We start from the raw sequence: 144,179 nt of genomic DNA, 5'->3' as shown, positions 1-144,179 counted from the left end.
TTGCTTCTTACTCCACCAAGTTACTAAGTTTCCACCTACGAAAGTAATGTATTAAGAAGTTGATCTTCTATTAGTTATTGATCCAGCCCAATCAGCATCTGTGTAACCCTCAACCTCTAGATGTCCATGTTTATAAAACATTAGACCTTTACCAGGAGCAGATTTAAATACTTGAGAATCCGATATACAGCATCCATGTGAGCTTCACTAGGTCCATGCATAAACTGACTCACCACACTAACCGCATAGGTGATGTCAGGGCGTGTATGAGATAAGTAAATTAGTTTCCCAACTAGCCTCTTGAACCGTTCCTTATTTGTGGGAACTTGATCTGGATATTCCCCCAACTTGTGATTTTGCTCAATTAGAGTATCTGCTAGTTTGCAAGCTAGCATCCCAGTTTCAGTCAACAAATCTAAGACATATTTCCTTTGGGATAGGAATATACCATGCTTTGATTTGGCCCCCTCAATACCCAAAAAATATTTCAGAGTACCCAGATCCTTCATCTCAAATTCCTTGGCTAAATAATTCTGAAGTTTTCTAACCTCTTTCTCATCATTACCAGTAACTACCATATCATCCACATAAACTATTAATGCAGTAATCTTGTCCTTATTTCTCTTGAGGAATAGAGTATGATCAGCTTGAGTCTGTTTGAATCCATAGTTTTTCATTGATTGTGTGAACCTATCAAACCATGCCTTTGGAGATTGTTTAAGTCTATACAAGGACTTTCGTAACTTGCAAACCTTATCCACATCACAAGAAGTAGTAAACCCTGGAGAAGGGTCCATATAAACTTCCTCATCCAACTCTCCATGTAGGAAAGCATTTTTCACATCAAACTGATGTAGAGGCCAATCTAGATTTGTAACCAAGGACAAGAGGACCCAGATGGTGTTCATTTTAGCCACTGGTGCAAAAGTTTCTTGGTAATCAATCTCATAGGTTTGTGTATAACCTTTAGCCACTAGTCGGGCCTTATATCTGTCAATTGAGCCATCTGCCTTATGCTTCACAGTGAACACCCATTTGCAACCTACAGTCTTCTTACCGTCCGGTAGTTCAACTATATCCCAAGTAGAGTTTTTCTAAAGAGCTTTCATCTCCTCAGTCATAACATTTCTCCATTTAGGATTGCCAAGAACTTCCTGTACACTATTAGGAATGGGCACAGAGGACAATTGATTTGCAAAAGCATTATATGAATTAGACAACTGATGAGATGATACATAATTGGATATAGGATATTGGACAACATTACCAAATAAAAAAGTAAACCATTTAGGAAGTTTACCCCGATTAGGACGAACAGGATAACGAGGACCTTGAGATTCATTTTGTATCTCAGAATGGCCGGACGAAGATAATCCATTTCTTGCCAGATAATTTGAAGTGCAGCATAATACTCAGTCAAAGTCTTACCATTCTGACGGGCCTCATGTGCTCGGCAACGGAGTTCATACATCTGTGAAGCATCTTTGCCAATAGAAAATGTTTGAGCAACAAACCAAGCCGATTGGAAGCAAAGATAAGGCCACCAGCAAGCAGAGTACAACCAGCGACAGGCATGATTTTAGGTATTTAGAGTAACAATAAGTTTGGGTATGGGTAAGGTAAATCAAAAAAACTCTAATCGTGTAGGCTTTGATACCATGTCAAAACTAGAGGAAAATAGGGAGAAAAATATTACGATCATTTTATTCTTCTCACAAGGAGGTATATATACTATACACATATTAAACATATAAGGAAAGTATTAAGTTTACAAAGTCAGCTCTAATCTACGCTAATTATGCTAATAGATAAAAGGTAATCCCAATCAATCACGTTAACGGTAAGATATGTATAATTCTTCAACTTGATCACTAGCTCTGAAAATCTTTAACTATTCCAAGGAAATATCAATTCCCTTGGTCTCACAATACATACATATATATATGTTTAATTTTAGATAATATTGGTATGGTGGGCCATGTTCACATTGAATAATGCTTGCTTTCCAGTTCATTCAACACCAAGGACAGAATCTTAATCTTTCAAGCATGGGTTTTTTAAGAGTTTGGCATGATTACTGGCCCTTACATGCACTCAAAATGGAGAGAACCACTTGGATATATATCAGGAAGAGCTTCCTCAGAAATAGCTCCACTTAATTGCGATTTTGCAAGTGGATTGATTTCGATCACTTCACCCCCAAGAAATTAAAGTACACAAGGTGCTTTCTAACCTCTTCTAATTCTTCCCTTAATTAGATGATATACACATGACAAGTTAGGTTAGCAAGCTTTATGAATTATGATACACAACACAAGAAAACTTAATTTCATAAAATAACAATATATATATATATATATATATATATATTAGCAATGCGTGGACACAAATACAATCTGTGTAGTTCCAATTTGTGAGGATGCCACTAAAGATAGTTCTTCCAAGCCTGTTGACTATCCCTTATATAACTATGTTGCTTAATTAAATGTTATATATATATATATAGAGAGAGAGACAGAGAGAGACAGAGAGAGAATATATAGACTATATATGTCACCTGATCTTTTGAGTTATATGCTTCTCAAATGTTCTTTTGGAGGTTATGGTGGAAGTTAAGTTAGTGGAGTAATGGGAGTAATTGAACGTTTATATGTAATTGGTTAGATATATATTTTTGAATCATTTTTTTCAAGTTGAATAAAATATATATTTTCATTGTATTCCTTCTCTCCACTTATGTTCTAAATTTATATTGTGAAATGCATCCGTTTATAGCCAAAGAGCTCTGATTCTGATTACTAGAACATGCATTTCAATTCCTTGAATGGTTATATGCATGTGTGTGTAATCCAACAACAATAAAGGAACAATGGAATATTTAAACTTAATTTTTATGTTCATTACCATAATACCTAATGAAGAAGACATACAACTGAAAAAAACAAAAAGTACACGAGAAAGGGGGATAGACTTGTGTCGACACGAAAGAGCTAGGGACTAATTGCAGAACTGCATAGATATAGAAATATATGACATTGCTTCACTTATTCAATCAAGCTTCCATGTTTTCCTTAGCAACATTCTGATCTCCAACTATGTCGTCATGTCCATTATCCTTCACTTGTTCGACGTCCAATGGCAAAATTTCTTCCGAACACACCATTGCACTCAGTGTCACGATGTTGATGATCTGTTCTGTTAATTCAGGAAGCTTATGCTCCTCCAAGACTATAATTTGGTTTTGTAATTCAGGAAGCATTTGCTCTTCGTGATCAACTTTCTTTGGCTTCTTGTAGATTACATAAAGCACCATTTGAAGAACACCAAAGCCAAAACCCAATATATTTGGAATCTATTGACATAAATTGAAAAACATCATTGGGGTTAAAATAAAATTTAAGTGAAAAAGGAAGAAAAAGTTCAATTAGCTAGCAAGCTAGGGTTTCATATATGTATATATATAACACACTTACGGCAATGTTATAGTCTTTCTCTAGTAGACCATAGAAGAACCACATAACTGCACCTAGTGTGAGGAAAAATGACAAAAGAAATGGCATGTACTCCACGCTTTTGGTTCTTATAACTTGCCTCTGCACAACATGAAAAAAATAAAAGAAGAAATTATGGATCAATATGCAAGAAACTAAAACCATAAAACGAACAATATATTCATTTTCAATGAACAATATGAAAATAAACATTTATTTTCTTTCAATAACAGCCTACACACACATACACACGTATAAAAAGAGATTTTAGTTCTACTATATACAGGCTACTCACCACAATGCAGAGAGGTGCAACAAAAACGCAGAGGGAAAAAACTAGGCAAATCATTCCCACAATCTTGAGACGGGTTAAGCCTTTGGCAAGAAATTGAGTTAGGAGGAGGAGGAGGCCGAATCCAACAACATTCAGCGAAATAAACAGCTTAATGGTTTGGATCTGCAATTCCAGTAGTCCAAACTTCAATAATTGGAAGACAATTCGAGTAAAATCAAGAAAAAATACTTACAAGTAATATAGATGGAATTAGCAGTTAATTAATTAATACCCTAGTTTTCTTTGGTGCATAAAATATATAGAGCAATATGTATGTGGTCTCTATCAAACAGCCAAACGAGTTGATGGTGATGAGAAGAATGGTGCTACTGGACTTGAGGAATGCGTAGTATATCAAGAGCATGGCACTGAATAAGCCAATCACATAAGGAAGTGATTGGAACCCTTCAGTGGATTTCTTCTTGTAAATTTTATAGAACGTCGGTCTGCCATCAAAAAATTCAGAATTCAGTCCATATTTCTCATAAAAGACTCATTGAAAAGATGATAAGCTTGAATCCCATTAAGCATGCAAGAGTGTTAAAACAGCCAAAGACTTACACTGGCGCAAGGAACACCAAGAAGCCGACGATGTTACCTGCAGCATCAGCAGAGAAAATTAATTAAAAATTATTAAATCTGCATGTATGTGTCCACCATTACTCCAACTGTGATATATATTACAAGGTTTGAATATATAAAGTTTGGAAAGAACATAAAAGTAAATATAAGCATGCATGCATGCTGTGCTTGCATAATATTGCATCCCTACTACATGCACTATTCTGATGAGTTGAGATAAAATGTTTCTAGGTATTGTGTGTGTTTGTGTGTGTATATACATATACAGGTGACAGATACAAGGTGTATTAATTTGTACCTAGAAGGCCAAATGCAAAAGCCCCATGACTAGAGAGGAAAGACATCTCTTTGTATAACTAAAAAGCAGCAGTGTTCTCAACTAGAGAAGTGGCTAATGTTCACAAGTACATAAGCATTGGCTATGAGACTCCATTTATATAGAGGTGTTGGGGGATTAATTTAACTGAGTGTGGTAAATGTAAATCTTTTGATGTACTTTTTTACATTTGGCTAAAGAGTATAGTGTGGATTCTTCTTATCACAATCCAAACAGCTGTATTTCCCTAATGCTCCATTTTACCCAAATTTGGTGCAGCTTATGCCAAACACACTACCACAATTATTTTTATTTCGGGCATAATACAAGCAACCCTTCACCAGCTTATTTTAGTATAATTAAGGGTACATGACAAAGATACCTTAGTGGGTCCCACTTGGCCCCTTTTCATAGTGTCACCCACCAATCCCATTGGCTTTAAGGTTTACAACTCACCACTTCAGTTTCTGGAAGGGTTTGATATGCCCTCCATCCTCTATCCCAAATTCCCAGTATGTGCTCCTCCATCCTACTCAGGAAAATAATCAATCCAGAATTAATAATGATCAAGTCACCAATAAGAACTTGCCACGTTAGCATTAATATTATTGTGGGGGCCATTTTTAGGGTCTGTATTACCTAGATTAAGGGTACCAATGCCCCGAAATCAAAAATGTCCAATAGCTTACAGGGAGGGGGAATATATATATATATATATATATATGTGTGTGTGTGTGTGTATTATCCCGTTGATGGATTATATCACGTAATTGATCAATTGTGTTCCCATTAGAACGCTGACATGGAGGACTTTATTGGCCACTTCTCCATATAAGGTTGCAACTTGGAGGCAACCTTACATGGACTTTATTGGCCACTTCTAAAACTTTTTGAGGATGGTATAGGGATTTCACAATCTTCTATTTTTATTTTTTTAGTCGACATAAACTTTCAAAATTCTGACATGTAATTTATCTTGACGTGGGTGAGCCGCTAATCATTTATTTTTGGTCATTTGGTATTTATGAAAAGTCTGAAGATGACAAGACATTTCCGTCTCAAAATAATTGTTCGTTTAAAAAATTATAACTCACATAATGTATTAATTGAACAATGAAACTCTAATTTACGTCATAGGATCAACAAAATAGATAGAAAAATATTTTTATTAAGTTGAGTTTAACAATTTAATTTTACAATCACTTTGTGAATTTGATCAAGTAAACTACAAAGTGGGGTTTTGTTTTATGCCGAACTCGTTGCTACTTCAAAGAGTCACGTGTCATTTGCGTGCCCAACTATTGTGTACATATGTCCACATTCACACCATAATCTTACCATAACATAATATATATATATATATATATATATATATATATATATATATTTTTATATTTCTAAAATTAAATATAGTTGGTGATATGATAGATAACTTAAAAACAAAGAATGTGGCAGAACCATTCATAGGTTCATATAAAATTAAAGTAAGAATAATGACGACGACAACGACTCTTTTGATGGACTCTTATCTAATTGTTTAATATTTTACGAAAATGTTAGCTTTCATTTTTTTTTCACATAAAGTAGCAAGAGATTTCCAGGTAACTACAATATTTGGAGTTTCAAAGAACCTTATCAAGTGAGGAACACTGAAAACGAATAAAAGTTGAACATATTCTTTTCTTTCTTTTCTTTCTTTTTTTTTTTTAATTGCATGCACACAGAGTGAATAAGCTAAAAGTGTTAAGAAGAGAAAAGAAAAAGTGTGATAGAATATTAGTTTTCTTATATACTAATGGAAATAATTGGAGGAAAATGGAAGAAGCTAATTTCTAGTAGCAGAGGGTGAAAAAGAATTAATTCCGAAAAAGGAAAATAAAATGGAAGAGAAGGTATGGGTATTCCACATAGGAAGTAATTTCCGTAAGGGGAAGGGCTATTATTGTAATGAGGCCCAACAAGATGCTAGGATCCATATACTTTTGATTTGCCATTGCCTACCCAAAAAAAAAAAAAATCAGATAAATAACCAAATTGATGATGTAATGTGCGGCGGCGGTTTTTTTTTTAATTATTATTATTATATATTATTTTAATTTATTTTGGCCATTACATTATATGATTAGGGTGTAAGTTGCAACAATTAAAATGGTCGATTTTCAATTATTATGTGAATTGGGTCTTTGATCTATTTTTGATGTGAGTATGAGTTTTTTTTTTTTTTTTTTTTTTTTTTATTTAATTCAACAAAGGTAAACACACAGTTTTTGCCTACGTACGCTTGATCTCATATCCCTTTCCTCTTTTTCCTCGAAAATAGGAAGGATAGAAAATTGAACTATAAACCCTTTAGCAACTTTATTTATTTATTTATTTAGTTGTGCTGTCATTTCGCACTAAAATGCGAATTTAGGAATGGAAATAATGCACAAATTCAAAAAAAGGTGACACAAACTTGTTTAAAAAAAGAATTGGGCTTCATTGAAAATGGAAAAATTGAATGGGATTTGGGCTGTGTTGCATTAAGTGGGATGGAATTATTTGAATTGACCTCAATCTTGCACCAAAAAGTTGCCTCTATCTGTATTGCATTAAAATAACTTTGCCAACTTCAGCCAATTATCCTCAAGCCACTCATGCAGTTTCATCTTCTAACAGTATCAAAATAGTCCTGTCATGCATATTCAGATCTGGTGCCTATATATCTAAAGATTGATTAACATGAAAGTGGCTATTCCTCTACAATATTGTTAAAGTTAGAGAACATTAATTGCCTAATATGTTCATGTATCTATATTCTATACGAGATTATATATTAAAGTTTTTAGATAATTTCATGAGATATTTTCATGAGAGTTGCAGCTCCATTAGAGGGGAACATCTTGTGGATCTTCTTGAGACAGAGGAATTACAGTGATAAAGTAATCCTTTTGTAGTAATCCATAAAAGAACCCACACAATAGCGCGCTTAGTGCCAGCAAAAATGACACAGAAAATAATGGCATCAACTCCACACACTTGGTGCGTATGACCTGTGTCTGCATAGTAACAGCAAACAATGAAATTACGTTAGAAGTGTCTTATAATTTATTTCCTATATTAACATTATTGTGTGTCAAGTGAGTAGATGAAAATGAAGGGGACATAGACAAGGCATATGAAAAGTTGTTGATTTGTATCCTCGATCGCCATAATGCTCAAAGGTGCTGTGAATACACACACACAAACACACTAGACTTTTACAAATCCATCCAAGAACGTGGATTCGGGTGGATCCTTTTGCTAAGAATTAAGTGGGAGAAAAGAACAACCACCAGACAAAATCCCCCAAAGTTCAGTAAAACAAAGTATCTTCAGAACTCACCATTTGCAATGTTAATCCAAGTCGTCTATTTTTAATTCTTAAACTGACAAAATATTATATATTTGTCAAACCAAAAATCTTCAACCCATAGAATAAGACTTGAATGAATTCAGACTCGAACTGAATTCAGAAAGATGATATTTATACCAAAGCGGTGCCTTTTCGGGCCGACCCGAATCATCCCGTCACTGGGTGTAATGGTTCGGATGACCGCCCAACTACCACTAGCTTGGGGTTAACGTTTCTGGATCGGAATTCATTTGGTTTTGGAAGACTTGAATGTTTATGAACAGGCCACACAAGCCCCAAAACTAAATTAATTGCCTAAAATGTTTTTTTGACAGCCCACACACTTAGAGGCCAATAAGCCCAGACATAAATTAATTGTTCTTTTTAAGAACCCATGCCCGGCCTGGACCAAAGAATTTTAAAAAATAACCAGTCCATCACATTTTGGTCAGCTGCCAATTTTACTTTTTGCTCGTATTTTTATTTTTTCGGGTAATTTACAAGTGGGAACAGAGAAGGAGGAGTTAGAGAAAACTGTGGGATCCTAAAACGTTCGGTATTATCCTAAAACGTTCCTTTCCTTTTTTCTTTTTCTTTTTTTCTTAAAATAAAATTATAAAAGGGTCCTATTTAATGTTTAATTCAATTCATTTGAGCCATATCTCAAGTTATATCCACTCTCGGACTCTTAGGATCACATTTTTTCAATACTTTAGATTTTTATTTTGATTTTTAACATATATTTTGATTTTCAATTCAACTAATTATTTTTTTCTATAAGGTAATCAATTTTATTCATTGAAATAAAAAATTATTTCTAATTGGAATACTTCTTATTCTAATAAAATACATTTTATATCGAATCTTAAACTTTTTCACTTTTATTTAACAATAATTTTTTCCCCTCCAACACATAAATAGTTGGGAGTTATCTTTGATTTTCAATTTTCTTCGTAAGGGAAGTTCTCCAAACATTGAAAAGTCTTGAACATCTCAAGGATAATGTTTCTACTGAGATTTTGTAACGCAGCCCAGATCCATGCTCACAAAGAAAAAGAGGACCAATATAGAAATATTGGTTGAACACCTTTTCCAAGGAAGTATAGAAGAATAGCAAGGACATTTACATAATTTTTCCAGTCTCATTAGAGATTGTATCTATTATTTTTTCCGTACAATCTAAGGATAAATTTCAGTTTTAAAGTAAATATTAATAGATTAATCCAGTATGTGTAAGGATGCTCTAGATTGTCCAGATTGGTGTAATTCAACAATAATACATAATATGTTCAAAACCAACTCAAAATATATGTTCCAAGGAAGAAGAAAAAAAAAAAATTTAAAAAATACTATAATGGGATTTCCTTGACTTCATTAGAGAAATCTTTCATTTTTGTGTTTGAAGTAACGGTGCAACTTGGGCGGACTAATCCGACCCAACCCGAATCCAACCCAAAAATTTTAAAACTTGGGCTTTGATATTAACAAATTGGGCTCAAATCAGGTTGGTTTTCTCGGGTTGAACCCGAGCCCAAAATCCAAATTTTTTATTTTTATTTTTTTAAACTTTCAAATCTGTTTTTTTTTTTTTAAAAAAAAAAAAATCCAAATTAAATTTATTAAAATCTGTTTTTTTTTTTTTTTTTAAACTTTCAAATCTGTTTTTTGTTTTTTTAAATCCAAATTAAAAAAAAAATTAATATTTTCAAACAGAGATATAATTTGCATATTTGAAAAAAAAAAAGGGAGGGGGGTGTTGAATGGGTCAACCCATCCAGCCCGAAAAAAATTTGGGCTTGGGTTACTTGAAAACCCATATCTCAAATTGTATTTGAATTTGACTCAAATTGAAATATCAAATAATTCAATTTGAGTCAAATTCAAATACAATTTGAGTGCACAAATGTAAGCATATGTCAGCTGTGTTGGCTTTTAACTAAAATAATACTCGGTAGGCGTTTGAGTCATGTTACAGCGCAAAAATGGGGCAGAATGAACTGGGGGCGGCGAGTGAAATAAATGTCGGTGGTAAGTTGGCAACTTGCACGCGTGGTATGTACATGTGTATATATATATATAGAGAGAGAGAGAGACACACTATATATATATATATATATATATATATGTGGGCATGATATTAACGGGAGGAGAAGACAAGAAAGAAGAAGGAAAAGGAAGTTCCCAGTCAAAAAAATATAGATAGGGAAGTGATAACCCTCGGAATAACGTGGTTCCATCTTCTAGTCGTTTTGAAGTTTTATCTCTGTTGTCCTCAATTTGTTGACTTTTTTTTTTTTTTTTTTTTTCCAATTTATATTTTGCTTGATTTTGTTCGTACACTCTGACTTTATCTTTTCTCAACTAAAATATTACAACAAAAATGAGGGTAAAGCGCATTGAACAAAAAAACCTTCTTAAACTATTCAGTTTGTTACACTTTACCCAATCCGGCAACCGGCCGATCAATTTCCTTGCACGTGATAAGCCAAATTTATATAAATGACCATACAACCCTTATCAAATTTAAAAAACTATAATGTCCATGAAACACCATTGGACCCGAAGAAATCCTAACAAATTCACTCATTGTCTTTTTCCTCCAGCTATGATATACATATACACACAGCACATATGATGCTCGTCCTTTGGCATTAGAACTGAAACGATCCAATGTATAGTTTGAAACTTTTGTACCCAAATGTTAGCTTAGTATACAGTGAGTAAAAAAAATAAAATCAAAATCAAAAAATCAAAACCCATTTAGCATTAGAACAAGAAATCAAAATCCAATCAAAATCCATAAACATATTCTATCTGTACTTCCCACTCCAGTTCAAGAGTATTTAGCAGATTCAATCCATTTTCCAACCTCTAATGAAGCAGGCACTCTTCTGCAACTTGACTCATTCTAATTTAAATATCCATCACAAAAATCAACTAGAAAGTGTTCTCACTATGATTGGGACCGTCACACAGCTCTCTATCTAAATCGATATCAAAATTAAAAAAAAAAAAATCAAAAAATCAAAATCCACTTGTCGGTAGCTCCTCTTCACCGCCGTATTTCTTCCTCACTGCTGAGCCCTCGCAGGTCCGTCACCGCCACTGCACCACCCGCCGTCCATCACAGCTGACATCATCTAAAGCTGAAACGTCGAGGTCGTCTTTATCCTCTCCACCGTCCGAAGCCTCCTTGCTCGCTGTGAGTTCGGCTACCATTCAATCCCCCCAAGCTTGCCACCACGAATAATTCACAGTCGAGTCAACCGAGCCCTCCACCTGCTGAGCCGCCACTGTCTCTACCATTCAGTCCACCTGCCTCGCCGTCACAACCAGCCCGTCTCCACCTCGGCCTCATAGCCAGCCCGTCTCCATCAAGCCGCCACAACCAAGTTTGTCACTGCCATGCCCGCCGTTTTTTAATCGCCGGCTTCGTGGTCGCCTTTTTAACATCGAGTTAGAGAAAGAGGGGAGTGAGAAGAGAGACAAAGTTGAAGATAAAGAGCCAGTTTGGGATTGCTGTTAGAATGTTAAAAGCACTTTTAATAGTAGAGCTGTTATAAAAGTGTTGTCAATAAAACGCAGTTAAGCGTTTGGTGACACATTGTATAAAACACTATTTATGCTTGAAGCACTTTTAAAATTATTTGGTAATAATATTGCTTAAAGCACTTTTATTACTAATTTTACTAAATTATCCTTACATTAAACATATGATAATTTCCTAATATTAAATATTATAAAATTCCATTGAGTTGAATGATTTATAACGAAGAACTTGTATTTTTTTTTTTTTTTAAATATCACATATTTTGTTTATGATATCAAATTTGTATTGAGTACTAAAATATAAATGAGTTAAACATATTTTAATGATGATTATTTTGTATCTAATTTTGGATCTTTCAGTAATAAAATAAGCAAATTTGCTCATATGCTATCTAATAATAAAATTTAATAATATAATGTTTTACAATATAGATAACATTTCATAAAATAGAATTAAACACTTTAACCACAATTAATAATCTTATTACTTGTCATTTGAGATAATAGCATAAATGTATTATGGTTATTTTAAAAACAAATTACAAGTCATAATTTATTAAAAATTAAACATCTAACAATTATATAATTGAGAAGTTATACGGTCACGAACAACCCCCATCTCATTGTCATCGCCAATGTACCTCTCACGTGGGTGTTCATCATTATCATTCCTTTCTTTATTAGGCACTAAATCCAAATTTTCATCATATCGTTGAAATTCGTCATCAATAATAGCTGTTCGCCGTATAAAATTATGAATCATCATGGATGCAATAACAATTGCAACTTGTTTTGAAAAACTAAAACTAGGCATTTGTGATAGAATTCGCCATTTTGCTTTCCAAACACCAAAGGTTCTTTCAATAATCGTTCTCAAAGATGAGTGAGCATGATTGAAGAACTCATGAGGGCCCCTTGGCTGACTTCCACGACGAAATTCTGGAAGATGGTATCGTTCTCCCTTGTAAGACGCTAAATATCCTTTCATATTAGGATATCCACCATCAACTAGATAATATTTACTTACGAAAGTAAAATTTTAGAAGACAATATATCGTACAAAACTAAATAATTAATGAAATATTATATTTTTTAATAATAGAAAGAATATCTTAGATATAATTCATTTATGAACGAACCTTCCGGTCCCTCCCAACCGCCCCAAGCAAATGTAAATAGCATATTAAAGTCACACACAGCCATTACATTCTGAGTACAATACCCTTTCCTTCCTATGTATGGAACTTTCTTATTTTCAGGGATAACAGCTGCAATATGTGTCCCATCAATTATTCCGATACAATCCTAAAATCAATAAATAGTAAAATTTTATATAATTAATAATATTAAATTAAAATAACAAAATTATATAAAGAATTACCTTAAAATGTGGCCAGTACTTTCGATTCTCGCGAATGTATTTAGGTACTTCTTTAAATTCACGATCAAGAGGTTTTATAAAATCCATAGACATCTTTATGACTGCAACTAACACATCTGTAAAATGTCGACTTACAGTTTCACCGAAATGCTGAAAACGTTCTTGAAGCATTCGGTTACATACACCGTGTCCAATGGTCATTAAAAACGTAGCTACTTTCTCATGCACGTTAATTTCTCGACTACTTTTCAATTCATACTTTTGCTCTAAAATTTCACAAAGTTTTTTGAAAACAAGCTTTTCCATTCTAAATTGTTCATAGCATCGTCTATCATGACCGATAAGAATTTTCATCAAAAACTTTGAACCTGATTGTTCAGAAGTTCTACACGGTTCCTTAGATGTAATGACCCGGTCATTTACCTTCCTTTCCTTTTTCTTGAAATTTTACGGATGAATTTTTTCCATTTAATTTTCTTTTCTGAGATCTGTTTCTCATCGTTTAGTGTCATCTTGAGTGTTCGGAATTGGCTTCTGAGACTCTTTCGTGTGGATTGACAACTTCCTTTGAGGACCGAGTCATTTTCGCATTTTCACTTTTCGAGACACTTTTCCCTATATCGTCATTTTCCCTATTCTGTCTTATCTCCGTTTGTTAGTTTTTGGCACAACCTCATTTTTTATGTTCGGAGTTGGTTTTTGACTTTACGTGTCTTCATTCTAAGTGGTTTCCATGAAATACGTATCTTTACTTTTGCAAGAAAATACTCTGGTTGCTCCTGGTGTCCATAAGGGTATGGATGCACAATTCTTTGAAATTATTTTCTTTTCTTGGGGTGTTTTTCATAAATATATTTTGGAAGATATTTTCATTCTGGGGCAGTTTCGCAGTTAACCCTTTTTGTAGGGGCCATTATGCAATTAACGAAAGTTATTGCAAAATATCTCATCTGGAGCCTCGATCCTCGTACGGGATTCATTTTCACTTTTCCTTGACTCGTAAATTCATAGAATTTCCTTCTGGTCGTTTTTCTCCAGTTTCAGAGTTTTTGGACGCGGTTGCCGCCAAACTTGTTCGGGGCATAACTTTCTGCTCGGGACTCAGTTTCTGACGCTGTTTCTTTCGTTCTTCATATTTTCTCATTTTAAATCTTTTTTGTTCACAGAATTTTACCGTTTGAGCGCATTTGCTCAAAATCCACTTTTCCGGATCTGGCGGGGCCCGTTCGGGGCACTTTTTGAGATTTCTATAAAAGGGGGATGAGATATTTCATTCTTCATCTTCCTCACTCCCCTTGCACGACCTGAAGCAGCCATGGATGCCCATGGAGCTGCCACTTTCTCTCTCCTCCTTTGATTTACTTTTCCTAAGTGAAAAGTCTTCTGCTTTCACGTTTTTTGTTTCCCTCGACGTGTTCTACCATTCCCCCTTATTAGAATTCATTTTTGACCATTTCTTGAGTTGGGTTTGAGGTCAAGTTGTGATTTTCATGGGGCTTCATTTGGATTCATGTAGATCATGTTGTCCCCGACAAAACCCTTCGGTTTCGGCGGATTCGGAACACTTTTTTTTCGGTGGGCCTTTGAGGTTTTCATCTCAAATTGAGGTAGGGGGTGTCATAATTTACTTTCTTGCTCTATTACATGCTTGTGATACTTATTCAACTCAATTGCATGCTTGGATATTAAATATAGAATTTTTGATTATTTATTTTCTAGTATGAAATTTAATTTTCCCAGTGAGTTATAACATGTTTTAAACTTATGGCTTGACATTATATTACACCTTGATATGTTAATTAAGATATATTAAAATTGGAGCATTTGGATAAGAAATGAAGATTTTATTTAATATTTATCTTGAATAAAATATTAATTCATGTGGCCTTAACTAGCTTGAAATCAATGTGTGATAGTATATTATATTTGGCCTTAGCATGCTCTTCAACATAGTTGAATTTGAAAGTAATTGGAGGTGTTTTAAAAATTAGTAATTATTAATTAACTTGATTAATTAATTTGTCCCGAGTGCACTATTCACTCCATTTGAATTCCGACTTGATATTCTTAATCTACATGCCATATAACTTCACATATATTTGATTTAGTATATTCGGTGAGGTTTTGAAACCTTTCATTTAATTAATTTCCTTGTTTAAGATTTAATCCTCATGGTGATATACAACTTGGAATTGAATTATGGTATGCTAGAAAATTAGGCTTTGGTATGGTTGTTCACATATATTAAATTGAGATTAATTGCATGAGAATTATAACTTTTATTTTATATTTAACTTTAGTGAAAGTTTAATTCACATGGTCGTAAATTGAATGAAATAAGCTTGTAATGTGATATTACATTAATCCTTGGCATGTTCTCTAAGATATGTTAAATTGAGAGTATTTGGTTAAGTTTAAAAATTTAGAGATTTTAATTAAAAGAATTAATTTATAATCAATTTTGTGGTCCCATTAGCTTAATTAAGATTTTAACTTGATATTTGTATTGGCCATGACTTGTTTACTAGTATATATTAATTGTGAACCATTTGAAGTTGCTTTAGTGCCTTGGTAATTAAATTAGCATGATTTAATTAGAGTTCTTCTTTGCTGTTCCAATAATCTAATTGAGTTTTAAAATGGATATAGGTGATGACCATGCCATGTTCTTTAATATGTATTAATTTGAGGTTATTTGAAATTGAATTAGAATATAGGGAATTTAATTATTTTTATTTAATTAAATTCTATCTAATTGAGTCATGGATTTAATTGTGTTTGAAAGTCGTTTCTATATCAAAATCCTGAACATGGACTTGTTGTATATTCATTTGGTTATGTTTTGAGCATTGGATAAGATGGTTGCTATGTTTATACTCATGAGAATATGTTTTCCTTATTAAATATATTGTTGCCTTGTGTAATGATTTGCACATTTCGTATTTAACATCTTTCATGCATAGTGTGTAACGAATCGTACACTGAAGATTCGACATTCATCATATCATATTAGTTGTGGACTTAGAGCATGTATTGTATAGGTTTCCAAATTTAGTTGTGCATGGTAGATAGTTGATTATCTTGCATATACATGCTGATATATACGTTGTTACACAACTTGTTGATTTTGGAAACTTGAGGATGTCGTTGTTTGGCTATGGCTAGGACGTGGTTTAGTGCAGAGGATAGTCCCTCTATATAGTCTAGTGCGCACATAGGGAGGTTACCCATGGGCTAGTAACCCTAAAGTAACCACATTGTTGGGTTGATCCGGCATGACATCCAAGTATCCACTTTATTTGCTTTTGCATTTCATTTCAAGTTGATAACTAGATGATGTTATGACTTGTTTTCTCGTTTCAAGTTTCAGGATGTTTACTTTGAGAAACCATGTTTTACGCGTTGTATTAGAAGTTCTAATGTCAGTTAGATTGCATTGAAATTGTAATTTGTGTTTTGATTGTTCAACATGGGCTAGGATGATTTCTTAGACTTATTCAGAACATAGACGTTAAGTGGCATGATCCCTTTAGTTGTTTCTGTGTTCTAGATTGCAAGTTGATACCTTTAAGAACCTTTATCTTGTTGTTTTGTATAACGTACTTCCATATTGTTTAAATTGCATAGATGATGTGATTTATGGTAGCAATGATCTAAGATAGCTTAGGATGATCCCTGAGTCTAATCTTGACATAGACGTTAGGTGGCATGATTCCTTTTCGAATTATAGCATGTTAGTCCTAAAAATCTCCAAAGAAATCGAGTCATGCATGCTCGTCCCCTACGAATAAACTTGTTAGACTTGTTTATTCACCCCGAAGTTACTGGGTGTTTTGCAGGTAAAGAAACTTTATTGTGGAATACACAACACTCTTAGACATGCCAAAAGTCTTGAAGTAATTTTGATGACATTGAATATGCACATGTTAGCATATCATGTTTACTTTTGTTTATTTTGATAAAACTTGTATTATTCGATTCCATATATGTAAAGCGTACATAAGCACACTCTTTTTATTGTATTCAACATGTATAAGATAAGGTCGGAGTCCAATATCATGTATTATGTATTCTATGCACTTTTACTTTCAAAGTCATTGTGAAAACATTGAGAATTTACAAGTCTTTGTCTCATAACTTTTGCATCGGGTGTGGGAATTTCATTCTTTCTTCTTCATAGGATTCCATGATCATGTATGAGGTGTGGCCAAGGGCTAAACACCATTTCATTCTAAGTTTCGCATTATGGTTTCATTTATAGCATTTTTAGGCATTTTTGGCCGTTGAGATGTCATATTTTGCATTCTTGGCATTTTGAAGCCGTGAACCATTGTAGCATGTCCAATTAGGTAAGTTAAGTTTGCGTGCATAGTCATTTTCGGGTAAAACCTCTTCCTTGGCAATTTGAGCTTCCTAGGGATTCATTTTGCACTTTATTGCATAATCTGGTTTAGGGGCATTTTGGGATTTTTCTTCGGGAAATAAATTCCGGTCTTCACATGGTCGCTTAGAAAACGTGATTTTAGGGGGGGGGGGGGGGGGGTTTCTTCTTCGTATTTTTCCAGAAAATGTTATCTTGGTGCCGGAAATCCATCGCAAAGTTCAGCTTCCAGTTTTCATTTAACAGCTTTTTGGACCCTCATGATCAGATTTCTTGAAGGGGCATTTTGGGCATCTTACTGTGAGTTTTTTTTCATTTTCTCTGGCATGGCCGGATAGAAAACTTGATTTTGGGAGGGGTTTCTTTTTCGTGTTTTTCCAGAAAAATTTATTTGTAGTCTGTTTTCGCTCTCAGTTGTGGACAGATTCTGAAAAAAATTCGTGTAGCAGCTTTTTGGGTCCATCTTGACCTACGCTGTTCGAGGGGCATTTTAGGGACTTTACATCGTGTTTTTTTTTATTTCTTCCGCGATGTCGGGTAGAAAACGTGATTTTAAGGGGGTTTCTTCTTCATATTTTTCCAAAAAAACTCGTTTAAGGATCCGTTCTTAGCCTCAGTTCTGGAAAAAAAATCAAATGTTGCTTGCTGTAAAAACACTATTCCTGCCCAGATTTCTTACCCGGAAAATAAGTTGATTTTTTTGAAACTTTGAGGTTTCATATTTTCATCATCCGGACTCCAAATCAAGTGATTTTTTAGTGTAAGTTTATTAACTTTTGCTTGTCTATCCAACGGTATGTACAGTTGCATTCAATTCTCTCTGAAAGGACCATTTTACCCCTCATCAAGTACCCTTGCTGCATTGATTTGAAACCCAAAAGTCTAGTTTTTTGTAACTTTGACGTTTCATATCTTCTTCGTCCGGACTCCGAATCAAGAGATTCTTGAGTCTAGATTTATTAGTTTTTCCTTATCTATCTAATGGTATTCTCAGTTATATTTGGTTTTGTCTAAAAAGACCAGTTTAGCCCTTGTAAAGTACCATTGCTGCACTAGTTTTAAAAACCCAAAAGTTTGATTTTATGAAACTTTGGAGTTTCATATCTTCTTCAACCGGACCCCGAATCATGTGACTCTTAAGTCCATCTTGGTTAGTTTTTCATTGTCTTTCCAGTAGTGTGCTCGGTGGCACCAGAATCCATACTTTTAAAAATGACTATTTTGCCCCTGGGGGCTTATTTATCATATTTTTAATCTTTTGCTTCCGCATCAGTTCTCATTGGGTTCCACGACCCCATGGAATGTCACTTTGACTTCTTACAGTCTTATTTTCTGTTTTCGTTTCCGCATATCAGATCCGTTATCGGGTCAATCTTCGGTTCATCACAGGACACGCTGACCTAAAAACTAGGGTCGTCACATTAGAAATAAAATTATTAAAATATGTGATAGTGGTAGCGACACCTGCTACCACAAGAGCTTAGAACTCTACATCTTCCTTTTCGATTTCCTCCAATGAATCCATGTAATAACTATAAAATGACCTACAAATTAGCAGAATCTAAACCACAATCATATATCATCTAATGCAACAAACAATTTTTGAATAAATAAAAATAATATTCAATATTTAAAACATATTCATGTCCATAAACAATTAAAAACTAATAAAAATGGAATAATAATTAAGGGGATACATGAATTCAAATCTAAAAACAATATTATTAATTAAGAAAAAAAACCAATAGGTCCAAATGCAAGAAAAAAATAAATAAACAAGTAAAAACTAAATAAAGAGATAACAAATTATTATCCTAAAAGTCCTTGAAAAAAGGGTGGATTAATTAGTTCTCTAGCTTGTTCTTACTTAAGCCACACAATTTGTGTTTCAATATCCTTAAGTGCCACGAACATCTCCCTATTTTCTTTTTTGGTAAACAGCTTTGTTGCAAGCATGAAAAGTTCACCCCCTCGAGGAATTTCTGGAATTGCAGACATCATTTCCATTACTTCTTGAATGCTACATCCTACTGGGTCAAGTCACGAATACATAGTAGAACTTCTATTCTCTACAGCATCACATATTCGATCAAGTTGTTTAGACAACTTTGTTGCAGAGGAAACTTTATTTGAATGTCTTTCTTGTGTGGTTTTGATGTGTTCGTTTTCTTTCTTTGTTGATCAATACTCCCAACATAAATGTCAGCATCAATATTTTCAAATCTTTCAGACTGGTTACCATCTCTATCTGAATCATCATCTTGAAAATCTTTATCATTAAAACTAGGTAATACACCAGATGATGGTGCCCAAGATCTATCTCATGTTGCCACCACATCCATAAATAATGCATCTAACTTAAAACAATGCTCCAATCCATTTTCATGAAATTTTGCAGCTTTCGAAATAACCTAAACATATAAAATAAAATGTATTGACAAAATTATTAGCACTTTTTTTATTATTATTATAAAAGAGAGAGAGATGGATAAAATGAAATTCAAGGATAACAACTATAGTTTGTCTTTCCACCATTCGTCCGTTGCCGTAATCTTTTTTTTGATAGGATCCCAACCGATTCATGTATCATGACTCACCAACTTGTTCCAAATTTGCCACTCTTTTCTCATAGCATCCCATTTATTTTTTAGTTGTTTTTGCTCATATCTTCTTCTAGTTTTTTTGAAAAAAATTTCTATCACATTCTTCCAACCAACCTTATTAAAATATGTATTTGGCCTATTACCAACTCGAACTTCCTCTACACAAATATCTATAAAATCCTAATATGCCATAGAATTCCAAATCGCCTTCGAGAACTTTCCATTTGAGGTAACTTGGTTTGAATTTCCATCACTCTCCATCTAACAATCATATAAAATTTATCAACTACTTGAGAATATAATTGTGTTGTTCTAGAAGAATAATTAAATAAATACAATGGGTGTGTGAACTAGCTTGAAGAAGACCAAAGCTTATAAAAAACCTAGTGAGCCTAAAAGTTGCAAGTTTTCCAAATTGACCAAATCCAAGTAAAAAGGACTAGAGATAGCATACGGGAAGTAATGAAGTCCTCGGGGACAAAGATACAATTGCGCCTTTATATAACTCTGTCTATGTGTGTGTGTGTTGGTAATTATATATTTTTTTTCTAGAAGTGGAAAGGTAGAAAAAAAATAAAATAAAACTACAGTAAAAGAAAACTGTAATCAAATTTCTAGAACTGTTCATTGTTGGACTGGAACAGGGAGATGGCCTTTGTATACAAATTTCTGTAGTTGTAAATACATAGGACTCAATCATCGAGTTTTTAATGGAACTAGAACTTGTAAGCTTTGAAGTAGATTTCATTGATCTCCAAAATCAGTTATACTTGGAGATCCTAGTTTCCTTATGTAAAGAAGACAATAAAAAATCAATATGCCGCCTGAGATGGAGGCCATAGTTGGTCATCACTTTTTCAGTGACCACCTACATTTTTCTTCTTTCTCTCTGTGTCGTTAAATCTATGTGTTGAATACGCTTTGAAAAGTCTCTCTCAAGGTACAATCATTTCACTCTTTTCTCTTCTGAATCGGCTTCAACTTTCATAGTTTTAAACTTTGATTTCAAGTTTTGCTTAATCAAAGCTCAACTACAATCCGCCTCTTTTAATTCTAACTTCTTCTTTTTTAAAAAATAATTGCTTGTTGATTTGAATTTCTCAACGAGATTGAAGGATACGAGTGTTGGTTAAGAAAAAGTCTACAGTTTTAGGTCAATTTCAGCTGTTCATTGTGGATATTTTTGTGTTTGGTTTTGTCTTTATCAGCCTCAAAATTGTATATGTTTGTGTTCTGTTTGTTTCACACTGATATTTTTTATTTTTTATTTTAAGCTGACTATATGAGTTTTGATACTCCAAAGTTTGGCATGCTCTGAGCTTCAGTTTGATCCAATTTTGTTGATTTTTTATTGCCTTATTCAACCATTGCAACTTGTTTTATCGCAGAGTTGTGCATGGAGATTGTTTGTGATCAACAGTTTTTAGTTTTTCTTTATCATTATTAATGAATTTATCTAGTTTTTGTAGAGGGGTCCAGTGACCGTAATTAATTTACCTAAGTTAACCAAATTAAAAAATAAATCTTAAAAAAAGATTACTTTGTAAATTAAAACTCCTAACTCAATGTAATTATAACTTTTCAAAGATTAATCAGAATACCAATTGTGTTGTTTAAGAAGAAAAAAATACATAAATAAATAAAAATAGGGGTGGGAATTACCTGAAGAAGCTAGTGTAATCTGGCCAACAAAATGACACTATATAAATTATACTACATATACAACTCAACAATGATAGTCATGTAAAATTCAGAAGAAAAAAACAAAGGCTAGTCATGTAAAGAACACATCCAAACTGACTTCATAGTTTGAGCTGTTGATATCATGCATATATATATATATATATATATATATATATATATATATATATACATAAGGAGGGATCATACCTTATACGATACAAATTATGGTGATGCAGATCGGCACTATTGAGATTGAAAGGCGGCTGAAGAGTCCAAAATAAACTAATTTTTATTTGTTATCGAGTTCCATGCATTGTTTGCTATTTGTTTGTAGAAGCCTAAAAGGGATAAAATTGTATTAATAAAAAATATAAAGGGATTATATTGTCTATAACAAAATTAGTTACCTAAAAACATGTACATCTACCCGTAACACAGTTTTAAAAGCTACGATTCTTAACTTAAATTAAACGCACTTTATAAACCTAACCTCTACCATCTTTAAGAGCTTTTTTTTTTTTCACCAAACACTTTACACTGCAATTTTTTAAAATAGAAGTGTTTTTCAGTAATAGAGAAGCACTCCCAAACACCCACAAAGAAAAGAAAGGAAAAATAATAATAAAGTTAGTAGCCAATAGTCTACTGACACGTGTCCTCCAGGCATTTTATTTTCCTCACTGTGATACGGCACCGTTTTATGAAGGGGTAAATTAGAATTTTTTAAATTCCGGTAGTTAGAAATGACCTAAAACATTCTCTGTCCTAAGAATACACCAAGACCATAGTTAAGGGGGGTTATTTATAGTTGAGGGGAGTTAGTTGCACTTGGGGTATAGTTCAGGGGGTTTATTGTACTTTATCCTAAAAATAATTTCTTTTTTTTTTTACCAATTGGTCTCATTAGTAGTTTAAGACTATAGAAGGAGTTTGAACTCTATAAAAATAATACTACCTAATAAAATAAAAAATTACATAAAATCAACTAATTGTTATGAAAAAAAAAAACCCAATTATATTTTTTAGAGCAAATTAAACAATCCATTATGAACTTTGACTGGCTGACTTACTCTTGTACAGAGTGATGAAATTCACCAGAGCTAACCAAAGAAACACACTTTGGCAGCATACACCAAGACATAACACAACTCAACATAACCAATTCATACAAAAGAGTTATAGTAGTCAGTCCCAAAGATATGAGTTCAACATGTACTCAAGAAAGAAACCATGAGTGACCTTATGCATAAGAGCAGCCCTGAATGAAGAGTTGATGAAGAGCCTCTAGTGTACCAATCCTTCTTATATCAGTGTTGTTCCTTAATTTGAGAGAGGCAAATCTTGCTCTAATGCATCCCTTAATGAGGTGAATGATTTGTGTGGCTGAAGAGGACTGATTCATGAAAGCTCTTGCATTTCTCTCTTGCCAGATGAAGTATATTGCACTTGAAAGTAGTAGCTTATGAGTGATGTAGTGGTCCTGCGTCCAAGCTGTTGTGCACCAAGAAATCAAGTCCCTTCAAGTGTCGGGTCTAATGTAAAAACCAGCAGCATGTTGTATGAAGTCCCAAATTTTGGAAGTATAATGGCATTTGAAGAAGATGTGATCCACTGACTCCTCATGAGTAAGACAAAAGTAGCATGCATTGGTATAGTGCTTCTTCATCATTGGTTTGGTATCCAGGGTGGCAAGTCTCTATTTTAGTGCTAACCAAGCAATGTAACCATGCTTTGGGATATGGGGTTTGAACCAAATGAGATGATCCCAAGCAAAAACCAGTGAGGGTGGAGTGAAATACTGCATAGTGAGCTTATGGGAGTAATCATTAGGTGAGCTTGGAAGCCATACCACTTGATTAGGGGCAAAAGTGGAGAGGGTAATATCTTGCAACTGTAACGTGAAGTTTTGGCTTTGGACAAAGGGATTTTGCTATAATGAGCTTGGAATCACCCACTGATTATTGGAAATTAGACTATCAACTGAGACTCTTGAGTCTAGTTGAAGAATTTCCAAATTTGTTGCATATATATTCAAATTTGGTGCCTATATATCTAAAGATTGATTAACATGAAAGTGGCTATTCTTCTTCAATATTTTTAAATTTTGAGAACATTAATTGCCTAATATGTTCATGTATCTATACGAGATTATATATTAAACTTTTAGATAATTTTATGAGATATTTTCATGAGAATTGCAGCTCCATTAGAGGGGAACATCTTGTGGATCTTCTTGAGACACAGCAATTACAGTGATAAAGTAATCCTTTTGTAGTAATCCATAAAAAAACCCACACAATAGCGCGCTTAGTGCTAGCAAAAATTGTTGATTTGTATCTTCGCCATGATGCTCAAAGGTGTTGTGAATACACACACAGAAACACACTAGCTCAAAGGTGGATCTTTTTGCTAAGAATTAAGTGGGAGAAAAGAACTACCACAAGACAAAATCCCCTAAAGCTCAATAAAACAAAGTATCTTCAGAACTCACCATTTGCAATGTTAATCCAAGTCTAATTTTAATTCACAATATTACATTTTTGACAAACCAAAAATCTTCAACCCATAGAATAAGACTTGAATGAATTCAGACTCGAACTGAATTTTTAGACTTGAATTCAGAAAGATGGTATTCTTAGGCAAAGCGATCCCTTTTCGGCCGACCCGAACCATCTCGTCACTGGGTGTAATGGTTCGGATGAACCATCATAACACATGCCCATTTAGATTTGACCGCCCAACTACCACTAGCTTGGGGTTAACGTTTTTGGATCGGAATTCATTTGGTTTTGGAAGACTTGAATGTTTTATGAACAGGCCACTCAAGCCCCAAACCTAAATTAATTGCCTTAAATGTCTTTGGACAGCCTACAACACTTAGAAGCCAATAAGCCCATACATAAATTAATTGTTCTTTTTAAGAACCCAACCCCAGGCCTGGACCAAAGAATTTTTAAAAAAAACCAGTCATCACAATGGTCAGCTGGCAATTTTACTTTTTGCTTGTATTTTTATTTTTTCGGGTAATTTACAAGTGGGAATAGAGAAGAAGGAGATAGAGAAAACTGTGGGATCCTCCCACTATTGTAAAAAAATAGAGAATGATAAATTTCAAAGTGCATAACCACATATATATATATATATATATATATATATATATATATATATATATATATATATATTGAGGATGCGGTAAGTGGCATGGACCGGATATAGTTCGCTGAAACGGGATCAGGTCGAATGATTGAAGTAAGATCCATGCCAAAGCGCCCTAGAATGGGTCGAACCTGGGGGATCCACCAAGGAAGGTCAAGCCCATTGGAAGATCAAGCGCAGAAGGAAGAGAGCTTTTGAATATAGGCCCAATGTAATCAGTTAATAGCAATAAGGGTGATGGCCTATAAATAGACCATTACAGGTGGAAAGTGAAGAAGAAGAATTCTAGAGAGAGAGAGAGATAGGAAAAGAGAGAAGAAATGATATCTTGCATCTTCAATTGGCACCATCTGTGGGAAACGAGGACAAAGATCAATTCGAGCCCGATCAGTAACATGTTAGTTCAATCGAGTTTGTGAGTACGCAGTGTGGTTTTTGGAAGTTGAATCCAGATCAGTGAGATTGTAGTTTGTTCAAAGAGAATTCTTGCTTATTGTGGATTCTGAGACATTTGCTTCGGAATGACGCGATTGTGATTTGCTCAATTGCAGTCAGATCCGATGAGTTTGAAGCTAGAAAAGTTCAGATCTAGCAAACAGTGATCACGATTCGGTGAAGTTAAGCCTAGATCTAACAGAGTTTGCATCGGAAACACTTTGATCTATTTCAGAGTTCGTAATTCATGCCTTTGCTTCGATCCGGAATCATGATAGGGGGTGACAACTCTAATACGGTTGAGAACGTCCAACAAGTGAAACTTGATGAGTTAATGAACATGATCGAAGCTCTCCGGAAAGAAGATGCAGATCTAAGGACTGAAATGCAGTGTCAAGAAGCTCCAGTAATTCCACGACCATTCCCTGTAGGAGAAGAAGGTGCACGTACTGATGCAGCACAACACAGTGAGGAGGTTGGAAACAATCTAGTAGATCCTCACCGCGAGGAAATCTGGCGAGACGGTTTGCCGCCAAATCTTCGTCGTATTGATGATCGTGGAAGATCGACTCACATAGATCCACGGCGTAAGCAGATCAGGCGAAACGAAGCAATGACTTTTGATCCACATCAAGAAACGCTCAGCCGAGGTGAAGCAACAGAGTTGATTCGTCAGAAAGCTATGCCTCCATGGCGCAAAAACTTTGTTGAGGACAGATCATTCGATCCGACCTATCAGCCTTCCATGACGACGTTCGACTATCACAGCTCAAAGAGGAGATCAGTAGACCAGAGAGCAGCCGCGGGGTTCCAGAGGGAAAATAAAGCACTCCGTTCAGCAGCTCGAACAGTTGATTCACCGTTCACCGATGAGATTCTGAATGCTCCGAGTCTGAGGAAATTTTCCATGCCCGTTTTCATTCTGTTCGACGGAACGACTGATCCGATCGATCATGTGTATCACATCCAGCTGAAAATGGCTCTAAATACTGAGAATGACTCTTTGATGTGCAAGTGCTTTCCTACGAGTCTGGCCGAACCAACTCTGAATTTGTTCAAGAACCTGCCGAGGGGTTCAGTGGATAGTTTCCGAAGCTTGTGTGATCGGTTCATAAGCCAATACTATGGAAACAAGCGTCCAGTGAAAGATATTTCGAGCCTATTCACAATGAAGCAACACGCTGAAGAGCGTCTCCAGGCTTTCCTAACCAGGTTTAACCTTACCAAGAGCATGGTTATTGAATATCACCCTTCAACGGCAGTTCAAGCATTCATACTGGCCATGAACCGTGGCACCCCGTTCCACACAAGCTTAGTGGTCAACACGCCGAGGACTATAGATGAACTTAACGAAAGAGCTGATGGATTTGTGCGCTTGGAAGAAGAAGAGACGGCAAACGCTCGGAAGACATCCGTTATATCCACGGAAGAAAAGACCAAAGCAAAGATCAGGCAAAAACAGGTTCAGCAGCAACGCTCCTCGTGGAAATCTGAGAAGAGGCCCAGAGAGGAAAAGCTGGTTACTCCATTGAAAGTTACCCTAGCGAGACTGTACCAAGAAAATAAAGATAAGTTCCGACCTCCTTTACCAATCAGACAACCTCTCGAACAGAGGGATCAGTCTAAGCACTGTGCATTTCATTCTGATTTTGGCCACCAGACTAACGAATGCAGGAACCTAAAGAGATAGGTAAAGATGCTGATAGCCAGATGGGAGTTCGCAAGTTATATTCAAGGACCAGCGGTGGAGCAGAACTGACTAATGGAGCACGTGAAGAAGAATCAGAAGTCGAATTCTCACAACACGCAACCAGTTCGAGTAATTAATGCAATTCACGGTCGGCCAGAACCTGCCGAGGAATCAGATGAATTGCTTCGAACACGCCTTCGCTAGGCACGGATGAAGAGAAGGATAGGCAGTGTAAACACTCTGCACCACGCATCAACGCAGATAAAGTTTGACGTAACAGACTTGTTACGTGTTCAGATCCCTCATGAGGACCCGCTGGTCGTAAGTTTGACAGTGGCCAAATGCTTGGTGCGCAGAGTTCTAATTGACCCTGGAAGTAGTGCGAACATCATGCCAAGAGATACATTCGATCGGCTTGAGATCAAACAGGATAGGCTGAAATCCACCGGGAATCCACTATTAGGGTTTGATGGAAAGCGAGTGGAGCCCGTCGGCACGGTGGAGGTAGCGGTACATGCTGCCGAGAGGGTTTTGATGGAAACCTTTGTAGTTGTTGAAATTCATCCCTCTTACAATCTTCTCATGGGCAGAGGGTGGATCCACAGAGTTCAAGGTGTTCCTTCCACTCTGCATCAGGTAATGAGATGCCTGGGACCGGACGGAACCAAAGTGATTGACAATCATGGAGACCAAGTTGCAGCTAAAGAATGTTGCTCTGTAACGCTGAAACATGCCGAAAATGGGAAAGCTCCCATTCGTTCAGTAAGTCCGAGATAACAATTACAGGAGCCTCCCTCCAAGCAGAATGGAGACGAGGAACCAGTAGGTTTGACTGAAAAACCCCTGTTTGATGTGCAGATCGATCAGTTCTGACTGAAACGGACAACCAGGGTAGGGGAATGACTCGTTGAGGAGGAAAAGCAGGAATTAGTTAATTTTTTGTCTCAAAACGCAGATGTGTTCGCATGGAGTCACCTAGACATGCCAGGGATCGATCCTTCGGTATCATGTCACTCCTTGAACGTTAACCCCAATGTAAAACCTATAAAGCAGAAGCAGCGACGATTTGCCCCCGAGCGCAACCGAATTATTGTCGAGGAGGTTGACAAGCTGCTTGATGCGGGGTTTGTAAGAGAAGTGTACTACCCCGACTGGCTATCGAATGTGGTCGTTGTGCAAAAGAAAAATGGGAAATGGCGCGTATACATTGATTTTACCAATTTAAACAAAGCTTGTCCGAAGGATAGCTTTCCGCTGCCAAAGATTGATCAGATGGTGGATGCAACTACTGGATATGAACGCTTGACCTTTTTAGATGCTTATTCAGGTTATAATTAGATCCCCATGGACCCCGCTGATGAAGAAAAAACTTCTTTCGTTACCGAACGCGGGACGTATTGCTACAAAGTTATGCCATTCGGACTGAAGAACGCCGGGGTAACTTACCAAAGACTTATTAGCAAGATTTTTAAGGAACAAATAGGGAAGACATTGGAGGCTTACATTGATGATATGGTGGTCAAAAGTAAGAAGAAAGCTGATCATGTGCAGCATCTTCGAGACGTGTTTGATATGTTGCGACGATATGGAATGAAGCTCAATCCGACCAAGTGCTCGTTCGGTGTAAGTTCAGGCCAATTCCTAGGGCACGTGGTTAACCTCAGAGGCATCGAGGTAAGCCCTACCCAAGCAGATGCTTTGACTAAGACGACAATCAAAGAAGTGCAAACACTTATGGGACGGATTGCTACACTGAGCCATTTCATTTCCAAATTGTCAGATCGATGCAAACCATTTTTTGACACAATACGGAACCACGGCAGGCAGGTTTGGGTAAATGAACAACGCCTAGCGTTAACTGCTCTGAAAAAATATATGCAGAACCTTCCGGTACTGTCATCTCCAGAATCAGGCGAAAAGCTGTTTTTGTATCTCGGAGTATCCAGCATCGCAACAAGTGGCGTTTTGATCCGCTATGCAGAAGGGAAGCAATATCCAGTGTTCTATGTTAGTAAGACAATGACTGAGGCCGAAAGACGTTATTCAAAGGTAGAGCGGGTGATACTCTCGCTAGTGCATGCGAAAAGAAAGCTCAGGCATTATTTTGAATCATATCCTATTATCGTTCTAACCACTTTCCCTTTCAGAATAATCCTGCACAAACTAGATCTCTCCGGAAGAATGACGAAGTGGGCCATAGAGTTAAGCTCATTTGATATCACATACGAACCTAGAACAGCAATCAAAGGGCAAACAGTGGCAGATTTTTTACTAGAATGTGATTCAGAGGACGTGGAGGAGGATCTTTGTAAGTGCTTATGGAAACTCTTCATCGATGGATCCTCAAATCAGATGGGTGCAGGTATTGGGATCAAACTGCAAACGCTAAAAGGTACAGCCTTAAGCCAAGCGCTTTGGCTTAAATTCGCAGCCACGAACAATGAGGCAGAGTATGAAGCGTTGCTGGCAGGAATAAAGCTTGCCAAGGAACTTAAGGTCAGGAATTTGAATGTTTTTAGTGACTCACAGTTAATCGTTCGGCAGGTGAGGGGTGAGTATGAAACCAAGGATGAAACAATGGAAGCATATCGTTCTGCTGTTATGCGGGAGGCGAAGAACTTTGAAAAAATTGAATTCATTCAAATTCCGAGGGAGTATAACGAAGATGCCCACAGGCTAGCATGTAGTGCCTCGGGTTCTGGAGAAACATTGGCAAGGGTGATTCCAGTGGGAATATTAAACCAGCCATCCATTTTCGAAGAACCTTCAGGCTCGGATCCTTGGCAAGTGAATGTTATTCCATATGAGCCAAGTTGGATTGATCCGATCATAACTTACATCCGAGATGGTACTCTGCCTGAACAAAGAGATGAGGCTAGGAAAATCAAAGCGAATGCTGCAAAGTACGCCGTAGTGCATAACCAGTTATGCAAAAGATCTTTTTTCGGACCGTACTTAAAGTGTGTTACCCCTACAGAGGCTCAGCAAATATTACGAGCTATTCATGAAGGCATATGTGGAAACCACTCAAGGGGGAGATCATTAGCACACAAAGCAATGGCTCAAGGGTACTTCTGGCCAAACATGTCGCGAGATTCGGAAGAATTGTCCAGAAGGTGCGATAAATGCCAAAGGTTCGGACCACTGATTCACCAACCGCCTGAAGACTTGCATGTAATGGCCACACCATGGCCTTTTGCATAATGGGGGATGGATGTAGTTGGTCCTCTACCAACTGCCAGAGCTCAGAACAAGTATGTGTTACTGGCTACGGACTACTTTACTAAGTGGGTGGAAGTAGAGCCATATCCGAGCGTTACTCAAACTCATGTGAGACGATTCATTTGGAGTAATATTATTTGCCGGTTTGGTGTTCCGAGGTCAATCGTCATGGATAATGGTACCAACCTTGACAGTAAGCAAGTAAGAGAGCTATTGGAGGAATATGGAATTAATCAAAAGCTGGCAGTAGTAAGTCACCCACAGGCCAATGGATAAGCGGAAATTACAAATAGAACAATCTTTACTTGTATCAAGAAGAAACTAGAGGAAAGGAAAGGAATGTGGTTAGATAAACTGCTGAACATCCTATGGGCCTACAGAACGACCCCTAGACGACCGACCGGAGAAAGCCTATTCACCGTAGCGTATGGAACCGAGGCAGTTATACCAGTCGAGCATTTAGTTCCGACTGTTCGAAGCTTGGCATGGAACCGTGAGCATAATGACAATATGCTAAGGTTTAACCTCGATTTGCTGGAAGAAAAAAGAGACACAGCAGTGGTAAGGCTCGCATCTTACCAGCAGATGCTTGCGAACAGCCATAACAAGAAAGTAAAGCACAGAGACTTTAGGCCAGGTGACCTGGTTCTGAAAAAGAATGTGGGGATAGTCAAAAAGATGATGCCACCATGGGAAGGCCCATACAGAATTGCAGAGGCCATAGGAAAAGGGGCATATACCTTAGAAACCATGGCCGGAAGGCTGGTTAACAAGCCTTGGAATACTACTTCTCTGAAGATGTATTATCAATAAAAAGTTAAGATTCAATACTGAATTTTGTTTATTTTAAATTGAAAACAGTCGAATGTATAAGTTTCTGAGATTTATAAAGATTGCACTCCTCTTTAAAAGGCTAAGGAAAGTAAGTGGCAGCTGGCACTATGAGCCGAAAGCCAAACACTTGCTAAGAAAAATAAAAGGCCAAGTGGCAAGTGGCATTCCAGTCGAGCGCCAGGCACCTAAACAAAGTAAGTGGCAGCTGGCACTATGAGCCGAACGCCAAACACTTGCTAAGAAAAATAAAAGGCCAAGTGGCAAGTGACATTCCAGCCGAGCGCCAGGCACCTAAGCAAAGTTAGTGGCAGCTGGCGCTATGAGCCGAACGCCAAACACTTGCTAAGAAAAATAAAAAGGCCAAGTGGCAAGTGGCATTCCAGCCGAGTCCCAGGCACATAAGCAAAGTAAGTGGCAGCTGGCACTATGAGCCGAACGCTAAACACTTGCTAAGAAAAATTAAAGGCCAGGTGGCAAGTGGCATTCCAGCCGAGCGCCAGGCGCCTGGGCAAAGTAAGTGGCAGCTGGCACTATGAGCCGAACGCCAAACAATTGCTAAGAAAAATAGAGGGCCAAGTGGCAAGTGGCATTCTAGCCGAACGCCAGGCGCCTGAGCAAAGTAAGTGGCAGTTGGCACTATGAGCCGAACGCCAAATACTTGCCAAAAAAAAAAAGAAGGAAGTTTACATAAAAAGTTTGATCAAAAGTCGGCCATCTCATTAATAAGGTTCAGAGGGTTATAAAAAAAAATGAGGTGTAAAGATGGCGAATATACCAAAGTCAGTACATTTAAAAAAAAAAAAAAAAAGAAGTTCTAACTAAGAGGCGTTTGCCTCGTCGGCCTCTTGATGATGTTGGGCTGCCTCCTCATTATTGGTGGTGTCGTCGTCCTCACGAGGTGGAGAGTCGAGGTGAATGACAGAATCGTTCTGTTGAGTCCTACCCTCAACAGCGTTAGAAGAATCATTCTGCTAAGGGTTATCTTCAGCAGTAACAGCAGATGGAGTTAAGGTGGACAGAGGAAGAATGTCCAAAGTCAGAGCAGCAGGAGGAGTAGGAGTGATCCGAGAAGACGCAATCTCCTGACATTCATCAAATATGCCCTCGACAGCGGTGGAGTCTGGATCGGTATAAACACCATGAGGGTCAATATCCAGTTCTTTATCAACATTATCAGGGATAGAACCAGTCTGACCCTCATCCGGAACGCGATCGGCGTAACCCTCTCGGAACCCCTAAGCATATCTGAGGGCTCCAACTCTAGAAAACCGAGCATGCAGAGCTAGCATACCACCATTTACCCTGCTGATGGTATCAAGTAAAGTGTTGCGCTCGTCCAAGGCCCTTTTCTCAAAGGCCATCCGAGCGGATTGCTCATCACTCAGAAGGCGTAGCAGTTCTTCCTTCTCAGCCTTAAGGGATCCCCGCTCGGTATGCCAGACGCTCTTTTCAAGCTGCAAAGCATTCCTCTCATCCTGAAGAGAGTTAGTCTCCTTCCTCAGCGAATCCCTCTCTTTTTCAATTTTACCAAGCTGAACCATCAACCCGGTCTTCTGAGCAGCCAAATCATCGTTCTCCTTGTTCGCTGCATTAAAGCTGTCAGAAAGTGCGCGGACCTTGGCATTCACATGCTCAACTTGTTTCTGTATAGCCATCATCCCGTACAAGGTCTGTAGAGATATACAAGACAACTGGTTAAGCCGAGCAGATGGTTAGAAGAAAATAAGTGTAAAGAGTGTGTAAAGATTTATTAACTAAGGGGCAGAAGTTACCTCCATGGCGGACAAGGAAAATCTGCTGAATACCTCCCTCTGAGACAGACCTTTGGCTACGTTGATGTCCTTGGGAGTCCACATACTCCTGTAGTAAGCCATTGCAGTCTGACCATCTTTGAACATGGTCTCGGTCGGTTTTACAGATGATCCGTCTATTCGAATGAAGCGAGGGCTCCATGGCGCCGTTCCTGAAGCGGAGGCATGCCCAAAAGGGGTAGGGGGCCTAGTTTGAGGAGGTCTCGCCAGGGATATCACATTCGGCCCAGAGGGCCTAACCCTCTAAGACAAGGGAACGTCATCTATGCTGAGGGCACTGTTAGGTTGATGCCTTTTTCCTTTGGCCTTTTCCCGTGCGGAAACAGTAGTAGAACTAGGAGGATTGTTGACAGAAGGGGTAACGTTCGGACTGGCATTCGCCATGTTAGCGACCGGGTCAGCAGCCGTCACGGATGGATCGGTGGAAGGAGTGGTATCAGAAAGGGTAGCGGAGGAAGATGCTGAAGCCGGTGAGGAATTTGATGCAGGGGTGATAGTAGGCTTGGGGGCAGTTTTCTTCCTGCCGAAGGAAGGGATCTGGAGTTGGCTCATTGTCTTGCCGAGGACTGAGATATTAAGGAGATTGTCTGAGGTGAGAAGGTCCGAGCAGGAGGGAACGTTGGTCATAACGTACCGCTTCAGGTAGTTATCCCTATCCCTGCACACACTGTAGCTCAAATCATCACAAGGAATGCCTAAGGAATGGCACAAGAAAGTACAAAAATGAGGAATGCAAATCTTGTAAGGACAGTCACTCTTATGGTTTTTATATTTCTTGTAAAAAGAGACAGAGCACTCTCCAAAAGCGCTCGGGATAGGGAAATCCTCTACAGCTGGAGAGAACTAGGCTCCCCTAACCCCAATAATATTTTTCTGCCAGCCCTTCTCGGATTTGATTTTATCCGTGCAGATGGACCTCTTCTCGATGGGGAAAAAGTGGTAAAACGGTTCATCAGTTCTGATCTTGCTGACCTTGTAACAGAGGAGAAGATCTACGAGGTCCAGATCCAGACCTCTGTCACGAATCAGGAGTAGCATAACAGATAAAATCCTAAGGAAATTGGGGTTTACTTGCAAAGGGGAAAGATTTAGCTAGTTGAAAACATAGCAAAAGAAAGGATGCAAAGGAAACCTAAGGAGATTAAGATGGAGGAGTGAAAACAGGACCTCGCCGGGAAGAAGGCCAGCACCGGTTCTAATATTCACCTCTCGGGGGCAGTTTCTAATTTCTACATCGTCAGGGAGGTGAAGTTTCATGCGAAGAACGTCTAGATCTACTGTCATGGTGAGAGTGAATGAAGATTCTGAGGAGGAGAAAGAAGTCTTCCAAAAGAAAAATGCAAATGAAACTAACCTTAGAGAGTGAAAACGGCAGAAAGTACTGCAAAGCCACTAGAAGGAGGATCTTTCGCGAGAGATTGCCGGAGAGGATTCAAACAGCAGAAGGTGAGATGGAGACGGTAAAGAGGGTCGATGGAGAATCTATGAAGCTTATAAAGACAAGGTGAGCCCAAGGGCCGAGGAGTCAGGAAAGCGATGAGTTTTTTTTTGAATCTCGAAACGCCGACCCCTAAATCTAACCGTCCATTCTCCCACACGATCTTCTCGAGTCGTCAGGTCATCATTAGCAGCCTCTAATAATTACCCCCTAATCAATAAGGGGTAATTATGGGAGCAGTTGAGGATGCGGCAAGTGGCATGGGCCGGATATAGTTCGCTGAAACGGGATCGGGTCGAATGATTGAAGTAGGATCCATGCCAAAGCGCCCTGGAATGGGCCGAACCTGGGGGATCCACCGAGGAAGGTCAAGCCCATTGGAAGATCAAGCCCAGAAGGAAGAGAGCTTTTGAATATAGGCCCAATGTAATCAGTTAACAACAATAAGGGTGATGGCCTATAAATAGACCATTACAGGTGGAAAGTGAGGAAGAAGAATTCTAGAGAGAAAGAGAGATAGGAAAAGAGAGAAGAAATGAAATCTTGCATCTTCATATATATTGGGAGTTGATATTGACGCTTGAGTATTATCCTAAAACAGTAAAACGTTCCATTTTTCTTCTTTTTTTCTTAATATAAAAGTATAAAAGGGTCCTATTTAATGTTTAATTCAATTCGTTTGGGCCATATCTGAAGTTATATCCACTCTCGGACTCTTAGGATCACATTTTTTCAATACTTTAGATTTTTATTTTTATTTTTAACATATATTTTGATTTTCAATTCAACTAATTATTTTTTTCTATAAGGTAATCAATTTTATTCATTTAAATAAAAATTTATTTCTAATTGGGAATACTTCTTATTATAATAAAATACATTTTATATTGAATCTTAAACTTTTACACTTTTATTTAACAATACACTTTTAAAAATACATTAAATAAAAATTTATTTCTAATTTGCATATTTGAAAATATAAAAAAACAGGTTGAATGTGTAACCCGTCCAGTCCAAAAAATATTTGGGTTTGGGTTACTTGAAAACCCATATCTGGGTTGACATTGGGCTGGTCCAACCCAACCTAACTTCGGGTTGAGTTTGGGTTGGAATCGGGCTAGGTTGGGTCTGCCCAACTTGCACTCCTAGTTTGAAGAGAAGAAGGAAGATAGCGGAATTTAGTTAAGAATTCTAACCTTAAAAGTGAAGGATAATTATAGTAATAAAAATTATACAAACCAAAGATTATATAGTTTATGGATTTTTTTATAACTGAGAATAATGGTGGATTGCGAATATCAAATAATACAATTTCAGTCAAATTCAAATAATACAATTTGAGTGCACAAATGTAGGCATATATGTCAGCTGTGCTGCCTTGGCTTTTAACTAAAATAATACTCGTAGGCGTTTGAGTCATGTTACAGCGCAAAAACGGGGCAGAATGATGTGTGTAGTATATATATAGAGAGACACACTATATATATATATATATATGGGCATGATAGTAACGGGAGAAGAAGACAAGAAAGAAGGAAGGAAAAAGGAAAAAGGAAGTTCCCAGTCTTAAAAAGTAGATAGGGAAGTTATAGCAACCCTCGGAATACCGTGGTTCTGATTTATTTCCATCTTTTAATCGTTTTGAAGTTTTATCTCTGTTGTCCTCAATTTGTTGACAGTGTTTTCACGTTTAAATTTTTTTTTTTTTTTTTTTCAATTTATATTTTCTTGTTTTTGTTCGTACACTCTGACTTTGTCTTTTATCAACACAAATATTGGAATAAAAATAAATTTTTTTTTACCAATGGGTCATCATTAGTAGTTCAATTTAATGATATAACTTTTTCATTTTTAACTTTTTCATCTTTAAAGAAGGTGTTTAAACTCTATAAAAATAATAATAAAATAAAAAAAACTACATAAAATCAACTCATTGTCATGAAAAAAAATCTCAATTATACTTTTCTGAGCAAAACAATCCATTATGAACTTTAGACTGGCCGACTTACACTTTTAAAATTTTCAACTTTCTGTCTTGAAGCTTAGGAAGTACTGTTAAATTACAACACTTTGTTACTTATTAATACGTGTGCCCATTTGAATAAAGGAAAAGAGAATCCCTCGTTGAAAAGTCAACTACAACAATCGAACCCATCAATCCATTCAACTCAACGACAAAATTAAATAACCATTTTTTTGAGTCAGATCTTTTTCTATCAGTTGTACATAAAATGACCATGTTTTTCTTCTTTACTAGGTAAGCGGCAAGCAGACTATAATTGACTAATGTTTTTCTTCTTTACTAGGTAAGCGGCAAGCAGACTATAATTGACTAATGTTTTTCTTCTTTACACGGTTTGGTTGGGGTGGAAAAAATGGATGGAAGGTAAGAAATTATTTCTCTGGCTTTTTATTTGATTAGATAGATGATATAAACGATAAATAAAGTGATTTTTTTATTTTAATTTTTTTGATAGAAAAGAAGAGAAATAAAAATTTTATATTATTTTTATCAATATATTCTCATTTTTTTAAAAAAAAATTTATCACCAAATAAATCAACTAGCGTTCAAAGGAAGTAACTATACATAATCGAAAATGAAAGCATTTAATAACCACGAAGGCCATATATCCCGTTAACGTAGTGCTACTTAAGTAAACAATTGGAAAGGTTAAAAGTGAAATTTACATATTTGTTAGTTATTGTATTATTCTTCTTTCTCTCATCTTCTCCATTTTTTTAAGAAGAAATATATATAGAAATAAATTATGCTTATTCCCTCCCTCTTTCCTTCCATCTAACCAAAACACAAAGAAATTTTTTTTTTGTTTTTCTTAACCGTCCCTCTTTCAGCCTTCTCTCCAACCAAACATCACATTAAATATTATTCCCTTCATTTCAAATTATTTCAGCCAACAAAGTACAGCCACTTCTACGAGCTTCGCGCCAATCTCTGTGTCGTGTTCAATCTTCAACGGCGCGAGTCTTCAATTTAGAAGTGAAAACAGCAGCAGGTGTGGTGGGATCCACTAGAGTTCCGCCTACAATGTGCCCGAGGAACTGTCCTGAAGAGACGGCGAATGAGCACTTAGTGGGGTTCAGCTTCATATTGTACCTCTTGAGAGTATCAAAGACCTCTTGGAGGTGCTTCGGGTGATCCTCTTTCCGTATACTTTTGACCACCATGTCATCGATATAGGCTTCAACTGTATTCCCCAGTAGATTATTGAAAATTTTATTGACACATCGCTGGTAGGTGGCTCCGGCGTTCTTTAGGCCGAAGGGCATCACTCTATAGCAGTAAGTGCCCGTCTCTGTTATGAAAGCGATTTTCTCCTCATCTTCAGGATTCATGGGAATCTGATTATAGCCGGAGTATGCATCGAGGAATGTGAGCCTCTCATAGCCTGTCGTAGCATCCACCATTTGATCAATCTTGGGCAGTGGGAAGCTATCTTTTGGGCAAGCTTTGTTAAGGTTGGTATAATCTACGCATACCCTCCATTTCCCATTCTTCTTTTGAACGACTACTACATTTGAGAGCCATTGTGGGTATTGCACCTCTCGAATGAATCCTGCTTGTAATAGTTTATTTACTTCATCGGCTATTATGCAATTCCGTTTAGGTGCGAACCGTCGGTGCCTCTGCTTGACTGGCCTGAATTCTGGGTTAACCCTCAAACTATGGCATGAGACCGTAGGATCGATCCCTACCATGTCTGAGTGATCCCAGGCAAAGACATCCGAATTGCACCGAATGACCCTGATCAATGCTTCCTTCTCTTCGGCTGTGCAAGATGAGCCAATGTAGGTGACCTTCTGAGGGTCTCCGAGGACTACCTCTATAGCTTCGAGGGACTCCTCGGTAGGTGCTTCAGCCTCGGCTTCTTCCTCTACCTTGAGATACTTGGGCAGAGGGTACTGTAACTGCTATTTGATTGCGTCTTTGGGATTCACCTCTGACTGAGGTGATTTCGACGCCTTCTTTGCTTCATATAGTGTTAGCATGTAATATTCTTTTGCAGCAACTTGGTCTCCCCAGAGGTCGATGACCTCCCTGCCATCTGGGGATAAACACCTCATTACTTGATGAAGGGTAGAGGGGACTCCGTTCATACGATGGATCCAACCTCTCCCCATAATGAGGTTATAAGATGGATGAATCTCCGTCACGACAAAGTTCTCCTTCAGAGTCCTCTTTGCTGCAGTAACGGATAGATCGATCACCCCAAATGGATTCACCTTAGTACCATCAAACCCCATTAGGGGGCTGGAAATTGGCCTGATGGACGATGGTGAAACCCCTAGCTGATCGAAGGCTGCTTTTGTAATGATGTTGACGCTACTTCCCGGATCTATCAGCACCCTCCTGATCATATAATTCGCCACTAGGAGGCTGATGACCAAGGGGTCTTCATGCGGGCGCTGGACTCTAGACAGATCATTGTTACCGAATCCAATGTTGATGCTGCCTGGTGCAACCGTGTTTACCGAAGACAATTTTCGTAACTTATGAGTCTCTCTCAACTTGGATCTGTACAACTCTTCAGACTCTTCATCATCCTCTGACCTTCCGTGTATGGCATGGATAACCTTTACTAAACCGCCCTCTACCCGTCGAGGGTTAACCTCCCGAGGTTTTACGTGCTCCTTCGTGGTGAGATACTCCACCAACTCTCCTCTCGCTATCATGCTTTCTACCTGTCGCTGAAAGGACCTGCAGTCATTGGTGGTATGCCCATAGTCTCTATGGTAGGCACAATGTTTGCTTTTGTCCCTCTGCTCCAAGGGTTGTTTCATGGGCTGAGGAGTTGCGAACCTCGTCTTATTCTCTTGGAACAGGCGCGCTAAGGTAGTACGGAGAAGGGTAAGCCTGTCCTCTGTCCTTTGCCTCTTCTCAGGCGCTTGGGTGACTTGTGTGGCGGCATGAGGAACCTTCTGCATCCTTGTGCTTGCAGCTTTCTCTCGAGACTTGTTTTCCACTGTGACGAGGGTAGCGTGCTGTGCACGGTGGGCTACGTTTTCCTCCAACCGAATGTAGATTTGTGCCCTACAGACTTTGAACGTAGCCCGGATATGCAGACTTTGAACGCTAGGGCACAAATCTACATTCGGTTGGAGGAAAACGTAGCCCACCGTGCACAGTACGCTACCCTCGTCACAGTGGAAAACAAGTCTCGAGAGAAAGCTGCAAGCACAAGGATGCAGAAGGTTCCTCATGCCGCCACACAAGTCACCCAAGCGCCTGAGAAGAGGCAAAGGACAGAGGACAGGCTTACCCTTCTCCGTACTACCTTAGCGCGCCTGTTCCAAGAGAATAAGACGAGGTTCGCAACTCCTCAGCCCATGAAACAACCCTTGGAGCAGAGGGACAAAAGCAAACATTGTGCCTACCATAGAGACTATGGGCATACCACCAATGACTGCAGGTCCTTTCAGCGACAGGTAGAAAGTATGATAGCGAGAGGAGAGTTGGTGGAGTATCTCACCACGAAGGAGTACGTAAAACCTCGGGAGGTTAACCCTCGACGGGTAGAGGGCGGTTTAGTAAAGGTTATCCATGCCATACACGGAAGGTCAGAGGATGATGAAGAGTCTGAAGAGTTGTACAGATCCAAGTTGAGAGAGACTCATAAGTTACGAAAATTGTCTTCGGTAAACACGGTTGCGCCAGGCAGCATCAACATTGGATTCGGTAACAATGATCTGTCTAGAGTCCAGCGCCCGCATGAAGACCCCTTGGTCATCAGCCTCCTAGTGGCGAATTATATGATCAGGAGGGTGCTGATAGATCCGGGAAGTAGCGTCAACATCATTACAAAAGCAGCCTTCGATCAGCTAGGGGTTTCACCATCGTCCATCAGGCCAATTTCCAGCCCCCTAATGGGGTTTGATGGTACTAAGGTGAATCCATTTGGGGTGATCGATCTATCCGTTACTGCAGCAAAGAGGACTCTGAAGGAGAACTTTGTCGTGACGGAGATTCATCCATCTTATAACCTCATTATGGGGAGAGGTTTGATCCATCGTATGAACGGAGTCCCCTCTACCCTTCATCAAGTAATGAGGTGTTTATCCCCAGATGGCAGGGAGGTCATCGACCTCTGGGGAGACCAAGTTGCTGCAAAAGAATGTTACATGCTAACACTATATGAAGCAAAGAAGGCGTCGAAATCACCTCAGTCAGAGGTGAATCCCAAAGACGCAATCAAATAGCAGTTACAGTACCCTCTGCCCAAGTATCTCAAGGTAGAGGAAGAAGCCGAGGCTGAAGCACCTACCGAGGAGTCCCTCGAAGCTATAGAGGTAGTCCTCGGAGACCCTCAGAAGGTCACCTACATTGGCTCATCTTGCACAGCCGAAGAGAAGGAAGCATTGATCAGGGTCATTCGGTGCAATTCGGATGTCTTTGCCTGGGATCACTCAGACATGGTAGGGATCGATCCTACGGTCTCATGCCATAGTTTGAGGGTTAACCCAGAATTCAGGCCAGTTAAGCAGAGGCACTGACGGTTCGCACCTAAACGGAATCGCATAATAGCCGAGGAAGTAAATAAACTATTACAAGCAGGATTCATTCGAAAGGTGCAATACCCACAATGGCTCTCAAATGTAGTAGTCGTTCAAAAGAAGAATGGGAAATGGAGGGTATGCGTAGATTATACCAACCTTAACAAAGCTTGCCAAAAGATAGCTTCCCACTGCCCAAGATTGATCAAATGGTGGATGCTACGACAGGCTATGAGAGGCTCACATTCCTCGATGCATACTCCGGCTATAATCAGATTCCCATGAATCCTGAAGATGAGGAGAAAATCGCTTTCATAACAGAGACGGGCACTTACTGCTATAGAGTGATGCCCTTCGGCCTAAAGAACGCCGGAGCCACCTACCAGCGATGTGTCAATAAAATTTTCAATAATCTACTGGGGAATACAGTTGAAGCCTATATCGATGACATGGTGGTCAAAAGTATACGGAAAGAGGATCACCCGAAGCACCTCCAAGAGGTCTTTGATACTCTCAAGAGGTACAATATGAAGCTGAACCCCACTAAGTGCTCCTTCGCCGTCTCTTCAGGACAGTTCCTCGGGCACATTGTAAAAAACACCAAGTCACTTTGAAAAAGGTGAATGCTAAAGTCGTCATTTTAGGCGAATGCTAAAGTCGTCAGTTCTGAAAAAAAAAAAAAAGGTCGTCATCCATATATCTCCTTGTACTTTATTGTGCAATCGCGCAAAGGACCATTCAATTGCAGTTAATATTTTTTTCCTTTTTCAGAATCTATTCACATAACTAACCACACATTCTCGATTAAAAGAGGATAGAAGAAGAGAAAAAGAAAGATTAGATAATTTAAAAGAGTATTTTTGTCTAAAAAGTAATTTTAGTAGAGTTTCATAAAAATAAAAACTCAAAGAAATTAATGTATTCAAAATTAACTAATTTTAACTGCGACTGTAAATGGGCAGTCATTTGCGCGACTGTAATTAACACTCCTCATATTGATAAAGAAACTATCTCTCTCATTAAAATCTTGTAATTATCAAGGGCAAATTTAAACGTGGGATTAAACCCACAAAAAGAAATACTAATATTAAATCCAGCCAAAGAAATATTAGCCTACACATTAACAAATTCGTCCTTGACTATTACGTTTTTCAATCTCTCTAATTAAGACCCTTGAGATCATGTGAAGTTAGGGATTGACTAAGGTGGGAGTGGCGGGTCAAATTATGTGAAACACAGATGGTACGCGAATTATTACCACCCTCTCTTTAATTAAGATTCTTGCGGTCAACCTTTTTCAAAGTAAAAAAATACAGGAGATATGAAGCTAATTAGAATATTTTGACACACTCTCTCTCATTAAGACCTTGCGATCATGTGAAGTTAGGGATGATAATTTGTATTTGTTGTGATAAATGTCTTTATTAAAAAAAATATTTATATATAGGATTAATTTTTAAAAAAGATTTATTATTTTAAATTTTGATTAAAATCTTAAACTGTTTCAGAAAACTCCAGCACTATAAAAAATATATATCACAATATAGACTTTTTTTTTTTTTTTTTTAAATTAGAAAAATACACTCTTCTTCTTCAACCCCCTCTCTCAAACTCTCCCCTCTCAAAACAAACCCATCAGCTGGTTATGGTAGATCATTCTCTCACATGTAAATATAGGAAATTACATAAGGGGTAGAGAGAGAAAGGGAGATCATCTCGATCTCGCCTTCTGTGGCTCATTCTCTAATCAATTATAAGAAGAAGACGTTGATGATGGTCTCGACAGTTACATTTTGGGGACTTTCTTTGTGTCTCAGTTGGGCTTTGTTCTTCACGCCCTCGAAAAGGTGAGATTTATCTCTTTTTTTACCATTTTTGAACTGTTTGTTTCCTCGGAAAATTTTCACTCGGGAAGTTCAGTTTTCATGATCCGGTATTTTCCATGGAAAAGTTTTATGCCGGGAAACAGTGGCGGAGGTAGCATGGGTCCGGGGGGCAGCTGCCCTGCCCATGCTGCCCTACTATAATTTTTTATTTTTTTTATACACATATTTGTAAAAATTGATAAAATGTCCCCGAAATTATTAAAATGGTCCATTTGCCCCTGAATTTATTAAATTTTATTTTATTTTATGCGTATAATTTGTAAATATTTATAAAATACCCTCATAAAATTTATAAATTATTTCCATAAAATTATCTATTTCTAAAAATGTCTTTAATTCTTTATTCCTTTTCCTTTTTATTCTTCAAATTTCCTTTTGTCATATTCAAAAACTTTTGCACTCTCTTTCTACAATTAAAATCTATTTTTTCCTTTAAAATTCTCTCATATTTTTTTCTTTTTATTTCATTTTATTCTTAAAAAATTTATTTTTCTTCTTAAAAATTTATTTTTCTTACACTTATACATAATTTATGTGCAATAACCCTTCTTTTTCTTTTTTTATCTTTTTATTCATTTTTTTTTCACTTATTCTAATGCACTATTGTTACACTATTATATTTTCAAAATGCTTGAAAAAAATTATTTTATCAGTGTTAACATGCCTCCTAAACCAAATTTCCGGAAAAGAAGTGAAGTTTGTGTCGAACTGTAATTATTATCAATATTAGTTTTATTTGGTGGGAAATGTTTCAATATCTAACTATTAGTTTAACTGTCTTGAGAATTTATGTGAAGAAACCGTATTGTATCAAAACAAACAGAGCTTTAAAGTTCGGTACGTGTTCATTGAGAATACTTTTCCAAATCAATTGATGCGCGAACGAAATATATATCAGTTTGATTCAATGTTTTATTGTATACTCATTATTTATCTTCCATCAAGGAAAGTGCATGAGAGCGAGAGATCAAAGAATGGATGGTGGGTTGAGATGTGCATGTAGGCAAGTGTATGGTGAAGGCAAGCATCAAGATGGGACATCCAACATATGTCAATGGAAGGCCACTCACACCCAATACTAGCCCCTCCAAATTACAACTACACCAGGAATTCCAATCCATGGGCGTCACAATCATCCAACCAATGGGTCTATTTTAGAGAGAGTGGGGTTGAAGAAGAGGGCATATTTGTAATTTTAGAAAAATTATTTTCAATTTTTAATTTAACATTAAATAATAGTAAGTTCAAATTTGTCATTTGACATCCTGGATCAGACACAGATATTGTACTCCTTCTATCGCAAAATATATGTCCTGCATGGGAAATTCAACTTTTTATGATGGTGAAGTTAATTCAACTTTTTATGGTAGTAAAATTTTAATAATTTTTTATTATATTGAATTTACTTTTTATGGTGGTGAAGTTTATTCATTTTTTTTTTTTTTACAGTGGAGTTTTAATAGTTTTTTTATTTTATTTTTATTTTTATAAGTGTAAAGTTTTAAATATGTCATTACTAAAAAAACAAAATAGTACTCCATAAATGATATGACAATTTTTTCTCACTATTTTTTATTTATTTATTTTTTTCTATTGTGAGAGGTGTATTTTGTTCAGACAGACAAAAATCAAAATTGTTGATTTTCAATCGTTAAATGTAAATCACAGCAATTTTATTGAATTGCTGTCATTTTGGCATGCACTAAAGTATTTGAATCACCAAAAAATTGGGCTTCCACTGCAAATGGAATTTTCAATTGAATTTGGGCTGTATTCCATTAATTGGGTTGGAATTATTTGAATCACCAAAAATTTGGCTCTATTTATATATTGATATATCTATTCACATCGCATACAAAAATATATTTCTTTTCATTATAATTTTCCAAGGCCAAGCATCCAAATAATTAAAAGTTCATTTTATATTTTCCAACAATATTAAGGTTCAAATAAATAAATAAATAAATATATAAATATATATGTTTATTCCATTCCGTAATTACTTTGCTCATATAATATGTTACCTAATACATATTACCATACATAATACAGTAAAAGATGAAGAAAATAACTCTTGTAATTCTGAAGTATAAAACTTCATAATGCCAACAATAATAAGTGGTGACATAAAATTAAAAGGATGTGTACTAGTTAGTAAATTTGCGTATGATATGCGAATTAAATTTTGAAAAAATGCTTTCTTTTGCCGATCAGAGTTGAAAGATACAGTAAAATACGTTTTTTTTTTCATCATCCCGTATGTAGTGCGTTTATTCATTTTGGTTGCTCTGTTTAATTTGTGTTTATACTTTAAGGTAACTTAATTGTTTTTTTTTTTTTTTTAAATCGTTCACATTTCTAATGGTGTATTTTTCTCAAACACACATTCTTAATACAAACTATCGCCTATTGTTTGGTATAACCCATCTCTTTCACACCATCAAAATAATATTATTTGTTGTGCAATTTTGGAAAAGGTTGTGACCACTCAATTGTTCTACTATCACTCTATTTTTTTTTTTTTTTAATCTCTTATTATTGTTAATTCAATGCTTGATATTTAATTAAAGTAATGAAACATATATATATACCTTGTGGAATACTATAATTTTAAAGAATCATAGATTTTTATTGATGTTTGTAATCATTTATAATTTTTTTGTTTTGTTTTGAGATCTTTCAAATTTTGTTAGTATCTTTATTATTATTTTGGAAGTTAGTAAATCACCACATTCACTAGATATTTTAGTAGAATATAAAGACATTTTTACAAGTATTACACCATATATTTATGCATTTATTATAAATATATAGGCTATCAAGGAAAATGAAAAAAAAAAAGAAAAAAAAGGTGGGGATGCATTTTGGGATCATGTTGAATAAAATTCTAACTATTATGGAGGTATTTCAATAGTCAAATCACATTTATCCAGGATAAAAGGTAGAGATATTGAAATTTGTTCAAAAGTAACTAAGAGGTTTAAGCAGCTACATTTTATTTTTAATTTAGGAAACATAGCTGATTAATTGAATTAAAAAAAATTTCATTAATTTTGTGATGCATACATTTATTTATAATACGTTATATGATTATTGTGAGAGTGTTAATTGTAATATATTTATTTTATTATTTATTACATATTATTCATTGTCCTTACAAATATATGATATATAAGAAAATAATAAGATGTGTATAGCCAAATTTTTTGTCCTGAATTTTTAGTGTATATAATGTATTATACACGTACGCATCTGTATTTATATTTTTACGTTTCAATTTTTTTTAAACAAATTTTTTTAACGTATTTTAAAAAAAATATATCGAATTATACTTGTAAATTTCTGTACCCATATTTTTCACGTACCGTATTTTACTAATTATGTAATACAAGAAATGTAGGTACAAGAGATCAAGTTCGGCTATGGAAATACAATAACATAAACACAGATAATACAAAAACACTGAATTAATTAAAAGACACTGAAGCTTTGAGGGATCCACTTTAATGATTCAAATTACTCATTCCCTTAATTAAACATTAAAGGAAGCATCTGTGATATGATCACTATGGTTTTCATCAGAGGTAGGCATGGAACATACTGGAAGTATCTCACTAGTCTTGGTGGTGCATGGCTTCAGAGTAGTAGTAGCAGCTAGTTTCTCCTCCTCTGTTTCTTTCTTCTTGTATATCACATACAGAACCATTTGAAGTACCCCAAAGATGAAACCAATAATATTTGGAAGCTGCAAAGTTTGTAAAAATGAAAATGAAAAGAAAGTGGAATCGAATAAATGGTCATATGTAAAAAAATATATATATAAATAAAAAATAAAAATAAAAATCGAACTTTCTATTTTAAAGGATGTTTGGCTCCAAAATAGAGTGCTATAGGCCCTGATTCAATATGACTAGAAAGCATGAGCCAATACTATTACTACAAAGGGACTTGTTCTAGTCCTAGTCCTCCAATTGATCAATTCTTAGAAAGTATCAAGATAAGAGCCTTTGCATCCGAGCTCATTTTTTAGCACTTAGAAAGATTGTTATATATATATATATATGCAAGATCATGTATTAAGTGTGTGAATGGCTGACTATTCTAATAAAAAGGTAGATGATATATAATTTCATGAGAGTTACAGCTCCATTTTAAGGGAACATGTTGTGGATATATCTTCTAGATACAGTGCCAATTACAGTGATAAAGTAGTCCTTTAGTAGTAAACCATAAAAGAACCATACAATAGCGCTTAGTGTGAGGAAAAATGACAGCCAAAATGGCATGAATTCCACACTCTTGGTTGCATAGCAAAAGCAGCAACCAGTGAAATCATATTACAAGTTGTTCATAATTTTTTCCTATATATATTTACATTGTAAGTCAAGTGAGTAGATGAAAATGAAGGGGACATAGACAAGGCATATGAAAAGTTGTTTATATTTACATTGTATGTTTATATATATATATATATATCTATATCCTCACCATAATGCTCAAAGGTGCAGCGAATACACTCACAGAAAACACAAGACAAATCTATCCAAGTAAGGTGGATTCGGGTGGATCATTTTACTAAGAAGTGGGAGAATAGAAGAACCAGCCAAAATCCCCCGAAGTTCAATAAAACAATTAGTATCTTGAAAGTTGAGATCTGCAATGTTAATAATACAAGTCAATTCTTAATTCAGAAAATTATATATTTCACAAACAGAATATCTTCAAACAAGTTTACTAAAAATAGTAAGCACGCACCCTGGCTGGCTTTGGTGCATAAGCAATGTAAATTGCAACATAAATGGTCTCGATGACACAACCAAAGGAGTTGATGGTGATGAGAAGGATCATACATATTTTTTATTTTTATTTTTTTTCATAGGCTCACACACTACAAAATTTTACCATTCCTTCTTAGATGGTAATGGTAAAATCAAAATATGCTTGTTAATGCTTTTATTATATATTATTATCTATAAACTAAAAAATAAAAATAGTTCTTAAGAAATTGAATTTAGGACGTTTCAAGTATTCTTTTCCAATTCAGCCAAATAATCTATTGTCCTGTGTTCTAATCCCCCCCCCCCCCCCCCCCCCCCCCCCCCCCTCTCTTTTATTTTATTTTATTTATACTAATTATAGAAGATGAAACATGGGCGTATTACAAATAGACTACGGAAAAATATACATGGGTTGAATTGGAAAATCATCCCTAATGTATAGACTATGATTTTCCAATGTATTTATTTAGTAAATAATTTTGACATGAAATTATTTATAAAAAAAATAATTTCATGTTGTGGACCTATTTTGAGCTTATGGTTTCAATCAACTTTTAGCTCAAATTCATTACCATAACATATATTCATGAAAAATTAATAAATTACTTAAATAAAAAATACCTTCTTTTTCATGCAATGTATTTATAAAAAATATAAGAATTTACTTGAATTGTTTTCAAAAAATTTACTTAACATGTTTATTTAAACAATTAATACAAAAAATTAAAGGTAATTTTTTGCAAATTTAATAGGAATATGTCATCAATATAGTATGAGTTTTTTTCATAATTTATTTCAATAAGAAAAATAAATTAAGTGTAATTCAAAAGGCAAGGACATTATGATCATTAAATAAAAATAGTCTAGACACCGAGGTATTTTGCAACAGAATGTGATAGTTTAGAAGAGATTATGTACAAAATATAATTCAAGTAAATTACTTGCAAATTTGGATATAGTTTAGGGATTTTCGCACTTTACCCTAAGTATAAAATTAGGAGTGACAATTTATATCCAAACCCATTAAACTGCCCAAGCCCGCCCACTAAAATTAAATCATTTGGATAATCAATTTAAATGAATGGGTAAAAAATACCCATTATATTCATGGGTAAATAAGGAGTGAATAATGGATACCCATATCATCTTACTCAAACAAAACACTTTTTTCACTCCTCCATTTCTCTTTCTCTCCTTTTATTTTTATTTTCCCCTCTCTCCTCAGTTTCCCTTTTTTTATTTTTTTTATTTTTTTATCACAATCACCTAAATAATAAATACATTGGAAAATTATCCCTCTAATAAGTGTTGAAAAACTTGATGTAAGTGAGATGTCGATGAAACCGTAAATATTATAGTAGTTGTGAGTGTAATGACCCGGCCTTTTTCTTCTTTTTCCATTTTTGGCGATTTTCTTTTTCGTCTTTTTCCTATTTTGTCTTTTCCCTATTTCGTCTTTTTCCCGTTTCTTTCATTTTTCCTTGCATAACCTTACTTGTTGTGCTCGGATTTGATTCCGGTTTTGCATGCATTCATGGTATTTAAATTTCATGACATCTATATTTTTACTTTTGTAGAAATGCATATTAAATACTTACTTTCTTTGTAAAAGCCATGAAAACAAGACTTTTTGTAACTATCCATAACTTGAGGGGTTTTTGGGTAATTAAGTAAAGTAATTATTTTTCGTCTTAGGGACCATTTTGTAATTTAATTTGGAAGATATTTTCAAAAAGGACTTGTTTGCAATTTTCGGAAAGTGTAACAAGTGTCACACTCTCATTGGTCCACTTGTTGACATTTGTGTGGAAACACTTTGATGCGTTGGATGATGACATGTGAAGGGTGGAGATTCACCCACTTGTTGGCCTAGGATTGGTACACTTGTTGGCATGGATGGTTGACAAATGTATGTTCAATATTAAGTCTTGGAAGTTTACATAGGATGGTGACAAGTGTAGGCTTGAGATTAAGCCTAGGAATGAACCATAGATTCATGACAAGTGTAGGTTCACCATTTAGTCTTGCATTATGTGTATGAGAGAGGTAGTGTAAGAGCACATAGTGAGTGGAGGATTTCTAGCCCTTCCACTCACCATTTTACACTTTATCATTTTCATTTTCACTTGTTTTCAAGAACCATAACCTAGCCACCATTGTAGAAAAGCTTGGTTAATAGTTTTTTTCTTCATTTTGGCCTCTTTCCACTCACCTTAGACATAAAACCTTGGAAGAAAAAAGCCTCCTCTCACTCCCCTCTTTATTAACCCTAAACTTGTTTTCCATTTTGAGCTTGGTTGCTTGGATTATAGAGATTCAATTCTCTATTGAGGTAGGGGGTGTTATCATTTATCTTCCAAGTGATTTTATTTGTTCCTATAGTGATATCTAAGTTATATGTTTGTCTTGCATTAAAATGAGAAATAAATGATTAATTGTGACTTGTATGTAATTCACTTTAGACTTGATAAATAACATGACCATGGCTTGATTCATAACTTATGTTAATTTGAGGTCATTTAGAGTTGTTTTAAAATCTAGAGGGATTAATGAATTAATTTAATTAATTTGTATTTATATGCTCCCATGACTTAAATCAAGTTTTGAAGTGATTTATATAATAACCATGATATGTACTACAACATATATTAAATTGAGCATGTTTGGATGAGAAGTGAAATCTAGGGAATTTAGTTGTTTTATTAAATTGTTTAAATTATGATTTTTAACTTATATCATACTTGTGAGGTTATGTTTTTGTTGTTAAATGATATTGTTGTAATTAGTGGCAAATAGCATAATGATCATTCAATGTTCTTCATGCCATTTTAGTTGAGAACTTAGGGCATGTATTGTGTTTCCAAAATTGATTTGTGCATGTTGATGGCTTTACATTGTATATATATATGTTATGTTGATACATATATGTAATGTGCACAAAATGTTGATTTTGGAAACTTGGAGATGTCGTTGTTATGACTATGGCTAGGGCATGGTTCTAGTACGGGGGAAAGTCCCTCTACAAGTCTAGTGCGCACATAGGGAGGTTACCCATGGGCTAGTAACCCTAAAGTAACCACATTGTTGGTTTGATCCGGCGTGACGTCCAAGTATCCACTTTGGTTTGATTTTGTATTTAAATTCCAAGTTGTTAACTTTGTAAAATTACATCTCATTGTGTTATGTTGAAAGTTCTATTGTCACTTGATAGCATAAATTAAATGGTATTAGATTGTAACTTGGTACAAAGATAAACCTATGCATTCCCTACGAGTAAACTTGTTTACGCACCCCTAAGTTAATGGGTGTTTTGCAGGTAAAGAAGCCTTAGTGTGGGATGCACAGCATTCTTAGACTCACTAGAGTTCTTGAAGTATATTTTGATGACATAGAATATGCATATGTTAGCATATCTTGTCCTACTTTTACTTACTTTGATAAAACTTGTACTTATTGTCTAAGTTATGTAATATGCACTTAAGTGCACCTTTTGACACTCTTAGAATATAATGAAGCCAAGGGCCAAATACACTTATGTGAAATGTATGCTAACTTTGAACTTCATTGTTGCCTATGGCAGATATGTGGATTAATGCATTGAAGGGTTCTATTTTGCATATGACATGCCATGAGGCCATAGGCCATTGCAACACATCTATTTTATCACATTACATATGCTTGCATGTTCACTTTGACAAACAAAACCATCCTTGATGAAACAAAGACTCTAAGTAGCATTTTTAGGGAGTTTTACCCTATTCTGTTCTAGGGGAATTTCGGGTATTTCAAAATGCGTTTTTTTCATTTTTCCTCTCAAGTCACATAGAAAACTCAATTTTGAGGGGGATTTCTTCTTTGTGTTTTGAAACTGCCATCTTGGCCCTCAAAAATCGATTTTTTTCCGAAAAATCATTGCTGCCAGGTTTTTGCCGACTTTAGTGTAAATATACTTGATATTATTCATCGACTTTTTTTTGAAAAGCGTGACGATCGATCCGAAACTTCCGGGGGTCTTGTGGGTGTATTTTAAGATTGCATTTTTAATTTAGGCAATTTAAAAACCTTCCGAAGCCCCATTTCCTTTCTTTGGGTAGTAGCTTGGAACGATTTTTGACCTCTAGACCTGATTTTCTTGAGGGTATTTTGGACCTTTTGCAATGCATTTTTTTGGTTTCCGTCCGCAAATCGGGTAGAAAAGTCCGTTTAGATGCCCGTTTTTACTCTCAGTTGCAGCAGTAGTGGGTGACGGCATTGTAGCTGTCATGGCCTTCGTCGGGCCGCCACGACGTCGATTTTGTTTTTGACCTTTCTTCCTCATCCGGACTCCAAATCAAGTGAGTTTTTTTTTTTTAAATTGATTAATTTTTCATTGTCTTCCCAGTAGTGTGCTCGATAGCACTTGAATCCATTTTTTTTTGCAAAATGACCATTTTGCCCATAGGTTCCTTTTTGTCCGTTTTTGAAACGACTCTTCCGCATTGGTTTTCCTTTGGGTTCCATGACCTCATTGAGGGTCACATTGGTGTCTTAGAGTCGCATTGTATCTCTAGAGGCTGTTGTTTCACCTTTCGCTTTCTCATTTCGGATCCATTATCGGGTCATCTTTTGGTCATCACTGACGCACCGGGTTTACAAAACTTAGGCCGTCATAGTGAGTCGTACACAGTGGAATGTATTTAGAAATTTTTTATTATATTAAAATAGATCTATGTCTTTATCAACTTTACTTATTTTAGTAGTTTAAATAATTAATCACATACAGATAAAATAAAACAAAATATAAAGTTAGAGTTAACACCAGGATTTTAGCGAGGAAACCCCAGTTAATAAAATACGTCAACTGTTATGAGAAAAACCTCGTGGACTGTGTAGTCCAAAGTAAACCGATCCACTATGCTTGAAACAAAGTACACTGAACTTTGACTCTGGCTCACACCCGATCGTTCTACCAAACACCAATTGTTGACAATCATCTGGCTTTGCGACCCCCCGTCCAACATCAACTTGACCTCAGGCTTAGGCTTAATATTTGTAGAAGAGTAACAGGTAGATCAGACAACACTCCTCGAATGCTCTAACCCTTTTAAAATGTGATCGTTTTCACTTTTGTTCTTCAATTGTCTAAATTTGATGTAGAAGTAAATCTGTTTTCGTCTGATCGATGTAGATGTAACTGTATGATCACGATCAGGATTTGAACATCACAAATCTAACCTCACTAGGTGAATATGTGTGTGTTCTAAGAAGACAACAGAAAAATCAACTTTGATTTTTTGAGAAAAATAATCTTCCTAAGGCTTTCTAAGAATAATGAATTTGTATAATAAACGCCGTACCTAAACCAATGTATATAACATAGTTTATATAGAGTATAGAATAACCTAGTCCCTCTGAAAATATGAAAAATTCATGCATAGGACTTGGTACAATTCTAGACCAACTGGGAAACAATTCAAGAAAAGAAAACTGAAAGTTGTACAGTGAATAGGACTTCTTGAACCTGTTCAGAGGGGCTGAACTGGTTCAAGATTGGTAAAGAGATTTTCGAAGCCAACCTTGAGCCCTTGAACCAGTTCAGAGGGGTTAAACCGGTTCAAGTTGTCCAGAACTTGATTTTTGTTCTGTTCAGCCTTAAAACACTGTATATGGTAAGTCAAACTGTTATACCAAGTGAATGAATGTCCTAATCTGTTTAGAATTCTTCCTAAAGTGTTGTTCTCATTTTTTGTAATACTCGTAATTTTAAAATGATAGTCTCGGTATTTTAACTAATGGTTTTATTACATTTTTATTTGATTAATTGAGTTATTTGCTTATTTGTTTAATTGTTTAATTACTTAATTAAATTGTTTGCCTATTTGTTTAATTGGTTGTTTATTTGTTTAATTGTTTTAATTTAATGCTTATGTGGAATTTTTTTAAGGTTTAAATTGAATTAGTATTATTTTCATTATATATGTATTATATTTTAGGGTTTTGTATTATTTTATAGTATCATGTAATAACCCGGTCATTTTCTTCCTTTTTTTTTTTCTCCATTTTTACGGATTAATTTTTTTTTTTCCAATGGAATTTCCCTTCGAGTAACCTCACTCTTCGTGCTAGGAGTTGGTTTTTGACTCCTCGTGATTCCATCTTGTTGGTTTTCTTAAAAGGCATAGCTTTACTTTTGGAGAAAAGTTCACCAGTTGTTTCTTTTTCCTGTAGGGGCGTGGATGAAAAGATTTTTCAGAAACATTTTTGTTTCTTGGGGTGTTTTTCATAAATATCTTTTGAAGATATTTTGGTTTAAGGGTTTCTAAGAAAATATCTTTTGGAATATATTTTCATTTGGGGTCACTTGTGCAGTTATCTATTTGTGTAGGGACCTTGGTGCAATTAATGAAAGTTAGTTGCTAAGTGTCTCCTTGGGGCTTGAATCCTCGTACGGAATTTATTTTCACATTTCGTCGAGTTGTGTACTCTTAGAATTGTCTTACGGTCGAACCCTGCAGTTTTCGGGTTTTCGGCCCCGGTTTGTACCAAACTTGTTTAGGGTATATCTCTCTGCACGGAACTCAATTTTTGACGCCGTTTCTTCTATTGTTCATTTTTTTTTTTCATTTCGGTTCTTTTTCGTTCACAGAGTTTTGCCGTTTGAGCACGTCTGCTCAAATTCCACTTTTTTGGATCCGGCGGGGCCCGTTCAGGGCACTTTTTGAGTTTTTCTATAAATAATGGGTCTTGAAATAAAAAATCAGATTTTTCTATCTCTCTCCCCTCTCTTGGCCGGCCCTAGCTCCTCCCATGGCTGCCACCTTCTCTCTCCTCTTTTGAACCTCCTCCCTTGAATGAAAAGTGGTGAAGCCTTAGTGTTTATTGTTCCCCTTGGCGAGGCCTTCAATTCCAACCGATTGGAATTTCATTTTGGCTATTTTTTGAGTTCGAGTTTGAAGTCAAGTTGTGATTTTGATGGGGCTTCTTGGGGGTTCATGTAGATCGTGTTGTCCCCGACACAACCTAGGAGTTTCGTCGGATTCAGAGCGGTTCCATTTTGGTGGTTTTTGAGATTTTCATCTCAAATTAAGGTATGGGATGTTATAATTTATATTTGAGTTGTATTGATTGTTTTATGAACTTATACAACTTGTATACATGCTTTGTATAAATCCTAGAATATAATTTAATTATTTTCTTATATAGGATTTAATTCTAATGGATGTTTATGGCTTAGAATTGAATTGTGGCATGCTAGGAAATTAGACCTTGAGATATTGTGTAACATATATTAAATTGGGGGAATTTGAATGTGAATTGCGAATTTTATTTAATATTTATCTTTTATGAAAGTTTAATTCACATAGTTGAAACAAATATGAAATTAACTCGTAATGTGATATTAAAATAGGCCTTGACATGTTCTTTAACCTATGTTAAATTGAGAGCATTTGGATAAGTTTAGAAATCTAGAGATTTTGAATTAAATAAATTAATTAAAATCTAATTAATGGGTTCACTAGTTTGATTGAGTTTTTAACTTGATAATGGTAGTGACTTGGGTTTGTTCACTTGTATATATCAATTGGTGCCATTTGGGGTTGTTTTTAGAAAATCTAAAGATTTAATTACCATGTTTCAATTAAACTCTATTTTGTTGTCTCAATGATCCAATTTAGTTTTGAGTTGGTTTGTGTAGTGACCATACCATGTTGTTTAACATATTTGAATTAGGGATCATTTGGATGAGATTATATTTTTGATATTGAAATGAAATTGTTATAGCGTGTAACGAATCGCACATTGAAGATTCGACATTATGAATGTCATTGTAGGCTTGAACTCTAGGACATAGTTTGTGTGGATTCAACCTTGCATGTGCATATAAATTGATTCTTAGACATAGTTTGAGACGTATAAGTTTAGTTTAACTTATTGATTTTGGGGTATAAGTTTTGAACTTGTTGATTTTGGAAAGTTTGTAAAGACATATTTCACGTGATGGCTAGGGTTTGGCTTTAGTACGGAGACAATGGTCTTCTAAGTCATAAGTACGCACTAGGTGGTACCTTGTAGGTCGTAATTGCCCGGAATAACCTATGCATGTGCGCACTAGGTAGTGCCTTGTGGGTCGTAATTACCTGGAAACACTTGTTTGGTCTAGTGACCGCATGTCCTAGTTTTTCTACTCTTAATTTTGCATTCCATTCCAAGTCATTAATCATGGATTACTTGTAGCTTGTGAATTGGTGATTGCGTTGTGTATATAGATCTTGTTTAGTATCCTTGAACCTGTATACTTGCTTCATGTATTTTGATCTCCTTTAGTATATGTGGAACCGTATACTTGCTTCGTGTTTCTAGATTTCATTTAGTATACCTGAGACTATATACTTGCTTCGTGTATTTTGACCTTATTTAGTATATTTGAACTAGTGTACTTGTTTATGTATTCGAGCCTCTTTTAGTGTACTTGAGCTAGTATACTTATTCCGTGTGTGTAGGTTTCATTTAGTATACTTGTGTTATGTATACTTGTTTCATGTACAACTCATCTTGTTTAGTATACTTGTGTATGTATACTTGATTCATGAGCTTTCCATATTAATTGTATACTTGTGTAGGTATGCTTAGACATCACATGACTTGTCTTAATATGGTTTAGTATACTTGGAAATGTATGCCTATATGTCGTATACCATGTTTTAACATCGTTTAGTATACTTGAACATGTATACTTGTATGCCATTGTTCATTTCAGTTGCATGAGTAGCTTAGGATGCTTCCTGAGTCTCATCTTGACATAGACGTTAGGTGGTATGGCCCCTTTTGAATTGTTTCAAGTTAATATAAAAATCTTAAAGAAATCGAGTCTATGCATGCTCATTCTCTACGAGTAAACTTGTTTACTCACCCCGAAGTTACTGGGGTTTTGTCAAGTACGGATGCCTTAGCGTAAGATGCACAGTATTCCGGGATCATTTCGATGGATTGAAGTTCATTTGAGTGTGCTCTTGTTCACATGCAAGTGTTAGCATGCTTGAGTTCACCTTCTGAGTTGTATTGTGTAATTAGGTCAAAATGTCATTTTTCGCCTTTGACTTGTAATATGTGCTTAAGCACACTTTTTGATGTTCCTTCTATGTGTATGATATGTGGCCAAGGGCCAAACTTTATTTGCAATCCTTGTATATTGAAAAATGATGAATTTTGTCTTTAATGAGAAAAACATGAAAACTTGGGTTTCAATATGTCATTTTCGCATCGGTGCGTGCATTACATATATAATTCATTCTTTAACATTCATTTTCCATATGTGAGGTGTGGCCAAGGGCTAAACACCATTTTGTTTTAGGTTTTACATTTTAGTTTCATATTTTGCATTTTGGGCTAAAATAGTAAAATTCGAGCCTTTAAGGGTTCATTTTCAAGTCGGGTGACGTAAAGTGTGTTTCGGCACATCCACCAGGACCTATTCTATATGCATGAAGTGTGGCCAAGGGCCAAACAGTAATTTAAAGTCATTTGTAAATTTTAAATTTCAAAATTTCCATTTCATGTGCATTTTCGCCTTTTTGGCCGTTGGGGGTTTCATATTTTGCATTGGCGGTATTTTTAAGCCGTGGATCATTGTAGCGCGTCCTAATAGGTAAGTTTCGTTTGCGTGCATGATCGTTTCTGTAAAAAACCCTTTCGTTTGTGTTTTGAGCCTCCTATGGACTCATTTCACATTTTTGTTGAAAATTCTAGCTTAAAGGCATTTTGGGGATTTTCTTCAGGAAATAAATTCCTTTCTTGACTTTGCCATATAGAAAATGTGATTTTAGGGGGAGTTTCTTCACGACATTTTTCCAAAAAATGTCATCTTTACCTCAAAAACCACATTACAAACTTAATTTTCTGCTAAAACACTGTTTCTGCTACTTAGGGTTGTTTCTGCCCATTTGGGCTGGCGCCCGCGGTTTCTAGGTGTGCCCCCGCCAAGCTTCAGGGCTGCCCACACCATTTCCCACGGTTCTGTCCATTTGGGCGGGCGCCCACGGGTTTTGGGCGGGCGCCCGCATTGCTTCTGGGCTACACTGCACCTCCAACTTCGGATCATCATATCTCACTCGTTTCAACTCCAAATTGGTCCATTCTTGAGTCTAAACTGACCATGTCAAAATAAGATTTCCAATGGTACCAATTAGAGCTTTATATTCTATTTGTAGCTTAAGATATTCAAGTTTTAGTAAGGTAGTGTCTGTTTTTGGTTCGAACTGGGATAGGGTTTCCCTTCCTTCGACTTTATAACTTGATATCTTTGCCATCCGGAATCCAAATCCTGTGATTCTTGAGTCCATCTTTGTTAATTTTTCATTGTCTATGCAATGGTGTACACGGAGGTACTCATTTCAGTTTAGAAATAACCATTTTGCCCCTGGGGCTTAATTATTATCTTTCCGATCTCCTGCTTCTGCACTTATCCCTTTGGGTTTCGTGACTTCATGGAAGGTTATTTTAGGGTATTAAAGGTGTGTTGTGACTTGGGAGACCATGTTCTTGTTTCTAACTTCTGCATCTTGGGTCTAGTTCGGGTCATCACAGGACACATTGGGTTGAAAAAAATCCAGGGTCGTCACAGGTGGTACTAGAGCTTCTAGGTTCGAAAACCTTAGGACGACGGGTTTTGGGTGCATATCATGCTTGTGTTGCCATGCTCTATGTGTTTAGTTGCCTCTTGATAACATGTTTATATGCGTATGTGGACGTATGTTTAGAAGTTTACTTGACTGTCTCAGCATGATATATGTGCTTGTTTACCTTAGTACATTATATATACTTGTAAGTTGTAGCATATTATATGTGTTTGTCTACCTTAGCATACTGTATATGCTTGTCGACTTCTGTACCTTGTCTATGCTTGTCTGTTTTAGCATTTCAATTTACGTTTGTCTACTTAGCATATGGGTTGTGCTTATTTGCCTTAGCATATTGCATGTGCTTGTCATCCTTAGCCTGATTGTATGATGCATACATTGGTATGCCTTATGTGATTCCTTACTACTTGTTTAAGTATGTAGTCCGTTGCTATGTTACTTGTTAATTGTTTACTTTTATGTCTTGTTTAGGCATTGTGGGTTGTCCCAACTGGATTGGTTGAGATTGATGCTAGGGCATCATCTCTTGGGATTTCGTGGTGACCTTGATGTGATGATGTCATTGGGGTCTTGTTTCTTGCATCATGGGATAACAAGTCGGATTGACTCGAGTCCATCCTTGGGGATTTGGAGTTTTGCTTTTGTGAGCCTCAATGGCGAGGTCTTCGCGTCTTTTCCTCTTAGAGTGATGGTTAGGGACTTGATAGGTGCGTTGACCTAGGATATCTTCTTGTCTTGCCTTGGACAGCTCTTACGAGCTAAGGTTGGGGTGTGAGTGTTTCCGTGTAATTAATTGCATTGGTGCAATTAATTACTCTCTCTTGTTATGGAAGACTCGGGGTTGCGTTTAGGGTTTCGATAGGATCCTGTGGAGTTTTCATCAAACTCATTGGCATTTTAAGTTGAGTTCTATTGTTGGTGTCTCTTAATGTTTAGTGTTGGAACTATCCATTACATTGTTGTTTGTTTTGTGTGGCGTTAGGATTCCACCTTGTGTTTAAGCCAGTCTTGGGAAAAACTTGTAGGCTCTTTGTTTCAGGGACCTTAGTGTTCATTCTAGGAGATGATTCATTTCCTCGCGGTGAGGGATTAAACTCATCTGGGTTTTTAGGATTCACTTTCGGTGAGTTGTTCTTCCGAAAGGCATTTAATCCCTTCTTGCTTGTGTTTTTGTGGGATTGTTATTTGCATAGTGATTCCTACATGTTTATATGCCTTGTTGTTTTGAGCATACCTTAGAAATATGTTAGGGGATGTGACCATTTGGTAGTTATGTGATGATATACATAATGTGTTTTTCATTTACTATATCTGCTTGTCATGCTAGCGTCATAGGTGAGGTGTAACGTGTCTCTAATGCTTAACCCCAATGTGATAGGTAGCATATTTGATTGCCTTTATACACTATGTGTTTAGTTGTTTGGTGCACAGATTTTGAGTTACATTTAGTATACTTATACCTAGTATGCTTGCACGTTGTTTATTTCATTCCGTTTTGGTTTAGTATACTTGAGCCTGTGTACTTGTCTACCATGGATTTAGTACTGCTTAGTATACTTGTAGATGTATACTTGTACATATATATATTGCATTTCTGTTTTGATTTTGCTTAGTATCCTTGTGTATACTTGCATATGTATATATGTTTCATGACTAATTGTTTTATTAGTTCATCCATTTTTATCATTCCTTACTGTGCTTGGGGTTGTATGACCTTGGTCGTTGGGATTGTGTGTATGAGCTTGATTTGATGTCTTGATTCCTAGGCATAGCCTTGTAGTAGGTCAGCTTTAGGATGACGTGGAGGATTTTGGGCGCATTGTCTTGTTAGGAGTCGTTGTGACTAGGCCGATGATGAGGATGTTTGATTTTGTAAAGTCCGATCCATTAGCTTGAGGGCATAGACTTGTCAGGTTCTGGATTCGTGATTGTTGTGGTTGACAATGGTGTTATGAGATTTGGCGTTATCATTTTTTCAAGTATTGAGGATTTAAGGCCTTAAGCGTAGCGGTGCCTATGACATTGTTTTCAAAGTTTTGGGATTGGCCAGGATGGTCTGGCTGGATATCTTTGGACCATATCGCAACTCTCACAGAATGCCTGGTTCCAGTGGTGCTTTTGGTAATGATCATTTGACATTGATGTCATTTGTATCGATGGGTTTCACAGGTGAGCTTGTTGGGGGCAGGTGACGAATTAGGGCTTTATACTGTCATGCTACCGTACAGGTTGTGTGTGGGCGAGTGTTAGTTGTCGTCGATGCTACCTTGCATTACTTAGCTAGTAATGTGAGTGTGGGCGGGCACTTGACACTGTGAATGCTACCACACCTTGGGTACGTTGTGGGTGGGTTCTAGTAGCTATTCGTGCTGCCATGTTACTTCTAGTTGTGTTCCTTGTTTCGATGTGTAGTTGCTTTGATCTCTTTTGGGTGGTTGACATTGGGTTAGTATGTCAATTTGTTGGAGAGGTGTCTCATGGTTCGTGCTTTTATGTCTTTTCGTTGATTTTGAGACCTTTGGAGTTGTCCTTGGGCACCTTATGATCTATTCCTTGGTGTGACCTTGTGTACGGTCCTTGTTTGGTTCTTCTGGGAGTGTTCCTGATTTCGGGGACGAAATCGCTTTAAGGAGGGTAAGTTGTAATGACCCGGTTATTTTCCTTCCTTTTCTTTTTCTCTATTTTTACGGATTAAATTTTTTTTTTTTTTTTGGTTGGAATTTCCCTTCGATTAACCTCACTCTTCATGCTAGGAGTTGGTTTTTGACTCCCCATGCTTCCAACCTTGTTGGTTTTCTTAAAAGGCATAGCTTTACTTTTGGAGAGAAGTTCACCGATTGTTTCTTTTTCCCGCAGGGGTGTGGATGAAAGATTTTTCAGAAACATTTTTATTTTTTGGGGTGTTTTTCATAAATATCTTTTGAAGATATTTTAGTTTAGGGGTTTCTAAGAAAATATCTTTTGGAAGATATTTTCATTTGGGGTCACTTGTGCAGTTATCTATTTGTGTAGGGGCCTTGGTGCAATTAATGAAAGTTAGTTGCTAAGCGTCTCCTTGGGGCTTGAATCCTCGTACGGGATTCATTTTTACATTTTGTCGAGTCGTGTACTCTTAGAATTGTCTTACGGTCGAACCCTCCAGTTTTCGGGTTTTCGGCCCCGATTTGCGCCAAACTTGTTTAGGACATATCTCTCTGCACGGAACTCGGTTTTTGATGACGTTTTTTTTGTTGTTCATTTTTTTTTTTTTTTTCATTTTGGTTCTTTTTCATTCACAGAGTTTTGCCATTTGAGCACGTCTTCTCAAATTCCACTTTTTCGGATCCGGAGTGGCCCGTTCGGGGCACTTTTTGAGTTTTTCTATAAATAGGGGGTCTAGAAATGACAAATCGGATTTTTCTATCTCTCTCCCCTCTCTTGGCCAGCCCTAGCTCCTCCCATGGCTGCCACCTTCTCTGTCCTCTTTTATACCTCCTGCCTTGAATGAAAAATGGTGAAACCTTAGTGTTTATTGTTCCACTTGGCGAGGCCTTCAATTCCAACCGATTGAAATTTCATTTTGGCTATTTTTTGAGTACGGGTTTGAAGTCAAGTTGTGATTTTGATGGGGCTTCTTGGGGGTTCATGTAGATCGTGTTGTCCTCGACAAAACCTCGGAGTTTCGTCGGATTCGGAGCGGTTCCATTTTGGTCGCCTTTGAGATTCTCATCTCAAATTGAGGTAACAATGTTATAATTTATATTTGAGTTGTATTGATTGTTTTATGAACTTATACAACTTGTATGCATGCTTTGTATAAATCTTAGAATATAATTTAATTATTTTCTTGTATAGGATTTATTTCTAATGGATGTATGTGGCTTAGAATTAAATTGTGGCATGCTAGGAAATTAGGCCTTGAGATATTGTGTAACATATATTAAATTGGGGGAATTTGAATTTGAATTGCAAATTTTATTTAATATTTATCTTTTATGAAATTTTAATTCACATAATTGAAACAAGTATGAAATCAACTCGTAATGTGATATTAAAATAGGCCTTGGCATGTTATCTACCTATGTTAAATTGAGAGCATTTAGATAAGTTTAGAAATCTAGAGATTTTGAATTAAATGAATTAATTAAAATCTAATTAATGGTTCCACTAGTTTGATTGAGTTTTTAACTTGATAATTGTAGTGACTTGGGCTTGTTCACTTGTATATATCAATTGGTGCCATTTGGGGTTGTTTTAGAAAATTTAGAGATTTAATTACCATATTTGAATTAAACTCTTTTTTGTTATCTCAATGATCCAATTTAGTTTTGAGTTGGTTTGTGTAGTGACCATACCACGCTGTTTAACATATTTGAATTAGGGATCATTTGGATGAGATTATATTTTTGATATTAAAATGAAATTGTCATAGCGTATAACGAATCGCACATTGAAGATTCGACATTGTGAATGTCATTGTAGGCTTGAACTCTAGGACATAGTTTGTGTGGATTCAACCTTGCATGTGCATGTAAATTGATTCCTAGACATTGTTTGAGACGTATAAGTTTGGTTTAACATATTGATTTTGGGGTATAAGTTTTGAACTTGTTGATTTTGGAAAGCTTGTAAGGACATATTTCACGTGACGGCTAGGGTTTGGCTCTAGTACGGAGACAAGAGTCTTCTAAGTCATAAGTGCGCCCTAGGTGATACCTTATGGGTCGTAATTGCCTGGAATAACTTATGCATGTGCGCATTAGGTAGTGCCTTGTGGGTCGTAGTTTCCCGGAAACACTTGCTTGGTCTAGTGACCGCATGTCCTAGTCTTTCCATTCTTGATTTCGCATTCCATTCCAAGTCATTAATCATGGATTACTTGTAGCTTGTGAATTGGTGATTGCCTTGTGTATATGGATCTTGTTTAGTATACTTGAAACTGTATACTTGCTTCGTGTATTTTGAGCTCCTTTAGTATATGTGGAACCGTATACTTGCTTCGTGTTTCTAGAACTCATTTAGTATACTTGAGACTATATACTTGCTTCGTGTATTTTGACCTTATTTAGTATATTTGGACTAGTGTACTTGTTTATGTATTCGAGCCTCTTTTAGTGTACTTGAGCTAGTATACTTATTCCGTGTGCTAGGTTTAATTTAGTATACTTGTGTTATGTATACTTGTTTCATGTACAACTCATCTTGTTTAGTATACTTGTGTATGTATACTTGATTCATGAGCTTTCCATATTAATTGTATACTTGTGTAGGTATGCTTAGACATTGCATGACTTGTCTTAATATGGTTTAGTATACTTGAAAATGTATGCCTATATGTCGTATACCATGTTTTAACATCGTTTAGTATACTTGAGCATGTATACTTGTATGCCGTTGTTCATTTCAATTGCATAAGTAGCTTAGGATGCTCCTTGAGTCTTATCTTGACATAAACGTTTGGTGGTATGGCCCCTTTTGAATTGTTTCAGGTTAATGTAAAAATCTTAAAGAAATCGAGTCTATGCATACTCATTCTCTACGAGTAAACTTGTTTACTCACCCCGAAGTTACTAGGGGTTTTGTTAGGTACGGATGCCTTAGCGTAGGATGCACAGTATTCCGGGATCGTTTTGATGGATTGAAGTACATTTGAGTGTGCTCTTGTTCACATGCAAGTGTTAGCATGCTTGAGTTCACCTTCTAAGTTGTATTGTGTAATTAGGTCAAATTGTTATTTTTCTCCTTTGCTTGTAATATGTGTTTAAACACACTTTTTAATGCTCCTTCTATGTGTATGATATATGGCCAAGGGCCAAACTTAATTTGCAATCCTTGTATATTGAAAAATGATGAATTTTGCCTTTAATGAGAAAAGCATGAAAACTTGGGTTTCAATATGTCATTTTCGCATCGGTGCGTGCATTGCGTATGTAATTTATCCTTTAGCATTCAATTGCCATATGTGAGGTGTGGCCAAGGGCCAAACACCATTTTGTTTTAGGTTTTACCTTTTAGTTTCATATTTTGCATTTTGGGCTAAAATAGTGAATTCCGAGCCTTTAAGGGTTCATTTTCAAGTCGGCTGGTGTAAAGTGTGTTCCGGTACATCCACTAGGACCTATTCTATATGTATGGAGTGTGGCCAAGGGCAAAACGGTAATTTGAAGTCATTTGTAAATTTTAAATTTCAAATTTTCCATTTCATGTGCATTTTCGCCTTTTTGGCCATTGGGGGTTCATATTTTGCATCGGCGGTATTTTTAAACCATGGATCATTGTAGCACGTCCTAATAGGTAAGTTACGCTTGCGTGTATGATCGTTTCCATGAAAAACCCTTTCGTTTGTGTTTTGAGCCTCCTATGGACTCATTTCACCTTTTTGTTAAAAATTCTAGCTTAAGGGCATTTTGGGAATTTCCTTCAAGAAATAAATTCCGTTCTCAACTCCGTCACATAGAAAATATGATTTTAGGGGGAGTTTCTTCACGACATTTTTCTGAAAAATGTCATCTTGACCTCGAAAACCGTGTTGCAAACTCAATTTTCTGCTAAAACACTGTTTCTTCTACTTAGGGTTGTTTCTGCCTATTTGGGCGGGCGCCCGTGGTTTTTGGGTGGGCCCCTGAGAAGCTTCCGGGCTGTCCCACAGATCGGTTGGTCAATTAAACATCAACCTTCGCAATAGCACGAATCATTGTAAAATAGGGCTATTGGTCAGGTAAGTCAAACCACTGGGACTGCGCTAGTCTATGACAACCTAAGAGTCTAGATTACTTTTAGAATGATGAGGGGGTATATAGAGTTTTGTTGGTTTGTCACTTAGTCACTAGAATTGAAATGTGCTTAAAGAAATAAATGCAAGGAATTTAAGAGGAAGAAGTCTAGAAAAGGAGGTCTAGGGAAGTGAATTCACCACCAATCCTATAAACATACAAAATTTCTATTAACTTGGGAAACAATTTCACTACATGGCAATGATATGTAGCAATACTAGATTGCTACATTATCCTCAAGAAAATTATAGGATCAAGATTTAAGTATAATCCCTCAAAGAGCCACATGCTAGAACTACCTAGATTAGGGTGTAGCCATAACATGCTCACTAAGCTAAGGACCATCAAACCCCTAAATCACTATGGTAATAGCACATGAAGTCAAGATACAAGATTAATCCATCAAAAGGAAGTCTTAAGCTATGGATTAACAAATTTCTCATACAACATGCCTTTAAACCCATTTCACAATTTCATTTCCATTCTCACTATGAAGATGCAAGTTATATAATCATGAGAGGATAAAATCTAAGACAAGATAATGAACTCAACATGATCATTTATAGGCATTGAAATCCATTACAACAAGTGCAAGTGCTCTAAATCATGAAACTACCATGTACATGAATCATTCCCCAAATTAGATGAAATTAAAGCATGCTTACAAGAGAGAGCTTCATCACCTCCCTAAATGGAGGTTTAGTTATCCATGGATACAAAAATGGAAGAAGGAAGCTTGGAAGAATAAGCCATTTTCGAGCTCCCTTCCTTTGGCTTCAAGAACACACCCTCCTTGCTCTCTTCTCTCTCTCTATCTTCTAAAAAATGAAGCTTAATGTCAATGTGTGGCCTCCTTCCCTTTATTAGATATCTTATCCACTCCAAGAGGCCACCAACCAACATTTCCAACCACTTCATTAAAGAGGAAAACAAAATGAAGAAACCAAGGTGCAAGTGGGCTGAAATGAGCCATTTCCGAAGGGCATTCTGCCCAAAATTCGAGCACTCGAAGCAAGGCTTCGAGCACTCGAATTTAGTGTAAAAAGCTCCATGCTTCACTTGCTCCACCCATACCTACTTTGATGAAATGGCCATAACTTTGCTCTCCAAACTCTGAATGATGAACTGTTTGAAGATTTGGAGAGCTAATTCAGAGCTTTAAATACTTCATCTTTTGGTGGAGATCCAATTCTCAAGGATGGTTGGTCCAAAATGAAGATCAAAGCAGAATTTCATTGCTGCCAGGCAGTTCTGCGCACCTCTGGTAACAAGGACATAACTCTCTGCTCCGAGCTCCGAATGACAAAAAATTTAAAGATTTAGAAAGCTAATTCAGAGCTCTAAATATGCCATTTTATAATGGAAGTCCAGATCTCGAGTTTTCAAGGTCAAAATGGCGAGCAAAGTCCAGGTTCCACTGCTGCCAGAAATTCAGCATTGTGACCTTTGATGTTCAAAACTCCAAAAAGCATCCTTCTTGCTTCTTTTTGGCCAATGAACCTGAAAATATGCAAAAACGTGCATATGAAGGTAATCTACATAATTAAACAAACAATGGACTTAAATAATGCAATTAAGGGCGCTTGAATATGCAATATTCGGCGCTTATCACACCCCCAAACTTACATTTTGCTAGTCCCTTAGCAAAACCAAAATGAAAAACTTGATGGAATGAAAAACATGGGAATGCTAAAACAAAAATATCAACCATAGCAAAAATAAATATATACATAGCTCAAATACAACTTGAAATAGACAAAGAACTGGAGACGGGGTCATTGGGAAAACTACCATGCATATATGAAGCTTTGATACAAAAATTTACAAAAACCATTTCAACATGCATACATCAACATCATCGTCCATATAAATAACTCAATTGTCATATCTTAAATGGAAATCAACTCTACTTCAGTGAAAGTGAATTGGATTCTCAACATGCGGCTTTTACTTTCTTTTCCAATTCCAAGGCACAAGTTTTCAAATCATTGAATTCCCCTTTAAATGAGGTCCTTAAGGCATGATTTTATTTACAAGACAACTTTTATTGCTTGTTGACAATTTATTGTAACTCAGAAGTAAAACATAAGATGGTTGTGCAATGCTGGAATCCTTTAAGCTTTCTAACCAACCTATGTAGCAAGCGTTAGGCCAACAACTCCCAAACCAGATGGCTTTAGGGTGTTAAGTGTAGAGACACTCCTAGGGCTTAATAGCTCAAGTTGGAAAGGCTACGAACTCCAACGAACCATGCTTATTATAATTTTTTTTGAATGACCGTGCAATATTTAAGTCCTTTAAGCTTTCTAACCAACCCTTGTAGCAAGCGTTAGGCTAACAACTCCCAAACCAGACGGCTTTAGGGTGCTAAGTGTAGAGACACTCCTAGGGCTTAATAGCTCGAGTTGGAAAGGCTACGAACGTCAACTGGTCATTTTTTTTTTCTTTCTTTCTCAATTTTTTTTTTAGACAACTTAAATCATGCCAAAGATATTCATCTATCAGGTTCATCAAATCAAATTAACTAGGCCAAGGTCAAGGTCAATCAAGTTGCATGCCTCACAGTTAAGTTTTGAATGTGCATCTGTGCATTGTGAAGCTTAAAAGAGTGTCAAATCCAGCGAGAATCTAATTGAGACATTTATATAGACTGATTTGAATCCACATGATCATTTCAACTCAAATTTTTCTTTATTTTCAAAAATGTCAATTGCTTCTATACACAAGGTATTAAACATATGCTTCATCTCCAACTAGTGTCAAGTTATACTATCATTGCTTAGCAAAAATGCAAAACCAAAAATGCATAAATGCACCCCCAAACTTGAATAACACAGTGTCCTCAATGTGTGAAGACAAGCATACCAAAATAAGAGCAAAGGGGGGAAAAGAACAATATTACCAAGTGGAGTGACGAAGGCAAAAATATCCATCGATGTGAATGCGCAAACGCGTCCCCCAAACTTGGATATGAAGACCTATCAAAACATAACTACTATACACAAGTAAAAGCATAGGCTTTTAAGAAAAATCAAAACAGAAATAAAAACAGTCACATGAATGAGATGGCAAGATAAAAAGCTAAACAAAACCCAAAAATTTATGTACTTATTTATTTATTTATTTAGTAATATTATTATTAGTATTATATCTATATATATATAAATATATATGTATATATATATATATATATATATATATATATATATTTTAAAATTTAAAATTTAGCTTCTTTTTTTTTTTCTTTTATACTACTACTAAAAAAAAAAAAAAGAAAAAAAAAAAGAAGCTAAATTTTAAATTTTAAAATATATATATATATATATATATATATATATATATATATATATATTTTATGAAGAGCATGCATGAGGGTGGGCATGCATGGGTTTGCCGAGAGGGGTGGTGGAGGCAGCGAGTGGTGTGTCAGGCATGGGGATGCATGGGTTGGGTTGGCTCGGGTATAGAGAGGGAGAAGGAAGGGTTGTGGTGGGAGGTTAGTTGCCGAGAGGAGTAGAGGTTGATGGTTGGGGGTAGGATGTGAGGTGGTTGGTGTCATGCATGGCACCTACAACTTGGGAGGATGGGTGTGATGGGAATGGAATGCATGCCGAGAGAGGGAGGGTTGGATGGTGGGGGCGGCCGAGAGGAGTGGTGTGTCGGCATGGAGGTTGGTTGGTTTGGGAGGGGTTTGCTTGGGTGAGGGGTTGCCGAGTGATGAGATTTGCATAGTGTGGCTGCGAGGTGAGGTTGTGTGTTGCAGTAGGTGTGGTCGTGGAGGATGGTTTAAAGTGGTTCATGCATGGTAGGGTTGAAGTTGAAGAGAGAGAAGCCGAGATTGGGAAGGTTGGTGGGGTGTCTGCAGAGATGCCGAGATTGGGAAGGTTGTTGGTTTGGGTTGTGGTGAGTATGAGTTGGAGGGTGGTGCTCGGCTTGAAGAGGTGGTGGTGGTTTGGTCGTGAGAAGGTGTGGGTTGTTTGGTTTGAAGTGGGTTGCGTGGGTTTGTATAGGCATGCATGGGGAGAGGTTGAGGGGGGGCCGAGTGCTCGAATGGGGCATGGTGGTAAGAAGTTGAGCAGCTGCGAGCACTCGAAGCTTGGCTTCGAGTGCTCTAAAATTCTGCAGAGAGTGAGAGAGGAGGGAGAAGAGAGAAAGAAGGAAGGTTGGTGTGCATGGTGTGAGGTTGAATGGTTTGAAGTTGGCATGTCTTAAGTTACCGAGAGAGAGAGAGAAAGGTGGTTGAGGAAGAGTTGGGAGGTTGGTTGTTGTGAGGCTCGGTTTGTGTTATTGGTTGATGTGTGGAGAGAGATGCCGAGGGGTTGGCATGGTTGGGTGGTGATGGTATTGGTTGGTTTAGGATGGATGCCGAGATGTGAGAGATGCATGAGGTTGTGGTTGCATGGATGTGCATGGGTTTATGGGTTGGTTGGGTTGATTCATGGTGTATGGTTTATGGGTTGCAAGGTTGTGGGTTGCATTGAGAGTGGGTTGATGGAGGGATGAAGAAGATGAGGGAAGGTTGTGAGATGGGTGTGTAGGTGAGGAGATGCCGAGAGAAAGGTGTAAGGTTGAGGTTACAGGAGAGAGAGAAAGGTTGGAGGTGAGTAGGTTCATGGTGTGTCGAGGAGTGGTAGTTGCGAGCACTAAGCAGCTTTGGGTTTCAGCTTCGAGCACTCGAAATCCAGTCTTCGAGTGCTCAAAATCATGGCAGTAGCTGCGAGATGTTGGGCTGAAAATTTAGAGCACTCCAAATAGAATTTAGAGTGCTCTAAAATTGGGCAATGAGTGCTTGCAAGATTGGTTCACATTTAGAGCACTCCAAATGGGAGCTAGAGTGCTCTAAATGAAGGCAGTAGGCTCGTGATTTTGGTGTTGAACCTTGATTGCAGCTGCAAGGAATTTCGAGCATTCCACATGGAAATTGGATTGCTCTAAATTGAGGCAGTGAGCTAGGATTGATGCTTTGAAAGCTGCGAGCACTCAAATGGGAAATGGGATTGCTCAAAAATTGTAGCCAAATTGCAGCCAAATTAAAGTGAAGCTTGAAAACTAAAGCACTCGGCATGGAGCTTGAATGTTGTTGCATGGCCATGCATGAGCTTGCATGGATGGTTCAAGGAATGAGATCATTAATACATGGAAGCATAAAGAATTTGAGCAGTGGGCTCGGATCGGAAGGAATGCATGCATCAGAGAAATGCATGCAACCATGCATGAAATATAGAAATGCATGAAATGCATGCAAGCAAGGAACTTTGCGGATCATGATAAAATTTTTGAGGAGCATGAAATTTCTATGCATGCAATGTTGATGGATTCAAGCCAATGTATGGGAAAAATTTAAACGTTGCAACATCCTCTCATTCAAATGGATGGAAAATTTGACAAGAACTCTCTTTTTTGTTCTTTTTTTTTTTTTTTTTTTTTTTTAACTTTTCAAACTTTGCAATTTCTAATGCACGGAAAAATTGCCAACTTTCAGAACATCACACAAAGCATGGGTGGATGTAAGAAAATTTTCAAACCTTTGCAACATCACACAATGCATGAATGAAATTTCTGGAGAAAATTTTAAACTTGCAAATTCATTCCATTCCAATGCATGGGAAATTTTGAAAGTTTTGTTTTGAAACCTTGTAATTTTTCAAATTTTTAATTATCTCAAATGCATGAAGAATTTTGAGAAAATTTTCAAACTTTTCATTAAAAATGAGAAAATATGCACATGAGTCGCATTTGAAAAATCTAATGAAATTGCTAGAAAGCGATGGAGACTTCCGGGAATGAAAATTAGAGTTGAGAAGGTCGAAGAAAAATCAAATTTTTGGCTTTTCTAAACCGTTTCCCAGAAAATTTGCAAAGCACGAGCAATTTCAAAGAGAAGGAAGCTTGGAAATTGAAAGAATTGCTTCCCTTGAGTTGCTAAATTTAATGTCGATAGCTAGACAAAGCTAGAGCAGGCACTAATCCTCATAAATTGGATCCGTCAAGAGGACTTCCTCAACTCTTCGGGTTAGGATTGTGCCGTCAATGCAAGGCTTAAGCCGTTGGCCATTTACCTTGAAGAGTGATCCATTTGCAGGATCACGAAGTTCGATTGCTCCATGAGGAAAGACGGTAGTGACAATGTATGGACCATCCCATCTTGACCGGAGTTTACTGGGAAAGAGTTTCAAGCGGGAATTAAAAAGCCAAACCTTTTGTCCGGGGGCAAAAGACTTCTTGATGATGTGTTTGTCATGAAAAGCTTTAGTTTTTGCCTTGTAGATTTTTGCGCTTTCATACGCGTCATTACACAATTCCTCAAGTTCATTTAATTGCAACGCACGATTAGAGCCGGCTTGTTTGAGATCAAAATTGAACCTTTTTATGGCCCAATAAGCACGGTGCTCTAATTTTACTGGGAGATGACATGCTTTGCCAAAGACAAGTCGATATGGTGACATGCCAATGGGTGTCTTATAAGCTGTCCGGTAAGCCCAAAGCGCATCGTTTAGCCTTAATGACCAATCTTTGCGGTCCGGTCTAACCGTTTTTTCCAAAATATTTTTAATCTCCCGGTTAGAAATCTTTACTTGACCACTCGTTTGAGGGTGGTAAGGTGTAGCAACCTTATGAATGACGGAATACTTAGCAAGGACGGATTTTAGATAACGATTTCGGAAATGAGATCCGCCATCACTAATGATTGCTCGGGGTGTACCAAAACGACTAAAGATGTGAGACTGAATGAAATGGATCACGACTTTATGATCATCGGTTTTGGTAGCCTCGGCTTCAACCCATTTAGACACATAATCCACTGCTACAAGGATGTACTCATAGCCATAAGAAGATGGAAATGGTCCCATGAAGTCAATCCCCCACACATCAAAAATTTTAACAATTAAAATGTTGGTGAGGGGCATCATGTTTCTTCGGGACATGGATCCAAGTTTTTGACATCGTTCACACGATTTGCAAAAATTGTATGCATCCCGAAACAAGGTAGGCCAAAAGAATCCGCTTTGAAGAACTTTGTTAACGGTCTTTTTGGCACTGAAATGGCCTCCACAAGCAAGAGTATGGCAAAAATTTAGAATGCTTGTGGCCTCGGTTTTAGGAATGCATCGCCGGATGATTTGGTCCGGGCAATACTTGAATAGTTCCGGATCTTCCCAAAAGAAATGCTTGACTTGGGAGAAAAACCGGTCCCTCTCTTGCTTGGACCAATGAGCTGGAATTTTGCCAACCGCAAGATAATTGACAATATCCGCAAACCATGGAAGAGTAGAATGTGAAACTTGAAGAAGTTGCTCATCCGGAAAGGAATCACGGATGGACGTGAATTCTGAAGATTTCTCAATAAGTAAGCGAGAGAGATGATCGGCGACAACATTGTCGGTCCCTTTTTTGTCCCGGATTTCAATGTTAAACTCTTGAAGTAAGAGGATCCATCGAATTAAACAGGGTTTTGTCTCTTTTTTCGCTAACAAATACCTAAGAGCGGCATGATCTGAAAAGACGATGACCTTAGAGCCAAGAAGATAAGAGCGAAATTTATCCAAGACGTACACCACAACTAGCAATTCTTTTTCAGTGGTGGTGTAGTTCAATTGGGCATCGCAGAGAGTTTTGCTAGCATAATAAATGACATGCAGAAGTTTATCCACACGTTGGCCCAAAACCGCCCCTAATGCATAGTCGGATGCATCACACATGATCTCAAAGGGAAGAAACCAATTAGGGGGTTTCATGATTGGGGCGGATGAGAGGAGAGTACGAAGTTTGATGAAAGCTTCCATGCAAGCGTCATCAAAATTGAACGGAACATCCTTGGCTAAGAGATTACACAAGGGCCGTGAGATTTTGCTAAAATCTTTGATGAAGCGACGATAGAATCCGGCATGGCCAAGAAAAGAACGAATTTGACGGACGGAATTCGGAGGAGGAAGATTAGAGATTAACTCAACTTTTGCCTTGTCTACCTCGATTCCCCGTTTAGAAATGACATGTCCTAAAACAATGCCTTCTTGGACTATAAAGTGGCTTTTCTCCCAACTTAGAATGAGATTCGTCTCTTTGCATCTTTGGAGCACAAGAGATAAATTTTTGAGAGACGAGTCAAAGGAGGAGCCAAATACGGAAAAATCGTCCATGAAAACTTCCAAGAACTTTTCAACCATATCGGAGAATATGGACATCATGCACCTTTGGAACGTTGCCGGCACATTGCATAGACCAAAAGGCATGCGTCGATAGGCAAAAGTACCAAAGGGACATGTGAATGTTGTTTTCTCTTGATCTTGGGGGGCGATTGCCACTTGGTTATAGCCGGAATAACCATCAAGAAAACAATAGAAGCTTTGGCCGGCTAACCTTTCTAGGATTTGATCTATGAATGGAAGTGGAAAATGATCCTTCCTAGTTGACGAATTGAGTTTCCGGTAATCAATGCACACACGCCACCCGGTGGTAGTCTGTTGTGGCACGAGCTCACCCGCTGAATTTTTAACAACGGTGAGACCAGATTTCTTGGGCACAACTTGTGTGGGGCTCACCCACTTGCTATCAGAGATAGGGTAGATGATTCCCGCATCTAGCAATTTGATCACCTCTTTCATGACCACTTCCTTCATATTTGGATTTAACCGGCGCTGGACCTCTCTAGTAGGCTTTGCGTCATCCTCCATATGAACGCAGTGCATACAAATGGAGGGGTCAATTCCTTTCAAATCTGCCACTGTCCAACCAATAGCTTCTTTATGCTCTTGGAGCACCGCTAAAAGGTTGGTCTCTTGGTCTTTTTGAAGGTCCGAGGCAATGATGACCGGAAGGGTTTGCTTTGGACCAAGGAACACATACTTGAGATGGGCCGGGAACGGCTTAAGCTCAAGTTGTGGCGGAGATAGCAATGATGGGACCGGAGGAGTGGTGGAAAGTTGGGGAAGTGGTTCTTTTGGAATTTTCCAAGGAGGTACATCCATGATAGCATTAATATCAATCAAGGAATTGACTTCTTGAATGGCTTGATCAACATCAAAGTTTGAGAAGTCAAAATGGGACATGCAAGTTTCAAGAGGATCTTTGCTTAGAATGAAGGGGAGAGATTCTTCGACCACTTCATCAATGACATCCACAAGAAAACAATCATCCTCATTGGAGGGATGTTGAGTTACATGAAAGATGTGGAGTTTGACTTGCATGTTTCCAAAAGCAATGTCTATCACCCCGGTTCGGCAATTAATTGATGCATTAGCCGTGGCTAAAAATGGCCTACCAAGGATCACGGGAATGTGCTTTTTTGGGTCATGGACCGATTCCGTATCAAGAACCACAAAGTTTACTGGGAAGTAGAATTTGTCCACTTTGATTATAACATCCTCAAGAATGCCTCGTGGATGCTTGACCGATCTATCGGCAAGTTGCAAAACCACGGAAGTCGGCTTAAGATCTCCCAAACCAAGTTGTAGGTAGACTGAATATGGAATTAAATTCACACTAGCTCCTAAGTCAAGGAGGGCCCTCTCGATTTTGCTGTCACCAATGACGCAAGAGATTATGGGGGCACCCAGATCCTTATACTTCAGAGGAGTGCTGTGCTGAATGATAGCACTAACATGTTCAGTCAACCTTACTTTTTTTGGCAAATGATTTTTAAATGTGCGCTTTTGAGTGCACAAATCTTTGAGAAATTTTGCATAGGGAGGGATTTGCTTGATAGTATCCAAGAGGGGCAAGTTAATCTTCACTTGCTTGAAAACTTCCCATATGTCTTGAATTTTACAATTCTTGTTCCCAAAATGTGTCGACTCTTGAAGACGTTGAGGAAACGGAGCTTTTGGCTCATAAGTAGTTTCCACATTTGGGGTGACATGTGTGGGATTTCCGTGAATGGTATTTGGACAAGAATTTGGATTTGAAGAGCTTGGATTTGGATTTGAAGAGCTTGGATTTGGATTTTTCAAAGGAGGGTTTTTCTCACTTGTGTCTCCATCAACCTTGTTGTCAACCACTCTACCACTCCGAAGGGTGGTGATAGCTTGAACTTGTTCATGAGTCAACCCACTCGGAGGAGGGGTTTCATCAATCACATGCATTCCTCTAGGATTTTCAAAAGGTTGAGAGGGAAGCTTGCCCTTGTCCTTTTGAAGCAATTGATTCACCGAGTTAGCTATTTGGCCCACTTGATTTTCGAAATTAGCTATGGATTGAGTATGAGAGTGAACCATTTGGAGAGTAGGCTGCAAGGATGTCAAAAGTTGCTTGTTGGCATCCATTATTTGCTTATTTAATGATTCCATCATTTGCTTGTTTGCAGCTACTATCTCGTCAGTTGGACACACGGGAGGTTGATTGGAGACATTTGGATTGTATGGAGGACGGTAGCTTGAAGAGGCTTGGAAAGGTCTACCTTGATATTAAGAAGAGGGCTGATTTTGCCGCCCTTGGTTTTGGAATTGGGAATTTTGTGGGGCTTGTTGCCACCACGAGAAATTCGGATGATCTCGCCAACCCGGATTGTAGGTGTTGGAATATGGATTGTTCCCGGGCCGCGAGAACATGGCATTAGCTTGCTCTTGGTTGGGATTGGGAAATTGCTCCGGTGTGGGGCAATCTTCCGAGATATGGAATGGACTAGTACATGAAGCACAAACTGAACTTGCCGAATTTTGAGACAATGAAGGAGGAAGATGTGGTGCCATCAATTGGTAGAATTTATGAGCGATGGCATCCACTTGAGATGATTCCTCCCTTATTGATTTTGGTTGACAAGGGTTGGTGTTCTTTGCAATGGTTGAGGTCGGAGCCCTACGAGAATTATGTTGAAGTGAATTTTCGCTTAAATTCTTGAGTAGGGTCCAAGCCTCATCCGCATTCTTGGACATGAACATCCCACCACAAGAAGAATCAACCATGAATCTATGGGTTTTGGTCAAGCCGGCATAGAAAGCTTGCACTAATTGCCATTTTGGGATCAAATGATGAGGACATTTCCGAAGAAGATCTTGTAGCCTTTCCCAAGTCTCATGGAGTTGTTCTCCATCAACTTGAGAAAAGCTTAGAATGGAACGCCTCATTTGGTTGGTTTTACTCACCGGATAATACTTCATAAGGAATTCTTGTTGCAATTGAGCCCAAAAAGTAATGGAATTGGGAGCGAGGGAGTTCAACCAATATTTTGCCCTATCCTTTAGGGAGAATGGGAAAAGATGGAGATGGAGTGCATTGTCCGGAAAACCTCTCAACCGGATGGTCGAACAGATTTCAAGGAACTCATCAAGATGCTTATATGGATCTTCATTATCAAAGCCATAAAATGATGGAAGCATTTGGATGGTGCTTGATTTGATCTCATATTGAGCTGCATCGATGTTTGGCATTACTATGCAAGAAGGAGAAGCATAGGTGGTAGGGATGAAATGATCTCTAAGAGTCATTGGTTCTACATTAGGAATTTCAGCCCTTTCATCCTCGGATTTCCTACGTTATCCCCCATTGTATTGAATTCAGTTTCAAGATCCCTTGTAAGAGTGGGTTCCCCAAGGTTCCATCTAAGAGTTCTTTCAAGTGAATTTATATCAATAGGCGAGTCAAGTGTGGGTAGAGAGAGTGACCTACGGCTAAACATCAACAACAAAGCATATATTCAACAACACAATTCATCATCAATACTCCACATACGATGTTCCCTTTCTCCTCAATTATCAAGACAGAAAATAAATGGCCACGACAAGGACCGATGCTTGTATACGAAATTAAACAAGATAATAGCCTCTACAAGGGCTTCACAACTAAATTAACTACTTATAAAATTAACACATGTACTGTATCTACAAGTTGAAACTAGAAGTCAAGAAACTTACCTGGGGTCCTCTAGACTTACAATTTGCTAGCGTTCCCACGGCGCTTCAAGTCCCTAGAATCTAACAACACGAAAATGGTTAAACCACACGAAAAATATGCACAAAACACAATATGCACAATCAAACTAAATTTAACCCTAGAACTTTGGTCGCTAAACCGTATGCAAGTCCCCGGCAACGGCGCCAAAAATTGATCGGTTGGTCAATTAAACATCAACCTTCGCAATAGCACGAATCATTGTAAAATAGGGCTATTGGTCGGGTAAGTCGAACCACTGGGACTGCGCTAGTCTATGGCAACCTAAGAGTCTAGATTACTTTTAGAATGATGAGGGGGTATATAGAGTTTTGTTGGTTTTTCACTTAGTCACTAGAATTGAAATGTGCTTAAAGAAATAAATGCAAGGAATTTAAGAGGAAAAAGTCTAGAAAAGGAGGTCTAGGGAAGTGAATTCACCACCAATCCTATAAACATACTAAATTTCTATTAACTTGGGAAACAATTTCACTACATGGCAATGATATGTAGGAATACTAGATTGCTACATTATCCTCAAGAAAATCATAGGATCAAGATTTAAGTATAATCCCTCAAAGAGCCACATGCTAGAACTACCTAGATTTGGGTGTAGCCATAACATGCTCACTAAGCTAAGGACCATCAAACCCCTCAATCACTATGGTAATAACACATGAAGTCAAGATACAAGATTAATCCATCAAAAGGAAGTCTTAAGCTATGGATTAACAAATTCCTAATACAACATGCCTTTAAACCCATTTCACAATTTCATTTCCATTCTCACTATGAAGATGCAAGTTATATAATCATGAGCGGATAAAATCTAAGACAAGATAATGAACTCAACATGATCATTTATAGGCATTGAAATCCATTACAACAAGTGCAAGTGCTCTAAATCATGAAACTACCATGTACATGAATCATTCCCCAAATTAGATGAAATTAAAGCATGCTTACAAGAGAGAGCTTCATCACCTCCCTAGATGGAGGTTTAGTTATCCATGGATACAAAAATGGAAGAAGGAAGCTTGGAAGAATAAGCCATTTTCGAGCTCCCTTCCTTCGGCTTCAAGAACACACCCTCCTTGCTCTCTTCTCTCTCTCTATCTTCTAAAAAATGAAGCTTAATGTCAATGTGTGGTTTCCTTCCCTTTATTAGATATCTTATCCACTCCAAGAGGCCACCAACCAACATCTCCAACCACTTCATTAAAGAGGAAAACAAATGAAGAAACCAAGGTGCAAGTGGGCTGAAATGAGCCATTTCCGAAGGGCATTCTGCCCAAAATTCGAGCACTCGAAGCAAGGCTTCGAGCACTCGAATTTAGTGTAAAAAGCTCCATGTTTCACTTGCTCCGCCCAGACCTACTTTAATGAAATGGCCATAACTTTGCGCTCTGAACTCCGAATGACAAACCGTTTGAAGATTTGGAGAGCTAATTCAGAGTTTTAAATACTTCATGTTTTGGTGGAGATCCAATTCTCAAGGATGGTTGGTCGAAAATGAAGATCAAGGCAGAATTTCATTGCTGCCAGGCAGTTCTGCGCACCTCTGGTAACAAGGCCATAACTCTCTGCTCCGAGCTCCGAATGACAAACCGTTTGAAGATTTAGAAAGCTAATTCAGAGCTCTAAATATGCCATTTTATAATGGAAGTCCAGATCTCTAGTTTTCAAGGTCAAAATGGCAAGCAAAGTCCAGGTTCCACTGCTGCCAGAAATTCAGCATTGTGACCTTTGATGTTCAAAACTCCACAAAGCATCCTTATTGCTTCTTTTTGGCCAATGAACCTGAAAATATGCAAAAACGTGCATATGAAGGTAATCTACATAATTAAACAAACAATGGACTTAAATAATGCAATTAAGGGCGCTTGAATATGCAATATTCGGCGCTTATCACCCACACCATTTTCCATGGTTCTGCCCATTTGAGCTGGCACCCGCGGGTTTTGGGCGGGCGCCCACATTGCTTCTGGGCTGTACTGCACCTCCAACTTCGGATCATCATATCTCACTCATTTCAACTCCAAATTGGTCCGTTCTTGAGTCTAAACTGACCGCGTCGAAATAAGCTGTCCAATGGAACCACTTAGAGCTTTAGATTCCATTTTTAGCTCAATATATTCAAGTTTTATTAAGGTAGTGTCTGTTTTTGGTTCGAACTGGGATAGGGTTTCCCTTCCTTCGACTTCAGAACTTGATATCTTTATCATCCAGACTCCGAATCGTGTGATTCTTGAGTCCATATTTGTTAATTTTTCATTTTCTATCCAATGGTGTACCCGGGGGTACTCATTTCAGTTTGGAAATGATCTTTTTGCCCCTGGGGCTTAATTATTATATTTCCGATCTCCTGTTTTCGCATTTATCCCTTTGGGTTCCGTGACCTCATGGAAGGTCATCTTAGGGTCTTAGAGGTGTGTTGTGCCTTGGGAGACCGTTGTCTTATTTCTAGCTTCTGCATCTTGGATCCAGTTCGGGTCATCACAGGACACACCGGGTTGAAAAAAATCTAAGGTCGTCACATATCACGTGGTGGCCGACTATTTGAGTTTTTTGGTTCGTAATATAATTAGAATTAAGTTTTTGATTGAAGCCTATAAATATAACAGTATACGTCTGCTTAGGGTTAAGAAAACCCTATTCAGTTTCATGAACAGAGATAGAGTTTTGAGAGAAAAACAGAGAGAGAGTTTTGAGAGAAAAACAGAGAGAGGAAAGTTGGGGTTTGGCTAGGGACAAGGGCTGAACCTAAGGGGAAATTGAAGCTTGCTCGTGGGTTGAATCAGGAGCAACAGTGGTCGGTAAAAGCAATTAAGGTCGCCGGAATTACTAGAGAAAACGATTTAAGGTTTCAAAACTGAAACCGAAGGCAAGTTCATATTCTAACTACTTCCCTTAGACCTATGTTCTGTGCATGCCTAGGTAGTCTCCAGGATTTAAATTGACATTAAAATTGATTTACTAAGCATGCTTGAATTGAATTTAACTGCGTTGAATTGAACTGTTTTTGGTTGATAGGTGTTTCTGGATTAAATCTTGTGTTCGTTGATTATAAACTTGTTTTAATTCGTGTCGGTGATGTATGATAACTTCTGATAATTAATTTGGGATATAGATTTAACCCTAGGTATCTTAATAAAAATTATACAGAGGGTTTGCATATCACCGGAGGCGAAGAAGATGAACAGAATGGAGTATACGGCTCTTAGGTAGAGAGAACTGGCTCTCTAAAGGAGGGAGCCAGCTCCCTCATGGACAGATGGGGAGCCGGATCCCAAGAGAACAGAGCTGGCCCTCAAAGTTTGGGAGTTTGCTCTCGCGCTGGAACTTACAGAAAATGTATTTTTAAGTTCTGTTTGGCCGTTTGGAGTATTCTGAAGTTGTTTAAATTGCAATTAATGGTTTAAATAATTATTTTGGACACATAAAAATACTTGGAAGCATTATTACATTAATGTATTAAGGAATGGAGCAACATGAAGTTAAATAGAAAATCTGCATGTCGAGCATCGAATAGTTGATTTAATTGCTTACTGAAATTTAGCAATTCTTCTTTATATGATTTAATAATGTTAATCATGTTTTGGCAGTGTTATAAGCGTAGTTGATTACCTAGAAATAATTATGCTTAGATTGGATTAATTGATGTTTTAATTTAATATATATACTGCATCAATTATTGGATTATTTGGTAGATTGTATGCACTAGTATGGGACGGTGGCATACTAGGGATGGATTAGTTCAAAACACTAAGTCCTACCTATTCTAGAATAAGAAATGGATTAACTATAGAGGTTAAGTCATACTTATACTCATGTCAGGTCAATAAACAATTAAATGACATACTTTGGTTTTTGATTGAATTTTTATACATATGTCAGGTCAATGTATCAGATGGATGATATTTTTGTATTAGACTTATATGGACTTTATATATATATATGATTATGGTACCGTGTTATGAGCTTGAGTCTTGGGATCATGGTTAGGGTGCGTATATTGCCTAGGATGGATAACTGGACATAGTTGTTGTTCCCTGGTAGGTCTAGGTGTAATGTTTTGCTTTATATATATATATATTAAATGGAAAATTTGGTGGAGCCCACTCTTATAATAAGTGACCAAGACTTTTTTATTTTTTTCATTCAGTTTTCCTCCTCTGTTCGCAACAGTTCTCTCTCTTACTGGTTCCGTTTTGTTTTTTCTTTTTCTTTTCCACATCAATTAAGCTTGATCTCTCCTTCACTACTTAGTAATTTTGAGAGCCGTTTGCGGCTATTTGAAGCCCACGACAAGATCAACGTGTTGGTAGGAGCAATTCCTTGATTGGTGCACTATAGGAGATTCGAAATCCTAGGGTTTGAGGTGAAGAAATTGAGGGTTTTGCTTAAAAGTGAGGTAGTGGTCTCTAATTCCTACAATCTTGTTCCTTTGTGAGTTAATTATTCTTGATTAATGTCCTAGCATGCTAAATTGTGATGATTGTTCCTTTATGAATTAATTTTTTCTTGATAGTATCCTATTAGTATTCTAGCATGCTATATTGTGATAATTGTTCCTTAAAGTGACTTGATTGTATATATGAAACATGTGAGAAAGTGTATTTAATTGAATTATAATGTGTATTTAATTGAATTGTATGAAAAACATAATAATAATAATAATAATAATAATAATAATAATAATAAAATGAAAGAAGATAAAATAAAAACATGCTTAATGTGTTCGTTTTCTATGCCAATTAATTTGTCCGAAATTTATGTGAAAGCTTGTTAATTGTGTGTTAAAAATTCTCTCCATTTCCATATATGCACACAAGCATTGGGCATGAAAGAAAAGGGAAAGTGTTTTGAAATGAAATTAAAAGGGGATTTTGGAGAGAATTTGATGAAACAGTTTTTGAGAGAAACTCGGTCGGCGCGGAGTCACCAAAGGGCCGGTGTGTTAATATAGTCTAGAGGGAACTAGGAAGATTGCCCTAGCGTGGTTGAACTATCTGGGCCCCAAATGACGCTGCATGTGATACCCACGAATTTTCGGATGCGGGTTGGCTAGGCCCACGCCCGATTACCCGAGGATATTAAACCAATTAGTAATAAATGAACACAGAATACAATTAAGAAAATAGGAATAAATAAATTACTGAAAAGAAACTAGAATGATAAACCAAACTGAAAACCTCAGAATAAAACTTTTATAATTTAAGTATTAATCTGATACATTCAACTTCTCCAATTCTAATATAACTCGGGAATTCATCTAGTGGACCCCTAATAAAACCATTACTGAGAAATGAACCACCGGAAAAGAATCCAATGCTAAACCATACAGGAACCGCCTACGTCGTCGGTAGAGTAAGTAATCGTCTCTGCTCAGCTCGAACAATCTCTAAGACCTGATACCGCCCGTTACTTGAAAAATAATAGTGGATCAGGCCCACGAATAAGTTCTATCCTAACTACAATCCAAACAAAGACCCGATACACAGATACATCCTAGATGTCTCAACCATATCTATATAGTCCGTAAATAAATATATACATATAACCACACTACAAGACTCTTACTAGGCTATGCTGAGGGTCTCAACCTGAATAGAAGGTAACATGCAAAGTCGCACCTGAGTGGGCATGACTACCTAAGCCTAATAGGGTATACCTCAACCAACATAGCTAGTTACGCATCCTACTGCATATACGCTCCTTAACCGTCGACTATGAGACTCAAGCTCAGATCGCGGTACCATAACTATATATATAAATTCCCATCTAAACCAATGTAGTGCGGCTCAACAGTTCATTGCCATGACACGACATAAACTTATGATTTAAATGTTTTAATTAAATCGCTATCCACTCTACTAACAGAAAATATAAACAACCATCCAATATGTCGTTCAACTGTTTTAGTTGACAAGACATGAAACCATGTAGGATTTAATTGTTTAGTTAATCCATTCCGTATGTATGATTGGGTTGGAATTAGCGTTTTGATCTAATCCATCCCTCCGTATGTTACCGTCCCATACCGGTACATACTATGCATATGATCTGTAAGTGATACAACATTTTAAGCAGTACATCAAGCAATGTCCACATAATTCAATTAGTTGATAAATGCAGAATTTAAACTGTTCATCAACTACAAATCCAGAATCCATTCACGTAGCTTAACGAGACAAAGTTTTAATAGTTCATCAAGTTAAAGTCCAGCATCCATCCAGGTAATTGACAGAAAATATATATTTAGTTCTTTAATTAATTCCAGGTTAACTTCCAGGTAAAATACAGAACCTAAGTTTTAGTTCAACAACTTAAGTCCAAAACCAATCTACTGCAGAATTATAACTGGCAGATTAACAAGTGAAAACTAAAATCATGACGCAGTTAATTGCAGATTAATGTATAATAATTCCGCAATTAAAATCCTAGCCGTAATCCATGAAATATCATAAACAAGGCTAAATCTTTCAGCAATTAAAATCCAAAGCATATATATGTTGAACTTGATATATAATCAGCCTTTATTGTGATTTAAAGCAAGAGTTATACTCATGTGATAATCTGTTAAATCGCCGAATTAAATTAACCCATTAATTTTCCCTTCAACCGGTAACTGTATGCAAAGTGGTTAATATTTCATGCTGTTCCTCCTATAAATTTAACAGGTAATTTATGAAATTAGAGGTCTTACTAGCTTCTGAAATTACAAATTAAATCTCCTAGTCAAGCCCCAAACTGATTCAAGAAGAACCAAGCACCCAACAGTACCCATTAAAAATCTCAGAACCAATAAAAAAAAATGAGAGCCTGTTCTAAAATGCAATAGCAAGATCTTGCAAGCATAGAGCCGGCTCTTGAATGATGGGAGCCGGCTCTTCATTCCTCTGAGCCTATGATCTCCTCCAACTCCATTCTCCGACCATCTGCTTCAACACCGGCCACTTCCACTCCTTTCGTGTGTTTTTAAAACTGTTCCTAGGAGTCCTAAGTGTGTCCAGAATCATCCCATACTCTTACTTAAGTCAGTTTGCATTAAATAAAACCTTAGAACATTCACCGAGCAAACATACTTAGGAAGCAAACACTGTAACCAAACTAAACTAAACTTGCATGAACTGTAACAAAGTAAATTCACGCATACAGAAAATTAATATAGCATATAATAAGCATCTAAGATTCAATTTAATAACCAATTAAAACCCTAGAGCCTCTCTAAGGATGCACAGAACATAGGCAACGGGAGAGAGAAAAGAAAGAACTTGCCTTTATAGTTTTGGATTCAAAACTCTGTTGCTGTCGTTCTAAGTTTTTCCGGCGATCCCATTCACTGTTAAATCTACTATTGCTCTATCTTTCCTTCTCCTACGTACGTCGTTTAAGCCACGGCCAAACCCTCACCAAAGTGGCTCTGTTTGTTTCTCACGACCCCTCTCCGTTCCAACAAAGGGTCTGTGATTGCTACAACCTTAAGGTGACTTACTGCTCTAAACGTAAATAAGGTCTGTGATTGCTAAAACCCTAAGGTGACTTACTGCTCTGTGTATATATAGACTTAATTGAAACCCTATTCCCTGTAGGATTAAAAACAGAGCCCTAATCTAAATCTTAGTCGGCCCATAAACAAAGCCTATGTTTAAAATTTATGTCGGCTACACTTAGATGACGTCTAAAAACTCACTTAAAATCTATGTCGGCTACACTTAGGTGACGTCTAAAAACTCACTTAACTTAATTACCATAATTTAAACCCAATAATGAAATTAATGCAACCAATTCCAATAATTACCAATAAATCCATTCATTCAAATAATAATATAATTAACGCAAATAATTCACATAATTACAAATAGGTCCAATAATTCAAGTAATAAAATAAAAATTCAATTAATTTAAATATCACAATTAGCAATTAAACCAAAGAAAAATAAAACAATTAACAAATCAATTTAATTTATAACCATTTAAATTTACCCAACACTTAATTTAATTCAGAAAACACCTAGCCATATAAATACCAAAAATAAATAAAATAAATAATAAAAGAAATATTAAAATTCCAATTATAACCCATTTTAAACTAGGGGTATTACACTGCGGAGGTACCAAAGGTTAGGGACAGTAGCCAATCCTTCTCTCATGTCGCTGCGAAGTCACCAAAGGGCGGGTTATATTAACAGTTTGTGAAGTGATGATGTTTTTTGAAAATGGGGAGTGACATGCATAACATTGCATTCATGGCACAAATTTTATTTGCTTTGAACTTAGAATTGATATTGTGCTTTCCTGGCTTTGCATGACCCCAAATTTCTATTGTCCTATTCCTTGTTTGGATTCACGGGGATACAAGAGGTGTGTCTTAGGCATCACCTACTGAGCAATTTTGCTCACCCCTTTCATTTAACATTTTTTTTCAGGAAACGGGAAAGAAGTGCGGATGACATTCTACCACCGACTTCGTATGGATTAGGAGCTTCTTTTATTATTTTTGTACTTAGGTCTCACTATTTTTGTAAGACTAAGCATAATGTATTTTGTACGACGACTTATAGACTTTTCATATTTTAATTACACCTATAGGCTGTAATTTTTGTATAAGTTATCTAAATGTTGCAAAATATGGACATTTGATACTAATCTTGTAATTTGGGATTGTAAATATGATATTTGGATGATATAGTAAGCGGTTGTACCACCATGGAGTGTATTATATGATATTTGTATTGGGACAGGTTATAAATGCATTTAAACAGGTTATTGTAGGACGATTTTTAGCGGAGGTCATGCTGAAATTTTTTTTAAATTTTTTTGGCATCATTTAGGGTCGTTACAAATTTGGTATCAGAGTCTTGGTTCGAAAACCATTAGGACGATGGGTAGAGGCCTACCTAGGGTTGTCTGGGAAGTCATTTGCATTGTAAATTCCTTAATTGCAAAAGTGTTGCTACATGAAAAGGCATGCTTAACTGTTTACTTGTGTACGTGTTTATGTGCTTATACGCTTTTATTAATGTGTTTATTGCATAGTCTTGCATCCTAAGTGTTAGTATAGTGTCCTTTTATGTTGAGTTGTTCACAGTTGGACCTTAGTGTTATCGTTATTGAACCATTTTCTTTGTTTTATAGAACGATGTCATGGCGTAAGGAACCCAGGGAAGTTGGCCCTAGGCCAACAAGGGGTGATGTTGGCGAGAGCTCGAGCTCCAATCCGGCAGAGCCAGTTGATGAAGACACACTTTTTAGGGACTTGATTCCCCCAAGAGTTGTCCCCACAAGGAGGAATAATGTTGAAGCACCCGTAGAAGTGGGTGAAAGTTCTGTGGCACTGGAGTTGAATCGTTTGTTACAAAGTGCCGCGAAGGCAACGATTGCGGCTCAGTTACAGTCGGCACTATAACCTACAGTTCAAGTTGAGGAGACGCCGGCTCAGAAGCGTCTCAAGATTATTAAAGGGTTTTCTCAGTTGATGCCGGTAATGTTTGAAGGTGGTACAGATCATATGGTAACGGATGACTACATGGAGCAAGTTGAAACTCAATTGACTTCTATGGATGAGATGGAGGATCACTTGAAAATTATCCTAGCTACTTACAAGCTCACAAAGGATGCCAAGTTTTGGTGGAAATCAATCACAAATCAATATAAAATTGAAGAGATGAGTTGGGATAAATTCAAGGAGCTGTTCTATGAGAAGTATTTCCCTGCCTCCAAAAGGTGGGAGTTAAAGAATCAGTTTATTAGCCTTGTCCAAGGTAGTATGTCAGTGACAGTATGAGAACAAGTTCACTTCTCTTTCCCGCTTTGCTTCAGAAATGGTGAGAGATGAAGTTGATAAGATTCAAAATTTTATTTCCGGCATTGATTACAAAATGAGGCCGTTGTTAACGGCACAGGGCATTAAGGTGTATTCTGAGGCAGTGGAAAGAGCATTGATGCTTGAGGCGGAGGCCAAAGATAGAAATGCAGAAAATGAGTAGTGGAGGCAAAAGAGGAATATAGGACCATCTGCAGAGGGACCTTCAGGGAAAAGGAACAGGGGTGGTTCATCTCAGTTTCAGGGGCAGCAATCTGCACGATCTGCTCCTACCACTCCGTTGCTAGCTGGGTCTGATAGGAGTGGAGTTATTTGCTTTCAGTGTCAGCAGCCTGGACATTATAAGTCCAATTATCCCATGAGATTGACTTCAGTTTCTTCAGCTCCGAGGGCTTGTTATGGGTATGGCCAGTAGGGCCACTTGATTCGAGACTGTCCGAGTCAGGGAGCAAGCACCGGCCACTTGATTCGAGACTGTCCGAGTCAGGGAGCAGGCACCGGTAGTGGCAGAGGGTCACGACAGAGGCCGTCACAATTGGCTACAGTTCAGTCAGGTTTTAGACCACCGCTACCACCACAGCCTGCCATGTCTTCTCAGGGTTCACGACCAGCTAGAAGGGATACTTCTACTGTGTCGGCACAACAATCTGGTGTTCAAATAAGTAGTTCGCAGGTACAGGCACTGCAGGGATGTGTCTTTGCACTTGCACCGACTGATACATCTCCTGGATCTTCAGTTCTCCGAGGTATATTTCCAGTGTTTGGTTCTTGGGCCCATGTTTTGTTTGACTCTGGTGCATCTCATTCTTTCATTTCATCATCATTTGCATTTACATCAGGGTTAGAGGTCAGTTTCATGGATCGGGCGTTGTGTGTTGATACGTCAGTTGGGGTTTCAGTGTCATTGAGTCGGGTTGTACGGGATTATTCCATTGTGATAGCTGGACGAACTTTTGTGTTTGACCTTATCCTCCTGGAGATGACTAGCTTTGATGTCATTCTCGGGATGGATTGGTTAGCTTCCTTTCGTGCCACGATTGACTATTTTAGAGGTAGAGTCACAATTTGCACTCCCGAGGGAGACTGTTTCTTTTTCATGGGAGATCGGAGTGATTCCCACATTTCATCATTTTATGGAGTTCGTGGATGGCGTCGTGGTGATTACTTCTTGGCTAGTCTTATAGCCGAAGAGGATGATGTTGTGGAAGAAGAGTATCCTGCAGTTGTTCGAGATTTTCTGGATGTGTTTCTGTGACAGCCCAAGTTTTTCAACCCGGTGCGTCAGTGATGAACCGAAAGATGACCCGATAACGGATCCGAAGTACGGAAGCAAAAGACAAAACAACGGTCTCTAGAGATACAACATGGCTCTAAGACACCTTTATGACCCTCAACGAGGTCACGGAACCCAAAGGAATCAAATGGGGAAGCAATGTTTCAAAAACGAACAAGATTAAACCTAGGGGAAAAATCATCATTTCCAGCTTAAAAGTGGGTGCCACCAAGCACACCATTGGAAAGACAACGAAAAATTAATGAACTTAGACTCAAAAATCACTTGATTCGGAGTTCGGATGAAGAAGATATGGCTAACGAAAAAAGAAGGGGCAAGACGGTCCAAAAGAGGCAACCCATGAACATCTAACCAGTTAGATGGCCTATCTAACCGGTTAAAAGGCCAAAAACAGTGACAAAAACGCTACCCATACTCATCTAACCAGTTACGAAGCCCTATCTAAACGTTTAGATGTGAAGGGGCAGTAAGGGTGCGACCCAAAAACCTAGCAGCAGGGGTTTTTTCGGAAAAAATGAAAATTTGAGGGCCTAGATGACATTTTCTGGAAAAACTCAAAGAAGAAACCCCCCTCAAAATCGAGTTTTCTACATGGCTTTAAAAAAAGAAATAAAAAAAAACTCGTTGTGAAATGCCCAAATGCCCTCCCAAGAAAATTGGTCCAGAGGGTCCAAAAAGCTGCTAAGTTTAAAAACTGAGAGCTAAACTTCAGATGCGATTTCTGATGCCAAGACGACATTTTCTGGAAAAACACGAAAAATAAACCTCCCCTAAAATCATGTTTTCTATTCAACTATGTTAAAAGAAGGAAATAAAACTGAATTAAAAAGTCTAGAATACCCCTAGATCAAAATATGCAACAAAAACGCAAAATTAGTCCTTTGGAGGCTCAAAACACAAACGATGAGGTTTTGCCCGGAAACGACTATGCACACAAACATAACTTACCTATTTAGACGCGTTACAATGGTCTATGGCTTAAAAACATAACCGATGCAAAATCCGACCCTCCAACGGGCAAAAAGGCAAAACTGGACTTGGAATGGAAAACATGGAATCCAAAAATATAAAATGGAGTCAAATGACCATTTGGCCCTTGGCCACACTTCATACAAGATTAATAAGACCCTATGAAAGAATGAAAATGGAATTTTCACACCCGATGCAACCATGGTGAAGCAATGACTTGCGATTTTTTAAGGTTTTCATAACATTTCATGAAGTTAAAAAGTTGCATAGAATACAATATACATGTCATTGGCCTCCGGCCTCAACTCATACATATCAAATACATTGAAAGAAGTGTACTTAAGTATACATTACATACATGAAATCAAATATACATATTTTGACATATAAGACTACAATTGGCATTCCAAGCCAACCTTCACAAAAATGGAAGTCTCCAAGTCCACAAACCATCCAAGCATAATGAAGACCTCAACTTTGATTCTTGTACCTGAAATATGCCCCAGTATCGTAGGGGTGAGTAACATAAAGCTACTCGTAGGAAATGAGCATGCATCGACCTAGCATTTTACAAATTTATCACCTTAAGGTGAAACATGTTAAAGGGGCTCATGCCACCTAACGTCTATGTCCAAGTGAGACTCGGGGAGCATCCTAAGCTATCTTAGCGTCTAAGCAACAAGAATCATGATATACATACGTGTATGAAACGAATCATGGTTGGGATAATCCAAAGAACACAATAAGAAGAATGCTTGAGCATAGATTAACATGAATTGCATTTTCAATACAATTGAATTAGGTCTAGAGTAATCCATTCAACATGACGAAAGCATATTTGAATATAAGTTAACAAGAATCACATTATCCATGCAATTCAACAACAAAAGAGCATGTTATACAATGCAACAAGGTATAAGTTCTCAAAGCCATCAACTTAGAATCTAAAGCACAAAATAACAGTGGTGGTTCATGCCACCTAACGTCTAAGTTCTAAATGAATCAATAGGATCAATCCTAAGCTTTGTTAGAACGTCAAAACACAATTTTCAATATCGATGCAATTTAACCAACATTGGAACTTCCAATACAACGCATAAAGCACAATTTCGCAAAGTTAACATCATGTAACTTAAAATGGAATGACAAATAAGGAACAACAAGTTACAACATCATCTAGTTATCAACTTGAAAATGAAATGCGAAATCAAACAAAGTGGATACTCGGACGTCACGCCGGATCAGATCGACAACATAGTAACTTTAGGGTTACTAGCCCATGGGTGACCTCCCTATGTGCGCACTAGACTATATAGAGGGACTATCCCCCGTACTAGAACCACGTCTTAGCCATAGCCAAACAACGACATCCCCAAGTTTCCAAAATCAACAAGTTGTGCAACAACGCATATATCAATAGGAATATATAAGATAATCAATTATCTACCAAGCACAACCAAATTTGGAAACCTATACAATACATGCTCTAAATTCACAACTAATATGATATGATGAATGTCGAATCTTCAGTGTGCGATTCGTTACACGCTATGCATGAATGATGTTAAATACGAAATGTGCAAATCATTACACAAGGCAACAATATATTCAATAAGGAAAACATATTCTCATGAGCACAAACACAACAACTATGTTATCCAATGTTCAAAGCATAACCAAATGAATATACAACAAGTCTAAGTCCATGATTTGAATATAGAAACCACTTCTAAAACATAATTAGATCATGGAGCACATTGATAGAATTTAAATAGATAAACACAATTAAATTCTATAGATTCCGATTCAATTCCAATTAACCTCAATTTAATACATATTAAAGGATATGGCAAGGTCATCACCTATATCCATTCTAAAACTCAATTAGGTTGTTAGAACAATAAGGTAGAACTTTAATCAAATCATGCTAATTTAAATCCCAAGGTTCTAAAACAACTTCAAATAGTCCCAAATTAATATATACTAGTAAACAAGTTATGGCCAATACAAATATCAAGTTAAAACCTTAATTAAGCTAATGGGACCACAAAATAGATTTTAATTAATTCTTTTAATTAAAATCTCTTGATTTTCAAACTTAACCAAATACTCTCAAATTAACCTATGTTGGAAAACATACTAAGAACTAATGTAAGATCACATTACAAGTTTATTTCATTCAATTTAAGACCATGCGAATTAAACTTTCACTAAAGTTAAATATAAATTAAAAGTTGCAATTCTCATGCAATTAATCCCAATTTAATATATGTTATTCAACATGTGATAACTTGATTTAAGAACACAATACAAGTCTAATTCTTTAGAATACTAAGTATAAATTAATTAAGCTAATTAATTAATTTCTCTAGAAATCAAAGATGTCCAAAAATTCTCAAAATAATATATGTGAATGTCCATTTCATGGTGATTGCAAATATCATATCAATTTCACAAAGTGAGCAAGCTATCATCATGTATAATTTAATTAATTTAAAATTTACTAAATCTCTAGATTTCAAAGGTTATTTAAATGATCTCAAATTAATATATATCAAGGATTAAGTCATAGTCATGCCATATATCAAGTCAAAATTGGAAAACAAGTATGGTACAATTAAGTAGAATTTAAATCACATTTAAATCAATTTCTAGATCTTGAACCAAAAGTGAGCATATGGGTTGTATAAACATCAATAGCATACAAGATAGCAAGAATATAACCTAAAACACCCCTTACCTCAATTTGAGATGAAAATCTCGAATCCCTACCGAATTGAAACGGCTCCGAATCTGACGAAACTCCTAGGTTTTGTTGGGGGCAACACGATCTACATGAATCTCTAAGAAGACCCATGAAAATCACAACTTGACCTCAACACCAAACTCAAGAAATGGTCGAAAATGATTTCTAATAAGGGTAAAAGGTAGAGCACGTCGAGTGAAGCAATAAATGCTAAGGTCGAAGGATTTTTACCAAGGAAAAGTGGACCAAAGGAAGAGAGAGAAAGTGGAAGCTCAAGGTGCTCCCATGGCTGCCGGCCAAAGAGGAAGAAGGAGGCTGAAAATTTGATTTTAAGGATTAGGGCAACCTATTTATAGAAATCTCAAAAAGTACCCTGAAAGGGTCCCGCCGGGGTCCGGAAAAGTGGAATTTGAGCAAACACACTCAAACAGAAAAACTCCATGAATGAAAAAGTTTTAAAATGATAAAATATGAACAACGGAAGAAACGACGTTGAAAATTGAATCCCGAGCAGAAAGTTATGCCCCGAACAAGTTCTACGGTAACCGGGTCCAGAAACTCTAAAATTGGAGAAAAATGACCAGAACGGAATTCTAAGAGTCCACGACTCAACGAAATGTGAAAATGAATCCTGTACAAGGATCCAGCCTCTCGACGAGACATTTTGTAATAACTTTCGTTAATCACACAATGACCCCTATAAAAAGGGTTAACTGCGAAACTGCCCCAAAATGAAAATATCTTCTAAAAGATATTTTCTTAGATACCCCTGAAATAAAATATCTTCAAAAGATATTTACGAAAAACACCCCAAGAAATGAAAAAGATTCTAAAGAATTGTGTATCTATTCCCCTATGGACACCAGGAGCAACCAGAGTACTTTCTTGCAAAAGTAAATATACGTATTTCGAGAAAACCACTCAAGATGAAGGCACGTGAAGTCAAAAACCAACTCCGAGCATGAGAAGTGAGGTTGTGCCAAAAACTGACAAAAGGAGATAAGACGAAATAGAGAAAATGACATAATAGGGAAAAGACGAAATAGCACATAGTGTACGAAAAATGAAAAATGCGAAAATGACTCGGTCCTCAAAGGAAGTTGTCAATTCACATGAAAGAGTCTCAGAAACCAATTCTGAGCACTCGAGATGACACTAAGCGACATGAAACAGAGCTCAGAAAAGAAAATTAAACGAAAAAAATTCATTCGTAAAATTTCAGGAAAAAGAAAAGGAAGGCAAATGACCGGGTCGTTACAGTTTCTAAAGGATTTGACAGAGTTACCTTCACACCGAGGAGTGGAGTTCACTATTGATTTGATGCTAGGTACAGCGCCGATTTCTATGGCACCATATCGTATGGCACCAGTTGAATTGGAAAAATTAAAGAGGCAACTTGATGATTTGAGGATGAAAGGTTTCATCCAACCGAGTGTGTCATTGTGGGGTGCACTGGTCTTGTTTGTTAAGAAGAAAGATGGTTCTTTGAGATTGTGCATCAATTACCAAAAGTTGAATCGTGTCACCATCAAGAATAAGTATCCTTTGCCAAGGATAGATGATTTGTTTGATCAGTTGAGAGGAGCTAGTTGTTTTTCAAAGATTGACTTGAGGTCAGGTTACTATTAGTGACGGGTTAGGAATGAGGATATCCCAAAGACAACGTTCCGTACGCGGTATGGACACTATGAGTTCCTTGTTATGACTTTTTCCTTGACTAATGCGCCAGCGGCATCATAGACTTGATGAACTGCGTCTTTCACGATTACTTGGACCAGTTTGTGGTAGTTTTCGTGGATGATATTCTCGTGTATTCACGATCTCGGGAGGAGCATGAGGTCCATTTGAGTATTGTTTTATAGATTTTACGGGAGCATCGATTATATGCCAAATATGAGAAATGTGAGTTTTGGCTACAGGAGGTGAAATTTTTGGGGCATGTTATTTCAGAAGGTGGAGTATCAGTAGGTCCATCAAAGGTTGAAGCAGTTTTGAATTGGGAGCAACCCAAAAATATTTTTGAGATCCGGAGTTTCCTTGGCCTAGCGGATTACTATCGAAGATTTATAAAGGATTTCTCCCGTTTGGCAGTGATGAGCGCTGAAAAGTGCGTATTTAAACCCCTAAGCTTAAACATTCTAGTACCTTTATCTATCTCACTTTATTGTTTTAAATTGATTTCGTATTATTTCCATTTTCAGGCACTTATCCAAAAAATAAGCTAACTTAGTCAAATAAGAGCAGAAATGAAGCAATTCTGGGATGAATCAAAGAAAGGAGCCAAGTGGAAGCAAAAGGAAGAAAAAGGTGGAAATTAACATCTTCGATCGATCTCAGATCAAAGTTCGATCGATCCAACATGATCGATCTCAGCACTTCAAGATGGATCAGAGCTATGATGACATTTTTGAGATCTCAAAAGTTCGATCGATCCAACATCATTCTTCGATCGATCGAACTGCCTTGTCCTTATCCAAATAATTGATCTTATCTAGTTATACCATGCAATACCCCTAAATTTAAAAAGGACATAATTGTAATTTTATTTATTTTTATTTTATTATTCTTAGGTGTTTTCGTGACTTTTGTTATGTGGTTTCCTGTTTTGTTGTTTAAATGAATTAGCTATTTAATAATAAGTGTGCGTGATTAAGTGGTATTTGGAATGTTAAATTAAATGTATTATTTTTATTATTATTATTTTTTAATCGAACTTGGGCTTGGATATGATTAACGGACTATTTGGATAGTGTAAATGGGTACCGTTTTACCCATGGAAGTATATACATGTATATATATGGGTATATATGTATATAGAGTTAGTTTTAATTATTGGTATTTGTTAATAATTAAACTTGAGGTATTAATCATAATTTAATATAGGTTATAATTGTAGGGTTACATATATTCTCACGTTTTTAGCCGACTTACATTATAACTTTTATGGTTGTTTTTCTTTCTCGGATTAAAATTAGAATTAGGGTTTTAGTTTTTCTAAACCTATAAATATATCATTATGTTGACTTAGGGTTTTTAAAAAAAATATGTAAACCCTTTTCACGTACCAGAGAGATAGAGAGGAACAGAACGTAAATTGTGAGACAATAACAGAGCATCTTTGGTGAGGGTTTCAACTGTGGATTAAGGATTGGTCATAGGAGAAGGGAAGGTTGAGCAGTAGGAGGCTTGACGGCAGTCATGATCGCCGAAAAAACCTAGGAAGACGGCGACAAGGTTTTGATTCCAAAACCGCAAAGGCAAGTTCTATTCTTTTTCTCTCCCGTTGGCCTGTGTTCTGTGCATACCTAGGTGTCTCTAGGATTTTAATTGAATATTAATCAGATCTGGCATGTGTATTATATGTCAAATTGATTATCTGTATGTATATATATTTTTCTAAAACAATTCTTGATTGACTTATGTATGCTTGCAAATTGAAGTTCAAGTTTTGTGGTAACGCGTAATGAATCGGTGGGGGTTTTAAGTCACAGTAATAAATTTCAACTGCCAAAACAAATCGTTGGGATGTTACTGTATATATATTAGACTGCTAAGATCATTTTTAAGGAAGAACATAGGGATTGGAAGTGGTCGGAGTCAAAGCAGAAGGTCGGAAACAAGGCTGGAATGGGAGCTTGCTCTAAGTTTCAAGAGCAGGCTCTCTCATATTTTGACGTATTTTAGTGTTTTCTGATTTTTGGGCACCGTTTGGATGATTTTAATTCTTTCAAATTGTGTTGTGAGGGCACTTGGGGTTCTTAATTTAAACTTTAAGTGTATTTAAACCTCTTATTGCATAGTTTATACATTTACGCTAAAGTGTTAAACAGTAGGAAAGTAGACAACTTTTCAATACTGTTAACGGTTGGAGGAAAGTTAAATTGCGTAGTTTAATTCAGTGATTGAACGGATTATAAAACCAGTCATGGGGATGACTTTGGTTGTAAATAAGATTCTTAAACTCAGTATTAAAGATGAACCGAAGGTTGGGAATAGCCGGAGACGAAGCTGAAAGGCGAAACGGATCAAAACTGGACAGAGGAGGCTCTAAGCCTTTAAGAGCAGGCTCTAAGTTTCTACAGTAGGCTCTAAGTGTTTATAGAGCAGGCTCCATGGTGTAAAGAGCCTGCTCTATGATTTTCAAGAGAAGGCTCTTTGGTAAGGTTACGTTTGGTTGCAATCTGGAGCTGTCCGGGAACTGTTTGGTCTATGTTTGGAGTTTCAAATTGTTTCAGGGAGTGAACTAACAATTTTAAAAGTAATTTCAAGAGATCTTAAGCTCTCTAATTGCATAAGTTAGCCTATTATAGGAAGGGAATAATCAGTGTGAAATTTAAACAATTCACATACTGTTAACGGTTGGAAGGGAAGTAATTGTTCAATTTTTAAATGGGCTGCTTAAGTAATTATAACATGATGTTAATCTTGTTTTAAATGTACATTAGGGTCATTTACTTAATAAATTTTGATCTGTGCACACTCGAGAATATAATTGCTGAATTAATAAATCCGTTTTGCAATTACATAGATTAAGGATAGGAAATTACTTGCTTGCTCTAATATGGCAATTTAATGAATTATAACATATTTCTATTTTTTGTTTTAGATGCACAGTAAAGTCTTTTAGTTAACAGAATGGACCTGTGCATACTTTGGATTTTTATATTGCTGAAACATAAATTTTCCTGCAATTACATGAGTAAAAGGTTTGCTTTAAATTGTTGAATTATTAGATATACTATTCTGCAATTAATTGGATGATGGTTTTCAACTGGATGATGGTTTTGGACTTAAATTGCTAAACTAAAACATAAGTTTTGTAATTTACATGGGAGTTAACCTGAACTTAATTGAAGAATTAATTGCATATTTTCTGTCAATTATATGAATGGATTTTGGATTTTAAGTTGACGAACGATTAAGTTTTGTCTCGTCAATTTTATAGATATTGTCATGGATATTTAGTTGATAAATTGTTCCAATTTTGTTTTATCAGCTACATGGATTTATGTGGATTGTATTTGGTGTACTGATTGAGTTAATGCATCATTTACGGATCATATGCATGATATGTACCGGTATGGGACGGTGACATACGGAGGGATGGATTAGATCAAAACGCTAATTCCAACCCATTCATGCATACGGAATGGATTAACTAAAATAGTTAAATCCTACATGGTTTCGTGTCCTGTCAACTAAAACAGTTAAACGACATATTGGATGGTTGTTTATATTTTCTGTTAATAGGAAGGATAGGGATTTAATTAAAATATTTAAATCTCAATTATATGTTGTGTTTTGGCGACGAATAGTTGACCGGCTCAACATTGTATATGGATGGGATGTATATACACTTAATTTATGTTAGTCTGTGGGACTGAACAAGCTGAACGACTAGCTGGATTTCTTATGGTTGGATAGGATCGGACTTTATATATATAATTATGGTACCGTGATCTGAGCTTGAGTCTCATAGTCGACGGTTAGGGAGCGTATATGCAGTAGGATGCATAGCTAGTTATGTTGGTTAAGGTATACCCTGTTAGGCTTAGGTAGTCATGCCCACTCAGGTGCGTTTTTGCATGTTGCCTTCTATTCAGGTTGAGACCCTCAGCATAGTCTAGTGAGAGTCCTGTAGTGTGGTTATATGTATATATCTATTTACAGACTATATAGATATAGTTGAGACATTTAGGATGTATCTGCGTATCGGGTCTCTGTTTGGATTGTAGTTAGGATAGAACTTGTTCATGGGCCTGACCCACTATTATTTTTCAAGTAACAGACGGTTCCAGGGCTTAGATCTTGTTCGTGCTGAGCGGAGACGACTTCTCATTCTTCCGATGACGTAGGCGGTTCTGTATGGTTTAGCATTGGATTCTTTTTCGGTGATTCATTTCTCAGTGATGATTTTATTAGGGGTCCACCAGATAGATTCCCGAGTTGTATTAGAAATGGAGAATTTGGATGTATCAGAATAATTTTTTATTAATTTAATTTTATTCTAAGGTTTCAGTATTTGGTTTATCATTCTAGTTTCTTTTCAGCAAATTTTTATTTATTCCTGTTTCCTTAATTGTATTATGTGTTTGTTTATTACTAATTTGTTTGATATCCTCGAGTAGTCGGGCCTGGGCCTGGCCAACCCGTATCCAGAAATCCGGGGGTATCACATACCACCCTACCAACCACTTTTGTCATTTTCCCAAAAATATCTCAGATTTGTCTTTATCCAAAAAGTGCCGCCATTGAGGATCGATCTAACCTAAGTTCGATAGATCTCAACCATGTTCGATCGATCCAAGTCCAAGGTTCGATCGATTGAACTTCATCCAGTGCGAAAAAGTTAAATTTTCAGCTCACAAAAAGTTGTCCTTTATCCAATCATTGGGGAATATTTTATGCACGACCCCAACTCATTTTGGGTGTCATTTGACCTACCTATATAAGGATAAGGATTACTTTTTACATCACCATATACCATATCATATCACATCATATCATCTCATACCTTGGAAGAAATCTTGGAGACCAAGCTTAGAGGAGGAGGAGGCTAGAGACACTATTGGAGACTCTTCATCAACCAAGAAGCAAATCTCTACCATGGAGTTAGCCCTTAAGGGTTAGAGAAGCACTACCATGAGTGGCTAGACATCCTCTAAGGGCTAAAGTTAGCACCAAGCATGCTTTTTACATCTTGATTTTGTGTATTATTGATGGATTAATGTTGTAATACATGTTTTGGCACTTATATATATATAGATCTTGTTTATTCAGTGATTTATATGGTTTAATACTTCCAATTGATCATTTCATTATATCTATATGTCTATGTATGCTAGAATAGATGTTCATGTGTTTGTCTCTATTTCTTATGTTATTGATGCATATCTATGTATATTAATGCCATAGATCTAGAGATTGTCAAAACATAATACTTAAAGGAATGCTCTTATAATTTTCTAGATGGTTCATGCTCATTTCTTGATGGATTGTGCCTCTCTCTTAGCTTAATTAGTTTAATTTCATGTCATTAGCTTAATTATAGTGTAGTGGTAGCATAGTTGTTAGATGAGAAGACAATCCATGCTTGTTGTTTGATGTTCCATACTTTTGAATGCAAGTAGCATATGTCTCTAACCTTGTGGTGTATTTGGCTTGTGAGCTTAATGAAATGATTAATGACTTGCTAGATATATTGTGCTTTTCACATGCTATTTAGACAATATATACTTAATTGCTAGATATATTGTGCTTTTCACATGCTATTTAGACAATACATACTTAATTGCTAGATATATTGTGCTTTTCACATGTTAACTAAACAATGTATGTTTAATTGGTCACCCTTGCTAATTGAATCAACCAAACACACACACACATCAATATTGCAACACATATTTCCCTCAGTAGTCACTTTTTAAGGGTGTGGAAAAGCATTGTTTGGTGGTGACCTCTAAACCCCAAGAACTCTCTCTCCCTCTTTTACTTACTCTTTGTTGCATTCAATTATTTAGTTTAATTTGCTCTCTAGTTTAATCAATCAACCAACCATTTGTTTGATCACTTGACCTACTAGCCCTAATAGTGATTCCACAACCAAATTTGACTCCAATCCCTTGGGATGATCCCTACTCACTCTTGCTACGTTAGTAGTAGTGGTGGTAGTGATTTCATAAATTTAAACTTGACCTAAAAGGTTTTTCTTGAACAGCACATTCACTACATTATTTTGGCGTATATCAAGCGGCCTCGTCAAATTTTGGCGCCATTGCCAGGGATTAGGCAACGTCGTATTTGTGGAATTAATTAGGAATTAGTACTCTTTTGATCGTGTATTTACTTTGTTTTTATTTTTCTTTTGATTACTTATTGTGTTTGTTCATCTTTGACAAGGAGCATTGAGCTAGGAGGCAAGCAAATGAGCTAAGCAAGCATGGAAAAATGCCAAAAAAATTTTTAAAAAATTGCTAAGCTAAGCTATAAATTTGGAGTTGAAGTGCTATAGGACCTTTGTGAGCTTTTTCTTACTCAATCCCTTAGTTAAATCATCGGCCCGCGTGGAAGCTTATTGTTTTTAAATTCTTAGATAAATCGTGAGCCCGCGTGGAGGCAATCTTAATTGTTCTTTGCATCATTGTTGTTAAAGCATAGGAGTATGGGTTAAGTGTTTGTGGAGGAAGTTTCATTGAATTGTTGTGAAGTCGAAGTGTTTGTTCATTCATTGTGTTTGAGTGTTTTTACATTGTGCATGCATGGTCGTAGATCACTAAGACCAACTCTTGTCCCTCTTGATTTGCATCTTGAATCCGTAGTTAGAAATCCTAGGGGAAGAGAAAGTTCTAGTTCTACCCGATCCATTACATCAATGGATGGCCATAATGAAGAGCATGTAAAGGACCTTGGTCACATAGACCAACAAGGTATCTTCATCCAAATGTGCACCATGAGAACATGCAATCACCATTAGACATGCCTAGGCCATTCATTTACCAACCACAACAATAACAAGGCCAAGTTCCATTTGGAATGCCAAGGCCAATGTATGCTCCACAACCTCCCATCATTCAAGGAAATCAAAATCAAGGTGCCCACGTTGCACCTCAAATTGCTAATCCTCCACTTGCTTTAAGAGATCACTATATGCCTAATGAATACAATGCACCCACATGCATTCAATTGCCATTATTTAGAGCACATCACTATGAAATTAAGCCACAAACCATTCAAATGCTTCCTAACTATCATGGACTTCCAAGTGAAAAACCTTACAAGCATTTGGATGAGTTTCTAGAAGTATGTTCCACCGTAAAATATACGGACATACCGGAAAAGGTCTTAAGACTCAAACTTTTTCTATTCACCTTAAAAGATAAGGCAAAGTATTAGGCCTTTTTCAATCACTTCTTGAGCAGAAATGCAACAAGAGTTCTTGAAGAAGTACTATCCGGTTTCTAAAACCAATGCTATGAGAACCTCAATTCGAGAATTTTCACATGGGGATGGAGAAACGTTTCATGAGGCATGGGAACGCTTCAATGAATTGCTTAGGAAGTGTCCACATCATAACATGCCCAAATGGCAATTAGTTCAATATTTCTTTGAGAGCTTATCGGATAATTACAAAGGCATAATTGATGCTTCCATGGGTAGCTCATACATTGATAGGCATGAGGATGACGTGTGGCGTCTTTATAAGAGCATGAGTGAAAATTCTTTGCATAGAACATTATCATCCAAGAATGGTAGAAATTCACAAGGTAGGAAGATTGTTGGCTTACATTAAGTTGACCATTCAAATGAAATAGCCGCCAAAATGAAGTCTTTATCTCAAAGGTTTTATCAATTTTTGATTAACCAAAACTCAGCGCACCAAGTATCTTCCTTCCCTAACCATTCTCATCATGCATCAAATGAAACATGTATGACTTGTTCTAGTGTTCTTCATTGTACTTCTCATTGTCCTCACGGACAAGTGCAAAATGAACCTAATGAACAAGTCAATTCAGCTTTCGTGAACTAAGGGAACAATCCTTATGGTACTCATTATAATCCAAGTTGGAGAAATCATGGAAAAACCAAGAAAAGGGCTCAAACCCTTCCCAAGGTAGTTTTCAAGGGAAGTACATTCCACCTCCACTTCAAAACCAAGGATCCCAAGGTTATAGACCTTATCAATCATAAGGGAATCAATTTGCCAACTCTCATTTTCCCAACCAATCTTATTCCCAAGGAAATGCTAGAAGTCCCGTCTTTGAAGAAAAAGTTTTAAATGCTTTGGGCACTCTTGAGGCTAACACACAATTGCTTCATTCCCACTCTCAATCTATTGCGAAGCTAGAAACCCAAGTAGGGCAAATAGCAAGCATTCTTAATGCAAGAGAGAAGGGAAAGATGCCTATTAATGCCCCACCTAAGCAACAATGTGTTGTGGAAACCCATTCCTCATCGGAAGGCCACACCATTAAACATGTTAATGCGGTGACTACCTTGCGGAGTGGTAGGATTGTTGTGACGGCCCAAGTTTTTCAACCCGGTGCGTCAGTGATGAACCGAAAGATGACCTGATAACGGATCCGAAATGCAAAAGCAAAAGATAAAACAATGGTCTCTAGAGATATAACATGACTCTAAGATGCCAATGTGACCCTCAATGAGGTCACGGAACCCAAAGGAAACAAATGCGGAAGCAACATTTCAAAAACAGACAAGAATGGACCTAGGGGCAAAAACATCATTTCTAGCTTAAAAGTGGGTGCCACTGAGCACACCATTGGAAAGACAACAAAAAATTAATGAACTTAGACTCAAAAATCACTTGATTTGGAGTCCGAATGAAGAAGATATGGCTAACAGAAGAAGAATGGGCAAAACAGTCAAAAAGTGCCAACCCAAGATCATCTAACCGGTTAGGACCTAACCGGTTAGGGGGCCAAAAATCATGAGAAAAACACTGCCCATGCACATGTAACCGGTTATGAAACCCCTCGTAACCGTTTACATGTGAAGGAGGCAAAATAGGCAGCTTAAAAACCTGGCAGCAGGGGTTTTTCCGCGAAAAATGAAAATTTGAGGGCCAAGATGACATTTTCTGGAAAAACTCAAAGAAGAAACCCCCCTCAAAATCGAGTTTTCTATGTGACTCTTGAGGAAAATTGAAAATATGCAAAGTGAAATGCCCTCCTAAGAAAACTGGTCCAGAGGGTTTAAAAAGCTGCTAAATTTAAAAACTGAGAGCTGAAATTCGGATGTGATTTCCGATGCCAAGATGGCATTTTCTGGAAAAATATAGAAAAGAAAACCCCCCTAAAATCATGTTTTCTATTCAACTATATTGAAATAAGGAAATAAAAATGAATTAAAAAGTCTAGAATACCCCTAGATCAGAATATGAAACAAAAACGCAAAATGAAATCGTAGGAGGCTCAAAACACAAACGATGAGGTTTTGCCCAGAAACGACCATGCACACAAACGTAATGTACCTAATAAGATGTGCTACAATGGTCCGTGCCTCAAAAATATGGCCGAAGCAAAATATGACCCCCCAACGGCCAAAATGCCAAAAATGAAGTTTGGAATGAAAACTTGAAACCGAAAATCATGAAATGGTTTCGAAATGCCGTTTGGCCCTTGGCCACACTTCATGCATATTAAATGAATGCTAATGGAAGAAGTTCATACATAATGCACGCTCCGGTGCAAAATAGCATACTAAAACGCATGGTTTTCCATATGTTCTCATTGAAGGCAAAAATTAACATCCATGACATAAATGTAATTTCAAAAGGAGTTTGGCCATTGGCCTCATGTCATATACATAAAATGAGAATCAAAAAGTGTGCTTAGGCACACATTACAAGTCTAGAAGCAAATATACACATTTGACATACAAGGTTACAAATGGCTTTTCAAGCCAAACTTCACAAGAATTGAACCCTTCAAGTTCCCAAATCATCCAAGTATGGTGAGAATCTCTAACCTTGAATCCTGTACCTGAAATATGCCCCAGTATCGTAAGGGTGAGTAACATAAAGCTACTCGTAGGAAATGAGCATGCATCGACCTACGTTTTACAAGTTTGCATGATTAATTATTGTGGTTCATTCCACCTAACGTCTATGTCAAAGGTGAGACTTAAAAAGCATCCTAGCTACCTAAGATCATTTCTAGCATCAATCACCCCATTCATGCAATTTTAGTAACATAGGGTCATGTTTACACAAAACAACAACATAGGAGCATGCTTACACAAAGCAACTAACATAGATTCTCAAAGTTATCAATTTGAAATCTAAAGAACGAAAATGACATAAGTGATCATGCCACCTAACGTCTATGTTCCAAATGAATCTATAGGATCATTCCTACTTTACATTTGAACAACACAACATGAATGTAATTGACAACATCAAAAGCTTATAATGATTCATTAAAATCATAAAACAAGAATGTACTTAACAACATTAAAAGCTCACAATGATTTAGTAAAAACCATGAACATGAATGTACTTAACAACATTAAAATAATTTATTAAAATCATAAAACATTAATGTACTTGGCAACATCAAAATCTACAAAGATCATAAAGCATGGATGTACTTAACAACATCAAAATCACCGATAACCAAAACCACAAGTCACAATATAAATATGATTGCTGAATTAAATGCGAAAATAAATAATGGAAGACTTGGACATCTAGACTCGGAATTCTGCCGAGATCAATGGTTGTTCCGGGCACTAACCCGCAAGGAAAACCAACCTAAGTGCGCACTATCTCAATTGGGGAAAACTCATACCTCCCGCACTAAAGCCGAACTTTAGCCATATCATAATAACCATGTCCCAAGTGACTCCAAAATAAATAAGTTAACAACTTACATATATATGAAACCACATCCCATGCACAAGTAGTTTGTAACCACATAATACATGCTCTAAATCCACAACTACTATAGGATAACAAATGTCGAATCTTCAGAGCGCGATTCGTTACGCGCTATAATAACATCACATGTCGAATATTCAATGTGCGACTCGTTACACGCTATCACAAGATAATCCAATATTGAAACGTAATCTCATAAATTCATTACAAGTCTAAAATCATGCTTTAGATATACAATCAACGTTAAACACATGATTTAAATCCATAATGCAATAGAAACGGAATTTAATCAAGTAAACTAATTAATTCCTCTAAGTTGCAATTCTCAACTAAATGGCCTCAAATTACACATGTTAAACAACATAGCATGGTCATTGCATATACCAATTCCAAAACTTGATTAGGCCAATTGAATAACAAAATGGAATTTAATTAAATCATGGTAATCAAATCCGTAAATTCTAAAACAACATAAAATGGTCCCATATTAACATATACTAGTATTCAAGTCCTAGTCATCTCAAATATCAAGTCAAAACTTAATTAAGCTAAAGGAACCATTAAATAGATTTTAATTAATCATTTTAATTAAAGTCTCTAGATTTTCATACTTATCCAAATGCTCTCAAATTTAAGTATGTTAAACAACATGCCTAGACTTAATTTAAAAGCATGCTACAAGTCAATTTCATGCAAGGTACGGCCATGGAAATTTATCTTTCACAAAAGAAAAATATTAAATAAAAAGCTCAACTCTTATTCAAATAATCCCTATTTAATATGTGTTAACAAACATATTAAAGCTTAATTTATCATTATGCCACAATTCAAATCTAAGTTATACACATCCTTGAAATTTAAATCTTACACAAAGAAATAAATAATACTAACTTTCTAGATTTGATACAAGGCATACATATGAGTTGTATAATCATGGAAAATACTTAATACAACACACAAACAATCCTAAAACATTCCCTACCTCCATTTGAGATGAAATCTCAAATCCCTACCAAAATGAAACGGCTCCGAATCCGACGAAACTTCTAGGTGTTGTCGGGGACAGCACGATTTACATGAACCCCCAAGAAGCCCCATGAAAATCCAAACTTGACCTCAATCCCGAACTCAAAATTTGGTCAAAAATGGTTTCTAATAAGGGGGAAAGGTGCACGGCGTCAAGGGCAAGCATTAAACGTTAAGGCCGAAGACTTTTCATCAAAGAAAAGTGGATCAAAGGAGGAGAGAGAAAGTGGCAGCCATGGGAGGGCGCTTGGCCGGCCATGGGAGAGGAAGAAGAAGAAGAAATCTCATTTTTTTGTTCTTAAGTCCCATACTTATAGTAAGTCTCAAAAAGTGCCCCAAAAGGGCCCTGTCGGGTCCGGAAAAGTGGATTTTGAGAAAATGAGCTCAAACGTCAAAACTCTATGAACGAAAAAGATTCAAAATGAGAAAATATGAACAACGGAAGAAACAGCATCAAAAACTGAGTCCCGAGCAAAGAGTTATGCCCCAAACAAGTTTGGCGCAAACTCGGGCCAGAAACCCTGAAATTGGAAAACATCGACCAGGAGGAAATTCTAAGAGTCCACGACTCAACGAAATATGAAAATGAATCCCGTATGAGGATCCAGGCTCAAAATAAGGCATTTCGCAATAACTTTTATTAATTGCACAATAGCCCCTTCAAAAAGTGAAAACTGCGAAACTGCCCTAGAATGAAAATATCTTCCAAAAGATATTTTCTTAGATGCCCCTGAAATAAAATATCTTCAAAAGATATTTATGAAAAACACCCCAAGAAAAGAATAAGTTTCTGAAGAACTGTGCATCCATGCCCCTATAGACACCGGGAGCAACCAGAGTACTTTCTTGCAAAAGTGAAGATACGTATTTTGAGGAAACCACTCAAGATGAAGACACGTGAAGTCAAAAACTAACTCCGAGCATGAAAAGTGAAATTTTGCCAAACAAGTGACAAGCGGGGAAAAGACAGAATAGGGAAAAAGACGAAACAAGGAAAAGGAAGAAAGGCGCATAGTGTCCGAAAAGTGAAAATGCAGAATTGACACGGTCCTCAAAGGAAGTTATCAATCCACGGAAAAGAGTCTTGGAAACCATTTTCGAGCACTCGAGATGACACTAAGCGACACAAAACAGAGCTCAGAAAGGAAAAGACAACGGAAAAAATTTATCCGAAAAATTCGGGTTATTACAATTGTGGACAATCAAGTTAAAATGTCCAATGAAGAGAGTGAACCAGTGCAACCTCAAGTTCTCACCCGTCCCGTTTCACATCCCATTCCTCCTTCATTGCATATACATGATCTTGTGAATGAGAAAACTTCAAAATGTGATTTGAAGAATGATTTTGAAAATGATTTGAAGAAAAATTTGCAAAAAAATGAGTTTAAACAGATTTTGTTGAAAAATGATTTGAAACAAAGTGATTTAAAAACTTCTTGTGTTGAAGAGACTTCAAAAGAAAATGCTGAAAAAGTGTTTGAGCCAAAAATTCCATTTCCGGATGCCTTAAAATGATCTATTTCAAAAGACAAGCAAAAGGCAAAAACCAATGAAATCATGGAAATGTTTAGGCAAGTGAAAGTCAATCTTCCACTTTTGGATGCAATTAAGCAAATTCTGACTTATGCTAAATTCTTGAAAGACTTGTGCACCCAAAAGCGGAAGAACAAGAGCCCAGCACCAAGAAAAGTGGTTTTGACCGAACAAGTAAGCTCAATTTTGCAACATAACACTTTACCAAAGTTTAAGGACCCCGGTTCACCTACTACTTCATGCATTATTAGTGATCATATCATTAATCGGGCGCTTCTTGACTTAGGAGCAAGTGTTAACCTTTTTCCATACTCGGTTTATGTCAAATTGGGCCTAGGTGAATTGAAACCGATGTCGGTAGTTTTACAACTTGCCGACTGATCCATTAAGAAGCCTAAGGGTATAATTGAGGATGTATTGATTAAGATTGACAAATTCTTCTTCCCCGTTGATTTCATTGTCATTGACACGGAACCGGTCCCTAATCCTAAAAGCCAAATTCCCGTTATCATTGGCCGTCCTTTCCTGGCAACCGCTAATGCCAACATCAATTGTAGGACGAGATAATGAAGATCTCATTTGGCCACATGAAGGTGAAGTTGAGTATCTTCAACCCCACACCCAATTCATTTGATTAATATGAAGGAGAGGTTAATGTTGTAGATAAATGTCATGATCTTCAATATCAAGGAAGTGAGCTTTTGTGCAAGACCAAAACTTCAAAGGGATCATCTTCAACCTTGCATTCTTAAAGTGTTGTTTCAAATTCTTACTTTGAAAGGGCATGGAAGCCCAAAGGTTGTGATTGCATTGACAAGGGATCCAAAGTTTCTTTTGAGTTTAATCCAACAAGTTCTTTAAATAACTATTTGTTGGGTGGAGTTCAAAGCTTCTATCACCCCACAAGGAGGGGATGCATTACAAGATCTTTGATCTGAGCTAAAAGAGCCCAACGTCTTCCTAAAGACGTTAAAGACTAGCAAAGCATTTCGTAGGGTGTCAAAACCATATTCCTCCCTCATTTTTATCCTAAATTTCATTTCTTGCGAAGTCTAGATACTTGTTTTTGGTTCATATGCATTGCTAGGGACTATGATTAGGATTGCATGAACTTTTATGTTGTGATTGAGCATTTTGTATAAGTTTGATCGATCTCAAATGAGAGTTCGATCGATCGAACTTCCATCTGCATCTAACACTTAGAAAAAATTTCGACCTGCATCCACCTGCATCCAAATCACCTCTCTATCCCATCATTCGAACTAATTCTCAGATCGATCAGAAGACCTTAGATCGATCCAACTTCAAAGTTCGATCGATCTTAAGATCCAACACTTAGAAAAATTTTGAGCCTGCATCAACCTGCATATTTCAGCTCTCTATCTCATCGATCGAAAACATTTCAAGATCGATCTGAAGTTCTTCGATCAATCCAACTTCAAAGTTCGATCGATCTGCAAGTTCCTACACTTAGGCAAATTTTTGAACCAAAAACCTGCATATTTTTGCTCTTTGTCTGATCGATCGAACATTTTGTTCAGATTGATCTCAGTTCTTCAATTATCTATTTTGACCTTTGTTTGACTTTATTTGACCTTTTTAATTTTTAAAAAAAAAATCCAAAAATATTTATTTTATTTTTCTAAAAAAAAAAAATGATTTTCATTTATTTACTTAATTTTTCAAAATAAATAAATAAATATATATATAATAAAAATAAATAAATAAATAAATAAGCAAGAAGAAAAAGATTTTTACTTTATTTATTTCAAAAAATTCCAAAAAGATTTTATTTTATTCTATTTTTCTAAAAATCCAAAAATATTTTCTATTTTTCAATTTTAATTTTTAATTTTTAATTTTAGTTTTAATTTTCAAAAAATTTCAAAAATTCCAAAAACACTTTGAAGAGAGATCATCAAAGTTCGATCGATCTGACATCTCAGTCCGATTGATCGAACTAATCGGGAAAAGTTTTTAAAAATAGACCTGGAGGGTCTCAAGATCGATTCATTAGATCGATCCAACTCTCTAAACCCTTGTCCCTCATTCCCGTCACCACTGTGCTCCATCATCATCATCTTCTCCGGCGAACCTCCGGCGAGATACAAACTTTAATTCTCTCTTTCTCCTCTCGGATTTGCAACACCATCTTCCTCTCATCTTCTCTCGCGACTTGAGGTAAGATCCGAGCTACACCTTGTCATTTCAAGCTTCAACTTGACAATACATGTTGCCTACATGCTAGATCTAGGATGTATTGTTGATGAAATCCACCATTGATGAGCTTGAAGCATGTTTGTATATATGTGTATTTATGGTTATATATTTTTAAGTTTTGATTCGATTTGTGGGAGTATGGGCCATGCTATGTGAGTAAGATTGAGGAATTGGTGTGTTAATGGGCCCACGACCTTGTTCGTGTAGCCCCCGTGCTTCCAAAATCACAGATCTGTGACCTTTCAGTTTTCACTTTCGCACAGTTCGATCGATCGAACTTCTATCTCAGATCGATCTTGAGAGATTGATCGAACTCAGTTTTTCAAATTTCTCAGATCGATCGAAGTTTTGAGATCGATCTCAAACCTTTTTATGATCGATTGAACTTCACAGATCTCATACACACACTTCATTCATCATGTATTATGTTTATGCTATCTCATATATGCCCAATGCCTGTGACATTCCACATTGGATGCATTTCATACTTACATTGTTCAGCATGCTTCATATCTTGTCACTTGCATAGATTCATGTCATCTATATGATTTGTCTATCTTATTTGACATGCATGTTTCTATTTTGTACTTTCAATTCTTTATTCTGGCACTGACTTCTCTTACAAGTTTTTAAATTATTTTTCAAGCTATAACTAAGCGCAAGACTGTTGCCAAGAGGCAACACGGGCCTCAGAGACATATTAGACCGAGGATAGAGGACCCAGCAGAGCCCTCTCATGCACAGGAGGAGCCATTACAGCCTACTCCACCTCAGTCACCTGCTCACGAGGCTGAGGATGATCATATTCCATCCACTTCTGTGGCTCAGCCTGTGTTTACACCGTCCCCATCTCCATTACATGCTGGAGCGGAGCATTCACCATTACCATTTCCATCACGCCAGCCAGCTCGAGAGCGTGATAGGCCCACGCCTAGATATACGCATATGACAGTGGATCATGAGTCAGTGTTCGACACAGATTTCTTCTCTAGATCGGTGCTGACCTAATCAGATTACTATGATATTATCCAGAGGGGCCTTGCAGCTATTCTTACCCCAGTTACTGAGCCAGTCTACCCGCGGCTGGTACGGATGTTCTTCTAGAACCTCCGACCGTCCCCGCGTACAACAGCAGAGTTGGTCACTACTATAGATGGCCATCAGATTACTATTACTGTGGACACGCTAGCCCGCTCATGCCATTGTCCACATCGATGCCCTCCGGAGCTACAAGAGCTATATCCGAGGCTATACAGGCCTTCTTATGCCGACATGGCAGTATTTCTTATAGGTCACTATGCCGATGGTGAGACTTTTGCCACCCGCACCTTTCTTCCAGATGACCTATGGTTCATTGATTCCATTCTCTTTCGGAATATATATATGGTCGGGCACAAGATTCAGCAGCGAGGAGACTATCTGATAGCCCTTTACACATTTTATACAGGCCACTAGGTATATATCCCTACGCTTATCTGGAGCGTGATGAGGAAGCTCTTCGATAAGTATATCAGCAAGGAGAGGCCTGGAAGGGCTAAGTCTCTTCCATTCGGCCACCTCATCACCTAGATATTGATTGATCAGCGCTACCCTTTTCATCCTCAGGAGCACCCTGAGAGAGGTTCCTGTCACTTCTTGAAGAAAAACTGGGACAAGAGCTACAATGCTATCATCACTAGACTGTAGGACCACGCAGTAGTGGCTGCAGAGGAGCTCGAGGCTAAGGAGGCAGAGGCAGCAGCTGAGGCAGTAGTAGCAGATCCCGCAGCAGATGATGTACTAGTAGGTCCAGCTGCCGAGCATATAGACTGTGACGACCCTAGATTTTTCAACCCAGTGTGTCCTGTGATGAACTGAACTGGATCCAAGATACAGAAGCTAGAAACAAGACAATGATCTCCCAAGGCACAACACACCTCTAACACCCTAAGTTGACCTTCTATGAGGTCATAGAACCCAAAGGAATAAGTGCGGAAGCAAGAGATCGGAAGGATAACAATTAAGCCCCCAGGGACAAAATGGTCATTTCACAGAGAAATGGATGCTACCAAGCATACGATTGGAAAGACAATGAAAAATTAATAAATTTAGACTCAAGAATCACCTAATTCAGAGTCCAGATGGCAAAGATATCAAGTGCCGAAGTAGAAGGAAGGGAAAACCTATCCCGGTTCGAACCAAATTCTGACACTACTTCACTAAAACATGAATAACTTGAGCTATAAGAATAATCTAAAGCTCTAATTGGTACCATTTGAAATCTCATTTCGACGCGGTCAGTTTAGACTTAAGAACGGACCAATTCGGAGTTAAAACGAGTGAGATATGGCCCGTTGAAGAAGAGTGTCCAGTGTAGGAACAGTATCCGCGGGCGCCGGCCCAAATGGGCAGGACCGTGGGAAATGGTGTGGAGCAGCCCTGTGCATGGTGGGCGCCCGCCCAAGACCCGCGGGTGCCCGCCCAAATGGGCAGAAGCAACCCAAGACAACAGGAACAGTGTTTTAGTAGAAATTTGAGTTTGCGATGCGGTTTTCGAGACCAAGATGACATTTTTTGAAAAAATACGAAGAAGAAACTCTCCCTAAAATCACATTTTCTATGTGAGGAAATCAAGAACGGAATTTATTTCCCAAAGGAAATGCACAAAATGCCCTTAAGCTAGAATTTTCAACAAATAGGTGAAATGAATCCGTAGGAGGCTCGAAACACAAACGATGAGGTTTTTCCCAAAAACGACTATGCACACAAATGTAACTTACCTATTTAGACGCGCTACAATGGTCCATGGCTTAAAAATACCACCGATGCAAAATCCGACCCCCCAACGGGCAAAAGAATGAAAATGGAATTCCCACACCCGATGCAACTATGGTGAAGCAATGACTTGCGATTTTTCAAGATTTTCATAATATTTCATGATGTTAAAAAGTACATAGAATACAATATAATGGTCATTGGCCTCCAGCCTTATCTCATACATATCAATTATATTGAAAGGAGTGTACTTGAGTACACACTACATACATGGAATCAAATATACATATTTTGACATATAAGTCTACAAAATGACATTTCATGCTAACATTTGCATGAAATGGAAACTTGAAAGCTACACGACATCCAAGGAATGCTAGGCTTCATGAACCAAGTCTTCGTACCTGAAATATGCCATAGTATCGTAGGGGTGAGTAACATAAAGCTACTCGTAGCAGATGAGCATGCATCGACCTATCATTTTACAATTTTGTCACCTTAAGGTGAAACATGTTAAAAAGGCTCATACCACCTAACGTCTATGTCAAAATGAGACTCAGGGAGCATCCTAAGCTACCTAAGAGTCTAAGCAACAAGAATAATGATATATATACATGTATGAAATGAATCAAGGTTGGGATAATCCAAGAACAAGACAAGAAAGATGTTTGAACAAAGATTTACATGAATTGCATTATCAATACAATTAAACAAGGTTTAGAGCATTCTAATTAACACGATAAGAAAAAACACATGAAGTCTAGGACAATGCATAATATCTATGCAAGTAAACAAGATTAGGGCATTCCAATGAACATAATAAGGATTATACATGAAACCAAGTACAAGACATAATGTCTATGAAATTAACAATGTTCGAGCATTTCAAGTAACACGATAAGAGTAATACAAGAAATCAATGACAAGGCATAATATCCATGCAAGTTCACAAGGATGGAACATTCCATGAAACACAAAAAGAGTCATACGTGAAGTCAAGAACAAGGCATAATGTCTATGCAATTAACAAGATTTGTGCATTTCATAAAACACGTCAAGGAGTAACATATGGAATCAAGGATAAGGTATACTATCTATGCACGTAAACAAAGATGGAATATTCCATATAACACGACAATAAGTATACTTGAAATCACGAATAAAGCATAAAATCTATGCAATGAAACAAGATTGGTGCATTTCACATATCACGACAAAGAAAAGGTGTGAAATCAACCAATGTGGAAACTTGGATATTGCCCGGATTAAAACCGTACTCTTGAGATCACTTTAGAGCTATTAACCCATGGGTACCTTTCCCCTAGTGCGCACTATAGTTGTAGGAGAACATTCCCCCATACTAGAACCAAGTCCTAGCCATGACAATTCTTGATTGATATCCCAAGTCCCAAAATCAACAAGTTGTGCAAGTCAAGATTGTATCAAAATACAATAAATACATTAATCATGTTTCATGCACAACCAAAATTTTGGAACATACAAGTCATGCCCTAAGCACTCAACTATGATGGCATGTGAAATGTCAAGAAACCATAGTATGTAACTATATAGACAACAACCATGATATGTAGTGCTTGGAATTCATTGAAGAAAATATACCATGAGTATAAGATACATGATTCAACTACTTTCAAAACAACACATGAGTAATAAAATTATTCCAAAACAAGTGTACAAGTTCATTAACTAACTTAATGAGATCAAGATACAAGGGATCACGATTCTTGATAAAAAGATGAAGGTTCATGAAATTCAAGTCAAGTTCACAAGTTTAACAAGAATTCTATAACAAGACATGATTAGCTCGATGGAAGCATATAAAAGAATTTAATTTACTTAAGGGATTAAATTATCAAGATTTAAAGGTGAGTTAAAATGTTCATGTCATGGATGATTTTAATGTCAAATTACAAGTGCATTGCATACAAGACACCATCATGTGAGTTAAGTCCCATACAAAGAAATTAAATAAATATAAGTTTCAAAACTTATCCGATTATTCTCGATTTGACACACTTGAAGGAATTTGTCAAGGAAATCATTAATACCACGTTAAAAACTTAGTCAAGTTCAGAGAATCATTGAATAGGTTTTAATTAATCCTTTTAATTAAAAACCCTAGATTTTAGAATTCATCCAAATACTCTCAAGTTAATGTATAACACACAACATGTCAAGACTTGATTTTAAAACACGAAACAGGTGAATTTCATGCGAAACACGATCATGTGTATTAAACTTTAATACTAGAAAAATAATAATTGAAAGGTTTCAAAACCCAATCAAATATTCTAGATTTAATATATGTGAAACTACATGGCATGTACATTATAAATATCAAGTCAAAAATCGAATGGAGTGAATAGTACACTCGGGGCAAATTAATTAATCAATTAATTAAATATTCTCTAGATTCTTAAACAACTCCGATTACTCCCAATTTAATCTATGTGGATGAGCATGCTAGGGCCTAATATAATATGCTAACACACATTGATTTCAAGCTAAGTAAGGCCATGTGAATTAATCTTTCACTTAAGATAAATATTAAATAAAAGCTTTAATACTTGTTCAAATGTTCCCATTTTTATACACGACAATGAGCATATCATGGAGTAATATAATATCATGCTACATGTTTAAACCAAGTCACGAGCAACCGGAAAAATTAGATCCCGTACAAGAAAAATAAATATAAAAAAATCTCTAGATTTTATATTTAAGCATGTAATCATGTTGTACAAGCATCAATATCATGCTATATAACAAAAATTAAACCTAGAACATCTCCTACCTCAATTTGAGATGAAAACCTCAAAGGCTCACCGAAATAAAAGTGCTCCGAATTCGACGATACCGAGAGGTGTTGTCGGGGACAACACCGTAAACAAGAATCCGCAAGAAGCCCCATGAAAATCCAAACTTGACTCTTAACCCAAACTCAAGAAATGGTAGGAAATAAATTCTAATAAGGGGGAATGGTAGAGCACGTCGAGGGAAGCGATAAACGTAAAGGCCGATGGGATTTCACTTAGGAAATCAAGTGGAGGAGAAGGTCAAAGGGTGGCAGCCAAGGAGCTTCCATGGCTGCCGGTCAAAGGGTGGCAGCCAAGGAGCTTCCATGGCTGCCGGCCAAGAGGTGGAGAAGATGACCAAAATCTGATTTTTCACTTTAGGGCATCCTATTTATAGTAAGTCTCAAAAACTGCCCCGAAAAGGCCCCGCCGGGTCTAGAAAAGTGGATTTTGAGCAAACGCACTTAAACAACAAAACTCCATGAATGAAAAAGATTCAAAATGAGAAAATATGAATAACGGAAGAAACGGCGTCAAAAACTGAGTCCCGAGCAGAAAGTTATGCCCTGAACAAGTTCGGCTGCAACCGGATCCAAAAACTCTGAAACTGGAGAAAAATGACTAGAACGGAATTCTAAGAGTCCATAACTTGACGAAATGTGAAAATGAATCCCGTACGAGGATCCAGGCTCCAGACGAGACATTTTGCAATAACTTTCGTTAATTGCACAATGGCCCCTACAAAAAGGGTTAACTGCAAAACTGCTCCAGAACGAAAATATCTTCCAAAAGATATTTTCTTAGATGCCCCTGAAATAAAATATCTGTAAAAGATATTTACGAAAAATAGCCCAAGAAATGAAAAAGATTCTAAAGAATTGTGCATCCATGCCCCTATGGGCACCGGAAGCAACCAGAGTACTTTCTTGCAAAAGTAAAGATACGTATTTCGAGAAAACCACTCAAGATGAAGGCACGTGAAGTCAAAAACCAACTCCAAGCATGAGAAGTGAGGTTGTGCCAAAAGTTGACAAACAGAGAATAAGACAAAATAAGAAAAAAGACGAAATAGCGCATAGTGTCGAAAAATGAAAAATGTGAAAATGACTTGGTCCTCAAAGGAAGTTGTCAATTCACAGAAAAGAGCCTCAGGAACCAATTCCGAGCACTCGAGATGACACTAAGCGACACGAAACAGAGCTCAGAAAAGAAAATTAAACGAAAATATTTCATTCGTAAAATTTCAAGAAAAAGGAAAGGAAGGCAAATGACCGGGTCGTTACATAGACATTGATTTAGAGTGACCTACAGATGACACAGAGCAGCACTCTCCAGCTGGGTCACCAGTACATGAGGAGGAGCAGTTTGGATCTTTCTTCTGATTTATCCATACCTGAGGCTCCTAGTCAGACCCCCAACTTTGGAGAGCGTCTTCAGGCTCTTGAGGATACAGTGGTTGCTATCAAAGCTAATACTGCTGCTATTCGAGCCGATACTATAGCCCACCGAGATGATTTTGCTACATTCTGCACGGATGTCATGACTGCACTCTGAGACTTATCTCGGGATATCCGCGGAGCTCGCCCTGCCCGTCCTGCCTCGTCCACCCGAGATTTCCAGTTCTTCTATCTTTTTATACTACACCTCTGTGCTCTATATTTAATTTTTATCACTGTATATTATTTGCAGCCGGTCTGTCGGCTTTGATCTTTTGATGTATCCAGTACTCTATTTTATTTATATATGCTTTTGTTATGGATGTCATGTGTTATATTCTTATCTCTGTATGTTTAACTCCATCAGGTACATCACAGTGACTTCAGTGAGAGAGTGCTACCCGATTTTCAGGACCACCCTTATATCTCTCTCCCTGTTTTATTTCATTTACACTTGCATGTCCACTGTGCACTGATTATCCTTTTTTGTTATCTAATGAGTTTATCCGAGTGCCAAATTTCAAGACCACAGTTAACCCCAAGTTTGGGGAAGCTATGCCATCTACTTTGGATACTTCAGTCACAGCCATTCTTTGCACCGGTATACTCTTTCCTTTTGTTCTCTTTGAACATTGAGGACATTGTGCCATTTAAGTTTGGGGGTAATGGTGTATGTTACAGTGTTTGCTTTTAAATTCAAAATTTTGAGCATGACTTGTGTATTTGAGAGATTTTCTATGATTGGTCCATATCTAGGTATGATTTTGATCTTTTAAGGACTATATTGCGTAAAATTTGAAAATTGCTTGACTTGAGAATCCAATACTCCTTATATGCCTTATGGATGCCATTTAGGAGTAAATTTTTCAAAAAATTGATATCTTGCTTACATTTGTGGTCCACATCATATTGATTTTGTGATTATTTTGAGATTCATTCTAGGATTCTACACTAGCACAGGTGCACACTAGCATTCATTTGTGAGGTACATGCTTTGTTGATTATTGAATTGGTTATATCCCAATTGAACTAATAGTATATTGAAAGCTTTCATTCTTGATAAAGGTGGATAACAACCCCTTTTCATTAAGTAGCCGAGATTCTTGCCTCATCAAGCATTGAACTTCTCGTGTCGAAAGGTGGAGGGCCCAAACTCTAGGTTAATAATTGAATACAAAAAAAAAAAAAAAAAAAAAAAAAAAAAAAAAAAAAGAGGTTGCAAAAGCAATAAAAAGTGAGGACTTCTCCCAAAAGGTGAGAAGTAGGAAATGATTAGATGGAGGTTGTCTTGATTTGTAGCCTAGTTGAGTTGAGCTTGTAAGTCTGTAAGGGTGTTTGAACACCTAATGCCCTAAAGCCGTCTAGTTTAGGAGTCATTGACCTAACGCTCGACCTCATGAATCGCTAGAAAGCTTAATAGATCAACACATTGCACCATGCTTCCATCTTTGATCCTATTAAAAAAAAAAAAAAAAATTTGAGTGAAAAGAATAAGCGCACCTAGAACAATAAAGCTTTAATAAAAGGTTCACTTTTTGTCTTGATGATTGGTACTAGATTTGTGTGCTAGTTTGAGGCTAAGGATGTGATTAATTCTTTAGTTGGCTTAGATAGCAACATAATTAATGCCGGTTCACTCAAAAGGATTCTAGAGTTGTTTTGATTTGCATGATCATTTTCTTGATGTGTAGAGGACCGTATTTGTTTGCTTGATGTTGAGATTTTGGGAGATTGCTTAGAAATGTTTGAAACATTGCATACTTGAGGTAGTTTTCTCCCAATGCTTGTTTGCAATATTGGTGCCTCTTTCGAAATAATGAGCTTAATGTTTGTGGGTACAATTTCTGGAAACCCTCACGAGACTTCACTCATCCACTAGGGGTAACCTAGAGGTTTAAAAGGCTTGTTCCATATGCTAAATGTAATCGTGTTCCTTACGAAAGTGGCGTTATCCATTTATTGCTTTTGAGTTCATAGTTATATAGTTGTTCATTTCATTCCTTTACTTTCTAGTTCATTGCTAGGGACTAGCAATACCTAAGTTTGGGGGTGTGATGAGCGCTGAAAAGTGCGTATTTAAACCTCCTAAGCTTAAGCATTCTAGTACCTTTATCTATCTTACTTTACCATTTTAGATTGATTTCGTATTATTTCCATTTTCAGGCACTTATCCCGAAAATAAGCTAACTTAGCCAAATAAGAGCAGAAATGAAATAATTCTGGGATGAATCAAAGAGAGGAGCCAAGTGGAAGCAAAAGAAAGAAAAAGGTGGAAATCAACATCTTTGATCTATCTCAGATCAAAGTTCGATTGATCCAACATAATCGATCTCAGCACTTCAAGATGGATCAGAGCCATGATGACATTTTCGAGATCTCAAAAGTTTGATCGATCCAACATCATTCTTCGATCAATCGAATTGCCTTGTCCTTATCCAAATGATTGATCTTATCTAGTTGTACAACCCTACCAACCATTTTTGTCTTTTTCCCAAAAATATCTCAGATTTGTCCTTATCCAAAAAGCGCCACCATTGATGATCGATCCAGCCTAACTTCGATAGATCTCAGCCATGTTCGATCGATCCAAGTCCAAGGTTCGATCGATCGAATTTCCTCCAGTGCGAAAAATTTAAATTTCCAACTCACAAAAAGTTGTCATTTATCCAATCATTGGGGAATATTTTGTGCACGACCCCAGCTCATTTTGGGTGTCATTTGACCTACCTATATAAGGATAAGGATTACTTTTTACATCACCATATACCATATCATATCACATCATATCATCTCATACCTTGGAAGAACTCTTATAGAGCAAGCTTAGAGGAGGAGGAGGAGGCTAGAGACACCATTGGAGACTCTTCATCAGCCAAGGAGCAAATCTCTACCATGGAGTTAGCCCTTGAGGGTTAGAGAAGCACTACCATGAGTGGCTAGACATCCTCTCGGGGCTAGAGTTAGCCCCAAGCATGCTTTCTACATCTTGATTTTTTGTATTATTGAGGGATTAGTGTTGTAATACATGTTTTGGCACTTTTATATATATAGATCTTGTTTATTCAAGGATTTATGTGATTTAATGCTTCCAATTGATAATTTCATTTTATCCATATGTCTATGTATGCTAGAATAGATGTTCATGTGTTTGTCTCTATTTCTTGTGTTATTGATACATGTCTATGTATATTAATGCCATAGATCTAGAGATTATCAAAACATAGTGCTTAAAGAAATGCTCTTGTAATTTTCTAGATGGTTCATGCTTATTTCTTGATGGATTGTGCCTCTCCCTTAGCTTAATTAGTTTAATTTCATGTCATTAGCTTAATTGTAGTGTAGTGGTAGCATAGTTGTTAGATGGGAAGACAATTTATGCTTGTTGTTTGATGTTCCATACTTTTGAATGCAAGTAGCATATGTCTCTAACCTTGTGGTGTATTTGGCTTGTGAGCTTAATGAAAGGATTAATGACTTGCTAGATATATTGTGCTTTTCACATGCTATTTAGACAATATATACTTAATTACTAGATATATTGTGCTTTTTACATGTTGACTAGACAATGTATGCTTAATTGGTCACCATTGCTAATTGAATCAACCAAACACACACACACATCAATATTACAACACATATTTCCCTCATTAGTCACTTGTTAAGGGTGTAGAAAAGCATTGTTTGGTGGTGACCTCTAAACCCCAATAACTCTCTCTCTCTCTTACTTACTCTTTGTTGCATTCAATTATTTAGTTTAATTTGCTCTCTAGTTTAATTAATCAACCAACCATTTGTTTGATCACTCGACCTACTAACCCTAATAGTGATTCCACAACCAAATTTGACTCCAATCTCTTGGGACGATCCCTACTCACTCTTGTTACATTAGTAGTAGTGGTGGTAGTGGTTTTATAAATTTAAACTTAACCTAAAAGGCTTTTCTTGAACCGCACATTCACTACGTTATTTTGGCGTATATCAAGCGGCCTCGTCAGGCAGCGCGTATGACCCGTTTGACCCGAAAAGGGATTTAGTTTGTCTGGAATGAAGCCTGTGAGTCATCTTTTCAAGAGTAGAAGACAAAATTAACTACAGCTCCAGTGTTAGTGATACTTGAGCGTAGCTTGGATTATGTAATTTATTGTGATGCTTCACGTGATGGTTTGGGATGTGTGTTGATGCAGGATGGTAGAGTAGTGGCTTATGGGTCTCGACAGTTGAAGACTCACGAGCTTAACTACCCTACTCATGATTTGATGTTAGCAGCAGTTGTATTTGCCTTTAAATGTTGGAGACATTACTTGTATGGTGAGAGATTCGAGGTGTACTCAGATCATAAAAGTCTCAAGTACCTTTTCTCCCAAAAGGACTTGAACAATAGACAGCAAAGTTGGGTTGAGTTCTTGGAGGACTACAATTTTGACTTGCAGTATCATCCAGGCAAGGCAAATGTGGTAGTAGATGCCTTAAGCCAGAAATCTCATGGGACTCTGGCCTGTTTGGCTATTCGGAAGTGGACGGTGCTTAAGGATTTGGCAGAGATGGGATTGCATTGTTTTGATGACGATGTATACAGTGAGCCAGTATTCTTGTTTAGTCTTGTGGCTCAACCTACTCTTATTGTACGAGTGATTGAGTCACAGAGACAGGACTCGGATTTAGATGTCATTCACGCTTTGATCTCTAGTGGTGAGACAGTGAAAGATTGGGCCTTGCATGCAGATGGAGGTCTACGGTTCAGGGGTTTATTGGTGGTTCCCACGGTTTGTCGTGAGGACGTCTTACGGGAGTTTCACACTTCCCGTTTTGCAGTTCATCCAGGTGGTACCAAGATGTATCATAATTTGAGACGTCAATATTGGTGGAACGGGCTGAAGAAAGATGTTGCTCAGTTTATGGCTAAGTGCCTTACCTGTCAGCAGGTGAAGGACGAGCATCAAAGACCAGCTGGTTTGTTGCAACCATTACCTATAACGCAGTGGAAATGGGAACATATTACTATGGATTTTGTGACAGGTCTTCCAAGGTCACGGAGGGGCAATGAAACAGTATGGGTCATCATTGACAGGTTGACCAAGACGGCTCATTTTTTGCCTATTAAGGCAACAGATGATGCAGAAAAGCTTGGTGTACTTTATGTGAAGGAGATTGTAAGGTTGTATGGAGTTTCAGTAACTATTGTCTCAGATAGGGATACCAAGTTTACTTCGAAGTTCTGGGAAGGACTTCAAACAGCGTTTGGTTCAGCGTTGCATCTCAGTACGGCATTCCATCCACAGACAGACGGCCAGTCGAAGCGTACTATCCAGATCTTGGAGGATATGCTTAGGGCATGTGTGCTTGATTTAAGAGGTAGTTGGGAGGATCACCTTCCGCTTATTGAGTTTGCCTACAACAATAGTTTTCAGGCGAGCATTCAGATGGCTCCATTTGAGGCGTTGTATAGTAGACCTTGTAGGTCTCCTGTTTGTTGGACTGAGGTGAGTAAAACCTCCGCCTTAGGACCCGACATAATACTCGAGACTACTGAGAAGATTAAGCTGATTAGACAGAGGTTATTTACAGTTCAGAGCCGACAGAAGAGTTATACGGATAAGTGGAGACGGCCGTTATCTTTTGAGGTGGGAGACCTTGTTTTTCTACGGGTTTCTCCACGGAAAAGATTGATGAGATTTGGGAAAAGTGGCAAGTTGTCGATTCATTGGACCGTTTGAGATTTTGGATCGTGTAGGAGATGTTGCCTATAGACTTGCTTTGCCACCACAGATGGACAAAGTCCACAATGTCTTCCATGTATCGATGTTACGAAAGTACGAGCTGGATCCATCTCACATTTTGAGTTGGGTTGATGTAGACATTGCTGAGGATGTTTCCTACGAGGAATGACCAATTCAGATCCTTGACACACAACAGAAGGTGTTGAGGAACACCACGATACCAATAGTGAAAGTTCTTTGGAGACACCAAGGAGTTGAGGAGGCTACTTGGGAGCTCAAATAGGAGGTTTGCTCCAAGTATCCAGAGTTGTTTTCTCCCTCAGGTATGGCTTGATTTCGGGGACGAAATCTTTTAAAGTTGGGGGAGCCCACTCTTATAATAAATGACCAAGACTTTTTTTTTTTTTTTTTCTTTCTTCATTCAGTTTTCCTCCTCTGTTCGCGACAGTTCTCTCTCTTACTGGTTCTGTTTTGTTTTTTCTTTTTCTTTTCCACATCAATTAAGCTTGATCTCTCCTTCACTACATAGTAATTTTGAGAGCCGTTTGTGGCTATTCGAAGCCCACGATGAGATCTACACGTTGATAGGAGCAATTCCTTGATTGGTGCACTATAGGAGATTCGAAATCCTAAGGTTTGAGGTGAAAAAATTGTGGGTTTTGCTTAAAAGTGAGGTAGTGGTCTCTAATTCCTACAATCTTGTTCCTTTGTGAGTTAATTGTTCTTCATTAGTGTCCTAGTATGCTAAATTGTGATGATTGTTCCTTTGTGAATTAATTTTTTCTTGATTAGTATCCTATTAGTATTCTAGCATGCTATATTGTGATAATTGTTCCTTAAAGTGACTTGATTGTATATATAAAACATGTGAGAAGGTGTATTTAATTGAATTATAATGTGTATTTAATTGAATAGTATGAAAAAAAAATAATAATAATAATAATAAAATGAAAGAAAATAAAATAAAAACATGCTTAATGTCTTAGTTTTCTATGCCAATTAATTTGTCAGAAATTTATGTGAAAGCTTGTTAATTGTGTGTTAAAAATTCTCTCCATTTCCATTTATGCACACAAGCATTGGGCATGAAAGAAAAAGGAAAGTGTTTTGAAATGAAATTAAAAGGGCATTTTAGGGAGAATTTGATGAAACGGTTTTTGAGAAAAATTCGGTCGCCGCAGAGTCACCAAAGGGCCGGTGTGTTTAAATAGCCTAGAGGGAACTAGGGAGATTGCCTTAGCATGGTTGAGCTATCTGGGCCCCAAATGACGCTGCAGAGGTACCAAAGGTCAAGGACAGTAGCCAATCCTTCTCTCGTGTTGCTGCGAAGTCACCAAAGGGCAGGTTATATTAACAGTTTGTGAAGTGATGATGTTTTCTGAAAATGGGGAGTGTCATGCATAACATTGCATTCATGGCACGAAATTTATTTGCTTTGAACTTAGAATTGATATTATGTTTTCCTGGCTTTGCATGACCCTAAATTTCTATTGTCCTATTCCTTGTTTGGATTCACGGGGACACAAGAGGTGTGTCTTAGGCACCACCTACTGAGCAATTTTGCTCACCCCTTTCATTTAACATTTTTTTTCAGGAAACGGGAAAGAAGTGGCGGATGACATTCTACCACCGACTTACTATGGATTAGGAGCTTCTTTTGTTGTTTTTGTACTTAGGTCTCACTATTTTTGTAAGAATAAGCATAATGTATTTTGTACGACGACTTATGGACTTTTCATATTTTAATTACACCTATGGGCTATAACTTTTGTATAAGCTGTCTAAATGTTGCAAAATATGGACATTTGATATTAATCTTGTAATTTGGGACTGTAAATATGATATTTGAATGATATAGTAAGTGGTTGTACCACTATGGAATGTATCATATGATATTTGTATTGGGACAGGTTAAAAATGCATTTAAACAGGTTGTTGTAGGACAATTTTTAGCGGAGGTCATACCGAATTTTTTTTTATAAAAATTTTGGTATCATTTAGAGTCGTTACACTAGGTATACATGTAATAACCCTAGTTTTCAAAAGGATAAGATTGGAATTTAAATTTTGTTCTATGTGCAATTTTCTTTTGATTTTGTGGCTAGGTGCTTATGTGTCAAATTGTTTTTGTGTTTGATTTTATTTTAAATTAAGTGTTTGTTTTATTTTGTGGATTTAAATAGATTGTTTTCTTTACTTGTATTTTTAATTGATTTAATTGATAAATTGTTATTTAATTGACTTGTTTGATTATTTCTTTGTATTTTTGTTTTCTTTAATTAAATTAAATAGTTTTTTAATCGTGTAAATGTTTTATTGGTTTTTGAATGGAATTAATTGGATTAATGGAATATTCCTAGTTGTAATGGAAAAATAGGGTTTAGTCTCTTACTATCTCACGCCGACTAAACTGGGCCTCAACTAGGTTTTCTATGGTGGATTAAGATTAGGCTTAGGGTTTTGATTAGTGCCTATATATATACTGTAGTATGTCTTCAAAAAGGGTTGAGAACCCTATATACGTACAGTGTTGATAGAGAGAAAAACAGAGAGAGTAATAGAGAATTACAGGGAGAATTACTGAGAGAGATAAAGGGAGGAAGTCTAGGGTTTTGCCTTAGGCTAGGGCTGAACCAAGGAGGAGGTGGAGCAGAGGTTGGCTTGTGGGTAAAACCAAGAGCAACAGAGGTGGAACGGTCGTCGGAGATTTTATCGGAAAATTCAGAGACGGTTAAGGCAAGTTCATTTCTGTCTCTTTCCCCTTGGCCTGTGTTCTGTGCACTCTTAGATGGTCTCTAGGATGTTAATTAAATATTAATTGAGCTTTTGCATGCCTATTATATGCCAAATTAATCATCTGTATATGTTTACAATATGTCTGAAGTTTTCCTCGCACCTCTGTTTTCCGTTGTTAGTTTTAAAGCATGAAACTGTTTTTATTTTAATCATTGTTGTGGTACTTACTGTTGTAAACTAAGTACTGGGACATCATTGTATAAATATTAGACTGTTAAAATTAGTCTTAAGGAAGAACAGAAGGGTAGGAAGAGGCCAGAGATGAAGCAGATGATTCAAAACGAAGCAGGAAGCGGAACAGTAGGCTCAAAGGAGGAGAGAGCCGGCTCCAGGAAGTTGGAGCTGGCTCCCCCCTTCATAGAGGCGGCTCCAAGGGATAAAGGAGCCGGCTTTAAAGTGTTTTGAGCCTGCTCCAAGATTTTAGAGCAGGCTCCTTTGGTTGTGTGGTGTTTGGACGTGTTTGGGGCACTGTATGGACACTGTTTGGGCGTTGTTTGGAATTTTACATGGTTTCAGGGACTAGAATGAAGATTCTAAAAGTACTTTTAATGGATTTTAATCCTTCTAATTGTATAATTTGGTCCATAGGGCAAATGGAATAAACCGTGTAAAAATAAGCAAATTAGTACGCTACTAACGGATAAGAAAGACTAAATTGCTAAATCTTGTTTTAAAAAATTTAACAGATTGTAGCATGGACTCTAAACATGATATTGGGCTATACTAGAGCCACATTAAATAAATTAATGGTTTGGTACTCTTGGATTTAACCGTAGGAAAGTATACAGCGGTGCCGGCTGTTAACGGATGGAAGGGGTTTAATTGCCTAATTTAATTTTAGCAATTTAATGGATTATCACAAATCTTATTTTGGTTGCATGCGGGGTCATTTATATATCATGTTTGATCTATGCATACCTTGGATGTTAATTGTTGGAAATATTAATTCTATACTGCGATACATGGAATTAAGCTAGGGATTGTAACTATTGTAATATTAAGCACTACACAACAATTATTGGGATTAGGGTTTGGACTTAAATTGCAGAATTGGTAAATTACATTCTGTTAGTTACGTGGATGTATATTAGAATTTTAATTGATGATTTTATTATATCTTGTCTCATCAATTACATGGACGAATTTTGGATTTGAACTTGACGAATTTAGTAAACTTTGTCTTGTTTAATTATATGGATGGATTCTGGATTTTAACTTGATGAAATATTAAACTTTGTCTCATTAATTACATGGACGGATTTTGGATTTTAACTTGACGAATTAGTAAACTTTGTCTTGTTTAATTACATGGATGGATTCTGAATTTTTAGTTGATGACTTGTTTAAATTTTGTGTTTATCAACTATATGGATACTGCGGACTTATTTGATGTACTGCTTATAATGTTGCATCATTTACGGATCATATGCATGGTATGTACCGGTATGGGACGGTGACATACGGAGGGATGGATTAGATCAAAACACTAATTCCAACCCATTCATACATACGGAATGGATTAACTAAAACCGTTAAATCCTACATGGTTTCATGTCCTGTCAACTAAAACAGTTGAACGACATACTGGATGGTTGTTTATATTTCTGCATTAGGATGGATAGGGTTTTAACTAAAACGTTTAAATCCTGATTATATGTTGTGTCTTGACCAATGAACTATTGACCGGCACAACATTGTATTTGGAAGGAACTTATATATATAATTGGAGTAGGGATTTAATTAAAACATTTAAATCCTAATTTTATGTCGTGTCATGGCAACGAATCAGTTGAGCGGCACTACATTGGTTTGGATGGGAATTTATAAATATAAATTATGGTACCGCGATTTGAGCTTGAGTCTCATAGTCGACGGTTAGGGTGCGTATATGCAGTAGGATGCGTAGCTAGCTATGTTGGTTGAGGTATACCCTGTTAGGCTTAGGTAGTCATGCCCACTCAGGTGCGTATTGCATGTTACCTTCTATTCAGGTTAAGACCCTCAGCATAGTTAGTGAGAGTCCTGTAGTGTGGATATATATTTATCTATTACGGACTATATAGATATGTTTGAGACGTCTAGGATGTATCTGCGTATCGGGTCTCTGTTTGGATTGTAGTTAGGATAGAACTTGTTCGTGGGCCCTACCCACTATTATTTTTCAGGTAACGGATGGTTCCAGGTCTTAAAGCTTGTTCGTGCTGAGCAGAGACGACTACTCATTCTACCGACGATGTAGGGGGTTCTTCATGGTTTAGCAGTGGACTTCTTTTTAGTTGTTCGCTTTCCAGTATTAGTTTTGATTAGGGGTCCATCAGATGGATTCCCGAGTTGTATTAGAGTTGGAAAAGTTAGATGTATCAGACTAGTTCTTATTTATAAAATTTATTCTGAAGTTTTCAATAAAGGATTTTCATTTAGTTTCTTTCCAGCAAATTTTTATTTACTTATGTTTATCTTAATTATATTCTGTATTCGATTATTGCTAATTGATTTGATATCCTCGGGTAATCGGGCGTGGGCCTGGCCAACCCGCATCCGGAAATCCGGGGGTATCACAATACATGCCCACGTTATGTACGATTTGCATGTTATCTCTACTCAGGCTGAGACAGACCTATGGGCTAGTGAATGTCCTATAGTGTGTATATTATACATATATGGACTATTTTAGTTATTGTTGAGATATTTAGGATATGTATGCATATCGGGTCTCTGTATGGATTGTAGCAGGGTAGATCTTGCTCATGGGTCTAACCCACTCTTATTTTTCAGGTGTTCGTTAGTTCCAAGCTTAGAGCTTGATCGTGCTGAGCAGAGACAATCACTCACTCCTCCGATTACGTTGGATTTTCTTCCATGTTTTAGGTTCAGATTTTTATTTCAGTTCTTTACTTTCTATTGGGATTTTATTAGGGGTCCACTAGATGAATTTCCGAGTTGTACGGATTGGAGGTTTTGAAAAGTTTGGATTATATTAATTTATAACTTTTGAGGATTTTATATATAGAATTCTTTTCAGCCTTTATTATTTATTTCTTAATTCTTTTTGTAATCCTGCTTGTTTACATATTAATTGTCTGGTATCCCTCGGATTTGTGCTCGGACTTGATCACCCGTGGCTCTAGAATCGAGGGGTATCACACCTTTTTCTTCGAATGATCTTCAAATATAGTAACTTTGAACAACTTCCCAATTCTATAGTCGCTGTCGAACTTGATAACTTGCAGAACAAGTAATTTGAATTACAACTCGACTTGGACTTGTTTTGTTTATGATAATTGCCAAAAATAAAGTAATAACTCACAATCTCTCACTTTGGTAATTTCGTGACAAAACTCTAAAAATAATTTTCGCAATCTACCCAAAGCAGAAAAGTAAATTACATTTATTATTAAAAGGTAAAACATGAAATATGACCACCATTCTTCTGGGATACAAGGTTTAACCTGATTCCTGCACACTATCAAGCAACAACTACCGGTGAAGTTTAATAAATAAAAATTTATAAAAACTCCCCCTTAAGTATATCTCCAAAAAAAAAAAACTCTATTTTTGTTCCCCCCCCCCCCCCTACTACCTTACTGTGGTATCCTTACTACCTTACTGTGTTATCTCCCACTTTTTGTAACAAATTGACAAAACACAGCAGATAAACAAGAGTATAGAAAAAACATATTCCAAATAAAGCATATTGAAGTCATAGAAAGCATATTCCAAGAATATCAAAAACTAATGACAAGGTGATCAACAATCAAACAAAACATGATGTCATGATGCATGAAAAAATAACATTAAAAGCAGCATCATATCTCCTCAACCACTCAGAGAAATAAACATCATTTTTAGTCTCCACCACTCTCATCCTCATCCTCATCTGTATACTCATCCCCTTCTTCATCTTCTTCCTCATTTTCAGTTTTCAGAGACGGATCTGGAGGTGCAGGCTTGTATACATCCTCATCCGGAACTCCTGATAGCTGTCCTCGCAGTTGAGTCATCTGTAGTTTGAGATCTCGAATCTCAACCATCATCCTATCAAATAAAGAATTCTGACGCTGAAGTAGATGAGAATACATGACGTTGGCATCTGCTCTTGTGAAATGTCCTTTTGGAGGAAATAGTTGAGTAATCTCTGAAATCTGTGATAACCCTTCATCAACAGTTCTCCTAACTTTTCTAGCATTCTCCCAAGCAGCCTTTAACTTGTTCAAAGCACGAGGATCCAATTCAGTCATGATAGGCTTATAATAAGCCCTTGAAGGAATCTGCACAGTCTTCTTTTTAAGAATTTCCATAATGATCATTGGAAATGGCAAAGAATATTTGCGAGAATTTTTCTTGTAATGAGCTATCATAAGCTGCACAATAAAATCTGCAAGCAAAATAGTCTCATTAAAGCATCTCCAATGCTTTTTCATTTTGAGCTCTCAAACTCATAATTTGAGAGATGGGTAAAAAAAGCTACTCCAATGGCCTTTCATTTGGCCTCTTAAAATTTGAAAATCTCAAAATTTCTCTCAAATATAAGAGCTGCCATTTGGCATCTAACACCAACCCCCTCCCCCCCCCCCCCCCTTCCCCTACACATATATAATTTCAATCCCCCCCCCCCAACACGTATATAATTTCAACCCAAATTCGTCTATATATATATATATATTTAAAAAAGAACATAAAAAATTTCACCAAATAGGATTTATTTTGCAAAACAAGAATTACAGACCTTGATTAGTTGATTTAGGAAAAAAAAATTAAAACAAAACCCATACATACAATTTAGCAGTTGCAGAGAGAGAGAGGCCAAGCTTGAGGGTTGAGAGAGCAGCTGAAGCTTGCGAACTGCGAACCCGAACTAGAACAGCAGGTGATGTAAACTGAAAGATATAGGTTTTTGAACAATCTGAAATGATATGCCGATATGGGTTTTGATCTTTTAATTCTTGCAGACAGATAGATAAACTGAAATATATGGGTTTTCAACTTTTGATTCTTGTAGATTTTCTAGTTTACAGTTGCAGAAAGAGATAGAGAGAGAGTGGGAGCTCAAAGTTGAGAACGAGAATAGATATGGAGGCGATTGGGGAGGCTGAAATGATTTGCCCTAAATATATATATGTATATTTAATAATAATATACTCAAATATATATAATATACATATATATATATATATAAAATATATATGAATTTCTGAAAAAGAAAAAAAAATTATATAACAATATAATCAAATATATAAATTTATACATATATATATATATATATATATATATATATATATATATATATATATATATTGGTCCTTTTTTTACCAGATATTTTAGATTTTTGTTTATCTTTAATTAGGTTTAATTTTACTTTCCTTCTGATGTCTACAACTTGATTTGGAATGTGCCTCATATTAATATTACTGATACAAATATGAATGGTGAGAATGGTAATTAAAAAAGAATGGTGGTTATGTGAAAAAATAGCATTTTGCATTAAATGCACTATTGGAGCAGAATTGCTAAAATGTAGCATTTTGACACTGTAGCACCTGTCAAAATATAGATTTGGCAACTGGAAATAACTTTTAGCATTGGATATGCTCTTATTAGTAAGAAAATAAAGCACTTGTGCTCGCTCAAGAGGTAGTTGTTCATCATTCTTTCCAAGGTAGCCCAAATTTGCCATAGCAAGCAAGTTGAAGAAAGCAGCTTCATCTGTTAGAAATCTAGTTGGAATACTATCTTGGTTTAAAGAGGAGTTCGGCACACAAATCTTTGGAACAATTCGGGAAAAAGCAGAACCCGTGACTATCAAAGACAAAGTATGGCTATCCAACTGACGACTGTCCTGAAGACCAAGGATAGTCTCAATATCCTACTCATCAACAGTATAATCAACTCCAAACAAAGTGATAATGAAGTAGGAGCCATGAACTGTAACGACCCTGGATTTTTCAACCCAGTGTCCTGTGATGAACCAAAGATTGACCCGATAACAGATCTAGATGCAGAAACAAAAGAAACAAGACAATGGTTTCTTAAGGCATAACACACCTTTAACTCCCTAAGATGACCTTCCATGAGGTCACGGAACCCAAAGGAATAACCGGAGCGAAAGCTAGAATGAAAAGGTCACTTGGTACCCATGGCACCAATGACAACCAAAGGAACAAGATCTAGTTCAAACTAGACCATGTACGTCATTAAATGGCTCAAGCAAGATCAACAAGGTCCTGTGGGAACAAACAAATGAAGTTAACCTGTCTAGTCAACAAACCAAACAAAACCCACAAGGCAGCTCCATTTCGGTCGACCGAAATGGAGCTTCGATCTACCGAAATGAGCCAGGAAAAGAAGGGGAAATGAGCCTTCATTTCGGTCGAACGAAATGACAAACCGATCGACCGGTTTGTGGCTCGAGATGAAAAATGGCTACTAAAATTGACAAAACACTGTTCAAATCAAATTGAACAAAGAATCGGTCGACCAAAACAAGCCATCGATCGACCGAAACAAGTCAAAAAACTAAAAATCAAGCCTGCTATGCACCAAGGCTGAAATGAATTCCTAAGTTTCATTTGAATCCCCTATGGCATAATCAATTTACATTATATGCTAATGTGTGATGATTGAACATACACGCAAGTGTAATATGACATTTTAAACATGCTACAATGGCCTACGGCCTCATTACATTTCATTTACAAGATTTGATATACCAAACCTTCAAAGGTAGGAAAATTACATTTTTAGACAAAATCTAACGTCAGATGAGTACAAGTGCAATAATAAACATGCTTAGCCCTTGGCCTCATGTCATACATGTCAATTACATAACAAAAAGGTGTACTTATGTACACTTTACACATTTAGAAAAAAATTACAAGTCTTGTCATACAAGCTACAAATAGGATTTCATGCCAACATTTTCATGAAAATGATACTTCAAGTCTACGAAACTTCCGTGGCGTAGTATGCATCCCAAATCAAGGTCCTTGTACCTGAAAAATGTCCCCACTACGTGGGTGAGTAACATAAAGCTACTCGTAGGAGATGAGCATGCATCGACCTAGCATTTTACAATTATATCACCTTAAGGTGAAACATGTTAAAGGGGCTCATACCACCTAACGTCTATGTCAAAGTGAGACTCAGGGATCATCCTAAACTACTCATGCAATTGAAATGAACAACGACATGCAAGTATACATGCTCAAGTACACTAAGTCATGTTAAACAAGTTATGCATTGTCTAAGCATGCATATACAAACATACAATTAACATGGAAAACTCATGAATCAAGCAGACAGGCACAAGTATACTAAGCTAAATGAATTACGCATAAGACAAGCATACACGACACAAGTATACATAATGAAGTCCGATTGCACAAATCAAACATGCAATGCTTAAGTATACTAATTAGGGTTTAGATACACAACCAAGGATACAAGTTCAAGTATACTAAATGAGATCTAAATACACAAAACAAGTATACAGTTTCAAGTATACTTATTATGATCTAAATATACAAAACAAGTATACAGTTTCAAGTATACTAATTAAGATCTAAATACAAGAAGCAAGTATACAGTTTCAAGTATACAAAATAGGATTCAAATATCCAAAGTAAGCATCAATTCTCAAGCTACAAGTAATCCATGATTAACAACTTGAAATTTAATGCTAAATCAAATAGTGGAAAGACTAGGATCTTTGGCTGCAGACCAATCAAGCTATTCCGGGTTACTAGCCCGCAAGGTACTACCTAGTACGCACATGTATAAGTTACTTCGGGTAATTACGACCCACAAGGTACTACCTACTGCGCACTTCATATGACTTAGGAAACTCACGAATCCGTACTAGCCATCATATGAACATGATCCTTACAAGCCTCCAAAAATAATAAATCTAAAACTTATGCAAAATCAATAAGTTAAACCAAACTTATACATTTTAAATAATGTCTAAGAATCAATTTACATACACAAGTAAGGTTAAATCCACATAAATCATATCCTAGAGTTCAAGTCTACAATAACATTCACAATGTCGAATCTTCAGTGTGCGCTTCGTTACATGCTATGACAATTTCATTTCAATATTAAAATGCAATCTCATTCAAATGATCCCAAACTTAAATATGTTAAACAACATGGTATGGTCACTACACAAACTAACTCAAAAATTACTTTGGATCATTGAGACAACAAAATAGAGTTTAATTGCAACATGGTAATTAAATCTCTAGATTTTCTAAAACAACCCCAAATGGCCCCAAATTGATATATACAAGTGAACAAGCCCAAATCACTACCATTATCAAGTTATAAACTCAATCAAACTAATGGAACCATTAATTAGATTTTTAATTAATTCGTTTAATTCAAAATCTCTAAATTTTTAAACTTATCCAAATGCTCTCAATTTAACATGGTTAGAGAACATGCCAAGGCCTAGTTTAATCTCACATTACAAGTTGATTTCATGTTTGTTTCAACTATGTGAATTAAACTTTCATAAAAGATAAATATTAAATAAGTTTTGCAATTCTTATTCAAATGCTCCAAATTTAATATATATTACTCAATATCAAGGTCTAATTTCTTAGCATGCCACAATTCAATTCTAAGCCACATATATCCATTAGAATTAAATCCTATACAAGAAATTAATTAAATTAAATTCTAGGATTTATACAAAGCATGCATACAAGTTGTATAAGTTCATAAAATAATCAATACAATACATATATAATCCTAATACATCCCCTACCTCAATTTGAGATGAAAATCTCAAAGGCCACCAAAATGGAACCGCTCCGAATCCGACGAAACTCCTAGGTTTTATCAGGGACAATACGATCTACATGAACCCCCAAAAAGCCCCATCAAAATCATTACTTGACTTCAAATCCAAACTCAAGAAATGGACAAAACGAGATTCCAATCGGTGGAATCGAAGGCCTTGCCAAGGCGAACATAAAACACTAAGGCACGATAACATTTCACTCGAGGGAAATGGCCGAAAAAAGAAGAAAAAGGGTGGCAGCCCCTTGGCAGCCATGGCTGCCGGCCAAGAGAGAGGAGAGAGAGAAGAAAATCTGATTTTTTCTCTATTTATAGAAAATTTCAAAAAGTGCCCCGAACGGGCCCCGCCGGGTCCGAAAAAGTAGAATTTGAGCAAACGCGCTCAAACAGCAAAACTCCATGAACAAAAAAGATTCAAAATGATAAAATATGAATAACGGAAGAAATGGCGTCAAAAACTGAGTCCCGAGCAGAGAGTTATGCCCCGAACAAGTTTGGCGGCAACCGGGGCCAGAAACCCTAAAATTGGAGGAAAACGACCAAAAGGAAATTCTAAAAGTACACAACTCGATGAAATGTGAAAATGAATCCCGTACGAGGATCCAGGCTCCAGACGAGATATTTTGCAATAACTTTCGTTAATTGCACAATGGCCCCTACAAAAAGGGTTAACCGCGAAACTGCCCTAGAATGAAAATATCTTCCAAAAGATATTTTCTTAGATACCCCTGAAATAAAATGTCTTCAAAAGATATTTATGAAAAACACCCCAAGAAAAGAAAAAGATTCTAAAAAACTATGCATCCATGCCCCTATGAACACCGGGAGCAACCAGAGTACTTTTTTATAAAAGTAAATATACGTATTTCGTGGAACCCACTTAGAATGAAGATACGTGAAGTCAAAAACCAACTCCGAACACAATGAGTGAGGTTATGCCAACAAGTGACAAACAGGGAAAAGACAGAATAGGGAAAAAGACAAAATAAGGAAAAGGACGAAAAGTGAATAGTGTCGAAAAACGAAAAATGTGGAAATGACTCGGTCCTTAGAGGAAGTTGTCAATCCAAAGGAAAGAGTCTCAGAAACCATTTTTGAGCACTCGAGACGACACTAAGTGACGAGAAACTGAATTCAGAAAAGAAATTTCAACGAAAAAAATTCATCGATAAAATTCTGAGGAAAAAGAAAAGGAAGAAAATGATTGGGTCATTACATGAACTTCACGGATATTAGCATAGAAATAGCCAATCATATCCGGACAATAATAGCCTTTGCTAAGCTTAGTGAAGTAAAGCCAATTATGCGACTTGATGTAGTTTACTACCTTACATCCTGCTGTGTCTTGAAATTTCTGAAGATTAACATTCCTCTCTGTCTTTATAGGACCATCCTGGTCAACAGAGAGATACATTTTCTAAGCTTCTTCATTGTAAAAATGGGACTCAATAAATTCAATCTTACCAGTACTAGAAACTGATGGATATCCCATTGGAGCCATGCTAGGTGCTTGTGAACCAACTTAAGGTTCTTGGATGGAGATGCCCGTTCAGGACCTTTTTGGAGGTCTTGGATTTGCAATTCCTTTCCCTTTTGCTTCCTTAGTCAATTTAGGAGCCATGTTTTTCAGAAAAGATTACACTTTAAAACTTGTGATTCTTTTAAGAATTTTATCAAATACTTGGTGTACAACCCTAAAAGTGTTTATAAAACAATTTGATTCAATCTTCAATCCTCCCAAAAATCAATCAACCAAAGCAATTTGGTATCCCCCAAACACAATGAAGCTTCAATCTCTTCAATTAATCCAAAAGATTAACCAATCCTCAAAGTTCTAATCCCAAACTCCATAAAACTCTTTCAAACCCATTTTTGAATTTCAATTCTTGATATAAGTTCTTCAATCTTTGTTGTCAATCTCTAATTATCATTTAATGATCAATGTTATGGCATGGAATGATGATAAAGATGTAATAAATATGATGTGTATCTATGTATTTGTATGATAGGGTAAAAGAGAACAAGAGAGTTAGAGAGATGTTGCAAACAAATAAGACTCAAAGCAGGTTTATAACCCAAAATCCCGAGCCCTTGAACCGGTTCAGCCTCCTTGAACCGGTTCAAGAAGGGCGAACTCTAAATGGCTTACAGCCTTAAACCGATTCAGCCCTATTGAACCGGTTCAACAAGGGCAGTCTTGAACACACTGTTGTTTTTTTTTTAAAAAAAAAAAAAACTTTTTCCAAATGATTCCAGAAATTATTCTAAAACATTGGTGAAAAACTACATCAACAAAAACTAACCAAAAACCTAAAAATCAAAATCTTTTTGAATTTTCCAAATTTTTCATCTTTTTTTCTTTATTTTTTATTTATTTATTATTATTAAAACTAAAATCTAAATCACCAACCATTAAAATCATCGAGTCAACACATGATTCAAAACCCTTTCAAAGAATTTTTTAAAAATATCTTAAAGAACAAAAATTTGACTCCACAGATTCTTTAAATAATTTCAAATCTCAGAAAGTAATCACAACATGAAATCAAACTTGCAAATTTTACTGAAAAATTTAGAAATTAATCTAGCAAGTTCATATGTGTGTGTGAAATCCAATCTAATCCATTTTCAGTTGAATTTCAACTGATCATTGTCTAAACCTTATTGATCGAAAAGTATCAAGATAAAATTATTTTGAGTAATTTTTTATAAGCAAGGTGGATTTCACTCTAAGGAGTAGTCAGCAATTCCCCAACTCAACTTATCTATACTTTTAACTTTAATTCACAGTTTAATGGGAGCTTTCGATCAAATCTCATTAAGTAGCCTTTTCCTTAGCAAGTATTTAGCAACTTTCATTTTTTTAAACTGAATATTTTTCATTTTTTTTAAGCTCCTCTTTTTTAGACAATAACCTTTATAATTTTTGTGAACAATAAACCTTAGTCAATAAATCAAAAGATTTTCAACTAAATTTGTCAAAGATGGACTAGTGCACAAAAGTCTATGAACTTATACTACGTTTGGTATGCATAAATGGAATGGAATGAAATTTAGAATGGAATGAGAATGAGAATGGAATGGAATGGAATGGAATGAGTATTACTATTCTAATGTTTGGTGTGACACGGTGACTCATTATGGAATGGAATGATTATTACCATTTTATTGTTTGGTTGAGTATCATTAAATCTGGAAGGGAATGCCTTTTTTAAAAAATTCCTTTTTCATTGGAGGAAAGAAAAATAAAAAAAATTATAACAAAACCAACTCACCATGATTGAATATTTAATCTAAGAAATTGATGTAAAGGCTAAAAAATAATATATATATATATATATATATATATATATATATATATATATATTTAATGATATATCAATCTTAATAATATATAAAAAAAAATCGTGCACCATAAGTTTAACTCAAATAAAGTTAAGGAAATAAATAAATCATCAACCCAACAAAAAACCTAGTAATATTTCCAAGTACTTATGTAATTTTTTTTTTTTTAAATTTTTTTTATTGTAGATTTCTTGAAAATTCTAGTTTTGATAAAATTCTAATCAAGCAAGGTTCTCCAATCATCCAACATGAACTTAACTAAGGGTCCAAAAGTCAAACTACTCCACTTTTGGTTCCAAATGATTACACAAATGTTTCAACATAAAGATACAAAAAAAATAAATAAAAATAAAAAAATGATATACTCAAAAGATAAAAGAGATTTAATACCTACTTATCAAAAATAAATAAACAAAGAAATTAATACTTCTAATTTGGTTGAAAGTTCTGCAACTTTTTTGTCAATGGCAACTCTAGGTATATTCAGAAGAGAGGGAAGATGAAAGACCTTTATCACGTCTAATAAAGAAGTCGATAAATATGAAAAATGGAATGTGAAAGATTTTTGGTGAATGCGATATATTTTTGCCTTATTGAATGTGACTAAGGGCTTATTGGGAATATTACAAAAATATTTTATCTTACTATGGAATGGAATGGCCATTCCATAGGTTTACTAATGGAATGGATTTTCATTCCCTGGAATGGATTTTCATTCTATTGGAATAGTCATTCCATTCCATTCCTGCACACCAAACAACTGAATAGTTGGAATGAGCATTCCATTATATTCCATTCCTGCACACCAAACGTAGCATTAAAAGATTCAAATCTTAAAATTCCCTAATCAATGCAAATCATCTTTCAATGTATAGATTACAAACCAAAAATCTATATTTATCCAAATTATCATGTATCTCGATTTGCATTCAAAAATAGATCATTAATTATTCAAAAAAAATTTCACATGTATATCAAGAAGATTATAATCAGAAATTCAAAACCCAAACAAGTGATCCAATGGCAACAAAATTTTATTTTAAGCACAAGCCATGATCACTGACTTTTGTAGGACTCAGTTTGAAGATGAAGTCCTTTTGGAAACTTGTTCCATGGACTCAACAGGTACATAATTGACAAAATCAGACTTTTTGATCCAAATAGTTCTCACTTTCATTTCATGAAAATCTTTTTCTTTCTTTGCCTCTTTCTTAGGCAAATTTTCAGCTTTAGAAATCGCAGGTGATACAACATTCTTTTTCTTAGAATGCACCTTTTTCTTAGCATGAGAATTTTTAGACTGATTTTCAGAAAAGTCTTTCTTTTTCCTATGAAGGCATGAGTTATACTTATGTCCATTCTTTCCACAAAAAGTGCAATGCAACAATTTAGGCACATAAGGTATATCAGAATGTGATGCATCAGGCAAACATGATTTAGGCATACTAGCAGGTTTAACAAAAATTGTTTTACCTTGATTACTAGAAGAACCTTTAACAAATCATAACTCTATTTTATTATTCACATCCTTACCCATGTTGATTATCTTATTCAAACTATTTTGACTCATATTAAACCCTTTCGGTTTATCTTTTTCAGATTTCAATTCAATTTCAAGATAATCATTTTTCAAAGCAAGACATTCCTTCAATGAGTTAGCAACACTTACCTTATCTTCAAGAATGATGATCTTCTTCTCAAGCTCAGTGATGATAGAATTGCTTTCAAAAGCTCTTCTTTTGCTGTCATCAATCTATTTTTTTAAATCTTCATTCTCTCCTATTGCTTGGATAAGCTCTTTTGTTAGTTTATTTATTACCTGTTTGACTTCAATGGTTTCTTTGACCATCTTTTTCAACCTTTCATCGTCCTTTTCAGTCTCTTCCACCTGTTCATCGTGAACTTCATTGTCTTCATTATCTGAAATATCAGAGTCAGATAAAGACATGACATGAGGACCTCTATCAAGAAAAGCGACATAAGAAAAATCATTGGTATCATCCAGAGGAGAATCATTATCACTTAAAGTAGAATTTTCTATCATTTTGTTCTTTCCTAGGACTAAGACAAACATTGGATGCATGACCTTTGCCACCACAATTCCAGCAAATGAATTCAATTTTTTTTTACTCTTCTACTTTCTTTTCATTAAACCTAAATTTTGACGTTTTGTCAAAATTTTTAGGATTAGCCATGTTGTTATTCATACTCTTCTATTGTCTTTACAAAATCTGACTGTATTGCCTTGACAAGAATGCTAGATCATCATCAGAGTTGTCATCCACAGAATTTTCAACCTGTGTAGATTTTAAAGCAAGATTTTTCTCCTTCTGACTTAAATCAAAGTTCAGCATCAATGAACCTACCATCTCATCTACTTTACTAATAGACAAGTCCTAGTGTTCAATGATGGTTTCAACTTTAATCTGGAATCTTTTAGGTAAAGACCTTAAGATTTTCTCACAAATTTTTTTATCACTAACTTTTTTACCTAAATGACGCAGTAGAAATTATTTCAAGAAGATTAGAATAAAAATAACTTCACAATATTCCCAAATTTATGAGAAAGTAACTGAATTTTGGATAACTTCACTTTTGAAGTTCCTTCATAAGTAACCTGCAAAATATCCCAAGCTTCTTTAACAGTTTTACAATCAGAAATTCTAGCATATTCAGATGGAACAACAGAATTAATAATTGAATATAAAGTTTTGCCATTAGCATCATTATGCTCAGTTTCAATATATAGCAGTAAAAGTAAAAGTATCTTTTAACTCTTTGACTATTTTACTATCCACAGTTGTATCGACTGTTATCGCCCAAGTTTTACCACCTGAATTTTGCAAATAGGCTCTCATCTTTGATTTCCAAAAATTGTAATTATCCCCTTCAAATAAAGGACCATGTTGACTAGAACCACCTCTTTCAACACATAAGACATGATTTTGAAAACAATTTTTGAAAAACAAAACAAAACTTTCCAGTAAAGATCAACTCAATGTGTAGAGATTGGCTCTGATACCAAATTGTAAGTCGTACGCAGCGAAATGTACTTAGAAAATTTTGATTATATTAAAACATATCTGTGTCTTTATCAACTTTACTTATTTTAGCAGTTTAAATAATTAATCACATGCAGATAAAATAAAGCAAAGTATAAAGTTAGAGATGACACCAGGATTTTAGCGAGGAAGCCCCAGTTGATAAAAAACGTCAACTATTATGGGAAAAAACCTCGTAGACTATACAGTCCAAAGTAAACCGATCCACTATGCTTGAAATAAAGTACACTGAACTTTGACTTTGGCTCACGTCCTATCGTTCTACCAAACACCAACTGCTGACAATAAACTGGCTTTGCGACTCCCCGTCCAACAACAACTTGACCTCAAGCTTAGGCTTAATATTCGTAGAAGAGTAGCAGGTAGATCAGACAACACTCCTCGAATGGTCCAACCCTTTCAAAGTGTGATCGTTTTCACTTTTATTCTTCAATTGTCTAAATTCGATATAGAAGTAAATCTGCTTTTGTCTGATTGATGTAGATGCAACTATATGATCACAATCAGGATTTGAACATCACAACTCTAACCTCACTAGGTGAATATGTGTGTGTTCTAGGAAGACAATAGAATCCTAAGGCTTTCTAAGAATAATGAATTTGTATAATAAAAGTCATACCTAAACCAATGTTTATGAAATGGTTTATATAGAGTATAGAATAACCTAGTCCCTCTGAAAATATAGAAAATTCATGCATAGGACTTGGTACAATTCTAAACCAATTGGAAAACAATTCAGGAAAAGGAAACTAAAAGTTATACTGTGAATAGGACTTCTTGAACCGGTTCAGAGGGGGCTGAACAGGTTCAAGATTGGCAGAGAGATTTTCGAAGCCAACCTTGAGCCCTTGAACCGGTTCAGAGGGGCTGAATCGGTTCAAGTTGTCCAGAATTTGATTTTGGTTCTGTTCAGCCTTAAAACATTGTATGTGGTAAGTCTAACCGTTATACAAAGTGAATGAATGTCCTAATCTGTTTAGAATTCTTTTTAAAGTGTTGTTCTTACCTTTTTCTTCGAATGATCTTCAAATATAGTAACTTTGAACAACTTCCCAGTTCTGTAGTCGCTATCAAACTTGATAACTTATAGAACAAGTAATTTGAATTACAACTCAACTTAGACTTGTTTTGTCTATGATAATTGCCAAAAATAAAATAATATCTCACAGTAATGTGTGTCCTTGGGATGAATTCGAAAATTTTCATGAATGTTTTAAAGCGAGAAGGGTGTTATATACAAAATATATACATGGTTGGAATTTTCTCCGTCTATATATATATGTGTGTGTGTGTGTGTGTGTGTGTGGTTGGATTGTATGATTTGAGGCAGTTTCTCACCAATTAAATATTCATAGTCTGAAAATAGTAAGTTGTATAATTTTATTTTTGAATTCAGAATGATTACTTCTGAGTGTAAGCGAGATGTAATTTAATCGTGTAGAGCAATATATAAACGGTGATTGATGATCTATTGAACACTCGTTATTAGATATGTGATATGTAAGCAATACTATATCGTAGAATTAAAAATGGTTGTTAAAACAATGTAGGCTCCAGATAAGGTGACAAATTTCAGTCTATTTACCAAAAAAAATTTACCATATATTTTAGTCGATAAAAAAAAAAAAAGAATTATGGTAACCTGTTGGTAATGGTTGTGTACCACATAAAATAATTCAATCATAAGCCCCCTAAGCAATCAACTCAGAAATTTACCTGCAAACATTAAGATTTTGTATAAATTAGGTTTTGGCTCAAGGATTAAGATAAAAATACTTACAAGTAATATAGATGGAATTAGTAGTTAATTAATTAATACCCTAATTTTCTTTGGTGCATAAAATATATAGAGCAATATGTACGTGGTCTCTATCAAACAGCCAAATGAGTTGATGGTGATGAGAAGAATGGTGTTACTGGACTTGAGGAATGCGTAGTATATCAAGAGCATGGCACTGAATAAGCCAATCACATAAGGAAGTGATTGGAACCCTTCAGTGGATTTCTTCTTGTAAATTTTATAGAACGTCGGTCTGCCATCAAAAAATTCAAAATTCAGTCCATATTTCTCATAAAAGGCTCATTGAAAAGATGATTAGCTTGAATCCCATTAAGCATGCAAGAGTGTTAAAACAGCCAAAGACTTACACTGGCGCAAGGAACACCAAGAAGCCGACGATGTTACCTGCAGCATCTGCAGAGAAAATTAATTAAAAATTATTAAATCTGCATGCATGTATCCACCATTAATCCTACTATGATATATATTACAAGGTTTGAATATATAAAGTTTGGAAAGAACATAAAAGTAAATACAAGCATGCATGCATGTTGTGCTTGCATAATATTGCATCCCTACTACATGAACTATTATGATGAGTTGAGATAAAATGTTTCTAGGTATTGTGTGTGTATATACATATACAAGGTGACAGATTCAAGGTGTATTAATTTGTACCTAGAAGGCCAAATGCAAAAGCCCCATTACTAGAGAGGAAAGACATCTCTTTTTTTTTTCTTTTTTTTTTTTCTTTTTTTTTTTTTTGAATGGTAAATTTAATTGAAAAAAACCCCAAAACATGGAAACATGGCCTTTGGCCCAAGCAAGTTACAGAGAAGCCCATATAAGTGGCCCAAAATAAATACAAAAAACATCTGTTGAACAGAAGAAGTTACAACTCCAGTGAGGCTCAGGAAACAGACCACCATTGGGGATTTTGATCCTCATTCAGTGGCCTAACAAAGCTAATCCGGCGGCATAGGAAGAGGTCGGATGAAAGATCTAGGAAGAACCCATTCATCCAAAACAAGTCTTGCATTGTGCAAGTCTTTAACAAAGAATGTCACTACAACAAATTTGGGTTCTTGCCACAAGACACTTCATAGCAAAAACTTTCAAATTTCGTGGTGAAAGTCTTTTAGCCACAAGAAATAGCTGGTGACTCGGTCGTGGGTGTAGGTCCGTCACAGAATGCCAATAACCACGACTAATAATTTTCGTGGCAAAATGTGGACCTTTTGCCACAAATTTGAACTCGTGGTAAAATACCTTCAATTGCCACAAGCTTTTTCGTCGCTAAATAACAATACTTTTGTGGCAGGTAAAAATCCCGATATAGGAATTAATCGTAGCTAATTCAATCCTTTTGCAACAAAAATATTTATCGTGGTAGAATAGGTATTTTCCCACGGAATTTATTCATGGCTATAAACTTAATTGCCCACGAATATATGTCGTAGCAAATATCCAAAATAGGCCACAGAATTTATTCATGGTTATAATTTTAATTGCCCACAAATATATGTCGTGGCAATTATTCATAATAGGCCACAAAGTTTATCCATGGCTATTCTATTATTAATAAAATAAAATTTAATTTAATTGCCAAAAATATATATTGTTGCAAATACCAAAAATATGCAACATATTTATCGTGGCACTATAAGAATTTGTGGCAAACCTGTAAATTATTAACATTATAAACAAAAGAAATAATATATGAAAAAATAAAAATAAAAATAAATTATCACATCAACACGATTATGCAAACAAATAATTACTTAATATTGCATAAGTTACATCAACCAAAAACTGTATTGTTTACAACAAATATGATAAAGCCCATCGCGTAAAAAAATGAGTCTTAGTATCTAAAACAATTTCAACTCCAAAAATTTAGACCAAAACAAGCTAGCATCTTAAATAAACATTTTCAAGATCTTAGACAAAAATGAGTTATAAATTCCTAAACAAAGGGTTCAAAGACCTAGACATACACTACTTAAACCATCTTAAACAAAAAGAACTTGAAGTCTTGTAGCACAAGCCCATCCAAAAATCTACAAAACAAACAATTAGTGCCTATGTCAAAATAAATAAATCCCATTTAAGGGTTTGAAGAAATAAAAATAAAAAAGATCATTAATTTTGAGATATTAAATCAAATTAAGTAACTAAAAGAATACACTACAAGAAATTCGGTCTTTTGTGACAAAAGACAAAAGTTATTGCACCACTGAAGATAGATTGTAGAATTTTTTGACCTACTTTCAATATTAGTTCTACTTCTTTTTTGCATTCAATTCAATGAATTGTTATTTACAAGTCAAGTATAAAAAACCACAACATAAATTGAAAACAGTCACAAATAAATCCAACATTTAGCAGCTAATTATTCATTTGGTTATGGATTCAACAAACAATAGTTCACTTCGTACTACAAGCTGTTTAAGATCTTGTAACAAAGGTAACATTAGGAGAATCCAAAAAAATATTTTGACTTGAGATGAGTTTGGTTTACACCTGGATCAACTCAATTGAAACTTATTACTTATAGCAATTCTTTTTACTTCAGCAAATAAACCACAAAGAATCACAGGAATGTGCTACATAGAAGAATGTGCTACATAGAAGAGCTCCATTATAATAGAAAGTAAATTGATGACTATCCATTAGTCCTCAATCCAGTATTATAATAATATAATTCAAATATTCCGTAAATACAAGTTAGTACATTATCCATTAAATTAACAAACTAGAGTGGCCATTATTTGCTACCAATTTTCAAGTTTAGAAACTTCACACGTAAACAAAACTAAAAAGTTGGGTTCATCAAGTACTCCCTCAAAAAATTCAAGTCTCTTTCTAAATACTTATTTATTAGCAAACCAAAAATTGTGAAAAAAATATTTGGTAATGGTAGACAGAAATTGTGAAAAAAATATTCATTTTGGAGTGATGGCAATGGTAGACAAA

The 144,179-nt window shown here is 36.6% G+C and overlaps 2 protein-coding genes and 2 pseudogenes across 2 annotated transcripts; all 4 read right to left on the bottom strand.

Moving 5' to 3' along the window:
* Positions 1–3,052: 3,052 nt before the first annotated feature.
* On the bottom strand, positions 3,053–4,751 carry LOC132309799 (bidirectional sugar transporter SWEET9-like). Its single transcript, XM_059808072.1, has 6 exons — positions 4,706–4,751; positions 4,387–4,423; positions 4,058–4,271; positions 3,787–3,948; positions 3,474–3,593; positions 3,053–3,352 (listed from the first exon to the last, which is right to left on the bottom strand). Exons 1-6 carry the CDS (start codon positions 4,749–4,751, stop codon positions 3,053–3,055), a joined length of 879 nt encoding a protein of 292 aa, XP_059664055.1.
* Positions 4,752–12,216: 7,465 nt separating this feature from the next.
* Positions 12,217–13,197, bottom strand: LOC132309797 (uncharacterized). Its single transcript, XM_059808071.1, has 3 exons — positions 13,027–13,197; positions 12,785–12,950; positions 12,217–12,653 (listed from the first exon to the last, which is right to left on the bottom strand). Exons 1-3 carry the CDS (start codon positions 13,195–13,197, stop codon positions 12,217–12,219), a joined length of 774 nt encoding a protein of 257 aa, XP_059664054.1.
* A 33,011-nt stretch (positions 13,198–46,208) lies between these two features.
* Positions 46,209–141,927, bottom strand: LOC132309796 (bidirectional sugar transporter SWEET15-like; annotated as a pseudogene).
* On the bottom strand, positions 100,499–100,597 carry LOC132310892 (small nucleolar RNA R71; annotated as a pseudogene).
* Positions 141,928–144,179: the final 2,252 nt, after the last annotated feature.

The sequence above is a fragment of the Cornus florida genome, unplaced genomic scaffold (genome assembly GCF_030987335.1).
Source record: "Cornus florida cultivar Cherokee Brave unplaced genomic scaffold, ASM3098733v1 CherokeeBrave_3.0.0_Hap2_Chr05, whole genome shotgun sequence".
Lineage (NCBI taxonomy): Eukaryota > Viridiplantae > Streptophyta > Magnoliopsida > Cornales > Cornaceae > Cornus > Cornus florida.
The sequence above is the reverse complement of the archived record's forward strand: the minus strand, read 5'-3'. Positions and strand labels throughout refer to the sequence as shown.

Coding starts and splice junctions, on each gene's coding strand:
- LOC132309799 (XM_059808072.1), bottom strand. CDS start 4,751: ATGTCTTTCCTCTCTAGTCATGGGGCTTTTGCATTTGGCCTTCTAG. Junction 4,424..4,705: donor TTTTGCATTTGGCCTTCTAG/GTACAAATTAAT, acceptor CTGATGCTGCAG/GTAACATCGTCGGCTTCTTG. Junction 3,949..4,057: donor ATGCACCAAAGAAAACTAGG/GTATTAATTAAT, acceptor CTGGAATTGCAG/ATCCAAACCATTAAGCTGTT.
- LOC132309797 (XM_059808071.1), bottom strand. CDS start 13,197: ATGCTTCAAGAACGTTTTCAGCATTTCGGTGAAACTGTAAGTCGACAT. Junction 12,951..13,026: donor AGTACTGGCCACATTTTAAG/GTAATTCTTTAT, acceptor TATTGATTTTAG/GATTGTATCGGAATAATTGA. Junction 12,654..12,784: donor CGGTTGGGAGGGACCGGAAG/GTTCGTTCATAA, acceptor AATATTATCTAG/TTGATGGTGGATATCCTAAT.